Here is a 117,747-nt window from a genome sequence, read left to right on the forward strand (position 1 = left end):
ATATAAATAATAGGTACACTCAGGGAAAAAAATATTAGGTACACTCAGGGATATAAATAATAGGTACACTCAGGGAAATAAATATTAGGTACACTCAGGGAAATAAATATTAGGTACACTCAGGGAAAAAATATTAGGTACACTCAGGGAAATAAATATTAGGTACAATCAGGGAAAAAAATATTAGGTACACTCGGGGAAATAAATATTAGGTACACTCAGGGAAAAAAATATTAGGTACACTCAGGAAAAAAATATTAGGTACACTTAGGGAAATAAATATTAGGTACACTCAGGGATATAAATATTAGGTACACTCAGGGAAAAAATATTAGGTACACTCAGCGAAAAAAAATATTAGGTACACTCAGGGATATAAATATTAGGTACACTCAGGGATATAAATATTAGGTACACTCAGGGAAAAAATATTAGGTACACTCAGGAAAAAAAATATTAGGTACACTCAGGGAAAAAATATTAGGTACACTCAGGGAAATAAATAATAGGTACACTCAGGGATATAAATATTAGGTACACTCAGGGAAAAAAATATTAGGTACACTCAGGGAAAAAATATTAGGTACACTCAGGGAAAGAATATTAGGTACACTCAGGGAAATAAATATTAGGTACACTCAGGGAAAGAATATTAGGTACACTCAGGGAAATAAATATTAGGTACACTCATGGAAATAAATATTAGGTACACTCAGGGAAAAAATATTAGGTACACTCAGGGAAAAAAATATTAGGTACACTCAGGGTAAAAAATAATAAGAACACGCAGGGAAAAAATATTAGGTACACTGAGGGAAATAAATATTAGGTACACTCAGGGAAAATAAATATTAGGTACACTCAGGGATATAAATATTAGGTACACTCAGGAAAAAAAATTAGGTACACTCAGGGTAAAAAATATTAGGTACACTCAGGGTAAAAAATATTAGGTACACTCAGGGAAAAAAATATTAGGTACACTCAGGGAAAAAAATTAGGTACACTCAGGGTAAAAATATTAGGTACACTCAGGGAAAAAATATTAGGTACACTCAGGGAAAAAATATTAGGTACACTCAGGGAAAAAAATATTAGGTACACTCAGGGTAAAAAATAATAAGAACACGCAGGGAAAAAATATTAGGTACACTGAGGGAAATAAATATTAGGTACACTCAGGAAAAAAAATTAGGTACACTCAGGGTAAAAAATATTAGGTACACTCAGGGAAAGAATATTAGGTACACTCAGGGAAATAAATATTAGGTACACTCAGGGAAATAAATATTAGGTACACTCAGGAAAAAAAATATTAGGTACACTCGGGGAAAGAATATTAGGTACACTCGGGGAAATAAATATCAGGTACACTCAGGGAAAATATCAGGTACACTCAGGGAAATAAATATTAGGTACACTCAGGGAAAAAAATATTAGGTACACTCAGGGAAATAAATATTAGGTACACTCAGGAAAACAAATATTAGGTACACTCGGGGAAATAAATATTAGGTACACTCAGGGAAATAAATATCAGGTACACTCAGGGAAAATATTAGGTACACTCAGGGAAATAAATATTAGGTACACTCAGGGAAAAAAATATTAGGTACACTCATGGAAATAAATATTAGGTACACTCAGGAAAACAAATATTAGGTACACTCAGGGAAATAAATATTAGGTACACTCAGGAAAAAAAATATTAGGTACACTCAGGGAAAGAATATTAGGTACACTCAGGGAAAAAAATATTAGGTACACTCAGGAAATAAAATATTAGGTACACTCGGGGAAAAAAATATTAGGTACACTCAGGGAAAAAAATATTCATGGAAATAAATATTAGGTACACTCAGGGAAAAGATATTAGGTACAGTCAGGAAAAAAAATATTAGGTACACTCAGGAAAAAAATATTAGGTACACTCAGGGAAAAAAATATTAGGTACACTCAGGGAAAATAAATAAATAAATATTAGGTACACTCAGGGAAAATAAATAAATAAATATTAGGTACACTCAGGGGAAAAAATATTAGGTACACTCAGGGAAAATAAATAAATAAATATTAGGTACACTCAGGGGAAAAAATAATAGGTACACTCAGGGAAAAAAATATTAGGTACACTCAGGGAAATAAATATTAGGTACACACAGGGAAAATAAATAAATAAATATTAGGTACACTCAGGGAAATAAATATTAGGTACAATCAGGGAAAAAAATATTAGGTACACTCAGGGAAAGAATATTAGGTACACTCGGGGAAATAAATATTAGGTACACTCATGGAAATAAATATTAGGTACACGCATGGAAATAAATATTAGGTACACTCAGGGTAATAAATATTAGGTACACTCATGGAAATAAATATTAGGTACACTCATGGAAATAAATATTAGGTACACGCATGGAAATAAATATTAGGTACACTCAGGGAAATAAATATCAGGTACACTCAGGGAAAATATTAGGTACACTCAGGGAAATAAATATTAGGTACACTCAGGGAAAAAAATATTAGGTACACTCATGGAAATAAATATTAGGTACACTCAGGAAAAAAAATATTAGGTACACTCAGGGAAAAAAATATTAGGTACACTCAGGGAAAGAATATTAGGTACACTCAGGGAAAAAAATATTAGGTACACTCAGGAAATAAAATATTAGGTACACTCGGGGAAAAAAATATTAGGTACACTCAGGGAAAAAAATATTAGGTACACTCAGGGATATAAATATTAGGTACACTCAGGAAAAAAATATTAGGTACACTCAGGGAAAAAAATATTAGGTACACTCAGGGAAAATAAATAAATAAATATTAGGTACACTCAGGGGAAAAAATATTAGGTACACTCAGGGATATAAATAATAGGTACACTCAGGGAAAAAAATATTAGGTACACTCAGGGAAATAAATATTAGGTACACACAGGGAAAATAAATAAATAAATATTAGGTACACTCAGGGAAATAAATATTAGGTACAATCAGGGAAAAAAATATTAGGTACACTCAGGGAAATAAATATTAGGTACACTCAGGGATATAAATATTAGGTACACTCAGGGAAAAAAATATTAGGTACACTCAGGGATATAAATATTTGGTACACTCAGGGAAAAAAATATTAGGTACACTCAGGGAAAAAAATATTAGGTACACTCAGGGATATAAATATTAGGTACACTCAGGGAAAAAAATATTAGGTACACTCAGGGAAAAAAATATTAGGTACACTCAGGGAAAGAATATTAGGTACACTCAGGGAAATAAATATTAGGTACACTCATGGAAAAAAATATTAGGTACACTCAGGGAAAGAATATTAGGTACACTCAGGGAAATAAATATTAGGTACACTCAGGGAAAAAAATATTAGGTACACTCAGGGAAAGAATATTAGGTACACTCAGGGAAATAAATATTAGGTACACTCATGGAAAAAAATATTAGGTACACTCAGGGAAAGAATATTAGGTACACTCAGGGAAATAAATATTAGGTACACTCAGGGAAAAAAAATTAGGTACACTCAGGGTAAAAAATAATAAGAACACTCAGGAAAAAAAATATTAGGTACACTCAGGGAAAGAATATTAGGTACACTCAGGGAAAGAATATTAGGTACACTCAGGGAAAGAATATTAGGTACACTCAGGGAAATAAATATTAGGTACACTCAGGGAAATAAATATTAGGTACACTCAGGAAAAAAAATATTAGGTACACTCAGGGAAAGAATATTAGGTACACTCGGGGAAATAAATATTAGGTACACTCAGGGAAATAAATATTAGGTACACTCAGGAAAAAAAATATTAGGTACACTCAGGGAAAGAATATTAGGTACACTCAGGGAAAGAATATTAGGTACACTCAGGGAAATAAATATTAGGTACACTCAGGGAAATAAATATTAGGTACACTCAGGAAAAAAAATATTAAGTACACTCAGGGAAAGAATATTAGGTACACTCAGGGAAATAAATATCAGGTACACTCAGGGAAAATATTAGGTACACTCAGGGAAATAAATATTAGGTACACTCAGGGAAAAAAATATTAGGTACACTCATGGAAATAAATATTAGGTACACTCAGGAAAACAAATATTAGGTACACTCAGGGAAATAAATATTAGGTACACTAATGGAAATAAATATTAGGTACACTCAGGAAAAAAAATATTAGGTACACTCAGGGAAAGAATATTAGGTACACTCAGGGAAAAAAATATTAGGTACACTCAGGAAATAAAATATTAGGTACACTCGGGGAAAAAAATATTAGGTACACTCAGGGAAAAAAATATTCATGGAAATAAATATTAGGTACACTCAGGGAAAAGATATTAGGTACACTCAGGAAAAAAAATATTAGGTACACTAAGGAAAAAAATATTAGGTACACTCAGGGAAAAAAATATTAGGTACACTCAGGGAAAATAAATAAATAAATATTAGGTACACTCAGGGAAAATAAATAAATAAATATTAGGTACACTCAGGGAAAAAAATATTAGGTACACTCAGGAAAAAAAATATTAGGTACACTCAGGGAAAAAATATTAGGTACACTCAGGGAAATAAATAATAGGTACACTCAGGGATATAAATAATAGGTACACTCATGGAAATAAATATTAGGTACACTCAGGAAAAAAAATATTAGGTACACTCAGGGAAAAAAATATTAGGTACACTCAGGGATATAAATATTACGTACACTCAGGAAATAAATATTAGGTACACTCAGGGATATAAATATTAGGTACACTCAGGGAAAAAAATATTAGGTACACTCAGGGAAAAAAATATTAGGTACACTCAGGGAAAGAATATTAGGTACACTCAGGGAAATAAATATTAGGTACACTCATGGAAATAAATATTAGGTACACTCAGGGAAATAAATATTAGGTACACTCATGGAAATAAATATTAGGTACACTCAGGGAAAAAAATATTAGGTACACTCAGGGAAAGAATATTAGGTACACTCAGGGAAATAAATATTAGGTACACTCAGGGAAAAAAATATTAGGTACACTCAGGGAAAGAATATTAGGTACACTCAGGGAAATAAATATTAGGTACACTCAGGGAAATAAATATTAGGTACACTCAGGAAAAAAAATATTAGGTACACTCAGGGAAAGAATATTAGGTACACTCGGGGAAATAAATATTAGGTACACTCATGGAAATAAATATTAGGTACACTCAGGGAAATAAATATTAGGTACAATCAGGGAAAAAAATATTAGGTACACTCAGGGAAATAAATATTAGGTACACTCAGGGTAAAAAATAATAAGAACACTCAGGGAAAAAATATTAGGTACACTCAGGGAAAATAAATATTAGGTACACTCAGGGAAATAAATATTAGGTACACTCAGGGTAAAAAATAATAAGAACACTCAGGGAAAAAATATTAGGTACACTCAGGGAAAATAAATATTAGGTACACTCAGGAAAAAAATATTAGGTACACTCAGGGAAATAAATATTAGGTACACTCAGGGAAAATAAATATTAGGTACACTCAGGGTAAAAAATAATAAGAACACTCAGGGAAAAAATATTAGGTACACTCAAGAAAAAAAATATTAGGTACACTCAGGGTAAAAAATAATAACACTCAGGGAAAAAATATTAGGTACACTCAGGGAAAAAATATTAGGTACACTCAGGGAAAAAATATTAGGTACACTCAGGGAAAAAAAATTAGGTACACTCAGGGTAAAAAATAATAAGAACACTCAGGAAAAAAAATATTAGGTACACTCAGCAAAATAAATATTAGGTACACTCAGGGAAAAAATATTAGGTACACTCAGGGATATAAATAATAGGTACACTCAGGGAAATAAATATTAGGTACACTCAGGAAAGAAAATATTAGGTACACTCAGGGTAAAAAATAATAAGAACACTCAGGGAAAAAATATTAGGTACACTCAGGGAAAAAAATATTAGGTACACTCAGGGAAATAAATATTAGGTACACTCAGGGAAATAAATATTAGGTACACTCAGGAAAAAAAATATTAGGTACACTCAGGGAAAGAATATTAGGTACACTCGGGGAAATAAATATTAGGTACACTCATGGAAATAAATATTAGGTACACGCATGGAAATAAATATTAGGTACACTCAGGGAAATAAATATCAGGTACACTCAGGGAAAATATTAGGTACACTCAGGGAAATAAATATTAGGTACACTCAGGGAAATAAATATTAGGTACAATCAGGGAAAAAATTTTTAGGTACACTCATGGAAATAAATATTAGGTACACTCAGGAAAAAAAATATTAGGTACACTCAGGGAAAAAAATATTAGGTACACTCAGGGAAAGAATATTAGGTACACTCAGGAAAAAAAAATATTAGGTATATTCATGGAAATAAATATTAGGTACACTCATGGAAATAAATATTAGGTACACTCATGGAAATAAATATTAGGTACACTCATGGAAAATAAATAAATAAATATTAGGTACACTCAGGGATATAAATAATAGGTACACTCAGGGAAAAAAATATTAGGTACACTCAGGGAAATAAATATTAGGTACACACAGGGAAAATAAATAAATAAATATTAGGTACACTCAGGGAAATAAATATTAGGTACAATCAGGGAAAAAAATATTAGGTACACTCAGGGAAATAAATATTAGGTACACTCAGAAAAAAAATATTAGGTACACTCAGGGAAATAAATATTAGGTACACTCAGGGAAAATAAATATTAGGTACACTCAGGGTAAAAAATAATAAGAACACTCAGGGAAAAAATATTAGGTACACTCAAGAAAAAAAATATTAGGTACACTCAGGGTAAAAAATAATAACACTCAGGGAAAAAATATTAGGTACACTCAGGGAAAAAATATTAGGTACACTCAGGGAAATAAATATTAGGTACACTCAGGGAAAAAAAATTAGGTACACTCAGGGTAAAAAATAATAAGAACACTCAGGAAAAAAAATATTAGGTACACTCAGCAAAATAAATATTAGGTACACTCAGGGATATAAATAATAGGTACACTCAGGGAAATAAATATTAGGTACACTCAGGAAAGAAAATATTAGGTACACTCAGGGTAAAAAATAATAAGAACACTCAGGGAAAAAATATTAGGTACACTCAGGGATATAAATAATAGGTACACTCAGGGAAATAAATATTAGGTACACTCAGGAAAGAAAATATTAGGTACACTCAGGGTAAAAAATAATAAGAACACTCAGGGAAAAAATATTAGGTACACTCAGGGAAAAAAATATTAGGTACACTCAGGGAAAGAATATTAGGTACACTCAGGAAAAAAATATTAGGTACACTCAGGGATATAAATATTAGGTACACTCAGGGATATAAATATTAGGTACACTCAGGGATATAAATATTAGGTACACTCAGGGAAAAAATATTAGGTACACTCAGGAAAAAAAATATTAGGTACACTCAGGGAAAAAATATTAGGTACACTCAGGGAAATAAATAATAGGTACACTCAGGGATATAAATAATAGGTACACTCATGGAAATAAATATTAGGTACACTCAGGAAAAAAAATATTAGGTACACTCAGGGAAAAAAATATTAGGTACACTCAGGGATATAAATATTAGGTACACTCAGGAAATAAATATTAGGTACACTCAGGGATATAAATATTAGGTACACTCAGGGAAAAAAATATTAGGTACACTCAGGGAAAAAAATATTAGGTACACTCAGGGAAAGAATATTAGGTACACTCAGGGAAAAAAATATTAGGTACACTCATGGAAATAAATATTAGGTACACTCAGGGAAATAAATATTAGGTACACTCATGGAAATAAATATTAGGTACACTCAGGGAAATAAATATTAGGTACACTCATGGAAATAAATATTAGGTACACTCAGGGAAAAAAATATTAGGTACACTCAGGGAAAAAAATATTAGGTACACTCAGGGAAAGAATATTAGGTACACTCAGGGAAATAAATATTAGGTACACTCAGGGAAATAAATATTAGGTACACTCAGGAAAAAAAATATTAGGTACACTCAGGGAAAGAATATTAGGTACACTCGGGGAAATAAATATTAGGTACACTCAGGGAAATAAATATTAGGTACACTCAGGAAAAAAAATATTAGGTACACTCAGGGAAAGAATATTAGGTACACTCGGGGAAATAAATATTAGGTACACGCATGGAAATAAATATTAGGTACACTCAGGTTAAAAAATATTAGGTACACTCATGGAAATAAATATTAGGTACACTCATGGAAATAAATATTAGGTACACGCATGGAAATAAATATTAGGTACACTCAGGGAAATAAATATCAGGTACACTCAGGGAAAATATTAGGTACACTCAGGGAAATAAATATTAGGTACACTCAGGGAAAAAAATATTAGGTACACTCATGGAAATAAATATTAGGTACACTCAGGGTAAAAAATAATAAGAACACTCAGGGATATAAATAATAGGTACACTCATGGAAATAAATATTAGGTACACTCAGGAAAAAAAATATTAGGTACACTCAGGGAAAAAAATATTAGGTACACTCAGGGATATAAATATTAGGTACACTCAGGAAATAAATATTAGGTACACTCAGGGATATAAATATTAGGTACACTCAGGGAAAAAAATATTAGGTACACTCAGGGAAAAAAATATTAGGTACACTCAGGGAAAGAATATTAGGTACACTCAGGGAAATAAATATTAGGTACACTCATGGAAATAAATATTAGGTACACTCAGGGAAATAAATATTAGGTACACTCATGGAAATAAATATTAGGTACACTCAGGGAAAAAAATATTAGGTACACTCAGGGAAAAAAATATTAGGTACACTCAGGGAAAGAATATTAGGTACACTCAGGGAAATAAATATTAGGTACACTCAGGGAAATAAATATTAGGTACACTCAGGAAAAAAAATATTAGGTACACTCAGGGAAAGAATATTAGGTACACTCGGGGAAATAAATATTAGGTACACTCATGGAAATAAATATTAGGTACACGCATGGAAATAAATATTAGGTACACTCAGGTTAAAAAATATTAGGTACACTCATGGAAATAAATATTAGGTACACTCATGGAAATAAATATTAGGTACACGCATGGAAATAAATATTAGGTACACTCAGGGAAATAAATATCAGGTACACTCAGGGAAAATATTAGGTACACTCAGGGAAATAAATATTAGGTACACTCAGGGAAAAAAATATTAGGTACACTCATGGAAATAAATATTAGGTACACTCAGGAAAAAAAATATTAGGTACACTCAGGGAAAAAAATATTAGGTACACTCAGGGAAAGAATATTAGGTACACTCAGGAAAAAAAATATTAGGTACACTCAGGAAAAAAATATTAGGTACACTCAGGAAAAAAAATATTAGGTACACTCAGGGAAAGAATATTAGGTACACTCGGGGAAATAAATATTAGGTACACTCATGGAAATAAATATTAGGTACACGCATGGAAATAAATATTAGGTACACTCAGGGTAATAAATATTAGGTACACTCATGGAAATAAATATTAGGTACACTCATGGAAATAAATATTAGGTACACGCATGGAAATAAATATTAGGTACACTCAGGGAAATAAATATCAGGTACACTCAGGGAAAATATTAGGTACACTCAGGGAAATAAATATTAGGTACACTCAGGGAAAAAAATATTAGGTACACTCATGGAAATAAATATTAGGTACACTCAGGAAAAAAAATATTAGGTACACTCAGGGAAAAAAATATTAGGTACACTCAGGGAAAGAATATTAGGTACACTCAGGAAAAAAAATATTAGGTACATTCAGGAAAAAAATATTAGGTACACTCAGGAAAAAAAAATATTAGGTATATTCATGGAAATAAATATTAGGTACACTCATGGAAATAAATATTAGGTACACTCATGGAAATAAATATTAGGTACACTCATGGAAATAAATATTAGGTACACTCATGGAAATAAATATTAGGTACACTCAGGAAAACAAATATTAGGTACACTCAGGGAAAAAATATTAGGTACACTCAGGGAAAAAAATATTAGGTACACTCAGGGAAATAAATATTAGGTACACTCAGGGAAAAAATATTAGGTACACTCAGGGAAAAAAATATTAGGTACACTCAGGAAATAAAATATTAGGTACACTCGGGGAAAAAAATATTAGGTACACTCAGGGAAAAAAATATTCATGGAAATAAATATTAGGTACACTCAGGGAAAAGATATTAGGTACACTCAGGAAAAAAATATTAGGTACACTCAGGGAAAAAAATATTAGGTACACTCAGGAAAAAAATATTAGGTACACTCAGGGAAAATAAATAAATAAATATTAGGTACACTCAGGGAAAATAAATAAATAAATATTAGGTACACTCAGGGAAAATAAATAAATAAATATTAGGTACACTCAGGGGAAAAAATATTAGGTACACTCAGGGATATAAATAATAGGTACACTCAGGGAAAAAAATATTAGGTACACTCAGGGAAATAAATATTAGGTACACTCAGGGAAATAAATATTAGGTACACTCAGGGAAATAAATATTAGGTACAATCAGGGAAAAAAATATTAGGTACACTCGGGGAAATAAATATTAGGTACACTCAGGGTAAAAAATAATAAGAACACTCAGGGAAAAAATATTAGGTACACTCAGGGAAAATAAATATTAGGTACACTCAGGGTAAAAAATAATAAGAACACTCAGGGAAAAAATATTAGGTACACTCAGGGAAAAAATATTAGGTACACTCAGGGAAATAAATATTAGGTACACTCAGGGAAAAAAAATTAGGTACACTCAGGGTAAAAAATAATAAGAACACTCAGGAAAAAAAATATTAGGTACACTCAGGGTAAAAAATATTAGGTACACTCAGCAAAATAAATATTAGGTACCCTCAGGGATATAAATAAAAGGTACACTCAGGGAAATAAATATTAGGTACACTCATGGAAATAAATATTAGGTACACTCAGCGAAATAAATATTAGGTACACTCAGAAAAACAAAATTAGGTACACTCAGGGAAAAAAATATTAGGTACACTCAGGGAAAGAATATTAGGTACACTCAGGAAAAAAAATATTAGGTACACTCAGGAAAAAAATATTAGGTACACTCAGGAAAAAAAATATTAGGTACACTCAGGGAAAGAATATTAGGTACACTCGGGGAAATAAATATTAGGTACACTCATGGAAATAAATATTAGGTACACGCATGGAAATAAATATTAGGTACACTCAGGGTAATAAATATTAGGTACACTCATGGAAATAAATATTAGGTACACTCATGGAAATAAATATTAGGTACACGCATGGAAATAAATATTAGGTACACTCAGGGAAATAAATATCAGGTACACTCAGGGAAAATATTAGGTACACTCAGGGAAATAAATATTAGGTACACTCAGGGAAAAAAATATTAGGTACACTCATGGAAATAAATATTAGGTACACTCAGGAAAAAAAATATTAGGTACACTCAGGGAAAAAAATATTAGGTACACTCAGGGAAAGAATATTAGGTACACTCAGGAAAAAAAATATTAGGTACACTCAGGAAAAAAATATTAGGTACACTCAGGAAAAAAAAATATTAGGTATATTCATGGAAATAAATATTAGGTACACTCATGGAAATAAATATTAGGTACACTCATGGAAATAAATATTAGGTACACTCATGGAAATAAATATTAGGTACACTCATGGAAATAAATATTAGGTACACTCAGGAAAACAAATATTAGGTACACTCAGGGAAAAAATATTAGGTACACTCAGGGAAAAAAATATTAGGTACACTCAGGGAAATAAATATTAGGTACACTCAGGGAAAAAATATTAGGTACACTCAGGGAAAAAAATATTAGGTACACTCAGGAAATAAAATATTAGGTACACTCGGGGAAAAAAATATTAGGTACACTCAGGGAAAAAAATATTCATGGAAATAAATATTAGGTACACTCAGGGAAAAGATATTAGGTACACTCAGGAAAAAAATATTAGGTACACTCAGGGAAAAAAATATTAGGTACACTCAGGAAAAAAATATTAGGTACACTCAGGGAAAATAAATAAATAAATATTAGGTACACTCAGGGAAAATAAATAAATAAATATTAGGTACACTCAGGGAAAATAAATAAATAAATATTAGGTACACTCAGGGGAAAAAATATTAGGTACACTCAGGGATATAAATAATAGGTACACTCAGGGAAAAAAATATTAGGTACACTCAGGGAAATAAATATTAGGTACACTCAGGGAAATAAATATTAGGTACACTCAGGGAAATAAATATTAGGTACAATCAGGGAAAAAAATATTAGGTACACTCGGGGAAATAAATATTAGGTACACTCAGGGTAAAAAATAATAAGAACACTCAGGGAAAAAATATTAGGTACACTCAGGGAAAATAAATATTAGGTACACTCAGGGTAAAAAATAATAAGAACACTCAGGGAAAAAATATTAGGTACACTCAGGGAAAAAATATTAGGTACACTCAGGGAAATAAATATTAGGTACACTCAGGGAAAAAAAATTAGGTACACTCAGGGTAAAAAATAATAAGAACACTCAGGAAAAAAAATATTAGGTACACTCAGGGTAAAAAATATTAGGTACACTCAGCAAAATAAATATTAGGTACCCTCAGGGAAAAAATATTAGGTACACTCTGGGTAAAAAATATTAGGTACACTCAGCAAAATAAATATTAGGTACCCTCAGGGAAATAAATATTAGGTACACTCATGGAAATAAATATTAGGTACACTCAGCGAAATAAATATTAGGTACACTCAGAAAAACAAAATTAGGTACACTCAGGGTAAAAAATATTAGGTACACTGATGGAAATAAATAAAAGGGACACTCAGAGAAAAAAAATATTAGTTACACTCAGGGTAAAAAATATTAGGTACACTCAGGGAAAGAAATATTAGGTACACTCAGGGAAAATAAATATTAGGTACACTCAGGGAAATAAATATTAGGTACACTCAGGAAAAAATATTAGGTACACTCAGGGAAAGAAATATTAGGTACACTCAGGGAAAATAAATATTAGGTACACTCAGGGAAATAAATATTAGGTACACTCAGGGAAATAAATATTAGGTACACTCAGGGAAAAAAATATTAGGTACACTGATGGAAATAAATAAAAGGGACACTCAGAGAAAAAAAATATTAGGTACACTCAGGGAAAGAAATATTAGGTACACTCAGGGAAATAAATATTAGGTACACTCAGGGAAATAAATATTAGGTACACTAAGGGAAAAAAATAATAGGTACACTCAGGGAAAAAGATAATGAGTACACGCAGGAAAAAAAATAATAAGTACACTCAACTCAATAAAAAAAGAATAAGTACACTTTTGAACTTGTTAGCAATGCAAAATGTATGGGTTTAAAAACCCAGGACACACTAAATAAATGTATACTGTGGATGAAAGCATCTGTCAAATGCTTAAATGTTACTGTTAACTGAACTAAGCACAGTGTTTATAAAACAAGAGTTGTTCAAGTATGTTCTTAGATACATGTAAGTAAATTGTTTTTGTTCACACAAACATGAAAATAAAATTTTTACTCTGCTGTTTGTCTGTATCACATTCTGTTGTAAATCACAGCTTTTGTAAATACATTTCTTCAACACCACGACAGAAGCACAAAGCTTTATTAACCCTTTCCTCTGTCAGAATGTTTTTTCTACTCTAAGGACATGAGAAATAAGATTTAAACAAACAAAAAAGCTCTTAACTATTTGTAATCAAATACTTGAATTATATGCATCTGTTAAGATGACTTTCCTTTTCAAACTTTTTATTGTGTTTTAAAGGTCCTGTGTGAAATTTTTAGAAGGCTCTATTGACAGAAATACAACCATGGGGCCCCTACATTGAAGTCGCCATGTTGCACCACCATGTTTCTACATTATCTCTAAACGGACAAACGGCAGAATTTGTTGAGTCAATATGTTGTTGTTCTTCTTGTGTCATGTAAAGTGAGCCACAAAAAGCATGAAAAGTGTGATACACACACAGTATGTACACAATTGTGTAAGATTGTGCTTTATTTTAATATTTCTTATTTTGTATTTTTTTAAGTTTATTCACCGCATCATTTCTTATTGACTTTATTCCTGTTTTACAGGTTACATTAATCTGGCTTCGTGGTCTCTGAAATCGGGATCTGCAACAAATCGGGACCTCCTTTTCTTGTAATAGGTCTTTGAAGCAGATTTTTACGTCAAACCTCAGTAATGCTTTAGAGGAGAAACACAATCTGTTCACACTGTCAACACAATTGTTGATATCCTCAAGTTGGTAGACAAGTTTTATGTTATTGTTTTTTAATCTTTTCTTTAAATACCTTTTTAGAGACTAACAGCTTGCAGTTGCGCAAATGGCTCTTTTAGCATAAAAAACTACAGTCAGTATGTCATGATTCTGCCGCGTCATGTTTCTCTTGGTTTAGTGGCAGGATCATGACAGAACATCATGTTTAAGGTCTCGTCTCTGTTCCCATCCTCTCGTTACCTCATTATTGATTAATGCCCTTCACCTGTTCCCCGCTTGATTTGGCCCCTTATTTAATGCCCTTGTGTCTTCTGTCTTGTGCTGGTTCATTGTGGTGAGTTCCTGTGCAGTGCAGTGCAGTGCAGTGCAGTGCAGTGCAGTGCAGTGCAGTGCAGTGCAGTGCAGTGCAGTGCAGTGCAGTGCAGTGCCCGTGTAGACAGTTTCAGTCTAGTCTAGTCATATGTATTTAACTCAAGTGTTGTTGAGTTAGTTTATCCCTGTTTCTATGTGATGTTTATACCGTGTTTGTTATGTTACCCCCCCCCCCCCCCCCCCCGTGGGTTTTTGTTTTGTCTTATTATTAAATATCTGTTAACCCCTCACCCGCTGTCTGCGCCTGGGTCCTCTCTCCGTGTCTCACCACTCGAGATCCTGACACAGTATTTACTAATCCAATGCATTGAGAATAAGCACTAAAAAGGTATTATGGGAATGAGATCTTGCTCCTGTGTTTTTTAATGTGCGTGTTAGTAAATCTAAACACACAGCTATTTCCACTCCCATCGCCGCTTTTTGAAATTACACTTTTTGCCCTGTTTAGTAAATCTGACCTTTAGAATTTCTGCACTGAACTAGATAGGTAAGTTATTTGAAAGGACTGATTGAAAATGTTTATCTTTTGGCAGCGCTGTCAGTATTTATTTCTCCTGTGTGTTGTTTGTTTTTGTTATTCTTTTGGTGTCATTGTTGTGTGACACGAAGTTATTTGGCGTCACTGCTAAAATATTTTGTTGTTGTATAGGCTAACATACAAGCTGTTTCCATGACAGAGTTTAAAACAAGTCTTAACTTTACTTGTCTTTCAAAAGATGCAGATACCAAACATTATACACGACATGAGGTGGTAAATGAATGGATCCTTCTCATGTGTCCATGTTTTACTAAATAATATGAAAATTATTTAATCATTTACTAGTTTATCTGTTTATATATTAGTAACCCATGCAAAGGAAATGATAAAGATTCACTTTTATCTAAAGTATATTTATATGAGAGATACTGATGTGTTTAGCTGCAAAGATTTAATGTGTTTGATGAACAGGGTCATACAAAATCTTCAGATATTTTCTCATTTTCTGTCCAAATTTGTGGGAAATCTGCATATTTCTGTGCATTTGGAATAAAAAACTATTTGTTATAAAGTGCATCTAGGGCACCATGGTCTCAGGGTGTATCTTATTTACCAGTTTAAACAACATTTTAGATAAACTATCACCAAATAGTCAGGTGCAGAAATGTGTGGTACATTCTGAAGAGAAACATTATGGAGATAAACTTAAATTCATAGTTCTAAGCAGTTTAGCTATAAAGTAAATGTTAGCTGTGTTTCCAAGTAATTGGTGAGTCATATATAACAATAAAATGTTATTATAAGTAGAGAGCACTCCTTTTCTCATATGTGAACAAAGGCAGGTGTCTACATTTGTACATATCTACACAAGAAGGAAATTATTTAATTGTGTTGCTCTGAACAATAACAAGAGAGCACGAAAAGAGCAGAGAGAAACGATAGCAACTAGTCCTACGACTGTGGTAAAAGAGAAGATTGTCAGACTTGTATGGGCTATTCAAAAGCTAATGGTGTCACTTCAGGACTGTTTTACCTAGGCTACTGTAGGTAAGTGTGCCAGAAATCAATGCATTTATTTAGCATAAAATTGTATGTTTAACACAGAATTTGATGTGAAGTGACCATACAGTATCAATATTTGTCGAAATGCAAACTGTTACATTGGGTCATGCAAAGGAAATTATTGTAATGTAGTAGTGTTGTGTACATCATGATGATAAGTTGTGTCTATATCTTACACATCTCTTGAGTGCTGATAAATTGTTCATTTCCAAATCCAGCTCTTCTAGTCATTACATACAAAAATGGCACTAGACTTTACGTGATTGATTCATTGTCTAACAGTGTACTGGAATTATAATATATATATTTTTTTAATAATTTATTGTTTACTGCTATTATTATTCATACATATATGTTGTTGTTTTCAGATAACTGAGGAATCCTCATGAGCCACCAAATGAACTTGTTCTGATGAGCTAGTTAAAAACAAATGGTTTCAAGAAAGAAATATTGCAATACTTAAGTGAAAAACATGGCTGGTAATTATTATTGTCATCTTTATAATAATATATTTGTAATGCATGAATTTTCCTCTGCCTCATTTTTAGTTGAATAAGTTAAATTATCTGATAAATACTGTACAATCCTGGATTAGCTCAAGGAGCTGGATTGAGAACCACTTTTTTCAACAAAGCACTTTAGATACAGTATATGTCATGAAAGCCTTCTCATGTCTTGATTTTCTAGTCTAGTGGCAGGATCGTGACAGTGCCACGTGTTTCGTGTGGAGAGAAAAATATTATTGTCAGTCATGACATAATATGCGTTCTCTCCGGTCTCTTCTCTGACCCCGCCCCACTTGTTTCCTTGTTAGCTTCCCCCCAGTGTTTCATGACCCACACCTGCTGCTTGTTAATGACCCTTTGTTGGTTTCCCCCTATTTAATGCCCTCATGTCTATTGGCTTGTGCTTGTTCGTTGTACTTTTACATGGTTCCTAGCTGGTGGTTTGTACCATGCCATTCAGTTTGCATCTTAGTCCTGTCAGTGTTTTTTCCCCATCGTGTGTTTGTTTTAAAACCCCTTCAACACTACCTGCTATTGGGTTCTTCCTGACTGTATATGCGATGTATAACAAATGCACACAGTCAATGTTTGTCATAGTTTACTGTGGTTGTTTGTATTCAAATATTGTGGTTTTTTTTATTTCTCTAATACAGGACAAATATTGAAGCATACTTTAGTACTTACAGTGGCTGTCCTGCTTACCCATGTGTGTAAGGTGGAATCAAATTATTTCCCAGAAAAAATAAAGGCTTCACAGGTAAACTTTATTTATACTGCCATTAAATATCTATGTGTATATGCATGCAAGTATAAGTTAGATAACTTGACTTTGAAAATTACGAAAACATTGTTACTGTGCTTATATCTGGCTCTGCACATAAAGTAGACCGCAAAGGGCAGCCTGTGTTTGGTGAAATGATTTATATTTTTCTACAGGCTGATGTTGTATTTGTTCTGATGTTTGTAAGAATACTTACATTGAAGTACTTTGTTGTACAGCATATGTGTGTTAATGCTCATCAAACTAAAGACTAGAAGTCTGATTGAAGCTGCAGATGTCCGACCTTTAGTTATAATGCTGAGTTTTATTGCAGATCAACTATATTTAAACTCAATGTTAGCCAGTTTAGAATACTGGTTGACAGACTGCAGTTTCGTATTGTCTTTTAGGTTATAGGTAATGCCACAATACCAAATGCTGTGTATTCAAGTTGCAAGTGTATTTTTGCAACCTACTTGGAAATGATTTAATACTTTTAATAATTATTAATACTTTTTAAAACTTTATTTTAGTTCAGCTACATGGAGGAACCACACCATCACATAAGACACCGTCGTGCAGGTCTAATTCATGTTTCATACTATGTCCTGTACACATTGTCAGCAGCTTAGTTAAACTGACTATTGTAACTATTTACATAAACATTTCTAGTTATTTGCAACATTGTATCATAAACGGTTGTTTATTTCTGTGCATTTTGAGTTACTTATATTAACAAATTATAATTGTTGCTATAAATATGTATTGTGTACTGTACAGTTTATCGCGTTGTATAGACAATCATTTAAGTATTGCGGCATATTAATTAGCAACAAGCACTTTTTAGAATGAGGGTTTAGCTTGTTGTATAGAGTTGGTTATATGCAATTATGCATGATTGTATAAATAGTAAAATGTGTAACAAGGAAACTGTAAATTAAATGTTACTGAACATTACACCGCCTGTGATAATCAAACATTGAGCTAACAATGCTTTACTTGGTGAATATTTCAGAGCCGGAGTTTCTCTATAACATTCATATAAATGCATCAAACGCCTCTATGATCAATGAGCTCAAGAATTATCTGAAGATCATTCTAAATACTACCTATGACAATGTGACATTAATTGGTTCAAGCTTTTCGACAGGTAAATAATTTCACATGTTATCATCTGACCACGAAAAAACCCCACTGATCTGTTGAAAAATATCTTGTTTGTTCATGTACTGTATGCTTTCCTTTCTTAGTGTGCAACTATAACGACCTTAGTTACCAGTGCACATGTGAGGATCAGTATTTCTGGCCTTGTGATATGTGTATAAAATATGACATCTGTGGCAACATCACAAACAACACATGCAGCTGCTTCAGAGCTGCACCAAGTGATGAACAGTTATGTCAGCCAATCAGTCAGATGACCGGTAAAAACCTTTTGTGATCACAAAAACTTGGCAGAACTGGTTACTGTTCATTTCTAATCTATTTTCATCATTTTCCTTGAAGAAAGCACAAAATGTCGACCAAAACGTACGTATTATCTGCATTACAGTCTAACACAACAATTAGATCATGTTTCTCATTTAGACTTCCCTGCAGAACAAAAAAAGTGAGCGAAGATTCCAAAATTTGTTTCTAATTCTTTTGGTGACTTGTGAAGTATAATATAACAGTATAATAGTGAAGTAAAATTCATATAAATTCCATTACTGCTGATGGTCCATAGTTCACACGATTAAAGAACTGACCTTACAATTATAATGTCAGGGATAATGGAGTACAGTAAAAACTGATGAGACTGTATATATTTGATCCTAACAGATATGTAAACTAAAGACTTAGAAAACATACATTGTATATCGTATTCATAATATTGATGACTTTGCACTTAATATAAACTCTTAACAGTTTTTGGAATGTCAGTGAAATTCAACGAAAGCTTTGATACAAACCTCATCAATCCCAACAATGAGTTCTACACAAGTAAAGCTAAACAAGTTAATTTGGCAGTAAGTATTGTACTTTATATCAAATAAACATATTGTTTTCTGTTTATTTCTATAGCATTGGTTGCATTCAAATACTTCACCTTTTGCTTTTGATACATTTTGCATATAACTTCTACAGTGGGATCATTTCATACTTTTAGCAAAGTTTTACATTTATTTATTTCTGTAAATGTATTCCACCTCAGTCAACTTACTTTATTTTGAGGTACTGTTTTGAACAAAAATGAAAATTTGATTTAGCGTTATCTTACTGTAAATCTAACTTATTGACATCTTTAAGGCCAAGCAGCACGTAATCCAAGATCAAAGAGGATTCCAACCAAAATCTTGGCTAATATTATTTTAGTAAGTTATCAGCTGTGAGTGGAGAGTGAAGTTAGGACAGAATCAGGGATTCTGTTTGCAGCACTGAAAGAACCAGCTTGAGAACGCTGTCGCTTTTTTTTATTTTATTCTGGTTTTACATGCATTCTAAAAATAAGAAATGTTTGCCTTTTACAGCTTGATAAAGGCTTTATACAATTGCCTAACTACCTTAAAGGTTCTGCAAACGTCACTGGCTTCAGGTATGAATCTAAATTCGACGCAAGTCATTAAAGATATAACAAATCATTAAGAAATGCTTTAACAAAATGTGTGCCAAGTGCCTGAAAAAAGGGTTTTGCAGTTCAAGCCTTCATGAACATTAGGCATTGATGACCAATAACCTACTAGGGCTGGGTATTCAGACCATTTTGAGAATTTGATTAGATTTTTATTTATATGTCTTCAATTCATTTTTGAATCTATTCATTTTTAGTGTTTCATTTAAATATTAGTCTGGTAACTGAAACGCCCCTTCTCAGCTAAAGTAATGAAATACACATTCACGTGGAATAGTAGAGCCCACACAAAGGCTTTGCATTACTTTTTACTTTTACTTTGAGTAACCAAACATTGCTGTAAAAACATAAAAACATTGTAAATGGGCTACAACGAAACAACTTGAAATTCATTTAAAACTTGAAACATGTTTAAGAAATAAAACAATTTTAAAATTCAACTTGAATAATGGCGCCTTCCTCTGGACGAGATGCGAAATACAGATTATATTCTCTGAGGCACCTGCATCAAAAATTGATTCGGGGATTTCCAGAATCGATACTGTTCATTTAAAGTGAAGATCGATTAAATCGAAGAATCACTAGCCCTATAAACTACTACTAATAATAATAATAATAATGTTGAAAGAATTTCTGATGCACTGGATTCTTTTTTTCATGATTATATTTTCACAATTACACCCCAATGTAAAACCTCAGAGGAAGACGAGGGTGTTCAAATGCGCACATTGATTTTCCCACAACATTCATGTAAAATGTTAAGTTTTATTGATTGAGGTTTTGATGTTGTTTTAATTCACATAGTGGTTTAAATCATTAATGTTTTTGTTCCATAGATCTGGTAGTATTATAGCAGACTACACAATTCAAGTAATAACAGACAGCCTTGATTTTACCCCTGCAAACATCAATTTTTCTGCTGCCTCCTTAGCCCTGAATAGTTTTTCTCAAACTGGTAAGAGTAGTGTGTCTAATGTATATTCTGAAATGTGTATATTTTACATTTCTTGCCATATGTTACTACTAGTTGTTTGTTGACATTTCAATGACATTTTTGTGGTTTTTACTTTCAGAACAAACGAATCTCGCCAACAGAGCAGATATATATCCTGAGGAAAGTGTGACGCTTCAGTGTCCACAATCTGTTGCGGGATGGATAACATGGAAAGTGAATGAAGAAGAGGCACAAAACGGCATAAAATACTCTATTACAAACAACAATAAAACTCTTGTTGTGAAAAGTGCTGCTGAGAGTGGTGAGTAGCCTGATGTATATATCTGTATAGAACTGAGTTTTAAATTAGCACCATTAACATTACAAAATATTATTTTGTAAGTTAAAAAACGGTATTACCCTTTCGGCATGAAATTCCTGATCTGTAGGCTATGTCTGAAATGGCATACTATTACTGAGGCCAAAGTATGTAGTATACTGTAAAATATTTTGTGTAAAGTACACACATTTTCAGCATGAATAAACTTCTTACCTGGGCCGCTTTTCCTGAATGAGTCTTTAGGCAGTAAAATGACCAGTATACTGATGGGCTTACTGCATGCAGTTTTAAATGGATAGTTAATTATAGTTCAACCTTTTCAACTAAGTGTGTAGTATAATAGTGAAATGTTTTATAGCCTTTGCTTTACAAGTGTTCTTTACTGAATTTGGGAAAGTTTGCTTTAGAACATGTCTAATCAAACATTGTTTATTTTGACCACTTTTAGGCAGATACTCATGCATCATCCAAACTAATTCAATACCATACATCCAGTGGCAAAACATTGACATTAAACAACAACCCCGTATCAATGTTGGTGAAAATGAACTAGTTGTTGCCTGTGATGGACGTACCATTCAACTAACATGCTGTGTTAATGCGGACCACAGTATTAAGTGGGTCTTAAATGGCAAAATAGAAAAAACAGGTTTTTTTATCAGTTATTCGACATTCCTTATTTACATCATTAATAAAAACTTCAAAATGAAAATTCCGTCATTTACTCACCCTCTTGTAATTTCAAACCTGTGTGACTCTTTTTCTTTTGCAAAACACAAAAGATATTTTGTAAAATCTTGGTAATGGAACGGCACTTCTATGTAAGTGAAATATTCTTCGAAATATCTTATTTTGTGTCCTGTGGAAGATAGAAAGTCACGCACGTTTGAAATGACAAGAGGGTGAGTAATTGATCACTTGATTTTCATTTTGAAGGCAAACTACCCCTTTAAGTCAAAAAGGCAATTGTTTATGTTCTTGGATTGCTATTTACAATAAATGAAGTCACTGTTTTCAATCAGGGAAAGGCTGTATTACTGTAAGCCATACAATCCAGAGTGAAAATTGTCAGAAACAAAACTTTACATGTCAACTCGAGAATTTACCACAACTACTTGGATACAGTTATAGCACGAGGAGTGTCACGGTACAGACAAGCGCCCTGAGTAAGTCTTCAGTTTCTCATTCTTTACATGATGACAAAGCAAGCTTCATTTTTACGGTTTCATCACATTCCTTGTGTTCACCTTAACTTTGATCTAATTTGTGTGTGAGCAATGAGGGATCTGTGCCACTGCTGAACTGCACAAAGTTCAAAAGTTAAAGATACCTAAAAAACGAAGCGAAAGTGCATATAAAGTATAACTTTATGTATTCAACCGATGTTCAATAGATTTTTTTACTATTTGTGGCACATTGCACTCAATCAAGTACTTGGCCGTTCCAGAATTTGACTGTGACGATGCTACACTTGGATCTGGAAAAGCAAATCAGATGATTGTAAAACCTTGTGATGATGGCAAGGAAGGAAACATTACATATAAATGTTCGGGACTCAAAAAAATGTGGGATCAAATACAGGACGACTGTGTAGTCAAAGTTATCAAAGATCTTGAAACTACAGCTCAGGTAACCTATTAATCATTCATCTAATAGTGAAAAACAATGAAGTCTCCCCTTGAAATGTTTCTTATATCTGCATTTCTGTACTTTGTCATGTAGGACTTGACTGTGAATGATCTTCCAACGTTTGTGGAAACCCTCAGTAATGCTGCAAAGCAGAATAATGCTGATATAACTGAATCTGCTGCGACTATCCAATCAATTGTGAAGATACTCACCACAATTGCTCAAATATCAGAAAACAAAAACATTACTATAAATAAGCCTGAAATAGAGGTATGTGTTCAAGATTTGTGTGTTGTTTAAAATTTCTTATTTGTTTTTCAATGTACTGTAGTGTAACATGCAGTGTCCTGTCATTTGCCCCTAACAAGGTCATCACAGAAATTGTCCCATGAAGCAGACTTTCTTTTGTCATGAATTAAACCAGAATACTTATATTTATAGACTTTATTAATAGATGTAACTGTATATATTTTTCTACAAATGTAAGGTCTTTGTCAGTGAATGATGATTACCTTCATTGTTGTGTAAGATACATATTTGGAATTATTTTCTATTTGCAGAATTTCATTACCACAGTGGACATTATTATATCAGATGAAGCCACAGGCACGTGGAACAAATTTAACAACGGCAACGAGACGAAAAGAAACCCCAGCGTTGAACTTCTGCAAGCTATTGAGACCATAAGTAGCCATCTGTCAAATGTGTCGGATTTTGAAATAACAAAACCATCCATTCAGTTAAATAGAAATATAACTGATGATAAACATAAAACCTTCAGTGTGAAATCTCATCTGAATAACTCGGAAGCTGAAATCATGATACCAGATGTTCCTAATTCAACTTCCATAACCGTCATTATCCTCACAAACATTGGCAACCTTCTGCCTACTCGTAATGCTCTTAATAATGACAGCAGGACATCAGAAAACAACGTTAATGGAGAAGTGACTGTTGTTCAGGTTGGACCACCAATACACAATATTTCATTAACTTTTGAAATTCAAAATAGATCATTGGGAAATCCTCAGTGTGTCTTCTGGAACTATGATCTCGACCGATGGGATTTAACTGGATGTAAAGTCAAGATCTCAGGAAAAGACAATGTTACATGTGAATGCAACCACACAACCTCTTTTTCAATCCTGATGTCACCGTTCGTTAACGAAAACCCTTTAGAAAGCACAGCCTTAGCCTATATAACATACATCGGTGTTGCCATTTCAATGGCCAGCTTGATTCTGTGCCTTATTATTGAGATGATTGTTTGGAAGTCAATACGACGAAATCAAGCCCAGCATCGGGTTATGTCATACTTGCGACACGTCTCAATAGTCAACATCGCTGTGTCTCTGCTGATTGCAAACATCTGTTTCATCATTGGAGCTGCAATCTCAAATCCACACACAAAACTAGACGCAAAGCAAATGATCCCAGTGGGTCCCTGCAGTGCAGTGGTTTTCTTCATGCACTTTTTTTATCTGGCTGTTTTCTTCTGGATGTTCGTTTCGGCACTTTTGCTCCTTTACAACACAATCGTTGTCTTTGTTCAGATGTCAACAACAGCCTTGATGGTCATTGCCTTCACAGTTGGTTATGGTGCACCTTTGCTCATAGTGGTTATTACTGTTGCATCCACAGCTGGAGCTGGAAACTATGTTTCAAAAGAAAATGTGTGCTGGCTGAACTTGAATGAGTCTAAAGCCCTGCTGGCATTTGTGATTCCAGCTCTTACTATCGTTTTCATAAACCTCCTGATTTTGATTGTGGTTGTGTGCAAGATTTTAAGGAGAGGAGTTGGTGCTGCAACTCAACCAGATGAGAGACATGTTCTTGTTGTCATTGTCAGATGTGTGGCCATTCTCACTCCTATCTTTGGTCTAACATGGGGATTTGGCATTGGAACCATGGTATCACCTGAGTTTGGTATACATGTGGTGTTTGCAATCCTCAATTCATTTCAGGTACCATCCTTGAGTCATTAGTCATATTTATTTACATGTTTTTGTATGTTTTAAAAGCCAATTTGTATATAATGAAATGTATAAGGCCCTATTCACACGAACACGGGTATTTTCAAAACTGCAGTTTTTCTATGTGGTTTGGCCGTTCGTCCACACTCAAACGCAGTACCCTATCACGGAAACTAAAGTTTTTTTAAAACTCCGGCTAGGGTGAAGATTTTTAGAAACTCTGGTTTCAGTGTTGTCGTGTAGACGTGGAATGCGTGCAGCCATCTCCTTTGTTTGATGTCAGATTCAAGTCTTCTGATTGGCCAGCAAGTCTTTATGGTTAAGGTTATATCGCCACCTGTTGGTTTGGCATGCTTTTGATAGCATTTTATAGCATGTTTTTGCATTTTAGTGTGGACAAGTTTTAAAAAAAATACTTGTGTACGTGTGGACTAGGCCTAAGAAATCTGCTGAAATGCTGCTCCCTGATTTTAATATAAGAAATTGCAAATTGTAATCCTAGTTTTATTGGTGTGACACTAAACATAACATTTGTTTTAATAGGGATTCTTTGTGTTGGTGTTTGGAATACTTTTAGACAAAAAGGTATGTTTTTTTTCAGTTGCTTTGTGTGCCTTAGCAGATACCCGTGATTGTAATGTGTTCCGATATGATTATGGATAGTAAAATTACATGTAGTTATTTTAGGGGCCTTTCAACACATTCCTTCATGAACTAGGTCTAAGTCCATCTCTGGTTGCAGGTCCGGGAGATAGTTGCAGGAAAGCTGTCACTGAGTTCCCTCAGTTCCAGTCCTACCAGGGTAAAATATGTTATATAAAGTATACTGCACGTCAATGGCTATGACATCATGCTTAATAATAGTCCAAATGTCTTAGTTTATTAATGGGGTTATCCAAAATCATAAACAGGCAAAAGTCCCTACACATGTAATTAGTCCAACCAGGACAAACAAATCCAAAGGGGTACAGGCAAAAACTGGGTAATCCAAATAACAATAGACACGGTTAATAAGGTACAGGTGAAATACAATAATGGCTGATGAGTCTGGGTAGAGGGTTATGAGGAGAGTGCCTTCTAGTGCACTTGCTGGGCACTCCAACTTGTGATCGTGACAGGATCTCCTAATGCTTATTTAGTCATTTTCCACTGGTATATTTTGACTAACATTTCTAATTTACAGAGCACTAATGCAGGAACATCATCCTCAAGTGGACAGGGATTCTTTGGAAGATGGCGCAGAAGTGAGTAAATAACATTTGCCGATGGATCAATTAAATTAAACACTTGTTGTATTTCTCATGTTAATATGACACTGGATTCAAGAGCTGAGTGAGTAAATGTACTGGATATGTCAAGACATCTCTTGAATAACATGTTTCCATTTATTTTCAGATGTGTACAACGTATCTAATCCCACCGCAACTCAATCTGCTAACAGCTCCGGTGCTTCAGAGACCTTAATCAATCCCTAATTTACCATCATATTAACTACAACCAGCATCATTATTCAAAAACATTTAGTCTGTTACATGTAAGCTGCACTTTCTGTTACTGGTTTTGTGAAAACATTTTTAATGTTCCGAGATGATTAGTGTAAAAATTTTTGTTCATTTTGTTATTTCACATATTAAATATATTTTAACACATAACCAACAAATATTTAATTGAAGAAATATTACTCACAATAAAACATACAGTATTAAATGTTTCCATTTCTTTTTGTGACATTACTTGGAGTAACACACAAACCATTAAATCCAGAAAATTATATCCTATTAGATCCTATTTAAAAACATTTTGTTAATGCTTTTCTAACAGAGTTTTTCACCCCTAATGTTTTTAATCCAGGCTTATTCTTAACCCAGGGGTAAACCTTTTTCACACTGTCTCTAACCCTGGGTTTAAAATGAGCTTTTCGTATTTAGATTTGTACATTTCAAACCCTGGTTTGAACTTTATTATTTGTATGTTTATGAGATCTGTGAACTGTTCAATAGAGTTCCGGAGTTTGACGTCAGGCAATCAGAACTCTGCCATTTTGGCAGGCATTCAGGAGTTCGCTAGAGCGACTGTAGCATTGGTATTGACAGTGGTCAAACAATAATTTAAAACCAGACTGTATAGACTTTACACATCGTAAGATTTTAATACGGTGGACAGTTGCTGTGGGCCACGATGCCAGAACAGGCGGGGAACGCAATGGGCAAATCATTATATCATATAGTCCAGCTGTGTAATCACATTGGGCTCCTATCACAATCCCATCCTTTCTGACCACCACCCGTAACTTCATGGAAGGTCATTTAGTTTTTGGAAATGTCTAACCAGCAAGAACACAGGTCTATGTCTTTAGAATTGAAGTGCGCAGTAAACTCTTTTGCCTTGAAACTCATTCTGGCCACATTCATTTCATATTCGCTTCCGGGTGTCCTTGCCTGCCAGGACGGTGTAAACAGAATAATTGACATGACTGCCGGATAGTTTTGATGGGAGAAATTCGTTCATATAGTCGTTGATAGGTCGGAAATTCTAATGTAATCATCCGGTCGTCCTCATTCCATGCTATTTTGAGTCACCTCATGGATGGTTCACCCAAAGATGATAACACTTTAGAACGAAGATAACCCGGGGTTAAGCACTGTGTGAAAATATAAGAGATACAGTAGGAGCAGACTGAATATTAAGTCATTTTTTGTTTGTAGTAATCTCTTCCTCCATTGATCTAGAAGCATATATCTAATGAGTCATAATCCTTTAGATAGGTAAACCCAGAGCCATTGGGAGAGAAAATATAACTTCCTTGAACTATTTAATCTAAAGGCTGTATGAATCATGTGACGCAAGAGAATTTTGACTCTCACTCACTCACTCACTCACTCACTCACTCACTCACTCACTCACTCACTCACTCACTCACTCACTCAATGGCTCTGAGTGATTTTTTTTTGTTGTGACCTATTTTTTTAAAATACCCTTTCAGTCTCTAGATTGATTTGTGAACTGGATCATCTGGTTCATTCAAAAGAAGATTGAATTGCGTCTGGTTGCTTTTTTGATGCAAATTTGTTTCATTGTGAATACATTGACAACACTGAAGTTTCATTTTAGAAAAATGTGCTTGTATTTAGTTTATTGTTTGATTATATTGTTACATATTTGTATTCAGATAAACTGAACATAGCTGCCTATTGCTTTATCTCTACAAAGCCTTTTCACCCATTGGCTTGACATAACGTGCTTTGACATAAAAGACTTAAAGAGAATTATAAACAACAAAAGATAGAAACTGAACTGGTGAGTTGAGTTGTAAGAATGTGATGCGAATTTGGGTCATGTTATGTATCCCTGTTGTCAGTTTGTGTTTCTCTTTTGGTTTGTATTGATTACTGTTGTGCTTGTGTTCTCATCAGGTGTCACAGAGTTTTTTTTTGTTGCTGTTGAAATATTTAGTTATATAATATAGGGGCTGTTGTGCTGATATGGTTTTAAATAAGCTGTTTGCATTTACCTTTATTAGTTACTCAAAAAAAACTTCACTGTAGTGTCTTTATGAATCCAGTTTATTTCACCTGATGTATCCACAGTTCACTTGCAAGTAATCGTTAATAAATGTGTTTCTGACAACCTGTACTCCAAACCATACGACAAGAAAAGTAGTTTGTTATCTCACCTAAAATATAACACATCTGAATTATTGTTAATTATAAATGATATTCTGGTCTGAGATTTCCTGAGACAACAGGTAGTAGTCAAGCTTTGTTGAAACTTGTAACTATGAATTAGCACCTATTGCACTATTGCTCTTTTATGACATATCGCTTATTGCTCCCCGAACTCTTTGTTAGTCGCTTTGGATAAAAGCGTCTGCTAAATGACTAAATAAAAATAAAAAACATGACACATTACACAATTCATTTTGAGAAAGCAACGACGTTACCCATTTATGTATTAACATAAAACAGTTTTTTTTAAAACGTACAAATATTCCAAGTGTTCCAAGGTACATTTTTAATGTTTGTTACTATTTAAAGAGGTCTAGACAAAGTTTGTAGATCTTTCTGCATTTTCTGCTTGGATTTTGTGGGGAAACCTTCAGAATTCTGTGCACATGGGATCTACGTTCAGGATGTATTGTACGTTCAAATTCACGAAAGGGAGTTTAGAGAACTACTTGTCTTATTGGTATGTGAATTATAAAATTATGAAAAATATTTAATAACATAAGAGAAAGGAGTCAGGTGTTGAGAAATGCAACAGAAATCTGTGGCACATTCTAAAAGGTTTTGTGTGCTTAGATTACAGACTTTTTCACCTCTGAGCCCAAAGCATAAGACTATGTACCATAGTGTGCATCTTTTTCACCAAAGAGCCCAAGAAATAAATTCACTGGTTTTAACAAATAAGTAACTATAAAGTAAATATTCACTGAGCTTAAGGGAATTCGTGAGTCATAACAATTAGAGAAGTGCTTTTTTAAAATTATAATAAGAGAACACTCCTTTTCAGTAGGGTGTGTACATAATGTACATGTATGCACATGAAGGAATTTTTTTGTTGTTGTTGCTCTGCCCAATAATTTAGCACAAGCGAGCACTAAAAGAGCAGAGAGAATCGAACTAGTTCAGTAACTTACCAATAGTCCTACTAGGGTATAGTGACTACAAAGGCAACTGTTAGACCCTCAGCTTCTTATTGCAGCAACTTCAGCATGGATTTACACAGGTTAGGTAAGTGTGCCAGAAATCAATGCATTTCTTTTAAGTGTTACAATATATGTGCCACGTAGTAGTCTATTGTAAATATTGTAATGCAAACCATTATATAGAGTCATGAAATGCCAAGGAGTGCCTCTGTGCCTATTTTCAAATCACAATTGCTGTAACAAATAAGTAATATTATAAGGTCCAATGGTTTTACGTGCAATTTCTGTCATCATCTTTAGCACAAAAGAATGCACACAGAGATTCAGGTTGATCACTCTTTTTCTTTATGAGTGTTCATTAAAAAGCAGCAACTGTGAATGACTCTGTTAAAATGACTGTAATTTGTAGTAGTGTTGTGTAAATCATAGAGTTATGTCTACGTTATATTATTCACTTGTGTATTTACAGATTAGTACAGTAGTTTCAGCGGTTTAATCTGGTTTTACCAGAGGCATTCTAAGAGTGCTGATATAAAACCATACCAGCATTTACTGTTTGTATCAGGGATTTTGATTTCCTCAGCGAATGTGTCACACAGAAACAGGTACACACACGCTCAATTGCACTTTTTCTCTGTCAGTCTCTCTCACAAGTTTTGTCCACTTGTTACTCTGGTATTGTGGGTTCTGTGGTATTAGACAATATTTCAACACACTTACACATTAAATTTGACGCTCCTTGAGTTTTGCTTTTTTTACAGTAGTTTCATTTTCAATTTTCCGACAATGCACCACATTGGTAATGATATATATTTGCTGATAAATTTGATGTTTTTCCCCAGATGAAGGAATAGCTGAGGAATATTCATGAGCCACACAATTCGCTTGCTCTGAAGAAGTACTGTATATGTGCCTTGAATACTTCAACGAGAAACATGGCCATTTCAAGTAATATAAACTGCATATTATTATTACTTTCATTTGACTTATCTTTGTGCGGTGTTTGGTTCACTGTCAAACATCTTGTTGAGTCAGTTTAGGTGTTCTGAATGGACTACTTGCATGTAGCCTCATGGCCTACATCCGACTTGAAATCGTACGGCTCATTAGGTTACGGTTATAAAGAATGTATTTAATATGGGGCGTTGCTCCCTGTGAAACCAAAACGGTTAAAAATACGATTTTTACATACATTATCAGCGACATAAGAAGAAATATTCTAAACATCACAAGCCGTTTTTATTGATGCTTTCAATGTAAATGCGAGCAAGTGCAATTTCTGTCAATAACTATAGGCCTATGTAAAAAGAGTAGCTATAACGTTTAAGGATCAATGCAACAAAAAGTTTGCAATGTATTTATTTGGTATTTATTTATCTGCACATTGCAATTTGAAAATTCTCATATTTGTAAAAACTTTGCAATGTAAATGAACGTCAAATTAATTTAAATTCACATAGAATATTTAACAATCGTTGTATGGTGGCTTTTTATTGTCGATAAACCGTATGAAATATAATGAGACTGCTGCAGGGTGCATTTACAACGGCTTTATTATTCAGGAGATGACTATAAGTTTGCAAAATTTAGTAATATAAGATCTGTCATAAAAACGGACATTAAAGCATGTTAACATCACTAACAGGGTTTATTGTCTTTAACGAAGTGATCGCCCTATAAATAGAAATAATCTCACATGATCTCGGCAGATGTGCTGAACACTGCTACCGGAAATGAGAACGGGGAAGATTATGTGCAAGTAGTCCATTACACCAGGTTGACTTGAAATTGATAGTTTGCAGTATAGCTCAAGGACTTGGATATTCAACACTCCTGCATTCCTAAAAATAAAGTTCCCTAAAAAGTTATTTGTGAGGTTTTATGGTAATAGAACAAAACAAAAGTTTTTTGTGACCTATACAATTGTAAGAAAGAAATTACTAAAACGTTTGTCTAAAAGCTACCCCTGTGGCATCGTTGTGCAGCAACCTTTATATTTTTAGAAGTGTGAAATGCAATATTTATGTTGTACAATTGTAGAATTTTTGTAGAAACCTGACGTCATTTCATAATGTTTCAGATACAGAGGAAATCTTAAAGTGCATTCTTGGACTCACAGTGGCCATACTGATTTTCCATATGTGTGATGTGGAATCAAATGAAAGATTTTCTTCAGAGGTGAACTTTATTTCAACTACTTTGATATTTTTATATGTATGCAAGCAAATGTGCTAAAATGAAGCTTAAAAATAATATTTAAAAAAAAGATTTTTATCTTTCAGCGAAGCTACACAGAAGTGTCAGGTATGGAAGGTAAGGACTCAAAAGCAGATTCAAAATAATGGTTTAATCAGATAATAATGAGCAGGAACAAAACAATAAGCAGATCAGCGCTTCAGATAGTCCAAGGGCTAGGCAGAGACAGGGTCAGACAGGTGGTAGGTCGGTCGAGGGGCAAACAGAGTCCGAGAGGGTAATCCAGAGGGTAAACACAACAGGCAAAGGTCAGGCGAGGTGCAAATAGAGTCCAGAGGGAGAACGCAAACACATAATCCCAACCGTAATCCTAAACTGCAGATCAATCCAAAGTAATCCACAAAACACACGAATACCGGGACTGGAAGAAAGCACGGTTAGTTAAAATATCCGACAAGGCAGGATAGCTAGGGTGATGTAGTAAATACAACGCAACAGCAGCGAAGGAGAGAAACAGAGAGGAATATAAAGGAAGGAAAATAATGAGAGCAATAAGAAACAGCTGTGCGCTCCTGAGCCGCTCAGCTGATTGCCAAGCTGCATCAGCTGTGCACATGGAAAGGTGAGTTAGAAAGTGAAGGGAGATCAAACCAGGGACCTGACACAGAAGAACCACAGCATCCAAAAGACAAAAGCGTGAAGGTCTAATTCATGATTCATGCCATGTCTGGTACACATTATCCTGATAATAGTATGATGTTTTTCAAACAGCAAATGCACTCAAATAAGCCAGATCCTTTTTCACATAATATGTATTGCAAATAATAGCTCATAATGTGTACTTATTGTAAACTGCAGTCTCTGTTTATATCAATTTATATCACTTTATATTTTTCATGCAGGTAATCATATAGATTTTATATAACATTGTAAAGAAAACTACACTAAAAGTACCCCGTAATGAAGAATTAAAACATTAGGCTTACAGTACAATTTTTCACCTGTTGGGTCTTTTACAGATTCGAACACGGAATATTTGGCTGAAATTGAGATAAATACCTCCAGCATCTCTGTGATCAATTTCATGAAGAGTTATCTAAAGAACATCCAGAACAATTTTACAATTGGCAATGTAACAATATTTGATACACACTTTACGACAGGTAAATAATATTACATCACAAATTCAGTGTCATGACTTTAGACTAGAGTCTAACAACACAGACATATTCATAATGAACTTGTACTATGTTTTTTTTTCTCAGTGTGCGACTTAGTTGACACTGGGTACCAGTGCACATGTGAGGACCAGTATTTCTGGCCTTGTGACATGTGTAGAAAACATGGGAACTGTAGTGCTACTAATGACACATGCAGCTGTCTCAATGCTTATGTTGATGGACAGTACTGTCGGCCAGATGCTGAGATAAAAGGTAAAAGAAACAATTATTCCCATTTTAGGCAATTTGTAATAAATAATTTCTGGTGAACTTTCAGTTGTCAAGACTGTCAGTTGTCATTCTATACCTGCAGCCTTCAAGATCTGCCTCAGATTTAAATCAATGACATTTTCCTGAGGAGGAACACTGCTGTCCCCTCAAACTGCTGAATGTCTTTTTCATATCGTTTCTCGTTTAAACAACTATATTAATGCCAGGCCTCATTATTTAACTTCTGATGACTTTAAAGTATTACGCTATATCGATGCTGTTAAACACCTTCACCAGCTGCTGTATTTTATTGTCGAAGTTCTTAACAGTACGTAAATAACAGTACGACTTAACAGTCGAATTTTGTTTGTTTCTAATTAACTTTTATCTTTTTCCTGAAGATAGGACAGCATGCATGAGTGTACCGACAGGTATGTAAAATCTGCCGTAAATTCCAGATCTCACAGCAATCAAAAGTGAATGTTTACTTTTAAATCCTTCTTGTGGTTTGGGTGAGAAAAGTGTCACGGGCATAATCATTATTATAAAAAATTATTTTTACATGACAAATATATATTTTCTACAACAGACATAACTGTCAGGGGGTGTGGGGTAGGATGCTTTAATAATTTAAGACAAAAGACTCACGATTGGGAGAGAACAGGAATGTAACTAAAAAATAAACATGAAACAAAATACTTCCCACGATGGGACAAAACAAGAAAATTGAATAAATGGACTTACTTAACAAAATTATAATGACGATAACACGTTAACCAAAAAATCCAACAAGGCAAAGTAGCGGGTAGCAGGTAGCAGAGACACGAGCTTGAATGCGAGTGAAGCAAAACACATCCGCACAGGACAGAACACACAAGGCCATTTGGACTTACACATTATAATCACACAGCAAAGAAAATACTTTTAAACTTCTAAACATCCAAATGGTCTGTTTTGTTTCTTTTTCAAAACTTCATCAGGAATTCGCTGCTGTATCACTACGGAAGCATCCGTTTTGTTGCACACACCGCTTTGTTCCATGTGTGCCTTTCTTTTGGGCACCTGGCCCTTAAAATGTCTCTGCGTGGCCCTGCTGCAGTTATATACAATTCACATTTAAACCTTATCTTCCCCTACAGAATAAAAGAGAGTTTAGATTTCATATTTTCACAATGATGAAAAACATTCAGTCAAAATATGTTTTTCTCTAAATATGTTGTTCTTTGTCAGATGTAGATGAATGTCAGGTGAATCCTTCTGTTTGTGGTCCAAATTCTAACTGCACAAATGTAAATGGAGGTTTCAATTGTTCATGTTTGGATGGATTTACTGCTTCATTCCCAAATCTCACCATCAGCATCAATAACACATGCACAGGTGGGATCTAACATCACATCTGTGTTTTCATTTATGATCAATAACAACTTAGATTTTGTTTTCCGTTACTGACAGTTTATGTTGGTGCTGTTTTGATGCTCTAAACAACAACAAAATATTATTTTTTCATTCCAGATATTTATGAATGTGTCGACTCGTCTTTGGTTTGTGGACCAAACGCATATTGTCACAATTATAAAGGAAGCTTCTCGTGCTCTTGTCTTAGTGGATATAATGTCACAAAGATGAATGAATCTGTCAGTAACAGTAACCCGTGTTCTGGTAAGTGTTTGAATCATTCATATGCATCATCACTGTTCTTAGTACTTCTTGAGTGCTTGATATAAAAGCGTCCTTATTTTTTCAGATGTGGATGAATGTCAGGTGAATCCATCTGTTTGTGGTCCAAGTTCTAACTGCACAAATGTAAATGGAGGTTTCAATTGTTCGTGTTGGGCTGGATTTACTGCGACGTTCCGAAATCTTCTTATCAGCATCAACAACACATGCACAGGTGAGTTCTGTATTTTACAGATTTTCAGCAACAAAAAGTTAGTTTTAACTGTATTTTTTGCTACTTTTTGAACACATGCTGCCAGTTTGTTAAGTATGTATTGTATTGCTGTATTATGTTGTATTGTTTACCACAACTTATTTTATCTGACTAATTTTATTCAAACTTTCAACTATTATTATTACCGTATTTATTTAAGAAACGTAGAGTGCCTCATTCTGATTTTCTCATCCTCTGAATTATACTTACCAATACTGGATTAGAATATAATTATGTTTTTAATATGACAAAAATATGTTTTTCTACAGCAGAAACAACAACAGCAAAGACATCAACTGCAGCAGCAACATCCCCAGCAACCACATCAACATCAGCTGTTCCCTGTAAGTTATGTCAGCCCACAGTGTTTAAAGTGTTTATTTTAACAGTGTTTATATTGCCCACAATATACCAATTTTATTATGTCATGACACGGGGGCCACATATATTTCGAATTCCTGCACAGAGTGGACTATAACAGTTGTTCTTTATTATTCTGTATATCAGAATAACGTTTAAAGGTGAAATTTAGCCCCATCTAGGGGTGAGGTTGCTAACTGTAACCAATGGCTCACTCCACCGCTTGCCCCTCCTTTTCGAAGCATAACGGTTGCTGACACAGGGCTATGTGTTGTCATGTTTTTACTTCTTTGCCGAATGAGATAACGTATTAACAAAACACTCGAAGTAGAGCAGTTTGTCCTTTTAGGGCTACTGTAGAAACTACATGGAGAATTCCATATAAGGGGACCCATTGAAATGTCTTTTTGCACCTCTGAAGACATAGTTAGGTATATTATTATTGCATTTCTCTCAATAGATCCTCCAAAAATTACACACTGGACCTTTAAACATTGAAATGGTCTGTTGGTGTCTTTTCAAAAGCTGTTTTAAATGTTGGGAATTTTGTTGAAAAAACAATTGTTCATAATGTTGTTTTTTGTTCTGATTTATTTATCTACAGCCACACCTGTGTATGATAAAAGTAAGTCTAAGATAAAGGAATATTTTTTTATATATTTGATTAATATTGTTCATATTGATGATTATGAACCTATTTGTACAGTCATTAACCTGTCATTGAGAATAAATGAGTCGTTTGATACCAGCCTCACCAACCCTGAAGATCCGAATTACATTAAAAAAACTAAAACAATTCAGTCTGCAGTGAGTACTTTTTAATTTAATTTAATAAAGAAATGTATAGGCATACGTGTGTACATTTTTATATTCATTTTGTTTAAATAATACAGCTTAGAATTAAATCCTATAGCTGTCAGTTTACCAGAAATGCCTGAGCTGATTTATTGAAAACCAGGAAGCAACCGGACACACTGTATAGTCAATATTAAAAGAATATGCACGTTTTAAAGATTAAATTAAAGAATATATATTGTGGTAACATTTGACTATATTTGGCTGAGGTCATTGAAAGCGAGTCTATTTATATAATTTACCTAATGTACTACTACTATTTTTCTTGTATTATATGTTAAATATGCTTTCCACAAATTGGATATTTTAACCAATTTTTTTAACAGATTGACCAAGGTTATGAAAAGGTATCTAACTACAAAAAAGGTTCGGCAAAAATCGTACGTTTCAGGTATGAGCTCAAATCTAGACTTTCACTTTACCTACAAGGGGATTCTCAAAATATAGTGACAGTTTTTTATGCTATTTATTGATTTAGTTTATACAGTTTTGATAATTTTCCAGTGCAAAATAACCAGTGCTTTGTTTGTAAAATAAAATAGGTTGTGTTTATATAACCGTGTTTAAAAAAGTGGTTGTGTGTTTTGATTCATAGGTCTGGTAGTATTATAGCAGACTACACCATCAATGCAACCAACAGTAACCTGGATTTATCATCAGCAAACACACAGATCTATGACAATCTCAAAGCAGCAGGAATCCTGTTAGCTAACAATTCTTTTGAGGAAAGTGGTAAGAGAAATGGGCAGCACCGCTTACACATTTGTGTTAAACTGTATGTATGATTGATGTTTTAATTCCCTGGTCTTTATGGTTCATGCTTTATTATATTACCAATTATAAATATAATGAATTGTGTTGCTTGTACTTTCAGTGGAAAGAAATTTGACAACCAGAGTTAACTATTATCCTCAACAAAATATGGTACTAAGGTGTATACGTCCAGATTCAGATAAGGGAATAATGAAATGGAAAGTGAATGGCAAAGATCCTGCAGAAAACAATGCAAAATACAGCATTGGAGTTGACAATAGCACTCTCACAGTGAACGGTGTTAGTGGAAGTGACAATGGTGAGTCATGTGATTTATCTTACATAATAAAGTGATACAATCTGCTAATAGAAGTTATTGTAACTTCAAATAGTCAGAAAAAAATGTATAGTACAATGCAATGTATGTCGCTTTGGATAAAAGCATCTGCCAAATACAGTAATGTCATGAAACTGACAGGAACAGATCCAAAGGGCAGACTGCTCTTCAACAAAAGACATGTACTTAACACAAAACATAACTAAAAATCCCTCTAAGGGGAAAACAAGAACAAAAACCTTTACCATAACAAAACTTGACTTAACATAACTTAGAGACCGGGGCGACAGGACAGGGATGCAGACAAACGCGACAGGACAGAAAACACAAAGGCATTAAATAAGAAAGGGACAAAAGAGGCATAACTAGGGCAACAGATGAAGGGCGTAAACTGATAACAGGATAACGAATAAGGAAACAAGGGGGTGGGGCTAAGACAAAAGACATGGAGCTGTCATGATCCTTTCAGCCTGAACTAGAAAAACAACTGCAAAGAGGACAGGATCAACATAGTAAATTTAAATGTAAATAAAGTTTTTGTATAAAACACTATTTCGCAAATAACAATATTCCGCTATCTTTGTTCTTTTCCAGGTAGATACGCATGTATCATTGAAAGAAGCACGATACCTTATGTTCAGTGGCAAAATATTGTTATTCAACCAAACCCGAATATCATAGTGGATAATAATGAAATAAAGTGGCAGTGTACAAATCAGACTGTCTCACTGAGATGCTGCGCTGAAAGCTACCCAATTGAGTGGGTCCGGGTTCCTGCTGATGACACAGTGGATTCAGGTCAGACACACAAATATACATTCTGTTTGTATAAAAGTTACTGAGATCAGTTATCACCAGGGGCCCGTTTCAACAAGAAGGTTTAACCAACAACGAGTTAAAATGTGAATTTGAGTTGATTTACTCAGAGAATCGCTACTTTGAGTTTTCTGTTTCAGAATTGCTGATTTCAATTAGTTCAATCCACTCTGAGTAAGTTCACCCTAGGTTTAATCAAAGAATGGGCTCAGATGAAAGAGCGCGGCCACGATGAGTGAGGTTTGTGATGTAAGGATTAAGCGGAGTGTGGATAAACATTCTGAAACGGAAAACCCAGAGTATTCCGTTTTTTTTCGGGTTAACTTTGAGTTTGCACTTACCCTGCATTCTGAAACGGGCCCCAGGATTTTGATTTGGCCTTAAAACTTTTTTGCAATTATTTAAAGGTGCTGTGTGTGATTTTTGTGGAGGATTTATTGGCAAAAAAAGCAATATAATATACATAAAATCGTAAATATGTTATCTCCTTGAAGAAAGAAGTGAAATGTGACGACATCTTATTGCTGTGTCAGCCACCCTAGTGCTTCAAAAGTCACTAATGACCAGTTTTAGCAGTAACATTTAAAGGGGTCATATGGCGCGAATACCTGTTTTTTGTGTCTTTGGAAAGTTGCCTGTGTCAGTATTATACACGTAAAATTGCAATCATTTTAGTGTCGGAAACAAAACATTCATTCTATCTAAAAGCATATGCTCACCCAGACCTGCCTGAAACACCTCGTGTAACCACACCCCCACAAATCTACGTCGGTTCGTGGTATGGTTTGACTAAGACCGCACAAATGTATACGCAAGTAAGGTGGGCGTACCTGCGGGTACAATGGCTTTGAAACCTTATGTTCCAAATATGGTAAGAGGTGTTACATTTCCATTTAACCCTTGAAGTATTCGACCAATCACTACGCACTGGTTAACTGGCCAATCATAGCACACCTCGATTTTCAGAGAGGTGGAGCAAAGAGGCGATACAAACATGCACAGTGTGTGGAAAATACAGCGTTTTTTAACATTACATCTAAAACAAATGCTAAAATTCGTTTAAGCAGTATAATATGACCCCTTTAATCGTTTTTGGGTGAGCAAACTTTTTAACCTCTTTCTACTCTGTATGCTATTAAAAAAAATGTATTGGTCTGTATTATCTAAATCAGAGCCCGGCTGCATTAAGTTACAACATAAAATCTTCAGCACAAATTGTGAGACGGAAAGCTTCACGTGTCAACTAAAAAACCTGAAAGAATTGGAAATATTTGATTATTACAAAAAAAGTACGCAAGTTCAGAAAGTCAAAGGTGAGCCTAAATATCTCTTTCTTTACAAAGTAACACGTTTCCTATTCTGTTAAAGTCACTAAGCAATCATTTGATTTTTTGTTTTATCCAATATTTGAAAATTCCAGAATTTGACTGTAAAAATGAAACACTTGGAGTTGGACAAATAGGTGATGTTGTGAAGGGACTGTGTGAAAAAGGCCTGGAAGGTTACATAACTTATAAATGTCAAAAGATAATCTCAAAAAATGATTGGATATCTATACAGAGAGAATGTGTAGTTGAAGCTATCAAAGAACTTGTGAAGGAAGCTAAGGTAATCTATTGATCATGTATTTATTAGCCAAATGTCTTTTTCCAGGGTTTCTCATATTTAAATGTATTTTCATTTTCAATGCAGGTCTTGGTTGTTGAGCAGATTCCAGCGTTTGTGGCAAACCTCAGTAACACTGCAGGGAACTATACTACTGAGATAACACAATCTGCTACAACTGTCCAAACAATTGTTGAGATGCTTGTAAAAGTTGCTAATATCTCACAAACTGTTACCATTGATAAAAATGTGATGAAGGTATATTCAGAGATTTATGCTAATGAAGTGTGTTTTATTATAAAATGTATGCTTGTTGTTTTCATTAAATGTAGGCCTAATAAAAAGTCTAAAGACTTTTTTACGATATATATTTTTTAGTTTCAGTCTAACTGTGGTTTATAATATTATAATCATTAAAAAAAGTCTGACTTTTTGTACTAATCTATATTTTTTTTCAGGATTTTCTTCAAACAGTGGACATTATTTTGTTGGATAACACCCTTACAGCATGGCAAAATATAACAAAAAATGACACAACAGCAACAACCAGTACAGACCTTCTGCAAGCTATAGAGAATATAAGTGATCGTCTCTCAGGTGACGATTTTACGATCAATAAATCGTCCATTCAGTTGAGAAGAGCAACAATAACAAGCTCATTCATTGAAACATCTCACCTACCCAACTCAACGACTCAGGTTGTGATACCAAATGTTGTTAAGCCGACTCTCATAACTGTTATTTTCTTAACCAAGCTTGACAACATACTGCCTACTCGTAATAGGTCTAAAAATGACATCGAAACGTCAGAAAACCGCATCAATGGAGACGTGGTTGTGGTAAAGGTTAACGAAACAATTGATAACATTTTATTTGCTTTCGACATTACAAATATATCACTTGGAAATCCTCAGTGTGTCTTCTGGAACTTTTCTCTTGACCGATGGGATTCATCCGGATGTAAAGTCAAGATCTCAGGGACTGAAGGGAACATAGTTACATGTGAATGCAACCACACAACATCTTTTTCAATTCTGATGTCACCATATGGAAATGTTGATCCTGTTTTAGACTATATAACATACATTGGCGTAGCTATATCAATAGCCTGCTTGATTTTGTGTCTTATTATTGAGAAGATTGTATGGAAGTCAGTGACAAGAAATACCACATCATACATGCGACATGTCTCAATAGTCAACATCGCTGTGTCACTGCTGATTGCTGATATCTGGTTCATCATTGGAGCTGCAATCTTAAATCCAGGAAAGCCAACACCAGTGAATTCCTGCAGTGCAGCTGTTTTCTTCATGCACTTTTTTTATCTGGCTCTTTTCTTCTGGATGTTAATTTCAGCCCTTTTGCTCCTTTACCGCACTGTCATGGTCTTTTCTCAAATGTCAAGGACTAAAATGATGGTCATTGCCTTCACGGTTGGTTATGGTGCACCTTTGCTCATAGCGGTTATTACTGTTGCATCCACAGCTGCAGCTGGTAGATATATTTGGACAAGAGATGCATGTTGGCTGAACTGGGAGGAATCTAAAGCCCTGCTGGCATTTGTGATTCCAGCTCTTACTATTGTCGCCTTTAACATCATGGTTGTGGTTGTAGTTCTGTATAAGATGTTAAGAAGAGGAGCTGGTTCTACACCTCAGCCAGATGAGAAACATGTTCTTGTGGTCATTGTTCGATGTCTGGCCATTCTGACTCCTATCTTTGGTCTAACATGGGGATTTGGGATTGGAACCATGGTGTCAACTAACTTGGGAGTTCATGTTGTGTTTACAATCCTCAATTCCTTTCAGGTACTACTGTCATCTCTAAAAGAAAAATATTTATGTCTAAATGAATTTTAAAGTAATGTATAGTGCAGCGGGTACAATAGTACTAATATTTTACCTTTTTTTGTATTTGAACATCTTTTATAGGGATTCTTTGTTTTGGTGTTTGGAACGCTTTTAGACGGCAAGGTATGAGTTCATTTTGTTACTTTGTGGGCTTGGTCAAATACATGTGATTCTAGTAATATTTAAGACAATGAACGAAGCCTCAGGTAATTGCAAATATTATTTTAAGAAAATATTGGATTTGGCCTAAGAATCTATCAATAACATATACAACATTTTGTCATACATGATTTGGCTTCTGTTCCATTTTTCACAACAAATGAAAATGCAAACATTTCTATTGTTTTCTGTGGTTGCAGGTCCGTGAGGCACTGGCTGGAAAACTTTCACTGAAGAACCTCAGTTCAACTCCTACCAGGGTAAATAACAGAACTGTATATAAAGCGCATTTCATGTCACTTGCTCAACATTAGTCATATTGTAAATACATTGATTCCATAGGCTTTATTTTAACTATGAGATATACATTACAGAGCACTAATGGAGGAATATCATCCTCAAGTGGACTGGGTTTCTTTGAAAGACTGCGCAGGAAAAGTGAGTAAATTACCCGAAAAACAAATCAAATATAAATAAATCAACCTTCTTGTACTCTCTCACTTATGCCATTATATTTCTGGATAGAAAATGTAATATAATAAAATAAATAACATATAATTATATATATCATTATCTCAGTGGATAGAAGCATCTGTTTAATGACTAAATATATGGGACATCTAAGGACAGTATAACAGTTCTTTAATAACATGTAACCATTTATTTGCAGATGTGTACAACACGTCTAATCCCAGCGCAGCTCGATCTGCTAACAGCTCCGGTGCTTCAGAGACCTTGAATCCCTAATTCAACCACATTATTACTACGGTTAACATCATGTTTCAAAAACATTTAGTCTGTTACGAATACATTACATGTGAACTGAACTGTCAGTAACTATTTCTGGGTAAAAATGTTTTCATGTTCTGAGATGAGTTTAGTAAAATTAGGTGTATTTTGTGGACAGTGTGTTTTAAATAACAAATTATAGGGGAGGCTGGGTTTAGTTTACTATAGTGAATATTTCTTAAGGCATGTTTATTTTAACCTCATTTTACAATTAGCATTAAAACCATAGCAAGTTAACAACAACAAAACTATTGAACAGTTCCATCATTTGGGACAGAGTAAAAAGACCTAAGTTATTAACAAGAGTAAGTTATCATAATGGACAATGATGAATTGTGAAAAAATTAATGCTAGGAAAAAGGTGTATTTATACAGATTTCATTAATTCAATTAAAATAACATAAAAAGTTAAAACAGGGGCTGTCACACTATTCGCGATGAATTGCATCCAGAATAAAGGTTTGTGTTTCCATAATATACGTCTGTGTACTGTGCATATTAACTGTGTATTTATAAAACATACACATACATATATACATATTCAAGTACAAATTTACTTATTTATAATTACCAATAAATAAAAATGTACATAAATGTTGATAAATAAAAAATTTTCTTGAATAATCGCATGTATGTGTGCATGTTTTTATAAAAACACAAAAAACACAATTATAATTTTTTTACTTTTTATTTCTGTGGGATTTTATTTTGCATATTTGTGATGTCATTGTGTCGTATTTATACATAGGTGCCTGAACTTATGAGTACAACTGAATGCCCAATAAACCTGCTAATAAAGTCGTTCTGTTATATTATAAAAAGTTGTTTTGTGATTTAATATTATATATTCCTGCTGTCAGACATAAAAGAATAATGACAAACGAATGCTTATGTTCAGTCAGTAACAATGACAGGTGGAAAGGCTGTTTGGCGTTAATTCATTCACAAGATGTCGTTCGGTTATGAATGTGCTGCTTTTGCCGGTCACTGAACCGAGCAGACACAGAAAAAGATGATCCTGTGTCAGCAAAGCAAGTTTGCGGGGTAGTACAGGCAACATTTTCCCACCCACTAAAAGCTAATGGTTTTGCAGTTCCAGAAACAACGGTGCAAAACAACAGAGATCGCTGTTACTATTGCACTGGAAGAATGTTAGCAAATTGGTTTGTGTTTTTCTGTTTAACACAATGGTGTGGTGATGTGGCCTAATGGTTAGAGCGTTGGGCTTGTTATCAGAAGGCTGGTTCTAATCTCAGTGCCAGCAGGTCATGACTGAAGTGCCCTTGAGCAAGGCACCTTACCCCTGATTGCTCTGCAGTAATGTGCCACTGTATAAAAACTACTTGTAAGTCAAAGCGTCTGCCAAATGAATAAATGTAAATGTAAAATGTACTAATAACCCAACCATTGGGGACAGAGCTTTTTGCACTGCAGCCCCCACCTCTGCATGACCTCCCTTTAAATCTGAATGTCCCACAATCCATTGATAGTTTTAAGACGGGTCTTAAAACACAACTTTTTAAAAAATATACTTTTTATGTTTTAAACTCTAGTTTACTGTTGTTACCTTTTGGTTATGCGTTGTAGCAGTTTGAGATTTTCTTGGAAATGTAAAGTGTTTTACAAATAAAAAGTATTATTATTATCACTCTAACTTCAAATGGTAATCAGAATCAATGTGCTTTTGACATCTTTTAAATTCTATACCTCCTATAGAGCGCAATAATTATATTCCTGGAATTGTGAGCTGTCAAGTTGGGTGTGGAGGTTCAATAGGTGTGGCTTATTGTTTTTTCTTTCTTTCATGAAACTGATTGATATAATTAAGATATATATATATACTTTATATATATATATATATATACACACAACAATCTAGTTTATCAGGTCACAGATCATTATTAATGATCATTACAATGACACATCATTACGGGTGTGATCAGAACAAGGGTAAACCCTGAGATGCTACCTTGAGCAAGGCACCTTACCCCTGATTGCTCTGCAGTAATGTGCCACTGTATAAAAACTACTTGTATGTCGCTATGGATAAAAGCGTCTGCCAAATGAATAAATGTAAATGTTATCACAATTTGTTTTGAATGCATTGCATCGGTCTCTCGCATATGTATAGTTTAACTGTAGTTTGATATGATGTTCACTCTGATATATTGTTGCTTTGGTTTACAGTCTATTTGTAGCAGATTATTTTCACTTTAATCTTGTTTTTAATGATCAAATTCGTGTTTGTTGCTGTTTTTTGAGCTTAGTGTAAAGCGGAGTTTTATACACTTTGTAGAGTCTGGAAAATGTTGAAAAGTAAATAAAATAAGAGGAATTCTAAAAATTAGATACATTTTTTTAGATGTTTCCTTATACTGCATTTACAACTTGTGAATCGACTGTTAATGTGTTAGTTAGATGAAGAAATCTAAAACTATTTGGGAAGGGAGTTGAAAACCGTGGCATAGAAGATACAGAACTACTAATTTTCTTATTCTTAAGGTATTAGCAATAATTTAGCCCATATCGATATTTGGGTACAGTGGTGTTTTTATCTATTATAGTGTATTTTGTATTGTCCTGTTCTGTGTAACGTGTTAGCCCGCCCTAGTGATTTCAGGTGTTCTGTTTCCACTGATTCTCATGTGTGTAGAGATTGTCTCTTAGCGACTGTTTTCTGTTGCGTGCTGTTTTATGGTTCTTTCATGTTCTGGTCGTGGATAACGTTTTGCACCTTTGGAATATATTATCTGCATAAAGATCCGGCTTCCTAGTGGACAGTAGGCCTATAAAGCATCATAAAGTGACACAGGCTGAATAGATACATACCTCTTTCTATGTGCATGTGGTTTAGGCTCTATCTTGTGGCCAAAGGCCTAAACTGCAAGCAATCTATTTTTGCCCATTTGGGATATTAGCTGTGTTATCATTTGTTCATTTCAGATATTTTTCTGCTATTACTGTGTCATGCCTCAGTTTTGAATCACTGTCTGTGAGTCTATTGATCTTTTGCATATTACATGCAGCTAAAGCAGTTGTAGCTCAATCTGACATGCATTGTAATGTATTGTAACAGAATTTTGTCTATTTTTTCAAAAGCAAACAAAGTGTCTAAAATAGGCCCGAATGTGCTGAATTAAAATGGCAACTGAAGGTAAAATAAATGACACGTAATCTTTGGGTGTAGTCACTTTATTCTGCAAGTCTTGTGCAGTTAAGGTACATTTTAGATAGTTGGCTACACTGTAATATAATGACAAAGCTTCAGGTTTCAGGTTTTATTATTATATACACTAACATCAGCTTGTTTTGTCTCATCTTCAGGCTCCTGAAAACACCCGAGACGCAGCTCTGGTTTGGCCTGATGCTCAAGGATGATGACATCAGCCATAGATGGAAAGTGGTGGGAATCTGCGATGATCATGGCCTGCAAAATTGGGCCCCATGCCAGACCCTACTTTTGTTTGGCCAGAAACTCAAAATCATGGCAGGGTTCTTTATGAAACCTCATAAAAAGGGTTCCATATAGCACCAAAATGGGTTCTGTTACACAAGCCGAAGAACCCTTTTTCTTAAGTGTATATTTTGAACTGATATTTTTTCCTGATGAAACTCAGAATCGCAGAAGAAAAAAACAGGAAGGTATGACTTGTTATATCCTAACTTATATGTGTATATTATCCGAATAATAGTGTGACATTATAGTATTTCATTTTTTTAAAGCATATAGCAAAGGCCCTCAAAGCTGACTCATCTTTACATGAGTAATGTATACTTGATTCAAGATTATTTTGTAGAATTCTATATGTTGTATTGTTTAATTTCCTGCCAAATCTAAGTATGTGTACAATGTTGTTGAAAAGCTGTTGTTATTTCGAACATGGGTTTTATGTATTTTTCTTCATTTCATAAATATAAAATCCCAGCCCAAATAAACGTTATGTTAATGTTATATGCGATACATTTAACATATTATTGAACTTGCACTTATCTAATCAGATGTATAGCTAAAATAAAAAATACATTTTTAACGTAATCTATATACATGTATATTAACTGTGTTTTCTGAATAAGTGGCCTCAATGCACATATACTGAATATTAATTCAATACTGGTAAAGTTTGCATTAATCTAAAACTTTTCTTTTTCTTTTGGTTTTCTTGAAATTCACTTTGACAGCACTAATTTGTCAGCATGTACCATACTGGTTTTACTTTAATGTTCTTGAATCATCAAAAAAATATAGGTGATGTTATGGAAAGTCTTGTTGTTTTTCTTCTGGATGAAACCGAACCATAAATTCAGCGCATTCACTTCTAAAGCCATGCAAAAGCTTTCTTTAAGAAACAGAACAGAATAGACCCAGTACAGAAGTGCCTGTTCTCTGTTAATGTTTCTTGTAGCTGGTTGTCTTCTATCGTTATTTCGTTACCCCAAATGAGTTTAGTAGGTCTGTAAGCATGCTTCATTTGTTTAATCTACGCGATAGTTAAAATCTGTTAGTGCCTTATCAACATTAACCAATCAAATCTGAAAACTCTTTCAGAAACCCAACAGAGGTTCCTTGGCGGATTTAATCTTCAATTATTCTGAAAAACACATGTGACTGGAATACATCATTGAGGAACGTAGCTGGTAAAAGTAAAATAAATATTAAATTATTATTATTTTGCTTTATTTGACCTAACCCTTGGTTTGACATTAGATTTAATTGTTAAGGCATTAAGTGATGCTTCATTTTCTCACTGGTTTATTCAAAGAATTAAATTAAAATTATTTTAGTAGTCATACGTCATACACTTTGTACACTTCCTCATTCTGGACATCGGTGATAAAGTGAAAGTGACATTTCTTCACCAAAACAATAAGCTAATAAATGCACGATTGAAGAATATGTGTTTTGTGTGTTATTTTCATGCGATTTGGGATATTTTTATTTGAATAAAGAATAAAGGTAAGGGTAAGGATAGCCAATAGCGTCATATAAAATGCTAAATATAACATATTTCACAATCTTTTTTTGACTTGAAAACATCGTGACCGGTCAGCTGATTTTCTTTAATCATTATTATGTTCTCTTCTTTGCTCTATGCTGCGTGTATAACACGGTCAGGTTCAGAGGTGTCAGAACATTGCTATGTTGCCTTCTTTGCTGGTTTAGGTTTATTGATTTCAGGGGAGGAGTTTGCATATGGCGGAATACGGCAGTTGCCATACCCTAGCGTTCAGAAAAAATAGTTGAAAGAAAGTGTGCATAATGAGACTCATTAAAGATAATTAGACTACTTTACACTGATGTGTACATGTAGCATAAGCGTCGGAAGCATGTGTATTTGAGAATGTATAAACACCATTAAGTCACCAGTAGCTTCATTGACGTAGTCGGTAAGACCGATGATATGTAGTTTTGATGTGGCATCATCGTAATGTTGGTTCGAAACTCTTTTTGGCTGAACTCGTTTGTCTGCATTTTCCACATTTTAGATCATATAAAGGCATTTATTTACAATAAAATAAAGAAACTGCTTACAAAATGGCTAACAGGGGTTTTTGAATTGTTAAAATATGCTTCTATGATCATCAATACATACCAATGTTAAATTATGTTAAGAATATTATGAATCCTGGAAATTCTTTGTCTTTGGTTTATTCTGTTCTGTTTTGTTGTTTGCATGATGTGATAAGTGAGAGTGGTTCCACCTGTGATGAGAATGATGCTGGCGTTCTCACTGCATAAAATGACTTTCTTACTTAGTATTTGTGTCTGGTTTTCCAGTACAAATGGCTAAGAATTCTTGAATCAAGATGCATTTTATTGATTAGCAAAATGACCCAAGAAAATAAGTCTTGTTTATATACCAAAAATCTGCCAATGGGGTAAGAAAAATAATCTTGAATTTAGTGACTAAGAAAAATGTAAACTAATTCAAGATTTATTTTCTTACTCGATTGGCAGATGTTTGTGCTTGATTTCAAGTTCACTGACATTTTATATTTTTTTGTCTAAAAATAAGACAGGTCATTTTGTTCATAAAGAAAATGCATCTTGGTAAAAATTGCACATTACCACTGGGAAGAGGGCGTACATGTGCAGTGTTACCTAGGAAACTCGGGCAGCAATAACCCTAAACATAATGCTGTTTCTCATGCATATCCTTCTACTTCGGGTTAAAAATAACCCCTTGTATTTCATATTTTCATCACTCTTAATGAATTACATAATGTAAATATAAGATAAATAAGATAGATTGGACAAATAAGGTTCATGGTTACAAATTAATAAGGCCAGTAGGCCTAATAATGATGAATAATGTATAGCTCCCGATTGCTGGGGTGATCAGAAATGATCAGCCAATATTGTCATGATTCTGCCTTCTCTTGTCTTGATTTTCTCGTCTAGTGGCAGAATCATGACAGACCCATGTGTTTTATGTGGAGTGAAGCATGTTATTGTCACTCTGGATTTAATATGCATTCTCTACAGTCTCTGCATTTGGCCCCGCCCCTCTCATTCCTAGTATTGCGGTCCACCTGTGTCTTATTACCCACACCTGCCCACCGTTATCTCCTTTGTTAGTTTCACTATTTAATGCCCTCATGTCTATTGACTTGGGCTTGTTCGTTGTACTTGTTTCCCTGTTCTAGAAGTCTTGTTCATTGCAATGCCCTCGTCCTGATAATCCTGTGTTAAGTATATTCTAGTCTTTGTGAGTGTTCCGTTTAGTCTTGGTATTTTGTAGTGAGTGTTCCGACAAGTGTGTTTAGTTATCAGTTTATCGTGTCCCTTGTTCTTTTGTTAACCCATCATGGGTTTTTGTTGTCTGTTTTGTGTATATTAAAATTTGTTAACCGCTCCCTGCACTTGGGTTCTTCCACCACGTTCATCCTGTTTCATGACACAATATATTGTCCACTGTCTACACAGCTTGCTGTTTTGAGTCACCTTAAACCGCCAAAAAACATATTGTCTTAATGGCCATTTTAGTTTTCTAAAAATAATGTTATCTTGTACAACATTTATTTTGAGAGCATGAAATGAGGTATCTGTTACTAACATAGTTTCATACGGCAAATTTAGTAGGCTAAACTTCTTTGCTTTTCTCCCCAAATTAAAGTACTTGTAAAATATATTTAGTAAAATAAAGGTTAGCTAGTAAAATAAATAGTGGGACGACTTGAGATTGAGAAATATATTTTGCTCTCCTAATGTTAATGTAAGCCTGCAAGGACACACCTATTAAACTGCAGAACAAAACAGCTTTCCTCAAGTTCACAAGGGAAGAGACACTAAACACTAGGTTAACTAGATCAGGTTTCCATTTCAGTGTTATATAAAGATATGTCTTTCAGGCTGGCATGATGAGACAGCAGCAAATGAGTCACCAAACTTTTGCAAGTTCACTGCTGTAGATGTCCAAAGGAATTTACTTAAGATTTAGGGGCCGGGAGAGTTTGTAACCATTGTGCCTTATAAAACAAAACTTTTAGCTGCTGAATTATTTACAATATTACGATACACTTATGTGTAGAACACAGTATTGATTATTTCTTTTCTCATGGTTATTATCAGAATCACCGTTTTGCTGTAAATTGTGTCACCCCTTGTGTAATGCATGGAAACATGCACTGTGTTAAATGGAGTTTAGGGGTGTGTTAGTACAGTAGCTACATGCTTTTTAAAATAAATAAGTGGCGGATATAGTTTAGAACTCTCTGCAGTAAAGATGTTTTATAAACAGCAAGTTCACAAGATATTAAAATCCATAATTCTATCCATCCATATTTTCTAACATGCCGTGCTTGTTTAGGTGATGCACAGTGTGATATTTTTGTCGATGGCATAGCCTGCAAGGCTACAGTCTTTCTGTTGTGCAACATTCTTTCTGTTCACAAGGGGAACAAGGAAAGAATCAAACTAGTTTGGCAGGTGACCCGTACAGTCACATTGTTGTGGGGACATGCACAATATTGTTGGTGGATCACTGAACAAGGAAATAAGCTTTATTAAATCTATTGAACATACTAATGGTTTCACTTCAAGACTGCTGCGAAGCAAGGTAAGAGCATCTGAATTAATGCATGAACAGGACCAGTAAAGTGCTATTGTCATTAAATTCAAGTATCAATTCAAGTTTTTTTGTATAGCGCATTTTACAATGTTGCATTGTTTCAAAGCAGCTTTACGTGAATTAATCGGGTGTTCATTTTGTCTGCATTACATCAGTCTCTTGTATAACCGTCTAAGTTTGACGTCTTGTTCACCATATATCTTTGCTTATAGTTTCACAGTATGAACTGCATAAACTTCTCTTTTTAATTATTGGCTGTAGCTTGTTTTGTTGTCGCTTTTAGTTACTAGATTGTCAAAATTGACCATTTATCTCAAAACCATTTTTGTCACAATTTCTAAATGAAGTGTATGCTGAAGGATTGTTGATATTATTCACAAGTCTCATTTAACTTGTAATTAAATAATGTGAATAATACGGAATAATTATTTTACAGATGTAAACAAGGTTTATACATTACATTGTGTGGTGTGCTGAAGGATTCAAGTTTTGAGTTGCGTACTTAAGAAGCATGGCCAGTAAAGGTAAACTAATGTCAAATAATTTTGTACAGGGTTTCAGATAGTTTTGCTAGACTGAGATAATGAGAAATATTGTCCACCGACAAAGTGTAATACAACTCACTGTGGACACTTTAAGACACTGATATGAAATCAAATATATATTTCCTTGAAATAAAAAAGTCTATTTAATGTTATATCCAGTATTAGTAACAACATAAGGGAGACTACCACTATGTGGTGAACAATAATACAGATTTAATATTTAATGCACTCTATAATGCATTAAAGATATTAAGATAAGTTGCAACCATGTGATTTATTCAAACCATTTTATTAAAATATCTTTAATTGAAAAGATTGACCGTCTAATTTTTTATTTATCCGATACAGGAGCAATTTTTAAGTGCGTTTTAGGATTTGCAATGGCTGTCCTGCTTACGGAAGTATGTGTTGTGGAAACACTTGATTTCTCAGAAGCAAACATAGCTCTACAGGTAGGCTAAACGGGACGGTTTATTTACATGACGGGAGTATAAATACATCAAAAAAAATTAATCAGACAGATGATGAATCATGAACATAAAAAGAGTGTTTTTTGTTCTGGACCTCCAATCTAGAACTACCAGTTATTCTCTTTTTGCTTCATTTCAAATCATACAGAGCTAAAATTATGAAAATTGTATCCCTGTCCAAATAATTGAACTCATTATTATTTAATTTTATTATTTAAATGTATTTCATTTATTTTGACTACAGTTTAACTACCCAGATGAGCCACTGCATCACAGAAAAAAACGAGACGCAGGTTTGAATCTTTTAAAAAATCTAAACAGTGTTGAGTGTTGTTGTTGTGTGAAGTGAATATCTGTTCAATTTATGAGTTTTATATTTAAATGCTGTGAATACTTTTCCTGTCTACATGAATATTAAAATTGCATTTTGTTGTTTTTATTTCTACAGAGCTAATGGAGTATATTGTGATTGTGGAAGTGAATGTATCCCAAGCTGTTGTTATTGAGTTGATCAAATCATCTTTGGCCTCCATCACATTTCCTCTTCAACTGGACAACGGCACAGAAATTACTGAGGTGAACGTTACAACAGGTGGGCTTGTTCAAACATGCAATCTCTTTATTTCTACTGTTCTTTCCACAAGTTGTTAAGATGTTTCGGTTTGACCAGTTCTGTTGTGTTTCCATAAGTGTGCCAACCAAATGCGACCGAATATCAGTGCAAATGTGAAGATGGTTATGCATGGTCATACAACAACTGCAAGGCATATGAGTCCTGTGATGACATCCGCTCGGGCCCCTGTGGATGTATCAATGGCATTCCGGCAGACGGAGATATGTGTTTGTTACAAAGTGGTAAGAATCTTTATAGAGTCAGCAGCATCGGCTGAACCCAATTGTAAATTATTACACTACTGTGTATTTATACGCCGTGTGCACTTAACGTTTTTTTGTTTTGGCCAGCTTTTATTGACACATTTGTTATTTTTCATATTATTACTTTCTAAACATGTAATAGTGTAGAGAAAAACATTTCTAAACGTACTTAAAGATGTCATTAAAACTGTGCTTACAATCGTTGTTGTCTTTTTGTTTTTACAGAGCTTCCAAAAACAGACTTCTTGTTAGAAATTGAAATGGCATCATCAATCATCTCTATGATCAGTGAAATAAGGAGAGTTCTCGCAAACTTCACCTTTCCACTGGAGTTAAATGATCTCGTAGAGGTTTTAGATATGGATATCACAACAGGTGATGAATATTATATGCAATATGAATATAAACTTCTCATCATGAATATAATACTTATGACTTTAGAGTCAACCACAAAACTGGATCTCCAACACGCAAAAGTAAAAGTATATGTATGTTGTTTACTTCCGTTTAGTGTGCGACTTCAATGCCACTGGTTACCAGTGTAAATGTGAGGAACAGTATCTCTGGCCTTGTGATATGTGTAGAGAACATGGGAGCTGTAGCGACACTAATGACACATGCAGATGCGTCAGTTCTTTAATTGATGGACAATTCTGTCAGCCAGTCAGCGAGGTGACAGGTAAAAGAAAGAAAAAACTCTTTATTTTATTATACAATTATATTACGTAAATACAAGGAAGATCCGGTCATTTTTTTCTAATCAATTCTCATCTGTTCCCAGAAGAAATCACATGTGTGCAACCACCAGCAGGTATGTGAAAAATGCTGTTAATCCAGATCATAACAATTCCCAAATATGTTTTCTTATTAGTTTCTTCAGGACAACTTCTATATAACTAAATATCTTAATTTCTCAATTGCAATAAATAACATGTATGGTTCAACATGATATGAATTGTTGAAAATAAAAAATAAAACACGATTTTCTATTATGCTTAAATAGTAGACATGATATATGTAGAGTATTTTTCAAACATCATAAAATAAGACAAGCAGATCATACAGTGGAATCAAGAAAAACCTGTTGCTTTTTTACATTGTCATTGTAACCTGCGTACTTTCATACGTTTTTCTTAAACCTGTTTGTTCCAACAGCACAATCTTCAGACTACATGATTGATGTTGACGTGAGATTCTTTGACTTTTTTCTGGTGACCTACTTGCGGAATCTCGCAACAAATATCGGCTTACCTCTTGTTCTGAGCAACAACGTGAATGTCACAGATATCGACGTAACTACTGGTAAGATCAGAGTTATTTCATGATCCAAATAAAATTATTTCTACAGAAATTCTAAAAATATAATTATATGAGGCATCCTTGTTTAAATCATCAATGGAGTATTGATGATGAGACATAATATTTAAGAAATATTGATTGACTAGGTATAGCCCAGTTAAAATAAGGCAGCGGCTATTTTCCATAAGTGTAAAGAGAAATAGATGGTATTTACACTAAGTTTGAATAGCAGCATTTCTAAGCGATATGCTATTTACACTAAACGAAAATAGCTGTATTTATTTAGAATTAAGAATAAATAGTAGTTAGATACTATTTACTTATAAAGTAAGTGCCATGGGGTCAATCTAACACTTCTCAAATTCCAATCACAAATTGTTGGGCAGAAATAGTCTCTGCCAACAAGGTGGGCTATTTGTACTCAGTGTAAATAGGCACTACGTTAAAATAATGTAATTCATATTGTGTTACAGTGTGTGGATTAAATGGAACAGAATATGAGTGCAAGTGTGAGGAGCATCATGTCTGGTCCAATGAGACCTGTGAGGTCCGTCAGGTGTGTGATGACATTGTGGGAGGAACTTGTGGATGTATTCAAGGTCTCCCTTCAGTGGGTCAACTTTGCCAGAAAGGTAAGAAATCACAAGCAAACACAACTGTGATGAATGTAGTTGTTAGAAACTGACCTGTGTAAGTCTGTTCCACCAAAACCTTCAAAACGTTTGTTTTCTAATATTTTTTTACTTTCTTACTACTTTGGCAGATATAAATGAATGTGAAGATGCAGAATCTGTGTGTGGTCCAAACTCATATTGTAAAAACATCATTGGGAGTCACATGTGTTCATGCTTGAGTGGATTTGCTGCCTTGAATACTGACAGACCTGTGAGCCGCTACAACCCATGTGTCTGTAAGTACAGAATCTTTAACTGATTTATTTATTTATTTTCTTCTCCAAAATACAAAATTCTGGTCCAAACTCAATCTGCAACTGCACAGCTGTGAATGCCAGATTTTGGTGTATGTATGGAAGTAATGTAACAGATCAAAACCTCCATTTAAACTGTTGCAATGAATCCTATTGGTCTCTTTATTTACTAATATGACATTTAAGGCATAATGATGATTTTTTTCTACAGTGCTTCTGCCTTCAGCTGAATATCAGATTGAGATTCAGATAAATACCATGAACACAGCCATCATTGATCAGCTGAGGACACTTCTGATGTCTTTCACTTTACCCTACACTATCAATGACCTCACAGACATTACAGAAATCAGCATGACTACTGGTATCTATTGAGTCTCTGCTTCATATTGTTTTATAGTTTTAAAGGTCTTGCTTAATACAGAACAACATGGACTGTGTCATAAATAATGAGATGTGATGTCTGTGATCTCCTCATCTGCTTTTCAGTCTGTTCTTTAAAGGAAATGGAATATCAGTGTAAATGCGAGGGTCCGTTTGTTTGGCCAAATGACACGTGTCATTCATATGAGACCTGTGATAACATCACTGATGGTGCGTGTACATGTATCAATGCTCTTCCAAACAATGGACAGTTCTGCCAGTTAAACAAAGGTGAGACGATGATGAAGCAAAACGTTATTAGTTTTTATATAAGATACAATTTTGATGATCGTTCTGTTGAAACTGCTTCTGTTTGTTCTTGCAGGACCGACTTCACTCTACATGATCGATGTTGACGTGAGATTCTTTGATTCGCTCCTTGTGAACTACTTAAGAAATCTGATCACAAATATCAACCTACCTCTCACTCTAAACAACAACGTGAATGTCACAGATATCGACATGACTACTGGTAAATGTTCAAAACAATTTCATTATATAGCAACGATAAAATAAAGTGTGAAAACAATTTCTCAATATAAATTAAATGAAGGACTTGACAGTTGTTTTAAATGGAAAACTAGAGAACATATTAAATGTTATTAACAAAATTACAATGTTACACCAAAGCTGAATAATAGGATCAGTCAAATATTAGATTGATAAATAAAGTTATTGTTTGAACACAAATTGATGGATAGATGCACATTTATAACTATAATGACATATCTCATCATTTTATTACAGTGTGTGGATTAAATGGAACAGAATATGAGTGCAAGTGTGAGGAGCATCATGTCTGGTCCAATGAGACCTGTGAGGTCCGTCAGGTGTGTGATGACATTGTGGGAGGAACTTGTGGATGTATTCAAGGTCTCCCTTCAGTGGGTCAACTTTGCCAGAGAGGTAAGAAATCACAAGCAAACACAACTGTGATGAATGTAGTTGTTAGAAACTGACCAGTATAAATCTGATAAACTCAACACCTTAGAATTTTTCCTTTTTTAACATTTAATATTTTGCCTTCTTCTTTGGCAGACATAAATGAATGTGAAGATGCAGAATCTGTGTGTGGTCCAAACTCAAACTGTAAAAACATCATTGGGAGTCACATGTGTTCATGCTTGAGTGGATTTGCTGCCTTGAATACTGACAGACCTGTGAGCCGCTACAACCCATGTTTCTGTAAGTACAGAATCTTTAACTGATTTATTTATTTATTTTCATCTCCAAATTACAAAAGTCTGGTTCAAACTCAATCTGCAACTGCACAGCTGTGAATGCCGGATTTTGGTGTATGTATGGAAGTAATGAAACAGATCAAAACCTCCATTTAAACTGTTGCAATGAATCCAATTGGTCTCTTTATTTCCTAATATGACATTTAAGGCATAATGATGATTTTTTTCTACAGTTCTTTTGCCTTCAGCTGAATATCAGATTGAAATTCAGATAAATACTATGAACACAGCCATCATTGATCAGCTGAGGACACTTCTGATGTCTTTCACTTTACCCTACACTATCAATGACCTCACAGACATTACAGAAATCAGCATGACTACTGGTATCTATTGAGTCTCTGCTTCATATTGTTTTATAGTTTAAAAGGTCTTGCTTAATACAGAACAACATGGATTGTGTCATAAATAATGAGATGTGATGTTTGTGATCTCCTCATCTGCTTTTCAGTCTGTTCTTTAAAGGAAATGGAATATCAGTGTAAATGTGAGGGTCAGTTTGTTTGGCCGAATGACACGTGTCATTCATATGAGACCTGTGATAACATCACTGATGGTGCGTGTACATGTATCAATGCTCTTCCAAACAATGGACAGTTCTGCCAGTTAAAGAAAGGTGAGACGATGATGAAGCAAAACTTTATTAGTTTTAATATAAGATACAATTTTGATGATCGTTCTGTTGAAACTGCTTCTGTTTGTTCTTGCAGGACCGACTTCACTCTACATGATCGATGTTGACGTGAGATTCTTTGATTCGCTCCTTGTGAACTACTTAAGAAATCTGATCACAAATATCAACCTGCCTCTCACTCTAAACAACAACGTGAATGTCACAGATATCGACATGACTACTGGTAAATGTTCAAAACAATTTCATTATGTAGAAACGAAAAAATACATTTTCTGTAACAATTTCTCACTATAAATGAAATGAATGACTTGACAGTTGTTTTAAATGGAAAACTAGAGAACATATTTAATGTTATTAACAAAAATATAATGCTACACCAAAGCTGAATAATAGGATCAGTCAAATATTAGATTGATAAATAAAGTTTTTTTTGAACACAAATTGATGGTTTGATGCACATTTATAACTATAATGACATATCTCATCATTTTATTACAGTGTGTGGATTAAATGGAACAGAATATGAGTGCAAGTGTGAGGAGCATCATGTCTGGTCCAATGAGACCTGTGAGGTCCGTCAGGTGTGTGATGACATTGTGGGAGGAACTTGTGGATGTATTCAAGGTCTCCCTTCAGTGGGTCAACTTTGCCAGAAAGGTAAGAAATCACAAGCAAACACAACTGTGATGAATGTAGTTGTTAGAAACTGACCGGTGTAAGTCTGTTCCACCAAAACCTTCAAAACTTTTGTTTTCTTATATTTTTTTACCTTCTTATTACTTTGGCAGACATAAATGAATGTGAAGATGCAGAATCTGTGTGTGGTCCAAACTCATATTGTAAAAACATCATTGGGAGTCACATGTGTTCATGCTGGATTGGATTTGCTGCCTTGAATACTGACAGACCTGTGAGCCGCTACAACCCATGTGTCTGTAAGTACAGAATCTTTAACTGATTTATTTATTTATTTTCATCTCAAAAATACAAAATTCTGGTCGAAACTCAATCTGCAACTGCACAGCTGGGAATGCCAGATTTTGGTGTATGTATCGAAGTAATGAAACAGATCAAAACCTCCATTTAAACTGTTGCAATGAATCCAATCGGTCTCTTTATTTCCTAATATGACATTTAAGGCATAATGATGATTTTTTTTCTACAGTGCTTCTGCCTTCAGCTGAATATCAGATTGAAATTCAGATAAATACTATGAACACAGCCATCATTGATCAACTGAGGACACTTCTGATGTCTTTCACTTTACCCTACACTATCAATGACCTCACAGACATTACAGAAATCAGCATGACTACTGGTATCTATTGAGTCTCTGCTTCATATTGTTTTATAGTTTTTAAGGTCTTGCTTAATACAGAACAACATGGATTGTGTCATAAATAATGAGATGTGATGTTTGTGATCTCCTCATCTGCTTTTCAGTCTGTTCTTTAAAGGAAATGGAATATCAGTGTAAATGTGAGGGTCCGTTTGTTTGGCCAAATGACACGTGTCATTCATATGAGACCTGTGATAACATCACTGATGGTGCGTGTACATGTATCAATGGTCTTCCAAACAATGGACAGTTCTGCCAGTTAAAGAAAGGTGAGACGATGATGAAGCAAAACTTTATTAGTTTTTAAATAAGATACAATTTTGATGATCGTTCTGTTGAAACTGCTTCTGTTTGTTCTTGCAGGACCGACTTCACTCTACATGATCGATGTTGACGTGAGATTCTTTGATTCGCTCCTTGTGAACTACTTAAGAAATCTGATCACAAATATCAACCTACCTCTCACTCTAAACAACAACGTGAATGTCACAGATATCGACATGACTACTGGTAAATGTTCAAAACATTTCATTATATAGCAACGATAAAATAAAGTGTGAAAACAATTTCACACTTTAAATGAATTAAAGGACTTGACAGTTGTTCTAAATTGAAAACTAGAGAACACATTTAATGTTATTAACAAAATTACAATGCTACACCAAAGCTGAATAATAGGATCAGTCAAATATTAGATTGATAAATAAAGTTATTGTTTGAACACAAATTGATGGATAGATGCACATTTATAACTTTAATGACATATCTCATCATTTTATTACAGTGTGTGGATTAAATGGAACAGAATATGAGTGCAAGTGTGAGGAGCATCATGTCTGGTCCAATGAGACCTGTGAGGTCCGTCAGGTGTGTGATGACATTGTGGGAGGAACTTGTGGATGTATTCAAGGTCTCCCTTCAGTGGGTCAACTTTGCCAGAAAGGTAAGAAATCACAAGCAAACACAACTGTGATGAATGTAGTTGTTAGAAACTGACCGGTGTAAGTCTGTTCCACCAAAACCTTCAAAACTTTTGTTTTCTTAAATTTTTTACCTTCTTATTACTTTGGCAGACATAAATGAATGTGAAGATACAGAATCTGTGTGTGGTCCAAACTCATATTGTAAAAACATCATTGGGAGTCACATGTGTTCATGCTGGATTGGATTTGCTGCCTTGAATACTGACAGACCTGTGAGCCGCTACAACCCATGTTTCTGTAAGTACAGAATCTTTAACTGATTTATTTATTTATTTTCATCTCCAAAATACAAAATTCTGGTTCAAACTCAATCTGCAACTGCACAGCTGGGAATGCCAGATTTTGGTGTATGTATGGAAGTAATGAAACAGATCAAAACCTCCATTTAAACTGTTGCAATGAATCCTATTGGTCTCATTATTTCCTAATATGACATTTAAGGCATAATGATGATTTTTTTCTACAGTTCTTTTGCCTTCAGCTGAATATCAGATTGAAATTCAGATAAATACTATGAACACAGCCATCATTGATCAGCTGAGGACACTTCTGATGTCTTTCACTTTACCCTACACTATCAATGAGCGCACAAACATTACAGAAATCAGCATGACTACTGGTATCTATTGAGTCTCTGCTTCATATTGTTTTATAGTTTTAAAGGTCTTGCTTAATACAGAACAACATGGATTGTGTCATAAATAATGAGATGTGATGTTTGTGATCTCCTCATCTGCTTTTCAGTCTGTTCTTTATGGGAAATGGAATATCAGTGTAAATGTGAGGGTCCGTTTGTTTGGCCAAATGACACGTGTCATTCATATGAGACCTGTGATAACATCACTGATGGTGCGTGTACATGTATCAATGCTCTTCCAAACAATGGACAGTTCTGCCAGTTAAAGAAAGGTGAGACGATGATGAAGCAAAACTTTATTAGTTTTTATATAAGATACAGTTTTGATGATCGTTCTGTTGAAACTGCTTCTGTTTGTTCTTGCAGGACCGACTTCACTCTACATGATCGATGTTGACGTGAGATTCTTTGATTCGCTCCTTGTGAACTACTTAAGAAATCTGATCACAAATATCAACCTACCTCTCACTCTAAACAACAACGTGAATGTCACAGATATCGACATGACTACTGGTAAATGTTCAAAACAATTTCATTATATAGCAACGAAAAAATATATTTTCTTTAACAATTTCTCACTATAAATGAATTGAAGGACTTGACAGTTGTTTTAAATGGAAAACTAGAGAACATATTAAATGTTATTAACAAAATTACAATGCTACACCAAAGCTGAATAATAGGATCAGTAAAATATTAGATTGATAAATAAAGTTTTTATTTGAACACAAATTGATGGTTTGATGCACATTTATAACTTTAATGACATATCTCATCATTTTATTACAGTGTGTGGATTAAATGGAACAGAATATGAGTGCAAGTGTGAGGAGCATCATGTCTGGTCCAATGAGACCTGTGAGGTCCGTCAGGTGTGTGATGACATTGTGGGAGGAACTTGTGGATGTATTCAAGGTCTCCCTTCAGTGGGTCAACTTTGCCAGAAAGGTAAGAAATCACAAGCAAACACAACTGTGATGAATGTAGTTGTTAGAAACTGACCGGTGTAAGTCTGTTCCACCAAAACCTTCAAAACTTTTGTTTTCTTATATTTTTTTACCTTCTTATTACTTTGGCAGACATAAATGAATGTGAAGATGCAGAATCTGTGTGTGGTCCAAACTCATATTGTAAAAACATCATTGGGAGTCACATGTGTTCATGCTGGATTGGATTTGCTGCCTTGAATACTGACAGACCTGTGAGCCGCTACAACCCATGTGTCTGTAAGTACAGAATCTTTAACTGATTTATTTATTTATTTTCATCTCAAAAATACAAAATTCTGGTCGAAACTCAATCTGCAACTGCACAGCTGGGAATGCCAGATTTTGGTGTATGTATCGAAGTAATGAAACAGATCAAAACCTCCATTTAAACTGTTGCAATGAATCCAATCGGTCTCTTTATTTCCTAATATGACATTTAAGGCATAATGATGATTTTTTTTCTACAGTGCTTCTGCCTTCAGCTGAATATCAGATTGAAATTCAGATAAATACTATGAACACAGCCATCATTGATCAACTGAGGACACTTCTGATGTCTTTCACTTTACCCTACACTATCAATGACCTCACAGACATTACAGAAATCAGCATGACTACTGGTATCTATTGAGTCTCTGCTTCATATTGTTTTATAGTTTTTAAGGTCTTGCTTAATACAGAACAACATGGATTGTGTCATAAATAATGAGATGTGATGTTTGTGATCTCCTCATCTGCTTTTCAGTCTGTTCTTTAAAGGAAATGGAATATCAGTGTAAATGTGAGGGTCCGTTTGTTTGGCCAAATGACACGTGTCATTCATATGAGACCTGTGATAACATCACTGATGGTGCGTGTACATGTATCAATGGTCTTCCAAACAATGGACAGTTCTGCCAGTTAAAGAAAGGTGAGACGATGATGAAGCAAAACTTTATTAGTTTTTAAATAAGATACAATTTTGATGATCGTTCTGTTGAAACTGCTTCTGTTTGTTCTTGCAGGACCGACTTCACTCTACATGATCGATGTTGACGTGAGATTCTTTGATTCGCTCCTTGTGAACTACTTAAGAAATCTGATCACAAATATCAACCTACCTCTCACTCTAAACAACAACGTGAATGTCACAGATATCGACATGACTACTGGTAAATGTTCAAAAACATTTCATTATATAGCAACGATAAAATAAAGTGTGAAAACAATTTCACACTTTAAATGAATTAAAGGACTTGACAGTTGTTCTAAATGGAAAACTAGAGAACACATTTAATGTTATTAACAAAATTACAATGCTACACCAAAGCTGAATAATAGGATCAGTCAAATATTAGATTGATAAATAAAGTTATTGTTTGAACACAAATTGATGGATAGATGCACATTTATAACTTTAATGACATATCTCATCATTTTATTACAGTGTGTGGATTAAATGGAACAGAATATGAGTGCAAGTGTGAGGAGCATCATGTCTGGTCCAATGAGACCTGTGAGGTCCGTCAGGTGTGTGATGACATTGTGGGAGGAACTTGTGGATGTATTCAAGGTCTCCCTTCAGTGGGTCAACTTTGCCAGAAAGGTAAGAAATCACAAGCAAACACAACTATGATGAATGTAGTTGTTAGAAACTGACCGGTGTAAGTCTGTTCCACCAAAACCTTCAAAACTTTTGTTTTCTTAAATTTTTTACCTTCTTATTACTTTGGCAGACATAAATGAATGTGAAGATACAGAATCTGTGTGTGGTCCAAACTCATATTGTAAAAACATCATTGGGAGTCACATGTGTTCATGCTGGATTGGATTTGCTGCCTTGAATACTGACAGACCTGTGAGCCGCTACAACCCATGTTTCTGTAAGTACAGAATCTTTAACTGATTTATTTATTTATTTTCATCTCCAAAATACAAAATTCTGGTTCAAACTCAATCTGCAACTGCACAGCTGGGAATGCCAGATTTTGGTGTATGTATGGAAGTAATGAAACAGATCAAAACCTCCATTTAAACTGTTGCAATGAATCCTATTGGTCTCATTATTTCCTAATATGACATTTAAGGCATAATGATGATTTTTTTCTACAGTTCTTTTGCCTTCAGCTGAATATCAGATTGAAATTCAGATAAATACTATGAACACAGCCATCATTGATCAGCTGAGGACACTTCTGATGTCTTTCACTTTACCCTACACTATCAATGAGCGCACAAACATTACAGAAATCAGCATGACTACTGGTATCTATTGAGTCTCTGCTTCATATTGTTTTATAGTTTTAAAGGTCTTGCTTAATACAGAACAACATGGATTGTGTCATAAATAATGAGATGTGATGTTTGTGATCTCCTCATCTGCTTTTCAGTCTGTTCTTTATGGGAAATGGAATATCAGTGTAAATGTGAGGGTCCGTTTGTTTGGCCAAATGACACGTGTCATTCATATGAGACCTGTGATAACATCACTGATGGTGCGTGTACATGTATCAATGCTCTTCCAAACAATGGACAGTTCTGCCAGTTAAACAAAGGTGAGACGATGATGAAGCAAAACTTTATTAGTTTTTATATAAGATACAGTTTTGATGATCGTTCTGTTGAAACTGCTTCTGTTTGTTCTTGCAGGACCGACTTCACTCTACATGATCGATGTTGACGTGAGATTCTTTGATTCGCTCCTTGTGAACTACTTAAGAAATCTGATCACAAATATCAACCTACCTCTCACTCTAAACAACAACGTGAATGTCACAGATATCGACATGACTACTGGTAAATGTTCAAAACAATTTCATTATATAGCAACGATAAAATAAAGTGTGAAAACAATTTCTCACTATAAATGAAATGAATGACTTGACAGTTGTTTTAAATGGAAAACAAGAGAACACATTTAATGTTATTAACAAAATTACAATGTTACACCAAAGCTGAATAATAGGATCAGTCAAATATTAGATTGATGAAAAAGTTCTTGTTTGAACACAAATTGATGGATAGCTGCACATTTATAACTTTAATGACATATCTCATCATTTTATTACAGTGTGTGGATTAAATGGAACAGAATATGAGTGCAAGTGTGAGGAGCATCATGTCTGGTCCAATGAGACCTGTGAGGTCCGTCAGGTGTGTGATGACATTGTGGGAGGAACTTGTGGATGTATTCAAGGTCTCCCTTCAGTGGGTCAACTTTGCCAGAAAGGTAAGAAATCACAAGCAAACACAACTGTGATGAATGTAGTTGTTAGAAACTGACCTGTATGAATCTGATAACTCAACACCTTAGAATTTTACATTTTCAACATTTAATATTTTGCCTTCTTCTTTGGCAGACATAAATGAATGTGAAGATGCAGAATCTGTGTGTGGTCCAAACTCATATTGTAAAAACATCATTGGGAGTCACATGTGTTCATGCTGGAGAGGATTTGCTGCCTTGAATACTGACAGACCTGTGAGCCGCTACAACCCATGTGTCTGTAAGTACAGAATCTTTAACTGATTTATTTATTTATTTTCATCTCCAAAATACAAAATTCTGGTCCAAACTCAATCTGCAACTGCACAGCTGGGAATGCCAGATTTTGGTGTATGTATGGAAGTAATGTAACAGATCAAAACCTCCATTAAACTGTTGCAATGAATCCTATTGGTCTCTTTATTTCCTAATATGACATTTAAGGCATAATGATGATTTTTTTTCTACAGTGCTTCTGCCTTCAACTGAATATCAGATTGAGATTCAGATAAATACCATGAACACAGCCATCATTGATCAGCTGAGGACACTTCTGATGTCTTTCACTTTACCCTACACTATCAATGAGCGCACAAACATTACAGAAATCAGCATGACTACTGGTATCTATTGAGTCTCTGCTTCATATTGTTTTATAGTTTTAAAGGTCTTGCTTAATACAGAACAACATGGATTGTGTCATAAATCATGAGATGTGATGTCTGTGATCTCCTCATCTGCTTTTCAGTCTGTTCTTTAAAGGAAATGGAATATCAGTGTAAATGTGAGGGTCTGTTTGTTTGGCCAAATGACACGTGTCATGCATATGAGACCTGTGATAACATCACTGATGGTGCGTGTACATGTATCAATGGTCTTCCAAACAATGGACAGTTCTGCCAGTTAAACAAAGGTGAGACGATGATGAAGCAAAACTTTATTAGTTTTTATATAAGATACAATTTTGATGATCGTTCTGTTGAAACTGCTTCTGTTTGTTCTTGCAGGACCGACTTCACTCTACATGATCGATGTTGACGTGAGATTCTTTGATTCTCTCCTTGTGAACTACTTAAGAAATCTGATCACAAATATCAACCTACCTCTCACTCTAAACAACAACGTGAATGTCACAGATATCGACATGACTACTGGTAAATGTTCAAAACAATTTCATTATATAGCAACGAAAAAATATATTTTCTTTAACAATTTCTCACTATAAATGAATTGAAGGACTTGACAGTTGTTTTAAATGGAAAACTAGAGAACATATTAAATGTTATTAACAAAATTACAATGCTACACCAAAGCTGAATAATAGGATCAGTAAAATATTAGATTGATAAATAAAGTTTTTATTTGAACACAAATTGATGGTTTGATGCACATTTATAACTTTAATGACATATCTCATCATTTTATTACAGTGTGTGGATTAAATGGAACAGAATATGAGTGCAAGTGTGAGGAGCATCATGTCTGGTCCAATGAGACCTGTGAGGTCCGTCAGGTGTGTGATGACATTGTGGGAGGAACTTGTGGATGTATTCAAGGTCTCCCTTCAGTGGGTCAACTTTGCCAAAAAGGTAAGAAATCACAAGCAAACACAACTGTGATGAATGTAGTTGTTAGAAACTGACCGGTGTAAGTCTGTTCCACCAAAACCTTCAAAACTTTTGTTTTCTTATATTTTTTACCTTCTTACTACTTTGGCAGACATAAATGAATGTGAAGATGCAGAATCTGTGTGTGGTCCAAACTCATATTGTAAAAACATCATTGGGAGTCACATGTGTTCATGCTGGAGTGGATTTGCTGCCTTGAATACTGACAGACCTGTGAGCCGCTACAACCCATGTGTCTGTAAGTACAGAATCTTTAACTGATTTATTTATTTATTTTCATCTCCAAAATACAAAATTCTGGTCCAAATTCAATCTGCAACTGCACAGCTGGGAATGCCAGATTTTGGTGTATGTATGGAAGTAATGAAACAGATCAAAACCTTCATTTAAACTGTTGCAATGAATCCTATTGGTCTCTTTATTTCCTAATATGACATTTAAGACATAATGATGATTTTTTCTACAGTGCTTCTGCCTTCAGCTGAATATCAGATTGAAATTCAGATAAATACCATGAACACAGCCATCATTGATCAGCTGAGGACACTTCTGATGTCTTTCACTTTACCCTACACTATCAATGAGCGCACAAACATTACAGAAATCAGCATGACTACTGGTATCTATTGAGTCTCTGCTTCATATTGTTTTATAGTTTTAAAGGTCTTGCTTAATACAGAACAACATGGATTGTGTCATAAATCATGAGATGTGATGTCTGTGATCTCCTCATCTGCTTTTCAGTCTGTTCTTTAAAGGAAATGGACTATCAGTGTAAATGTGAGGGTCAGTTTGTTTGGCCGAATGACACGTGTCATTCATATGAGACCTGTGATAAAATCACTGATGGTGCGTGTACATGTATCAATGGTCTTCCAAACAATGGACAGTTCTGCCAGTTAAAGAAAGGTGAGACGATGATAAAGCAAAACTTTATTAGTTTTTATATAAGATACAATTTTGATGATCGTTCTGTTGAAACTGCTTCTGTTTGTTCTTGCAGGACCGACTTCACTCTACATGATCGATGTTGACGTGAGATTCTTTGATTCGCTCCTTGTGAACTACTTAAGAAATCTGATCACAAATATCAACCTACCTCTCACTCTAAACAACAACGTGAATGTCACAGATATCGACATGACTACTGGTAAATGTTCAAAACAATTTCATTATATAGCAACGAAAAAATATATTTTCTTTAACAATTTCTCACTATAAATGAATTGAAGGACTTGACAGTTGTTTTAAATGGAAAACTAGAGAACATATTAAATGTTATTAACAAAATTACAATGCTACACCAAAGCTGAATAATAGGATCAGTCAAATATTAGATTGATAAATAAAGTTATTGTTTGAACACAAATTGATGGATAGATGCACATTTATAACTTTAATGACATATCTCATCATTTTATTACAGTGTGTGGATTAAATGGAACAGAATATGAGTGCAAGTGTGAGGAGCATCATGTCTGGTCCAATGAGACCTGTGAGGTCCGTCAGGTGTGTGATGACATTGTGGGAGGAACTTGTGGATGTATTCAAGGTCTCCCTTCAGTGGGTCAACTTTGCCAGAAAGGTAAGAAACACAAGCAAACACAACTGCGATGAATGTAGTTGTTAGAGACTGACCGGTGTAAGTCTGTTCCACCAAAACCTTCAAAACTTTTGTTTTCTTATATTTTTTTACCTTCTTATTACTTTGGCAGACATAAATGAATGTGAAGATGCAGAATCTGTGTGTGGTCCAAACTCAAACTGTAAAAACATCATTGGGAGTCACATGTGTTTATGCTGGAGTGGATTTGCTGCCTTGAATACTGACAGACCTGTGAGCCGCTACAACCCATGTGTCTGTAAGTACAGAATCTTTAACTGATTTATTTATTTATTTTCATCTTCAAAATACAAAATTTTGGTCCAAACTCAATCTGCAACTGCACAGCTGGGAATGCCAGATTTTGGTGTATGTATGGAAGTAATGAAACAGATCAAAACCTCCATTAAACTGTTGCAATGAATCCTATTGGTCTCTTTATTTCCTAATATGACATTTAAGGCATAATGATGATTTTTTTCTACAGTGCTTCTGCCTTCAGCTGAATATCAGATTGAGATTCAGATAAATACCATGAACACAGCCATCATTGATCAGCTGAGGACACTTCTGATGTCTTTCACTTTACCCTACACTATCAATGAGCGCACAAACATTACAGAAATCAGCATGACTACTGGTATCTATTGAGTCTCTGCTTCATATTGTTTTATAGTTTTAAAGGTCTTGCTTAATACAGAACAACATGGATTGTGTCATAAATAATGAGATGTGATGTTTGTGATCTCCTCATCTGCTTTTCAGTCTGTTCTTTAAAGGAAATGGACTATCAGTGTAAATGTGAGGGTCAGTTTGTTTGGCCGAATGACACGTGTCATTCATATGAGACCTGTGATAACATCACTGATGGTGCGTGTACATGTATCAATGGTCTTCCAAACAATGGACAGTTCTGCCAGTTAAAGAAAGGTGAGACGATGATGAAGCAAAACTTTATTAGTTTTTATATAAGATACAATTTTGATGATCGTTCTGTTGAAACTGCTTCTGTTTGTTCTTGTAGGACCGACTTCACTCTACATGATCGATGTTGACGTGAGATTCTTTGATTCGCTCCTTGTGAACTACTTAAGAAATCTGATCACAAATATCAACCTACCTCTCACTCTAAACAACAACGTGAATGTCACAGATATCGACATGACTACTGGTAAATGTTCAAAACAATTTCATTATATAGCAACGAAAAAATATATTTTCTTTAACAATTTCTCACTATAAATGAAATGAATGACTTGACAGTTGTTTTAAATGGAAAACTAGAGAACATATTAAATGTTATTAACAAAATTACAATGCTACACCAAAGCTGAATAATAGGATCAGTCAAATATTAGATTGATAAATAAAGTTTTTATTTGAACACAAATTGATGGTTTGATGCACATTTATAACTTTAATGACATATCTCATCATTTTATTACAGTGTGTGGATTAAATGGAACAGAATATGAGTGCAAGTGTGAGGAGCATCATGTCTGGTCCAATGAGACCTGTGAGGTCCGTCAGGTGTGTGATGACATTGTGGGAGGAACTTGTGGATGTATTCAAGGTCTCCCTTCAGTGGGTCAACTTTGCCAGAAAGGTAAGAAACACAAGCAAACACAACTGTGATGAATGTAGTTGTTAGAAACTGACCGGTGTAAGTCTGTTCCACCAAAACCTTCAAAACTTTTGTTTTCTTATATTTTTTTACCTTCTCACTACTTTGGCAGATATAAATGAATGTGAAGATGCAGAATCTGTGTGTGGTCCAAACTCATATTGTAAAAACATCATTGGGAGTCACATGTGTTCATGCTGGAGTGGATTTGCTGCCTTGAATACTGACAGACCTGTGAGCCGCTACAACCCATGTGTCTGTAAGTACAGAATCTTTAACTGATTTATTTATTTATTTTCATCTCCAAAATACAAAATTCTGGTCCAAACTCAATCTGCAACTGCACAGCTGGGAATGCCAGATTTTGGTGTATGTATGGAAGTAATGTAACAGATCAAAACCTCCATTAAACTGTTGCAATGAATCCTATTGGTCTCTTTATTTCCTAATATGACATTTAAGGCATAATGATGATCTTTTTCTACAGTGCTTCTGCCTTCAGCTGAATATCAGATTGAAATTCAGATAAATACCATGAACACAGCCATCATTGATCAGCTGAGGACACTTCTGATGTCTTTCACTTTACCCTACACTATCAATGAGCGCACAAACATTACAGAAATCAGCATGACTACTGGTATCTATTGAGTCTCTGCTTCATATTGTTTTATAGTTTTAAAGGTCTTGCTTAATACAGAACAACATGGATTGTGTCATAAATAATGAGATGTGATGTTTGTGATCTCCTCATCTGCTTTTCAGTCTGTTCTTTAAAGGAAATGGAATATCAGTGTAAATGTGAGGGTCCGTTTGTTTGGCCAAATGACACGTGTCATTCATATGAGACCTGTGATAAAATCACTGATGGTGCGTGTACATGTATCAATGGTCTTCCAAACAATGGACAGTTCTGCCAGTTAAAGAAAGGTGAGACGATGATGAAGCAAAACTTCATTAGTTTTTATATAAGATACAATTTTGATGATCGTTCTGTTGAAACTGCTTCTGTTTGTTCTTGTAGGACCGACTTCACTCTACATGATCGATGTTGACGTGAGATTCTTTGATTCGCTCCTTGTGAACTACTTAAGAAATCTGATCACAAATATCAACCTACCTCTCACTCTAAACAACAACGTGAATGTCACAGATATCGACATGACTACTGGTAAATGTTCAAAACAATTTCATTATATAGCAACGAAAAAATATATTTTCTTTAACAATTTCTCACTATAAATGAATTGAAGGACTTGACAGTTGTTTTAAATGGAAAACTAGAGAACATATTTAATGTTATTAACAAAATTACAATGCTACACCAAAGCTGAATAATAGGATCAGTCAAATATTAGATTGATAAATAAAGTTTTTGTTTGAACACAAATTGATGGAGAGATGCACGTTTATAACTTTAATTACATATCTCAACATTTTATTACAGTGTGTGGATTAAATGGAACAGAATATGAGTGCAAGTGTGAGGAGCATCATGTCTGGTCCAATGAGACCTGTGAGGTCCGTCAGGTGTGTGATGACATTGTGGGAGGAACTTGTGGATGTATTCAAGGTCTCCCTTCAGTGGGTCAACTTTGCCAGAAAGGTAAGAAATCACAAGCAAACACAACTGTGATGAATGTAGTTGTTAGAAACTGACCGGTGTAAGTCTGTTCCACCAAAACCTTCAAAACTTTTGTTTTCTTATATTTTTTTACCTTCTTATTACTTTGGCAGACATAAATGAATGTGAAGTTGCAGAATCTGTGTGTGGTCCAAACTCATATTGTAAAAACATCATTGGGAGTCACATGTGTTCATGCTGGAGTGGATTTGCTGCCTTGGATACTGACAGACCTGTGAGCCGCTACAACCCATGTGTCTGTAAGTACAGAATCTTTAACTGATTTATTTATTTATTTTCATCTCCAAAATACAAAATTCTGGTCCAAACTCAATCTGCAACTGCACAGCTGGGAATTCCAGATTTTTGTGTATGTATGGAAGTAATGAAACAGATGAAAACCTCCATTTAAACTGTTGCAATGAATCCTATTGGTCTCTTTATTTCCTAATATGACATTTAAGGCATAATGATGATCTTTTTCTACAGTGCTTCTGCCTTCAGCTGAATATCAGATTGAAATTCAGATTAATACCATGAACACAGCCATCATTGATCAGCTGAGGCCACTTCTGATGTCTTTCACTTTACCCTACACTATCAATGAGCGCACAAACATTACAGAAATCAGCATGACTACTGGTATCTATTGAGTCTCTGCTTCATATTGTTTTATAGTTTTAAAGGTCTTGCTTAATACAGAACAACATGGATTGTGTCATAAATAATGAGATGTGATGTTTGTGATCTCCTCATCTGCTTTTCAGTCTGTTCTTTAAAGGAAATGGAATATCAGTGTAAATGTGAGGGTCCGTTTGTTTGGCCAAATGACACGTGTCATTCATATGAGACCTGTGATAACATCACTGATGGTGCGTGTACATGTATCAATGGTCTTCCAAACAATGGACAGTTCTGCCAGTTAAAGAAAGGTGAGACGATGATGAAGCAAAACTTTATTAGTTTTTATATAAGATACAATTTTGATGATCGTTCTGTTGAAACTGCTTCTGTTTGTTCTTGCAGGACCGACTTCACTCTACATGATCGATGTTGACGTGAGATTCTTTGATTCGCTCCTTGTGAACTACTTAAGAAATCTGATCACAAATATCAACCTACCTCTCACTCTAAACAACAACGTGAATGTCACAGATATCGACATGACTACTGGTAAATGTTCAAAACAATTTCATTATATAGCAACAATAAAATAAAGTGGGAAAACAATTTCACACTTTAATAGAATTGAATGACTTGACAGTTGTTCTAAATTGAAAACTAGAGAACACATTTAATGTTATTAACAAAATTACAATGCTACACCAAAGCTGAATAATAGGATCAGTCAAATATTAGATTGATAAATAAAGTTTTTGTTTGAACACAAATTGATGGTTTGATGCACATTTATAACTATAATGACATATCTCATCATTTTATTACAGTGTGTGGATTAAATGGAAAAGAATATGAGTGCAAGTGTGAGGAGCATCATGTCTGGTCCAGTGAGACCTGTGAGGTCCGTCAGGTGTGTGATGACATTGTGGGAGGAACTTGTGGATGTATTCAAGGTCTCCCTTCAGTGGGTCAACTTTGCCAGAAAGGTAAGAAATCACAAGCAAACACAACTGTGATGAATGTAGTTGTTAGAAAATGACCAGTATGAATCTGATAAACTCAACACCTTAGAATTTTACATTTTCAACATTTAATATTTTGCCTTCTTTGGCAGACATAAATGAATGTGAAGATGCAGAATCTCTGTGTGGTCCAAACTCAAACTGTAAAAACATCATTGGGAGTCACATGTGTTCATGCTGGAGTGGATTTGCTGCCTTGAATACTGACAGACCTGTGAGCCGCTACAACCCATGTGTCTGTAAGTACAGAATCTTTAACTGATTTATTTATTCATTTTCATCTCCAAAATACAAAATTCTGGTTCAAACTCAATCTGCAACTGCACAGCTGGGAATGCCAGATTTTGGTGTATGTATGGAAGTAATGTAACAGATCAAAACCTCCATTAAACTGTTGCAATGAATCCTATTGGTCTCTTTATTTCCTAATATGACATTTAAGGCATAATGATGATTTTTTTTCTACAGTGCTTCTGCCTTCAGCTGAATATCAGATTGAAATTCAGATAAATACCATGAACACAGCCATCATTGATCAGCTGAGGACACTTCTGATGTCTTTCACTTTACCCTACACTATCAATGAGCGCACAAACATTACAGAAATCAGCATGACTACTGGTATCTATTGAGTCTCTGCTTCATATTGTTTTATAGTTTTAAAGGTCTTGCTTAATACAGAACAACATGGATTGTGTCATAAATAATGAGATGTGATGTTTGTGATCTCCTCATCTGCTTTTCAGTCTGTTCTTTAAAGGAAATGGAATATCAGTGTAAATGTGAGGGTCAGTTTGTTTGGCCAAATGACACGTGTCATTCATATGAGACCTGTGATAAAATCACTGATGGTGCGTGTACATGTATCAATGCTCTTCCAAACAATGGACAGTTCTGCCAGTTAAAGAAAGGTGAGACGATGATGAAGCAAAACTTTATTAGTTTTTATATAAGATACAATTTTGATGATCGTTCTGTTGAAACTGCTTCTGTTTGTTCTTGCAGGACCGACTTCACTCTACATGATCGATGTTGACGTGAGATTCTTTGATTCGCTCCTTGTGAACTACTTAAGAAATATGATCACATATATCAACCTACCTCTCACTCTAAACAACAACGTGAATGTCACAGATATCGACATGACTACTGGTAAATGTTCAAAACAATTTCATTATATAGCAACAATAAAATAAAGTGTGAAAACAATTTCACACTTTAATAGAATTGAATGACTTGACAGTTGTTCTAAATGGAAAACTAGAGAACACATTTAATGTTATTAACAAAATTACAATGCTACACCAAAGCTGAATAATAGGATCAGTCAAATATTAGATTGATAAATAAAGTTTTTATTTGAACACAAATTGATGGATAGCTGCACATTTATAACTTTAATGACATATCTCATCATTTTATTACAGTGTGTGGATTAAATGGAACAGAATATGAGTGCAAGTGTGAGGAGCATCATGTCTGGTCCAATGAGACCTGTGAGGTCCGTCAGGTGTGTGATGACATTGTGGGAGGAACTTGTGGATGTATTCAAGGTCTCCCTTCAGTGGGTCAACTTTGCCAGAATGGTAAGAAATCACAAGCAAACACAACTGTGATGAATGTAGTTGTTAGAAACTGACCAGTATGAATCTGATAAACTCAACACCTTAGAATTTTACATTTTCAACATTTAATATTTTGCCTTCTTTGGCAGACATAAATGAATGTGAAGATGCAGAATCTCTGTGTGGTCCAAACTCAAACTGTAAAAACATCATTGGGAGTCACATGTGTTCATGCTGGAGTGGATTTGCTGCCTTGAATACTGACAGACCTGTGAGCCGCTACAACCCATGTGTCTGTAAGTACAGAATCTTTAACTGATTTATTTATTTATTTTCATCTCCAAAATACAAAATTCTGGTCCAAACTCAATCTGCAACTGCACAGCTGGGAATGCCAGATTTTGGTGTATGTATGGAAGTAATGAAACAGATCAAAACCTCCATTAAACTGTTGCAATGAATCCTATTGGTCTCTTTATTTCCTAATATGACATTTAAGGCATAATGATGATTTTTTTTCTACAGTGCTTCTGCCTTCAGCTGAATATCAGATTGAAATTCAGATAAATACCATGAACACAGCCATCATTGATCAGCTGAGGACACTTCTGATGTCTTTCACTTTACCCTACACTATCAATGAGCGCACAAACATTACAGAAATCAGCATGACTACTGGTATCTATTGAGTCTCTGCTTCATATTGTTTTATAGTTTTTAAGGTCTTGCTTAATACAGAACAACATGGATTGTGTCATAAATAATGAGATGTGATGTGTGTGATCTCCTCATCTGCTTTTCAGTCTGTTCTTTAAAGGAAATGGAATATCAGTGTAAATGTGAGGGTCCGTTTGTTTGGCCAAATGACACGTGTCATTCATATGAGACCTGTGATAACATCACTGATGGTGCGTGTACATGTATCAATGGTCTTCCAAACAATGGACAGTTCTGCCAGTTAAAGAAAGGTGAGACGATGATGAAGCAAAACTTTATTAGTTTTTAAATAAGATACAATTTTGATGATCGTTCTGTTGAAACTGCTTCTGTTTGTTCTTGCAGGACCAACTTCACTCTACATGATCGATGTTGACGTGAGATTCTTTGATTCGCTCCTTGTGAACTACTTAAGAAATCTGATCACAAATATCAACCTACCTCTCACTCTAAACAACAACGTGAATGTCACAGATATCGACATGACTACTGGTAAATGTTCAAAACAATTTCATTATATAGCAACGATAAAATACATTTTCTGTAACAATTTCTCACTATAAATGAATTAAAGGACTTGACAGTTGTTTTAAATGGAAAACTAGAGAACATATTTAATGTTATTAACAAAATTACAATGCTACACCAAAGCTGAATAATAGGATCAGTCAAATATTAGATTGATAAATAAAGTTTTTGTTTGAACACAAATTGATGGATAGATGCACATTTATAACTATAATGACATATCTCATCATTTTATTACAGTGTGTGGATTAAATGGAACAGAATATGAGTGCAAGTGTGAGGAGCATCATGTCTGGTCCACTGAGACCTGTGAGGTCCGTCAGGTGTGTGATGACATTGTGGGAGGAACTTGTGGATGTATTCAAGGTCTCCCTTCAGTGGGTCAACTTTGCCAGAAAGGTAAGAAACACAAGCAAACATAACTGTGATGAATGTAGTTGCTAGAAACTGACCGGTGTAAGTCTGTTCCACCAAAACCTTCAAAACATTTGTTTTCTTATATTTTTTTACCTTCTTATTACTTTGGCAGACATAAATGAATGTGAAGATGCAGAATCTGTGTGTGGTCCAAACTCATATTGTAAAAACATCATTGGGAGTCACATGTGTTCATGCTGGAGTGGATTTGCTGCCTTGAATACTGACAGACCTGTGAGCCGCTACAACCCATGTGTCTGTAAGTACAGAATCTTTAACTGATTTATTTATTTATTTTCATCTCCAAAATACAAAATTCTGGTCGACATCCTCAATTTGCAACTGCACAGCTGGGAATGCCAGATTTTGGTGTATGTATGGAAGTAATGTAACAGATCAAAACCTCCATTTAAACTGTTGCAATGAATCCTATTGGTCTCTTTATTTCCTAATATGACATTTAAGACATAATGATGATTTTTTTCTACAGTGCTTCTGCCTTCAGCTGAATATCAGATTGAGATTCAGATTAATACCATGAACACAGCCATCATTGATCAGCTGAGGACACTTCTGATGTCTTTCACTTTACCCTACACTATCAATGACCGCACAAATATTACAGAAATCAACATGACTACTGGTATCTATTGAGTCTCTGCTTCATATTGTTTTATAGTTTTAAAGGTCTTGCTTAATACAGAACAACATGGATTGTGTCATAAATAATGAGATGTGATGTTTGTGATCTCCTCATCTGCTTTTCAGTCTGTTCTTTAAAGGAAATGGAATATCAGTGTAAATGTGAGGGTCAGTTTGTTTGGCCGAATGACACGTGTCATTCATATGAGACCTGTGATAACATCACTGATGGTGCGTGTACATGTATCAATGCTCTTCCAAACAATGGACAGTTCTGCCAGTTAAAGAAAGGTGACACGATGATGAAGCAAAACTTTATTAGTTTTTAAATAAGATACAATTTTGATGATCGTTCTGTTGAAACTGCTTCTGTTTGTTCTTGCAGGACCGACTTCACTCTACATGATCGATGTTGACGTGAGATTCTTTGATTCGCTCCTTGTGAACTACTTAAGAAATCTGATCACAAATATCAACCTACCTCTCACTCTAAACAACAACGTGAATGTCACCGATATCGACATGACTACTGGTAAATGTTCAAAACAATTTCAATATATAGCAACGATAAAATAAAGTGTGAAAACAATTTCTCACTATAAATGAAATGATTGACTTGACAGTTGTTTTAAATGGAAAACTAGAGAACACATTTAATGTTATTAACAAAATTACAATGTTACACCAAAGCTGAATAATTGGATCAGTCAAATATTAGATTGATAAATAAAGTTTTTGTTTGAACACAAATTGATGGTTTGATGCACATTTATAACTTTAATGACATATCTCATCATTTTATTACAGTGTGTGGATTAAATGGAACAGAATATGAGTGCAAGTGTGAGGAGCATCATGTCTGGTCCACTGAGACCTGTGAGGTCCGTCAGGTGTGTGATGACATTGTGGGAGGAACTTGTGGATGTATTCAAGGTCTCCCTTCAGTGGGTCAACTTTGCCAGAAAGGTAAGAAATCACAAGCAAACACAACTGTGATGAATGTAGTTGTTAGAGACTGACCGGTGTAAGTCTGTTCCACCAAAACCTTCAAAACATTTGTTTTCTTATATTTTTTACCTTCTTACTACTTTGGCAGACATAAATGAATGTGAAGATGCAGAATCTGTGTGTGGTCCAAACTCATATTGTAAAAACATCATTGGGAGTCACATGTGTTCATGCTGGAGTGGATTTGCTGCCTTGGATACTGACAGACCTGTGAGCCGCTACAACCCATGTGTCTGTAAGTACAGAATCTTTAACTGATTTATTTATTTATTTTCATCTCCAAAATACAAAATTCTGGTCCAAACTCAATCTGCAACTGCACAGCTGGGAATGCCAGATTTTGGTGTATGTATGGAAGTAAAACAGATCAAAACCTCCATTTAAACTGTTGCAATGAATCCTATTGGTCTCTTTATTTCCTAATATGACATTTAAGGCATAATGATGATCTTTTTCTACAGTGCTTCTGCCTTCAGCTGAATATCAGATTGAAATTCAGATAAATACCATGAACACAGCCATCATTGATCAGCTGAGGACACTTCTGATGTCTTTCACTTTACCCTACACTATCAATGAGCGCACAAACATTACAGAAATCAGCATGACTACTGGTATCTATTGAGTCTCTGCTTCATATTGTTTTATAGTTTTAAAGGTCTTGCTTAATACAGAACAACATGGATTGTGTCATAAATAATGAGATGTGATGTTTGTGATCTCCTCATCTGCTTTTCAGTCTGTTCTTTAAAGGAAATGGAATATCAGTGTAAATGTGAGGGTCTGTTTGTTTGGCCAAATGACACGTGTCATTCATATGAGACCTGTGATAACATCACTGATGGTGCGTGTACATGTATCAATGCTCTTCCAAACAATGGACAGTTCTGCCAGTTAAAGAAAGGTGAGACGATGATGAAGCAAAACTTTATTAGTTTTTATATAAGATACAATTTTGATGATCGTTCTGTTGAAACTGCTTCTGTTTGTTCTTGCAGGACCGACTTCACTCTACATGATCGATGTTGACGTGAGATTCTTTGATTCGCTCCTTGTGAACTACTTAAGAAATCTGATCACAAATATCAACCTACCTCTCACTCTAAACAACAACGTGAATGTCACAGATATCGACATGACTACTGGTAAATGTTCAAAACAATTTCATTATATAGCAACGAAAAAATAAAGTGTGAAAACAATTTCTCACTATAAATGAATTAAAGGACTTGACAGTTGTTTTAAATGGAAAACTAGAGAACATATTAAATGTTATTAACAAAATTACAATGCTACACCAAAGCTGAATAATAGGATCAGTCAAATATTAGATTGATAAATAAAGTTCTTGTTTGAACACAAATTGATGCTTTGATGCACATTTATAACTATAATGACATATCTCATCATTTTATTACAGTGTGTGGATTAAATGGAACAGAATATGAGTGCAAGTGCGAGGAGCATCATGTCTGGTCCAATGAGACCTGTGAGGTCCGTCAGGTGTGTGATGACATTGTGGGAGGAACTTGTGGATGTATTCAAGGTCTCCCTTCAGTGGGTCAACTTTGCCAGAAAGGTAAGAAATCACAAGCAAACACAACTGTGACAATGTAGTTGTTAGAAACTGACCAGTATGAATCAGATAAACTCAACACCTTAGAATTTTACATTTTTCAACATTTCATATTTTGCCTTCTTCTTTGGCAGACATAAATGAATGTGAAGATGCAGAATCTGTGTGTGGTCCAAACTCAAACTGTAAAAACATCATTGGGAGTCACATGTGTTCATGCTGGAGTGGATTTGCTGCATTGAATACTGACAGACCTGTGAGCCAGAACAACTCGTGTGTGGGTAAGTATATTATTACAATATTGTGTTATTAATTGTTTTTCTTTAGTCAGTTGCAAATTCTTCACTGAATATTTTTTCTTATCTGTAATGAAGATGAAGATGAATGTGTTGAGACACCTGAGATCTGTGGTCCAAACTCAATCTGCAACAACACTGCTGGGAGTTACAATTGCTCGTGTTGGAGTGGATATAATGTAACAGATCCAAACCTCCCTATAAACAACAGTAATCCATGCAGAGGTATGATTGACAGCTGAAGCCTTGTGCTGTGTTTTACAAAACTTCATAAGCCTACATTGATAGTTGCTTCATACGTGACAATGGTGATACGATAAACTTTAGGTTACGATTAGTGGTGGGCCGTTATTGGCGTTAACATGCTGCTTTAACGTGAGACTCTTATCGGACGATAAAAAATATCGCCCGTTAATCTATTCTCAAAGTTGGGTTGGGAGCTGGGTCTATACTACTCAAGCTATGATGACTTTCACCTTGATATTTTAGTGCAGTGATGTTTCGTTCGTGAATTAATCGTTCTATTTGAACAAATCTTTAAAGTGAACGAATCGTTCTTGTTCACTAAAGGCAATGACTCATTATTTCCGTTCACTGAAATCTCGCTCATTGGCATAAAAGAGTGTCTAATCAATGCACGAGCCAATGGCGTTTGAGATTGAGCTTTGACAGAGCATATGATTGGTTGAATGTACTGAACGAATACGCCTTTCACAGAACAACCAACGAGTTTGTGTTTGAGTCTGAACGAGGAGTCAAAGGACCCGCTGATTCTCGTTCATGAACAACATGAACGATCAGTCATGACCCGAATCTGAATCTGCGTCTGAATCTGTTACTTCTTGCTCGTCCGCTGATTCTCGTTCGTGAACGAATTGCGCGAACTGGTACATGTCGTTCATTATTCATGCTTCAGTAGGCCTACACTCTTGTTCATTTCATTCATGAATCAGGAGGGTAGGTCGGTCATTTAGAATGTGAGTCTCGTTCAGCAATCAGCAGGAAGTGGACGCAAAGTGCAGTTACAAGAGGCTACAGAGCACGCTTGTTTGTTTAAAATACATAAACTTCACAGTTAACATAATCCCAGATTAATGAATGTGTAAATGATCAAACAATTAACTTTTTAATTATGCAGAAAAAAATTTGCGTTGTTAAACTGAACCAATTATCTAGATTTATTGTTTTTATTTAATGCGTAGATTGGAGACACGTTTTAATAAAGCTTGTTAATCAGTTTTCATGTTCATTAATACATTCGTTGACATAACTCTTTTTTGCCATCCGTTCTCAAAGTCCTTCTTTAGTCAATATTTGGGTAGCACACATATTCTGAATGCCTTCAGCAGAATTAAAATGAGCCATTTTAATCTAGATTAATTCCAAGATTACAGTGAGATTAATCTAGATTAAAAAATGTATCTATGCCCACCACTAGTTACGATGCATTTGGGAAACGCAGCCCTAAGCAGTTTGTGAATATCATTGCTAAATTTTGGCTGACATTACATATTTCTTGAAATATTCATGTTTGGTTCCATATTTTGTATCATTCAAAGTGTCTTGTTAATGTAGATTGCATTTTCTAAAAAAAGAATCATATACCTGCATTAAATTCTGTGATTCACATTAATGTGCTGTATGTTCTGTAGAAACCAAAATTAAACAATTTATCTATTTGTTCTTTTCCATAATAAAGAAATGGATGAATGTGTTGAGACACCTGAGATCTGTGGTCCAAACTCAAACTGCAACAACACTGCTGGGAGTTACAACTGCTCGTGTTGGAGTGGATATATTGTAACTGACCCAAACCTCCCTATAAACAACAGTAATCCATGCAGAGGTATGATTGACAGCTGAAGCCTTGTGCTGCATTTCACAAAAGCTTCATGAGCCTACATTGATAGTTGCTTCATACGTGACAATGGTTATAAGATTAACTTTAGGTTTCGATGCATTTGGGAAGCGCAGCTCTAAACAGTTTGTGATTATCATTGCTAAGTTTTAGCTGACATTACAAAATTGTGTCTTGTTAATATAGATTTCTTGTTCTGACTAAAAAAATCGTATGCCTACATTACGTTCTGTGATTCACATTACTGTGCTGTGTGTTCTGTAGAAACCAAATCAAACAATTTATCTATTTGTTCTTTTCCATAATAAAGAAATGGATGAATGTGTTGAGACACCTGAGATCTGTGGTCCAAATTCAAACTGCAACAACACTGCTGGGAGTTACAACTGCTCTTGCATGAGTGGATATAATGTTACAGACCCAAACCTCCCTATAAACAACAGTAACCCTTGCAGAGGTATGATTGACAGCTGACCATAACATTCTTTTTAATACTGCCTGAATCATTTGTGAACATTGTTCTTATACTTTGCTAAAATGTTGTTTCTTTCAGATATTTATGAATGTTTTGACACATCATCAGTGTGTGGACCAAACGCTCTCTGTCACAATTACAATGGAAGCTACTTGTGCTCTTGTTGGGCGGGATATGACGTAATTGATGGAAATCCAGTCAGTAACAGTAACCCGTGCATTGGTATGTCTTCATTTATTTTTTCAGGTGCTGCATTTAGTAATTTTACAAAAAGTTTTCTGATATGCCCTAAACAATCTCTGTTTTATTTTGTAAAGACGTGGATGAATGTAATAAAACACTCGAAATCTGTGGTCCAAACTCAATCTGCAACAACACTGCTGGGAGTTACAATTGCTCGTGTTGGAGTGGATATAATGTTACAGATCCAAACCTCCCTATAAACAACAGTAATCCATGCAGAGGTATGATTGACAGCTGAAGCCTTGTGCTGCATTTCACAAAAGCTTCGTAAGCCTACATTGATAGTTGCTTCATACGTGACAATGGTTGTAAGATTAACTTTAGGTTACGATGCATTTGGGAAGCGCAGCTCTAAACAGTTTGTGTTTATCATTGCTAAGTTTTGGCTGACATTACAAATTTGTGTCTTGTTAATATAGATTTCTTGTTCTGACTCAAAAAATCTTATGCCTACATTAAGTTCTGTGATTCACATTACTGTGCTGTATGTTCTGTAGAAACCAAAATCAAACAATTTATCTATTTGTTCTTTTCCATAATAAAGAAATGGATGAATGTGTTGAGACACCTGGGGTCTGTGGTCCAAATTCAAACTGCAACAACACTGATGGGAGTTACAACTGCTCTTGCATGAGTGGATATAATGTTACAGACCCAAACCTCCCTATAAACAACAGTAACCCTTGCAGAGGTATGATTGACAGCTGACCATACCATTCTTTTAAATACTGCCTGAATTATTTGTGAACAGTGTTGTTTTACTTTCAAAAAAAATGTTGTTTCTTTCAGATATTTATGAATGTTTTGACCCATCATCAGTGTGTGGACCAAACGCTCTCTGTCACAATTACAACGGAAGCTACTTGTGCTCTTGTTGGGTGGGATATGACGTCATTGATGGAAATTCAGTCAGTAAAAGTAACCCGTGCATTGGTATGTCTTCATTTTATTTTTTCAGGTGCTATATTTAGTAACTTTACAAAAAGTTTTCTGATATGCCCTAAACAATCTGTGTTTTATTTTTTTAAAGATGTGGATGAATGTAATAAGACAGCAGAGATCTGTGGTCCAAACTCAATCTGCAACAACACTGCTGGGAGTTACAATTGCTCGTGTTGGAGTGGATATATTGTAACAGATCCAAACCTCCCTATAAACAACAGTAATCCATGCAGAGGTATGATTAACACTTGAAGCCTTGTGCTGTGTTTCACAAAAGCATCGGACGCCTACATTAATAGTTGCTTCATAGGTGACAATGGTGATAAGATTAACTTTAGGTTATGATGTATTTGGGAAACGCAGCCCTAAACAGTTTGTGATTATCATTGCTAAATTTTGGCTGACATTACAAAATTCTTGAAAAATTCATGTTTGTTTCCATATTTTGAATCATTCAAAGTGTCTTGTTAATGTAGATTGCATTTTCTAATTAAAAAATCTTATGCCTGCATTAAGTTCTGTGATTCACATTACTGTGCTGTATGTTCTGTAGAAACCAAAATCAAACAATTTATCTATTTATTCTTTTCCATAATAAAGAAATGGATGAATGTGTTGAGACACCTGGGGTCTGTGGTCCAAATTCAAACTGCAACAACACTGCTGGGAGTTACAACTGCTCTTGCATGAGTGGATATAATGTTACAGACCCAAACCTCCCTATAAACAACAGTAACCCTTGCAGAGGTATGATTGACAGCTGACCATACCATTCTTTTAAATACTGCCTGAATTATTTGTGAACAGTGTTGTTTTACTTTCTAAAAAAATGTTGTTTCTTTCAGATATTTATGAATGTTTTGACCCACCATCAGTGTGTGGACCAAACTCTCTCTGTCACAATTACAATGGAAGCTACTTGTGCTCTTGTTGGGTGGGATATGACGTCATTGATGGAAATTCAGTCAGTAAAAGTAACCCGTGCATTGGTATGTCTTCATTTTATTTTTTCAGGTGCTATATTTAGTAACTTTACAAAAAGTTTTCTGATATGCCCTAAACAATCTGTGTTTTATTTTTTTAAAGATGTGGATGAATGTAATAAGACAGCAGAGATCTGTGGTCCAAACTCAATCTGCAACAACACTGCTGGGAGTTACAATTGCTCGTGTTGGAGTGGATATATTGTAACAGATCCAAACCTTCCTATAAACAACAGTAATCCATGCAGAGGTATGATTAACACTTGAAGCCTTGTGCTGTGTTTCACAAAAGCATCGGACGCCTACATTAATAGTTGCTTCATAGGTGACAATGGTGATAAGATTAACTTTAGGTTATGATGTATTTGGGAAACGCAGCCCTAAACAGTTTGTGATTATCATTGCTAAATTTTGGCTGACATTACAAAATTCTTGAAAAATTCATGTTTGTTTCCATATTTTGAATCATTCAAAGTGTCTTGTTAATGTAGATTGCATTTTCTAATTAAAAAAATCTTATGCCTGCATTAAGTTCTGTGAAACACATTACTGTGCTCTATGTTCTGTAGAAACCAAAATCAAACAATTTATCTATTTGTTCTTTTCCATAATAAAGAAATGGATGAATGTGTTGAGACACCTGAGATCTGTGGTCCAAATTCAAACTGCAACAACACTGCTGGGAGTTACAACTGCTCTTGCATGAGTGGATATAATGTTACAGACCCAAACCTCCCTATAAACAACAGTAACCCTTGCAGAGGTATGATTGAAAGCTGACCATACCATTCTTTTTAATACTGCCTGAATTATTTGTGAACAGTGCTCTTATACTTTGCTAAAAATATTGTTTCTTTCAGATATTTATGAATGTTTTGACCCACCATCAGTGTGTGGACCAAACGCTCTCTGTCACAATTACAATGGAAGCTACTTGTGCTCTTGTTGGGTGGGATATGACGTCATTGATGGAAATTCAGTCAGTAACAGTAACCCGTGCATTGGTATGTCTTCATTAGATTTTTTCAGGTGCTATATTAAGTAATTTTACAAAAAGTTTTCTGATATGCCCTAAACTGTTATGGAACTGAAGGAGAACCCAATTGCAGGCAGCGAAACAGGGATGAAGGGGTTAACAAGGACTTTAATATAAATATATACAGAAAACAAAAACCCTCGAGGGGGTAAAAAGACAGTACACAATATGAACTGAAAACTAAACTCAACTTTAAAACACTAAGGCTAAACAAACACTCACAAAGACTAGAATAAACTTAAATACTTCTCTCAGGACAAGGCTTCTAAGACGGGGTAACAAGTACAGGCATACAAGTACAGGTACAACGAACGAGCACAAGACAAAAGACAAGAGGGCATTAAATAGGGGAACAAACACAGGATAATTACTAAGGGGCAGGTGAAGGTAATGAAACACTAATGGGAAGGTTAACAAGGAAACGAGATGGCGGGAAACACTGACGAGACACGAGAAAGCACATGGCATGTCAGAATCAAAACAAAGCCATGTCTTTCTCACACAAAACCTAAGGCTATGCCATGACTCCGCTGCAAGACCAAGAATAAACATGACATGATGGCGGAATCATGACATAAGCCCCCCCTTAAATGAACACCACCAGGTGTTCATCAAGGAGTAGACTAACAAGACAGGGCAGACTGGGACAACGACAAGACAAGGCAAAACATGGAAAACAAGATTAAGGGCAGACAAGCATAAATTACAAAGGGGTTGGGGTGACATAATAAAAATAACAAAAAGGGAAGGGGGGAGGGGGGGGAGGGGGAACAACCAAGTTCATGGGGGGAACAAAAGAGTCCATGGGAGGAAGTCCAAAGGGTGTGGGACATGGGGGAACAGTTCTTGTCCCTGGCGCTCGGAAGCGCAGAGTCCCAGGGGACTTAGGGGACACCCTGGGGGGCGGCGCTCGAGAGCGCGAAGTCCCCGGCAGGGCAGGACTTGACGCCGGCTGGAAGGCCGGCAGGGCAGGACTTGACGCCGGCTGGAAGGCCGGCAGGGCCGGACTTGACGGGACCACCGGACTTGACGGGACCACCGGACTTGACGGGACCACCGGACTTGACGGGACCACCGGACTTGACGGGACCACCGGACTTGACGGGACCACCGGACTTGACGGGACCACCGGACTTGACGGGACCACCGGACTTGACGGGACCACCGGACTTGACGGGACCACCGGACTTGACGGGACCACCGGACTTGACGGGACCACCGGACTTGACGGGACCACCGGACTTGACGGGACCACCGGACTTGACGGGACCACCGGACTTGACGGGACCACCGGACTTGACGGGACCACCGGACTTGACGGGACCACCGGACTTGTCGGGACCACCGGACTAGACGGGACCACCGGACTTGACGGGACCACCGGACTTGACGGGACCACCGGACTTGACGGGACCACCGGACTTGACGGGACCACCGGACTTGACGGGACCACCGGACTTGACGGGACCACCGGACTTGACGGGACCACCGGACTTGACGGGACCACCGGACTTGACGGGACCACCGGACTTGACGGCTGGGCAGGATTGGACTGGGCACTGTACACGGGCTGCAGCGCCATCTGGGCTTGCTTCCGTGCCCTCATCCTTTGCCTCTTCCTTCTCAATCGGGCCACCCGTCCGGTGGTTGGCTGAATGAAGGAGACGAAGGGCAGGTCTGGCTCCGGATTGGAGGCCTCCGAAGAGGACCCCCAGGATTCACGCCTTCCCCGTTTGCCACCCAGGCTGACTACGGGTGGGGAGGCTGAAGGTGGTGGAGCGGAGGGTGTGGGGATGCCCAGAACCCCGACCTGCAGGGCACGACCCGAGGAGTCAGCGGACATCGTCCCCGAATCTCCCCTCCCCCACTCGCCGCGGATGCAGCCAGGTGGAACATGAGCTGCGGCGCTCGAACCGGGCGGAGCCGAGTCCCCCGGGGCGGCTACAGTCAGGGCGCAATCCTCCGGGACGCTAGCCAATGGGGCAGGTACCCCAATTGGAACGCTGGCCTCGTCCCGGTTGATCACAAACCTGACCATATCGTCGAACCCCAGGGGCTTAAGCATCCTCTTCTCCGATGGCGTGAGACGGTTGGTGAGGCATCCATCAAAGATCACCTTTAATTCCGCATCACCGAACTCTGTATCCCTCGCCACCGAAGAAAAAGCCCTGGCGAACTCCCGCGTCCCATGATCCCCCTGACGGAACCCAAACAGCAAGTGGGCAAGGCGAGATCGCAGGAACGATGCTGAGCCATCCATGCTGGCTGCCTACTGGGTTCAGTTCTGGCTCGTTCGTTCTGTTATGGAACTGAAGGAGAACCCAATTGCAGGCAGCGAAACAGGGATGAAGGGGTTAACAAGGACTTTAATATAAATATATACAGAAAACAAAAACCCTCGAGGGGTAAAAAGACAGTACACAATAACTAATACTATGAACTGAAAACTAAACTAGACTCAACTTTAAAACACTAAGGCTAAACAAACACTCACAAAGACTAGAATAAACTTAAATACTTCTCTCAGGACAAGGCTTCTAAGACGGGGTAACAAGTACAGGCATACAAGTACAGGTACAACGAACGAGCACAAGACAAAAGACAAGAGGGCATTAAATAGGGGAACAAACACAGGATAATTACTAAGGGGCAGGTGAAGGTAATGAAACACTAATGGGAAGGTTAACAAGGAAACGAGATGGCGGGAAACACTGACGAGACACGAGAAAGCACATGGCATGTCAGAATCAAAACAAAGCCATGTCTTTCTCACACAAAACCTGAGGCTATGCCATGACTCCGCTGCAAGACCAAGAATAAACATGACATGATGGCGGAATCATGACACTAAACAATCTCTGTTTTATTTTGTAAAGACGTGGATGAATGTAATAAGACAGCAGAGATCTGTGGTCCAAACTCAATCTGCAACAACACTGCTGGGAGTTACAATTGCTCGTGTTGGAGTGGATATATTGTAACAGACCCAAACCTCCCTATAAACAACAGTAATCCATGCAGAGGTATGATTGACAGCTGAAGCCTTGTGCTGCGTTTCACAAAAGCATCGGACGCCTACATTGATAGTTGCTTCATACGTGACAATGGTTATAAGATTAACTTTAGGTTATGATGTATTTGGGAAACCCAGCCGTAAACAGTTTGTGATTATCATTGCTAAGTTTTGGCTGACACTACAAAATTGTGTCTTGTTAATATAGATTTCTTGTTCTGATTAAAAAAATCAAATGTCTACATTAAGTTCTGTGATTCACATTACTGTGCTGTGTGTTCTGTAGAAACCAAATCAAAAATTTATCTATTTGTTCTTTTCCATAATAAAGAAATGGATGAATGTGTTGAGACACCTGAGATCTGTGGTCCAAACTCAAACTGCAACAACACTGCTGGGAGTTACAACTGCTCTTGCATGAGTGGATATAATGTTACAGACCCAAACCTCCCTATAAACAACAGTAACCCTTGCAGAGGTATGATTGACAGCTGACCATACCATTCTTTTAAATACTGCCTGAATTATTTGTGAACAGTGTTCTTATACTTTGCTAAAAATATTGTTTCTTTCAGATATTTATGAATGTTTTGACACATCATCAGTGTGTGGACCAAACGCTCTCTGTCACAATTACAATGGAAGCTTCTTGTGCTCTTGTTGGGTGGGATATGACGTCATTGATGGAAATCCAGTCAGTAAAAGTAACCCGTGCATTGGTATGTCTTCATTTTATTTTTTCAGGTGCTGCATTTAGTAATTTTACAAAAAGTTTTCTGATATGCCCTAAACAATCTGTGTTTTATTTTTTTAAAGATGTGGATGAATGTAATAAGACAGCAGAGATCTGTGGTCCAAACTCAATCTGCAACAACACTGCTGGGAGTTACAATTGCTCGTGTTGGAGTGGATATAATGTAACAGATCCAAACCTCCCTATAAACAACAGTAATCCATGCAGAGGTATGATTAACACTTGAAGCCTTGTGCTGCGTTTCACAAAAGCATCGGACGCCTACATTGATAGTTGCTTCATACGTGACAATGGTTGTAAGATTAACTTTAGGTTACGATGCATTTGGGAAGCGCAGCTCTAAACAGTTTGTGATTATCATTGCTAAGTTTTGGCTGACACTACAAATTGTGTCTTTTGAATATAGATTTCTTGTTCTGATAAAAGAATCGTATGCCTACATTATGTTCTGTGATTCAAATTACTGTGCTGTGTGTTCTGTAGAAACCAAATCAAACAATTTATCTTTTTGTTCTTTTCCATAATAAAGAAATTAATGAATGTGTTGAGACACCTGAGATCTGTGGTCCAAACTCAATCTGCAACAACACTGATGGGAGTTACAACTGCTCTTGCATGAGTGGATATAATGTTACAGACCCAAACCTCCCTATAAACAACAGTAACCCTTGCAGAGGTATGATTGACAGCTGACCATACCATTCTTTTAAATACTGCCTGAATTATTTGTGAACAGTGTTGTTTTACTTTCTAAAAAAATGTTGTTTCTTTCAGATATTTATGAATGTTTTGACCCACCATCAGTGTGTGGACCAAACGCTCTCTGTCACAATTACAATGGAAGCTACTTGTGCTCTTGTTGGGTGGGATATGACGTCTTTGATGGAAATTCAGTCAGTAAAAGTAACCCGTGCATTGGTATGTCTTCATTTTATTTTTTCAGGTGCTATATTTAGTAACTTTACAAAAAGTTTTCTGATATGCCCTAAACAATCTGTGTTTTATTTTTTTAAAGATGTGGATGAATGTAATAAGACAGCAGAGATCTGTGGTCCAAACTCAATCTGCAACAACACTGCTGGGAGTTACAATTGCTCGTGTTGGAGTGGATATATTGTAACAGATCCAAACCTCCCTATAAACAACAGTAATCCATGCAGAGGTATGATTAACACTTGAAGCCTTGTGCTGTGTTTCACAAAAGCATCGGACGCCTACATTAATAGTTGCTTCATAGGTGACAATGGTGATAAGATTAACTTTAGGTTATGATGTATTTGGGAAACGCAGCCCTAAACAGTTTGTGATTATCATTGCTAAATTTTGGCTGACATTACAAAATTCTTGAAAAATTCATGTTTGTTTCCATATTTTGAATCATTCAAAGTGTCTTGTTAATGTAGATTGCATTTTCTAATTAAAAAATCTTATGCCTGCATTAAGTTCTGTGATTCACATTACTGTGCTGTATGTTCTGTAGAAACCAAAATCAAACAATTTATCTATTTATTCTTTTCCATAATAAAGAAATGGATGAATGTGTTGAGACACCTGGGGTCTGTGGTCCAAATTCAAACTGCAACAACACTGCTGGGAGTTACAACTGCTCTTGCATGAGTGGATATATTGTAACAGACCCAAACCTCCCTATAAACAACAGTAACCCTTGCAGAGGTATGATTGACAGCTGACCATACCATTCTTTTAAATACTGCCTGAATTATTTGTGAACAGTGTTGTTTTACTTTCTAAAAAAATGTTGTTTCTTTCAGATATTTATGAATGTTTTGACCCATCATCAGTGTGTGGACCAAACGCTCTCTGTCACAATTACAATGGAAGCTACTTGTGCTCTTGTTGGGCGGGATATGACGTCATTGATGGAAATCCAGTCAGTTACAGTAACCCGTGCATTGGTATGTCTTTATTTTATTTTTTTACATGTGCTGCATTTAGCAATTTTACAAAAAGTTTTCTGAAATGCCCTAAACAATCTCTGTTTTATTTTTTAAAGACGTGGATGAATGTAATAAGACAGCAGAGATCTGTGGTCCAAACTCAATCTGCAACAACACTGCTGGGAGTTACAATTGCTCGTGTTGGAGTGGATATAATGTAACAGACCCAAACCTCCCTATAAACAACAGTAATCCATGCAGAGGTATGATTGACAGCTGAAGTCTTGTGCTGCATTTCACAAAAGCATCGTAAGCCTACATTGATAGTTGCTTCATACGTGACAATGGTGATAAAATTTACTTTAGATTACGATGCATTTGGGAAACACGGGCCTAAGCAGTTTGTGAATATCATTGCTAAGTTTTGGCTGACATTACAAAATTGTGTCTTGTTAATATAGATTGCTTGTTCTGATTAAAGAATCGTATGCCTACATTAGCTTCTGTGATTCACATTACTGTGCTGTATGTTCTGTAGAAACCAAATCAAACAATTTATCTATTTGTTCTTTTCCATAATAAAGAAATTAATGAATGTGTTGAGACACATGAGATCTGTGGTCCAAACTCAATCTGCAACAACACTGATGGGAGTTACAACTGCTCTTGCATGAGTGGATATAATGTTACAGACCCAAACCTCCCTATAAACAACAGTAATTCATGCAGAGGTATGATTGACAGCTGACCATAACATTTATGCTTAATACTGCATGAATCATTTGTGAACTGTGTTCTTATACTTTGCTAAAAATATTGTTTCTTTCAGATATTTATGAATGTTTTGACCCACCATCAGTGTGTGGACCAAACGCTCTCTGTCACAATTACAATGGAAGCTACTTGTGCTCTTGTTGGGCGGGATATGACGTCATTGATGGAAATCCAGTCAGTAACAGTAACCCGTGCATTGGTATGTCTTCATTTTATTTTTCAGGTGCTGCATTTAGTAATTTTACAAAAAAAATTCTGATGTGCCCTAAACAATCTCTGTTTTATTTTGTAAAGATGTGGATGAATGTAATAAGACAGCAGAGATCTGTGGTCCAAACTCAATCTGCAACAACACTGCTGGGAGTTACAATTGCTCGTGTTGGAGTGGATATAATGTAACAGATCCAAACCTCCCTATAAACAACAGTAATCCATGCAGAGGTATGATTGACAGCTGAAGTCTTGTGCTTCATTTCACAAAAGCATCGGACGCCTACATTGATAGTTGCTTTATACGTGTGACAATGGTGATAAGATTAACGGTTACGATGTATTCTGGAAACGCAGCTCTAAACAGTTTGAGTTTATCATTGCTAAATTTTGGCTGACATAACAAATTTATTAAAACATTCATGTTTTTCCATATTTTAGATTTTTCAAAGTGTCTTGTTAATGTAGATTGCATTTTCTAAAAAAAAGAATCATATTCCTTACATTAAGTTCTCTGATTCACATTACTGTGCTGTATGTTCTGTAGAAACCAAAATCAAACAATTTATCTATTTGTTCTTTTCCATAATAAAGAAATGGATGAATGTGTTGAGACACCTGAGATCTGTGGTCCAAACTCAATCTGCAACAACACTGCTGGGAGTTACAACTGCTCTTGCATGAGTGGATATAATGTTACAGACCCAAACCTCCCTATAAACAACAGTAACCCTTGCAGAGGTATGATTGACAGCTGACCATACCATTCTTTTAAATACTGCCTGAATTATTTGTGAACAGTGTTCTTATACTTTGCTAAAAATATTGTTTCTTTCAGATATTTATGAATGTTTTGACACATCATCAGTGTGTGGACCAAACGCTCTCTGTCACAATTACAATGGAAGCTTCTTGTGCTCTTGTTGGGTGGGATATGACGTCATTGATGGAAATCCAGTCAGTAACAGTAACCCGTGCATTGGTATGTCTTCATTTTATTTTTTCAGGTGCTATATTTAGTAACTTTACAAAAAGTTTTCTGATATGCCCTAAACAATCTCTGCTTTACTTTTTAAAGACGTGGATGAATGTAATAAAACAGCCGAGATCTGTGGTCCAAACTCAATCTGCAACAACACTGCTGGGAGTTACAATTGCTCGTGTTGGAGTGGATATAATGTAACAGATCCAAACCTCCCTATAAACAACAGTAATCCATGCAGAGGTATGATTGACAGCTGAAGTCTTGTGCTGCATTTCACAAAAGCATCGTAAGCCTACATTGATAGTTGCTTTATACGTGTGACAATGGTGATAAAATTTACTTTATGTTACGATGCATTTGGGAAACACGGCCCTAAGCAGTTTGTTAATATCATTGCTAAGTTTTGGCTGACATTACTAAATTGTGTCTTGTTAATATAGATTGCTTGTTCTGATAAAAGAATCGTATGCCTACATTACGTTCTGTGATTCACATTACTGTGCTGTGTGTTCTGTAGAAACCAAATCAAACAATTTATCTATTTGTTCTTTTCCATAATAAAGAAATTAATGAATGTGTTGAGACACCTGAGATCTGTGGTCCAAACTCAATCTGCAACAACACTGATGGGAGTTACAACTGCTCTTGCATGAGTGGATATAATGTTACAGACCCAAACCTCCCTATAAACAACAGTAACCCTTGCAGAGGTATGATTGACAGCTGACCATAACATTCTTTTTAATACTGCCTGAATTATTTGTGAACAGTGTTCTTATACTTTGCTATAAATATTCTTTCTTTCAGATATTTATGAATGTTTTGACCCATCATCAGTGTGTGGACCAAACGCTCTCTGTCACAATTACAATGGAAGCTACTTGTGCTCTTGTTGGGTGGGATATGACGTCATTGATGGAAATCCAGTCAGTAACAGTAACCCGTGCATTGGTATGTCTTTATTTTATTTTTTCAGGTGCTATATTTACTAATTTTACAAAAAGTTTTCTGAAATGCCCTAAACAATCTCTGTTTTATTTTTTAAAGACGTGGATGAATGTAATAAGACAGCAGAGATCTGCGGTCCAAACTCAATCTGCAACAACACTGCTGGGAGTTACAATTGCTCGTGTTGGAGTGGATATAATGTAACAGATCCAAACCTCCCTATAAACAACAGTAATCCATGCAGAGGTATGATTGACAGCTGAAGTCTTGTGCTGCATTTCACAAAAGCATCGTAAGCCTACATTGATAGTTGCTTCATACGTGACAATGGTGATAAAATTTACTTTAGATTACGATGCATTTGGGAAACACGGGCCTAAGCAGTTTGTGAATATCATTGCTAAGTTTTGGCTGACATTACAAAATTGTGTCTTGTTAATATAGATTGCTTGTTCTGATTAAAGAATCGTATGCCTACATTAGCTTCTGTGATTCACATTACTGTGCTGTATGTTCTGTAGAAACCAAATCAAACAATTTATCTATTTGTTCTTTTCCATAATAAAGAAATTAATGAATGTGTTGAGACACATGAGATCTGTGGTCCAAACTCAATCTGCAACAACACTGATGGGAGTTACAACTGCTCTTGCATGAGTGGATATAATGTTACAGACCCAAACCTCCCTATAAACAACAGTAATTCATGCAGAGGTATGATTGACAGCTGACCATAACATTTATGCTTAATACTGCATGAATCATTTGTGAACTGTGTTCTTATACTTTGCTAAAAATATTGTTTCTTTCAGATATTTATGAATGTTTTGACCCACCATCAGTGTGTGGACCAAACGCTCTCTGTCACAATTACAACGGAAGCTACTTGTGCTCTTGTTGGGCGGGATATGACGTCATTGATGGAAATCCAGTCAGTAACAGTAACCCGTGCATTGGTATGTCTTCATTTATTTTTTCAGGTGCTGCATTTAGTAATTTTACAAAAAAAATTCTGATGTGCCCTAAACAATCTCTGTTTTATTTTGTAAAGATGTGGATGAATGTAATAAGACAGCAGAGATCTGTGGTCCAAACTCAATCTGCAACAACACTGCTGGGAGTTACAATTGCTCGTGTTGGAGTGGATATAATGTAACAGATCCAAACCTCCCTATAAACAACAGTAATCCATGCAGAGGTATGATTGACAGCTGAAGTCTTGTGCTTCATTTCACAAAAGCATCGGACGCCTACATTGATAGTTGCTTTATACGTGTGACAATGGTGATAAGATTAACGGTTACGATGTATTCTGGAAACGCAGCTCTAAACAGTTTGAGTTTATCATTGCTAAATTTTGGCTGACATAACAAATTTATTAAAACATTCATGTTTTTCCATATTTTTGATTTTTCAAAGTGTCTTGTTAATGTAGATTGCATTTTCTAAAAAAAAGAATCATATTCCTTACATTAAGTTCTCTGATTCACATTACTGTGCTGTATGTTCTGTAGAAACCAAAATCAAACAATTTATCTATTTGTTCTTTTCCATAATAAAGAAATGGATGAATGTGTTGAGACACCTGAGATCTGTGGTCCAAACTCAATCTGCAACAACACTGCTGGGAGTTACAACTGCTCTTGCATGAGTGGATATAATGTTACAGACCCAAACCTCCCTATAAACAACAGTAACCCTTGCAGAGGTATGATTGACAGCTGACCATAACATTTATTTTGAATACTGCCTGAATCATTTGTGAACTGTGTTCTTATACTTTGCTAAAAATATTGTTTCTTTCAGATATTTATGAATGTTTTGACCCACCATCAGTGTGTGGACCAAACGCTCTCTGTCACAATTACAATGGAAGCTTCTTGTGCTCTTGTTGGGTGGGATATGACGTCATTGATGGAAATCCAGTCAGTAACAGTAACCCGTGCATTGGTATGTCTTCATTTTATTTTTTCAGGTGCTACATTTAGTAATTTTACAAAAAGTTTTCTGATATGCCCTAAACAATCTCTGCTTTATTTTTTAAAGACGTGGATGAATGTAATAAAACAGCCGAGATCTGTGGTCCAAACTCAATCTGCAACAACACTGCTGGGAGTTACAATTGCTCGTGTTGGAGTGGATATAATGTAACAGATCCAAACCTCCCTATAAACAACAGTAATCCATGCAGAGGTATGATTGACAGCTGAAGTCTTGTGCTGCATTTCACAAAAGCATCGTAAGCCTACATTGATAGTTGCTTTATACGTGTGACAATGGTGATAAAATTTACTTTATGTTACGATGCATTTGGGAAACACGGCCCTAAGCAGTTTGTTAATATCATTGCTAAGTTTTGGCTGACATTACTAAATTGTGTCTTGTTAATATAGATTGCTTGTTCTGATAAAAGAATCGTATGCCTACATTACGTTCTGTGATTCACATTACTGTGCTGTGTGTTCTGTAGAAACCAAATCAAACAATTTATCTATTTGTTCTTTTCCATAATAAAGAAATTAATGAATGTGTTGAGACACCTGAGATCTGTGGTCCAAACTCAATCTGCAACAACACTGCTGGGAGTTACAACTGCTCTTGCATGAGTGGATATAATGTTACAGACCCAAACCTCCCTATAAACAACAGTAACCCTTGCAGAGGTATGATTGACAGCTGACCATAACATTCTTTTTAATACTGCATGAATCATTTGTGAACTGTGTTCTTATACTTTGCTAAAAATATTGTTTCTTTCAGATATTTATGAATGTTTTGACACATCATCAGTGTGTGGACCAAACGCTCTCTGTCACAATTACAATGGAAGCTACTTGTGCTCTTGTTGGGTGGGATATGACGTCATTGATGGAAATCCAGTCAGTAACAGTAACCCGTGCATTGGTATGTCTTTATTTTATTTTTTCAGGTGCTATATTTACTAATTTTACAAAAAGTTTTCTGAAATGCCCTAAACAATCTCTGTTTTATTTTTTAAAGACGTGGATGAATGTAATAAGACAGCAGAGATCTGTGGTCCAAACTCAATCTGCAACAACACTGCTGGGAGTTACAATTGCTCGTGTTGGAGTGGATATAATGTAACAGATCCAAACCTCCCTATAAACAACAGTAATCCATGCAGAGGTATGATTGACAGCTGAAGTCTTGTGCTTCATTTCACAAAAGCATCGTAAGCCTACATTGATAGTTGCTTTATACGTGTGACAATGGTGATAAAATTTACTTTAGATTACGATGCATTTGGGAAACACGGGCCTAAGCAGTTTGTGAATATCATTGCTAAGTTTTGGCTGACATTACTAAATTGTGTCTCGTTAATATAGATTGCTTGTTCTGATTAAAGAATCGTATGCCTACATTAAGTTCTGTGATTCACATTACTGTGCTGTATGTTCTGTAGAAACCAAATCAAACAATTTATCTATTTGTTCTTTTCCATAATAAAGAAATGGATGAATGTGTTGAGACACATGAGATCTGTGGTCCAAACTCAATCTGCAACAACACTGATGGGAGTTACAACTGCTCTTGCATGAGTGGATATAATGTTACAGACCCAAACCTCCCTATAAACAACAGTAACCCTTGCAGAGGTATGATTGACAGCTGACCATACCATTCTTTTAAATACTGCCTGAATTATTTGTGAACAGTGTTCTTATACTTTGCTATAAATATTCTTTCTTTCAGATATTTATGAATGTTTAAACCCATCATCAGTGTGTGGACCAAACGCTCTCTGTCACAATTACAACGGAAGCTACTTGTGCTCTTGTTGGGCGGGATATGACGTCATTGATGGAAATCCAGTCAGTAACAGTAACCCGTGCATTGGTATGTCCTCATTTTATTTTTTCATGTGCTATATTTTGTAATTTTACAAAAAGTTTTCTGAAATGCCCTAAACAATCTCTGTTTTATTTTGTAAAGACGTGGATGAATGTAATAAAACAGCCGAGATCTGTGGTCCAAACTCAATCTGCAACAACACTGCTGGGAGTTACAATTGCTCGTGTTGGAGTGGATATAATGTAACAGACCCAAACCTCCCTATAAACAACAGTAATCCATGCAGAGGTATGATTGACACTTGAAGCCTTGTGCTGCATTTCACAAAATCATCGGAAGCCTACATTGATAGTTGCTTCATACGTGACAATGGTGATAAGATGAACGGTAACGATGTATTCGGGAAACGCAGCTCTAAACAGTTTGTGATTACCATTGCTAGGTTTTGGCTGACATAACAAATTTATTGAAATATTCATGTATTTTCCATATTTTAGATTATTCAAAGTGTCTTGTTTATGTAGATTGCATTTTCTAAAAAAAAGAATCATATTCCTTACATTACGTTCTGTGATTCACATTACTGTGCTGTATGTTCTGTAGAAACCAAAATCAAACAATTTATCTATTTGTTCTTTTCCATAATAAAGACATGGAGGAATGTGTTGAGACACCTGCGGTCTGTGGTCCAAACTCAACCTGCAGCAACACTGATGGGAGTTACAACTGCTTGTGTGAGAGTGGATTTAGAAATCCAAACCTACCTATAAACAACAGTAACCCATGCAAAGGTATGATTGACAGCTGACGTTCTGGACATTTTGTGGCTGTCATTGCACCTTTTTACATATTAAAATTAATGCTTTTTTATCTTTTTACAATTCATTTTTATTTTGTGTCCTAATAATTTCCCATTATGAAGATGTGGACGAATGTGCGGAGACACCTGCGGTCTGTGGTCCAAACTCAACCTGCAGCAACACTGATGGGAGTTACAATTGCAAGTGCACGAGTGGATATATTGTAACAGACTCAAGCCGCCCTGTAAACAGTGGAAACCCATGCAGAGGTATGATTGACAGTTGAATCTCTGGAAATTTTGTGGCTGCTATTGCAGATTTTCTCATATTAAAATGAATACTTTTTATCTTTTTACAATTCATTTTTATTTTGTGTCCTAATAATTTCCCATTATGAAGATGTGGACGAATGTGCAGAGACACCGGCAGTCTGTGGTCCAAACTCAACCTGCAGCAACACTGATGGGAGTTACAACTGCTTGTGTGAGAGTGGATTTAGAAATCCAAACCTACCTATAAACAACAGTAACCCATGCAAAGGTATGATTGACAGCTGACGTTCTGGACATTTTGTGGCTGTCATTGCACATTTTCTCATAGTAAAATTAATACTTTTTATCTTTTTTCCATTCATATTTATTTTGTGTCCTAATAATTTCCCATTATGAAGATGTGGACGAATGTGCGGAGATACCGGCAGTCTGTGGTACAAACTCAATCTGCAGCAACACTGATGGGAGTTACAACTGCAAGTGCACGAGTGGATATATTGTAACAGACTCAAGCCGCCCTGTAAACAGTGGAAACCCATGCAGAGGTATGATTGACAGTTGAATCTCTGGAAATTTTGTGGCTGCCATTGCAGATTTTCTCATATTAAAATGAATACTTTTTATCTTTTTACAATTCATTTTTATTTTGTGTCATAATAATTTCCCATTATGAAGATGTGGACGAATGTGCGGAGACACCGGCAGTCTGTGGTCCAAACTCAACCTGCAGCAACACTGATGGGAGTTACAATTGCAAGTGCACGAGTGGATATATTGTAACAGACTCAAGCCGCCCTGTAAACAGTGGAAACCCATGCAGAGGTATGATTGACAGTTGAATCTCTGGAAATTTTGTGGCTGCCATTGCAGATTTTCTCATATTAAAATGAATACTTTTTATCTTTTTACAATTCATTTTTATTTTGTGTCCTAATAATTTCCCATTATGAAGATGTGAACGAATGTGCGGAGACACCGGCAGTCTGTGGTCCAAACTCAACCTGCATCAACACTGATGGGAGTTACAACTGCTTGTGTGAGAGTGGATTTAGAAATCCAAACCTACCTATAAACAACAGTAACCCATGCAAAGGTATGATTGACAGCTGACGTTCTGGACATTTTGTGGCTGTCATTGCACATTTTTACATATTAAAATTAATACTTTTTTATCTTTTTACAATTCATATTTATTTTGTGTCCTAATAATTTCCCATTATGAAGATGTGAACGAATGTGTGGAGATACCTGCGGTCTGTGGTCCAAACTCAATCTGCAGCAACACTGATGGGAGTTACAACTGCTTGTGTGAGAGTGGATTTAGAAATCCAAACCTACCTATAAACAACAGTAACCCATGCAAAGGTATGATTGACAGCTGACGTTCTGGACATTTTGTGGCTGTCATTGCACATTTTTACATATTAAAATTAATACTTTTTTATCTTTTTAACATTCATATTTATTTTGTGTCCTAATAATTTCCCATTATGAAGATGTGAACGAATGTGTGGAGACACCGGCAGTCTGTGGTCCAAACTCAATCTGCAGCAACACTGATGGGAGTTACAATTGCAAGTGCACGAGTGGATATATTGTAACAGACTCAAGCCGCCCTGTAAACAGTGGAAACCCATGCAAAGGTATAATTTGCCAATATTTAATTTGGTGGAAAATCTATGAGTTTTGCGTGTGAATGTGTGTAATTTTCATCCCTTAAGATAAATACAAAAACGTACTCGGTTACTTACGTAACCTCGGTTCCCTGAGATACGGGAACGAGTACTGCGTAGCAGGACTCTATGGGGAAAACTCCTTTTTCTCCGATGACTGAAGCAATTCAAAAGCGCAGTGAAACTGCACGGTGATTGGTTGGAAAAAAGCAGAGCTTTAAACCAATCGTAGCGGAGCTGCCGGACCAATGGCGATGGCACCCGCCAAAATGGGCGGGGCTTATGGCTATATAAGCAGACACATCGCCGTAGGGTCTTCAGGTTACTTCGACTGAAGCGACGACACAGCAGCTCGTAGCACGGCAAGGAACGCAGTACTCGTTCCCGTATCTCAGGGAACCGAGGTTACGTAAGTAACCGAGTACGTTCCCTATCGATACTTCACTCGTACTGCGTAGCAGGACGCTATGGGGAACCAGTATAATCACGCCGTGCTACAGATGGAACGAAAAACATAAATAGTCTCGGAGCCTTGGCTCGGAGACGGGGTAAAGCAGGGAAACCCTGACAGCGGTGAAGGCCAAGCTAGAAGGTGGCCTAGACCGGTTATCGTCCCAAAGTAATTAAGTGCTGGCGTGGCACTAGCCATGGCTCAGCGACCTAATTCAAGCAGAAAGGACCCGGGCCTGAAGGGCCGGAACGTCCAGATTGTAAAATCTTGTAAAAGTGGACGGCGAAGCCCAGCAGGCCGCCGCACAGATATCTTTTATAGAGACACCGCTATACCATGCACAGGAAGAGGCAACGCCTCTAGTGGAATGGGCTCTAACTCTCGTGGGACATTGAAGGCCCAAGGAAGAGTAAGCCAGCGATATAGCCTCAACTATCCACTTCGATAGTCTATGTTTCGAGACCGAGGACCCTTTGGTGCGGTCGCCGAAGCACACAAAGAGCTGTTCCGACCGTCTGAATAGGGCGGAGCGCTCAATGTATATTTTTAATGCTCTGACTGGGCAGAGCAGACTAAGCTCTGGGTCCCGCTCGGAGGAGGGGAGAGCAGATAGCGAAATGACCTGTGCTCTGAACGGAGTAGAGAGCACCTTAGGTACATAGCCATGCCTTGGTTTGAGGACGACTCTGGCGTCGTTCGGCCCAAATTCCAGACAGGATGGGCTCACAGAGAGAGCCTGTAGGTCCCCCACACGCTTCACCGATGCTAAAGTGAGAAGCAAACGGTCTTGAGCGTTAATGAACGGAGGTCCGTAGATAGCAGAGGCTCAAAGGGAGGACCCTTTAGAGCCCTCAGGACCGTGGGCAGATCCCAAGTGGGAACTGTAAGAGGGCGAGGGGGGTGTAGCCGCCTGGAGCCCTTCAGGAAACGAACGATAAGATCGTTCTTGCCCACTCCTTGTCCTCCGATGAGGGCATGTGAGGCTGAAATAGCCGCCACATAGACTTTGAGTGTGGAAGGGGCACGGCCGTTATCCAACAACTCTTGTAAGAATGACAGTATCAGCGATATGTCACAGGACACTGGGTCAGCGCCACGTGTTTCACACCAGGAGGCGAAGACAGACCATTTGAGGGCGTAGAGACGTCTAGTGGACGGGGCTCTAGCCTGTGATATGGTGTTCAGTACGCTCTCTGGGAGGTCCGTAGGCTCCCGTCGAGAGGCCAAAGGTGCAGAGCCCACAGCTCTGGCTGGGGGTGCCATATCGTGTTCCCTGCCTGAGAGAGGAGGTCCCGCCTCAGGGGAATGGGCCACGGGGCTGCTACTAGCAGCTGGGAGAGATCCGCGACCCAAGGCTGGTTCGTCCACAGAGGGGCTACCAATATCACTCGGTGCGCTTGATCCCTGATTCTCCTGATCGTCTGCTGCAAGAGCGCGATCGGGGGAAAAGCATAGAGGAGCCGGTTGGGCCAAGCGTGGGCCAAGGCGTCCTTGCCCTTCGAGAAGTACGTCGGGCAATGAGTATTGTCTTCTGAGGCGAAAAGGTCGACTTCCGCCTTGCCGAAGATTTGCCAGATTCGCTGAACCGACATGGGGTGGAGCGTCCATTCGTCCGAAGGAACATTGCTCCGAGATAGCATATCTGCTCCCCGGTTCAGTTTGCCTGGAAGATGAGTTGCCCTCAGTGAGCACAGATTGGACTGGGCCCATTCCAAGAGGTGAGATACTAGGGAAAAAAGGCGTCTTGAGGAGAGGCCTCCCTGATGATTTATGTAAGATACCACCGTCATGCTGTCTGATCGGACTAAGACGTGACGATCTTTTAGCACCGGCAGGAAGTAGCGGAGAGCCAACCATACTGCCTGCATTTCCAGGTAGTTGATATGGAGGCTTCTTTCCTGGTTCGACCAGAGGCCGAAGGCCGGTTCGCCATCGCACAGAGCCCCCCAACCCGTGTTGGAGGCGTCTGTCGTGACCACTTTCCGGCTGGATGTGGAGCCCATGGGCATACCCTGCTCTAGCCAAAGGGGATCTTTCCACGAGGCACTCCAGGTGGCTGAGGAGGAGGGATCTGTGGGACCTTAGCTCGTCCTCCGACTGGGCTAGAACAAGCCAGTCGTCGAGGTAATTCAGAATGCGGATTCCCTTCTGTCTGAGAGAGGAAAGAGCCGCATCCATGCACTTCGTGAAAGTGCGGGGAGCTAGAGAGAGTCCGAATGGAAGGACCGTGTATTGATAAGCAATTCCCTCGTAGGCGAATCTCAAGAATCGCCTGTGACAAGGGGCTATCTGAATGTGGAAGTAAGCATCTTCCAGGTCCAGAGAGAAGAACCAGTCCTCTGGGCGAATTTGCGAGAGGATCTGCTTCATCGTGAGCATTCTGAAGCGCCGTTTCATAAGGGCGCGATTCAGATGTCTGAGATCGAGGATGGGGCGGAAGCCGCCGTCCTTCTTTGGTACGAGAAAGTACCGGCTGTAGAAGCCCGACTCGATTTGATCTGGGGGAACCATTTCTATGGCTCTTTTTCCCAGTAAATTCCTCAACTCCGTGCGCAGAACGTGAGAATTTGAGTCCTGCACTCGGGTGGGGACAACCCCGCGGAAGCGCGGGGGTCGACGAGCAAACTGGAGTGAATATCCACGGGATATTATTTCCAGAACCCAATCTGATACCCCGGGGATGGCCCTCCAGGCCTTGGCCCGGGCGGCAAGGGTTTGGGTGCAAAGAGGAGGTACACCGCCTTTTGGGGGCTTGACTCCCAAGGATAATGGAAGAGGAGGCTTGCTCTATTTTTGACAATGTTTGTGTTTTATTAAACATTTTGCAGAATGTGGTGTGGGCGTTAGAAAAGGCCTCGCACTTACAACATTGCACATTATCAACACATTTTTGCCGGCACCCGGAACTGAACGGGGTGACCTGGCAGACATGAGAGCAGTCTTTGAAGGAGGGCCGGCTGGAGCCCTCCTTCAAACCCTCCACCGCCGGTCCGAAGAGGCCGGTCGTGGAAATAGTAGCATCCAGGAAGGGGACCTTATCCGCATCCTTGATCTCCGTCAGCGTCAGCCATAGATGACGCTCGAGCACTACTAAACTGGCCATGGATCTGCCTATCGCCTGGGCCGTGGCCTTGGTGGCGCGTAGAGCAAGATCCGTCGCGCTCCGTAGCTCTCTGAAGAGCGCCTTGGAGGAGCTTCGCCTGGTAGACCTGGAGCACTGCCATGGAGTGAAGCGCTGAAGCCGCCTGGCCTGAGGACGAGTATGCGCGTCCAGCGAGGGCCGAGGTGGTTCTGCACGGCTTTGAAGGATGAGACGCTTTAGCCCTCCATCCGATGGCGGCGGGCGGACACAGATGTGCGGCCACAGACTCATCGAGGGGGGGTAGCTTCTCGTACCCTTTTTCCTCTGCGCCGTCCACGGAGGTGAGCGCAGAGGAGGAAGAAGGTCGAAGACGGGCCGAAAAGGGGGCGCGCCATGACTTCGTGAGTTCGCCGTGAACTTCCGGGAAAAACGGTGCGTTTCTTTGACGAGGAGCCAGACGGCGCCCTGGCAAGAACCACTCGTCCAGGCGGCTGCGAGTGGGTTCCTCTGGGGGACACCACTCTAAACCCAGCTCGTTAACCGCCTTCGTGAGGACCCGGAAGAGCTCGGAGTCCGCACTGGGGGCGTGTCTGCCGGGTTCTGGAGACGGCGAGGGGGCGGGGTCATCCAACGAACCCGCTAACTCCTCCCCGTCTGAAGCCGCTAACGACATGGCGTCGTCATCCTCCGGTTCGTTTCCACCGAACGAGATCATGTCACAGGCGGCCGCCAGTGGACGCTGATCTGTTCGGGTGAAACAGACCGGGGAAACATCTCTCTGCGGGGAAGGCGAGGCACGGCGAGCCGGCGTGAGCTCGCGCTTCCCCGAGCGCTTTGCTCCTCTACCCCGCTGCTTCGCTCGCACAGTGTCCTGTGCGCGCAGAGACGGGGGGGAGGGGCGGAGTCGCTCTCTGAAAAGAAAGCTATCCGCGAGCGCAGAGAGGAGAGACTCATACTCTCGCAGTGAGAGCATTCCGTCTCTTTGAGCGCGTCTTTTGCGTGGGAGAGACCCAGACATGAGACGCACTCCTCGTCCCTGTCAGCGGCGTGTAGGAAAACCCACACGAGCGACAGGTACGGCGCGGCATTGTAGCGCAGTGAAAACTGCACGTGAATGCCGCAGGAAATTTGCTCTAACACTCTCTGAAAAGAAAGTGTGTGTGAAAATATGCTCTTTCAGCGTCGCCGGATAGCGGCAGGGAAAAGACCGTGCTGAACAGCGAGAACCGTTCGCTCGCGAAGCCGCCCACAGAATCCGCCGGAGCGAAGCCGCTGACGAATCCGCTGACACGAAGGCGCTGAGCAGGAGGTCGAATCCGCTGCAGGTGCTCTCTCGACGGCGAAGCAGTCAGTCTCGGGAAGCGAAGACGAGTCGTAGCTGAAGGAGAAGAGATCTGAAGACCCTACGGCGATGTGTCTGCTTATATAGCCATAAGCCCCGCCCATTTTGGCGGGTGCCATCGCCATTGGTCCGGCAGCTCCGCTACGATTGGTTTAAAGCTCTGCTTTTTTCCAACCAATCACCGTGCAGTTTCACTGCGCTTTTGAATTGCTTCAGTCATCGGAGAAAAAGGAGTTTTCCCCATAGCGTCCTGCTACGCAGTACGAGTGAAGTATCGATAGGGAACAGGAAAATTCCTAAAAAATTTTAGTGGTTTGAAATTGTCAATTCAATCATGGTTTAAATATCTAAATATATAGATAAAATAGTAAACCGAGGTGCTTTCTTACACCTCCACTTAAATAAAGTGATTCAATAGTAGGCCTACTAAGTAATATTTTTGGCATCGCTGCTTGAACCTGTTTCAGATACAGTAGCATACAACAGAATCTTTTACAGTTATTAGAACATATGAATATGATAGTGTGGCTAGCAGGGCGGGACAAGAGCCGCTTATTATTAATTAAATAAACAAACACTAAAACGAACTAAAAATTCCGGAAGCACCCTCACGGTCGACTGCCGGCCATACAAACACACTAAAACACAACATAATGTCCAGGCCTGGTCCTCTCTCGCACTTCACTGTTGTCGCTTGTCTCTTATGTTTGCGGAGCTCCTCCGTGAGAGATTCGAGACCGCACCTTTCCCTCATGGCTCTCATCCCACCCTGCTCGCCACAGATAGCTTGAATAACATGTCTTTTTGTTATATTTAAATGTAAAAATGACAGATTTCAAATGTTTTATACAAATCTTTTTTGCTTTTTAGCAAATACAGCACCAACAAAAGGTATGAATATCTGATATACATACACTGAAATACATTTTTCTAATTCTTTTTGGAAAGCAAATAATCTAGATACACGTTTTCCTCTCTGCTCTTTGGCTTTGTTAACAAACTGCTATTATACTGCTATGTATTGCAGAATCAAATATTTGAGAATTACTTTTCCAAATTGCTGCATGATGATTTATAGTGTTAGTTTTAAATATAATATTAGCACGTTTACGCAGAAGTGAACACGGTTTTTCTTTTTTCCAGTTAAAATGTCAATGCGAATAAATCTCAATTTTGACACTGGTCTCATGAGCGTTACTCACCCGAAGTACAAGCAGTTTGCAACAGTCATTACGGAAGCAGTGAGTATTTTATATTTCATATATTATATGTATAGATTGGTTTTCTGTGCTTTGTAGTAAATTTAAATAAAAAATGGACAATTAAAAATCTCAAAGTGTGACAGTCAACCTTCCCTTCTATACTAGAACGCTTAAAATGCGGTAAAGTAGATCTGGACCCTTGTCATAAGGGCTTTCTGGATAATCTAACAGGGTTGCAAAAGATGAAATAGGTCATTGGGCCCTTAAATTCAATTTTTGACCACCACTAAACGTAGATTAAGTAAAGATATGTTAAGAATACTGAATAAAAGATCAACAGATGATCATTCAATTGCAGTAGAGCATCTTTAAAATAACTATTTCCTGCATGTGCAAAATTTGACTACATACTGAATTTGACTTAAACTACATTTGTACATTGAATACTTCTTATTTTGTACAGGTTGAGGCAAGCTACAAGAATCTTCCAAACTACATTCAAGGTTCAGTAATAGTAACTGGCTTCAGGTATGAATGTTAAAATCGGTGCTTACACGATAATGAGTAATTGTTGTTTCAGACCCTTGTGTTAATGCAGTGTTTTCTCTTATTTGTGGATTGTGTTTCTCTCCATAGGTCTGGTAGCATTATAGCAGACTACACGATTGATACAGTCAACAGCATCAGCATCAGCAGTGTCGATTTATCATCAGCAAACCAACAGATTTCTGAGGCTCTCAAAAATAAAGGATATCCTGTAGATTCCAATGGCTATGTGCAAAGTGGTATGGAATCTTAAAACATTATTGTTCCTGAGTTTTCCCATACCATGTCCTGGTGTTGTTTGCTCAAAATCTATTCTGTTGCCTCACATTAGAGGTATGAATTTCATATTATTATCAGAACTGCTTGTAAAGTCATGTGAAATGTGCTGTATTGCTTGTACTTTCAGAGGAAAAAGACCTGACAAACAAAACTGAAATCTATCCTCAGCAAACTATGGAACTGAGGTGTACGCGTCCGACTTTTGTTGAGGGAGCAATAATATGGAGAGTGAATGACAAAGATCCTGCAGGAAGCAAATTCATTATTACAAATGATAGTAGCGGTAGCACTCTCAGAGTGAGTGATGTGACTGAAAGTGACAATGGTAAGTAAAAACCTTGACAAAGCAACTGACTATACAGGAACTTCATTAAGTGTCCCAAAGTTTAGTTTGGTATATTAACAATATGATGACGCTATAGTATAACTGATTAGGAATACATAAAAAAAATTCACAGAACTGTGATCATAGACAGGTTGTGCTTTGTCAAACAATAAATATGTTGTGCTGTCTTCATTCACTTGCAGGTAGATACTCGTGCATCATAGAAAGAAGCCCAATACCTTATGTTCTGTGGCAAGAAGTAGTCATCAAACCACTTCCCACTATCATAGTGAATACAACTAAAATAAAGTTGCTGTGTGAAGATCAGACTGTCTATTTGAGTTGCTGTGAAGATCACTACTCAATTGAGTGGGCTGGGAATTCTCCTGACGATCCAGTGACAAATTCAGGTTGGGCAGAGAAGTGATGGGCATACAGATATGATATTATTCTAAGATTCTAAATACTTTTATTAGTGTAAAACAGTAAGGTTCAAGAGTCCACATTGAAACTCAGGGACTGATAGTTGCATATCAAGTTTTAAGTCCACATAAATTCTAAATTTACCCTGTTTACTCTGTTAACACATAAATATTTTGTGGTCAATCCATGTCAAATTGCCTTTGTAATCTTTAATCAAAAGTAGAAAAAATAACTGATTTAAACCTCATTTTACTGTGTTGTAATTGTATTTGCCTGTTTCATACAACCAGGGCCTGGCTGCATCACATTGCAACATAAACTCTCTGGCACAAGTTGTGGAGAAACAAAAGAAATCAAATGTCAACTAAAGAACATGGATGAATTGAAATATTTTAATTATAGCAGAACCATAGTCACAGTTCAGAAAGTCACAAGTAAGCATTAAGCATCTCCTTCACTACATAATTCAATAGCAGGTTTTTGTTACTGTGTTAGATTAAATTAATGACAAAATCAATGTTTGTTTTTTAACCCTCGTAAAATATTTGAACATTTCAGCTTTTAATTGTAAAAATGACAGCCTTGGAGTTGGAAATTTTAATGACTTTACGAATGGACCTTGTGAAAATGGCCTGGATGGCAACATCACTTATCAATGTCAGCAGATAGAGAATGATTGGATACCTATAAAGAAAAATTGTTTTATTAAAGCTATACAAGACCTAGAGAGGAGGGTTAAGGTAAACTATGAATCATGCTTTCGTTACCATAAAAGTTCAAATGTCTATGATACGTGGTTCATATATTATTTTTTTTCTTATTTCATAATGTAGGTTTTGGCTCTAGATGACATCCCAGTGTTTATGTCAAACCTTAGTGACACTGCCCGGGAGAACAATGTTAAGATAACAAAATCTGCTGACACTGTCCGAACAATAGTGGATATACTCTCTAAAATTGCTGTTTTTTCAGAAAGCGTTCCCATCAGTCAACCTGTAATGAAGGCATGTATATTCAGATATTCATGCAAATTCACTGTGCATTACATTACATAATGCTTGTTGCTGCCATCATCTGTCATCTACCATGTCATACATCATATATTCTGAAATAGCCAAATTTTAAATATATATCTTTTATAGTTTCTGTCAAATTGTAGCTAATTACAATCATTTCCAATAATTCTGATAATCGTGATTGCATTGAATATAATTTTGGCTTGTTTTTATCAGTTAATCACGATTTTACTTAATTTCCAGGATTTTCTTAAAACAGTGGACATCATTGTTGCAGATGAATCTAAAACCACATGGCAAAAATTAAACAATGACAACAAGACAGAAAACAGAAGCACTGAACTACTGCAAGCGATTGAGAAAATAACTGATCATCTCTCAATAGAAGATTTTATTTTCAATGGAACATCCATTCAGTTGAATAGAGCAACAATAACAAACTCATTCATTGGAAAGTCTCTACTAGAAAACTCAACGACTCAGATTGTGATACCAAATGTAGTTGGAACAACCCTTTTAACCATCATTGTCTTCACAAAGCTTGATAATGTACTACCTACTCGTAATACTTCCAACAGCAGCAGAACGTCAGAAAACCGCATTAATGGAGACGTGGTTGTGGTTAACGTTAATAATACAATCAACAACATTTCGTTCGTTTTTGATACTACAACTACGTCATTGAAGAATCCTGAGTGTGTCTTCTGGAACTTTTCACTTGACCATTGGGATTCAACTGGATGTAAAGTCAAGCACTCAGAGGATAAAGCAGTTACGTGTGAATGCGAACACACAACCTCTTTTTCAATCCTGATGTCACCGTCTGGAAATCCTGATCCTGCCTTAGCCTATATAACCTACATCGGTGTTGCTATTTCAATTGCCAGCTTGATTCTGTGTCTCATCATTGAGATGATTGTATGGAAGTCAGTGAAGAGAAATAACACGTCGTACATGCGCCATGTCTCGATAGTCAACATCGCTGTGTCTCTGCTTATTGCAAACATCTGTTTCATCATTGGAGCGGCAATCGCAGATAATGACATAAAACAAGGGCAGCTGATCTCAGTGGCTCGCTGCAGTCCAGTGGTTTTCTTCATGCACTTTTTTTACCTGGCTCTTTTCTGCTGGATGTTTGTTTCTGCACTTTTTCTCTTTTACTGCACTGTCATGGTCTTTTCTCAAATCTCAAGGACTAAAATGATGATCGTTGCCTTCACAGTTGGTTATGGTGCACCTTTGCTCATAGCAGTTATTACTGTTGCATCCACAGCCGGAGCTGAAAATTATGTTTCAAAAAAATATTCATGCTGGCTGAACTGGTATGAATCCAAGGCCCTGTTGGCATTTGTGATTCCAGCTCTGACGATCTTCCTCTTCAACTTCATAGTTGTGATTGTAGTCGTGTTTAAGATGTTAAGGAGAGGAGTCGGTGCTGCAACTCAACCGAATGAAAGGCACACTCTTGTGGTCATTGCTCGAAGTGTGGCTGTTCTGACTCCTATCTTTGGCCTTACATGGGGATTTGGAATTGGAACACTTGTGTCACGTGACCTTGGCGTTCACGTGGTGTTTGCACTCCTAAATTCCCTGCAGGTACTACTTTTCATCTGCATTTTTTACTTTACAGTAAGATTACATTGTGTTGGTTTTTCTTTTGCAAATAATTGAAATGCAACAATAATTCAAGTAATGCAATACTATTACAGTAATAGCAACTAACAATCTCATGTAAGGCCTTGCATCATATGATATATTAAGGTGTCAAATGTTATATCCTAACAAATGTTTTATGAACATGAAAATCTAACAATATTTTCTATGTACTTGTATTTTTAACATCACAGGGACTCTTTATTTTGGTGTTTGGACTGCTTTTCGATAGTAAGGTATGGATTTTTGTGTACTACTAGAGTATAATACAACCACAGTATATTTAGATTGTGGTCAAACTTAAGGAATTTTACAGAAGAGATTGCAATATAATGTAATATATATTACATCTCAGTTTGATTAAACACCATAGTAACTGCATTCATTTAAAGGTCCAGTGTATAAAATTTAGCGGCATCTAGTGACAACGGCTCACTCCACTCCTCACTTTTGATAGAAATAGAAATAGCTCATTTTTAGGTACTATAAACATAACGCGTCATTATGTAAGGTCTTTATATAGCTCTGAAGACAAAGTTATGTATATTATATTGCATTTCTGTCAGTAGATCATCCCAGAAAATTACACACTGGACCACAAAATCTGCATCACAAAATTATTAATCATTAAAAGAATTTTATGGTCTGAAAAATGTGGATTAAACTATTGTGTTATTCTGTGGTTGCAGATCCGTGAATTACTGGCAGGAAGGTTGGCACTTAGGACTCTTACCAGCTCTGACCGTACCAGGGTAAATGTCAAATTTATGCACACCCATGAACAAACACTTAACACACACTCAACATTAGTGTATGTATAAGCTTTAAATGTGTCAGTGTTATGGTGCCAGATTATACATTTATTTGGATGATACATTTATTTATAATCTTTAAATTACAGAGCACTACTGCAGGACCACCTTCAAGTGGATTTGATTTCTTTCGAAAGATCCGGAAAAGAAGTAAGTAAATAAAATGTGTGGATTAAATGGGTGCCATTTATATTAATAGACAGAATGCATCGAGTAACATACAAAATGTTATTTGCAGATGCGTACAATGTATCGGAAGCTGCTGATTCCTCTGGAGTTACGCCTAGTAACAACTACAGTGCTTTGAATGGTTTCGGGAGTGCTTAACTGCCCTATTAACTGCCGACAGACCTTTCCAAAAGAGTTCCTCTAGCCTTACTGAAAGGGGCACTTTCTTGCTGTTTTTAACATTAATCTGAAAAGTAGCGGTCTTTGATTTTGACAAATTTCCTTGTATAACACAAAGGTGAGGGATAAATAATTATAAATAATGTGGGACTAGTGTCGACCTTATAACAAGATTTCTCTGAACATTGCATCTGTTGTGTTTTTCTATATTGTCTTGATTATTTTAAGCCCAACACTAAAAATAAAAATGTAAATGCTCAAATAATAGAATGGCTCTTTACTTTTATTATTATTTATTTTTAATAGACTGTATCTAATGCAGATTTTTCAACAATAGTTTATAAATGCATTGTGTATCCAAATAATTTTCTGTATATGAATGTTAAACATCTGCGGCCTGAAAAGAGGCAGGTGCTATGTCGGTCTGTGTTTAGTATTCGTAAATGAGTACTCTTATTGCTGGTTCTTGTTTTTATTTGTGGGTAGTTGACAAATAAACCACATTTGTGTGACATTTAAAAAAACTAACAATTACGATAAATCTCTCGTGCTATTTATATTAAAAGTATTCATATTAATAATGTAAAATAATATTTTTAAGTATGACAACATGGGGAACGCCAGCAGAGTGACGCATCTGAAAATGTTGTGTGAAACTAAACGTGCGACTTATATATCAAAGTGACGTGGTACCAGAAGGTATAAATAAGAAGGTATTTGCAACTTATTTGCAGCTTCTGCAAAAAAGATTTAAGCAAATGCTCCAGGCACAAGGAGTTCTGGCGAAGCGTCTAAATGCCCACTACCCCATACTGAATTGTGTCTGTCCAAGAGTGAAGGTTTCCACGCACATCTCAGGACAAATGAGCCTGGGATCCAGGTAAGGAAGAGAGGTCCAGTCTGAAATACATTATAAACGTATGTGGGGAATCACATTGAGCATCACAAACATCCTGCATAAGACTCCCCGACAGAAGGGCCCGCGAGGAAGCAGTGGAATGTGCCCTAACTAGCAGAGGTGAAGGTACTGCACGCACCTCGTAAGCCGAAGAAATTGCCTCTACGCTCCATTTACAAACGGTCTGCTTAGATGCCGGTTGACCTCTACTTCGAGGTCCAAAACAAACCAACAGTTGGTCAGATTTTCGCCATAAAGAAGACCTAAGTCCATATTCTTCTAACGCCCTGACAGGGCATAACAAATGTAATCTTCAGTGACCCACTGTCTCGTGAGGCGGAGGAGGAAAGGCCTGAAGAACTAAGGTCCTGGCCACATTCCTAGGTACCTTAGGGACATATCTCGGTCTAGGCTGAAGAATGGCCTTAATCCTTCCTGGAGCGAACTCCAAACAAGGTGGAGAAGCTGATAAAGCTTTACGACCGGTTTGAGATGCTTCAACAGCACAGGTGGGAGATGTTCAGAGGCCACCAAGGGACTGGCAAAGGTCTGAATGCCCTTTGCAGCAAGACCTTACTCTCCCGCAGACAGACTGCCTTCACAAGATGGCTGGCACAGGGCCACTTAGCAGGTCCACTGTCTTCACCAAGAAAGCAGCTGTGAAATAAAAGAAGACATTAATGTTAAAGTAGATTATGTGATGAATACATGAAAAAGTGTATTAAATACAAATTCTACAAACTGACTGGCAAATGTGGACACATACCGCTTCAGTCACATTCATCTTCGAGTGACTGACTTTGAAGCACCCCTTCACCAGCCTCTCATGGTAGCAAGCTGGGTAGATGAGAGCTCCGTTGTCATCCTCTGATAGTTTATCCCAGAGAGTTACAATCTCATCCACCACCTGCTGTGTAATGAACCTCTCATTTCAGATAATAGGGTTATTTCCACTTAGATCAAAATAAAGGATCATTATCACAATGTAAAAAATCGACAGTGCCGATGGAAGGACCCACTGTTAATATTAGCATGGACAGTATTAATAAGTACACAACCCCGATACTGGCCAAACTGCAGGGTGCTCCCGCTAAGCACTAGCTGCCGATTTCCGGTGTCCCCTCCAGCTGCAGCCACACGAGCCGCGGCCTCCTCAATGGCCTCTCTACCGAGGATGGCATTGAAATCCATGTCCTGTAAGGCACAGAGAAAAACATAAGACACATCACCATTAAAAACACATATACACCGGTTTGATCTAGCTATACATCAATACAACAAACATTGCACTGATAAGAGGAAGAAATAATAAATGTGAGGGATCAAAGGGTCAAAAAAGTCAGAGAGGCACCTGGGCGGGTGTGAACATGACCTTTCATGTCTGTCCCGCACATGAACTTTCATTTCATGGCTGTCTCCAGCAGAGGGCACTGCAGGGGGTCACTTTAACACTCTTGCAGCAGGTGACATAGGACACTGACATACAATAAACTTTATCTTGAACTTCGTCATAAAGTACTCATCGTGAATTTCAATGCTGTACACATACAGTACACTTGACAATGACAGTACTTGGCACAAAGAGAAAAACTTAATGTAAGTGGTTTAAGGTCAACTGCGATACTTGTGGTAAAACCACAGTCGCGTGCCATTGTTTTAATACTTTAACCATGAAATGGGAAGTAAACTTTGATAACATTAACACCATGTTTTCTTGTCCATAAGCAAGTATCGAACTACCGCATTTACCCAAAACAAATTTATAGCAAATGAACTAAAAGTGAAACTTTTACAGCGACAAGGAAAACCTCTTTCACAGCATAACGTTACTTATTTAATGCACACGCTATTTACATCGTAAACCCCTACATAGCCGATTTACCCGACACGCGACCAAAATGGACAATTGGGGGGGCTACACATCAGGACCAATGGTGGCGCATGCAAGTTGGAACATCCAGACGGCCAGTCACGGACGAGGTGCACCGCCACTCAGCGCACGCGCAAATTGGAACAGAATTGGAAGCGAACATCAGCAAGGATGACACGCAGATTCGTGAAGCGTTCCTCGTTTTTGGCCTTTAATTATAGTTTAATTCATCGTTTGATCAAATTATTTATAATGAATAAGTTTAACTGAAAATTACATCGAGTGTAGGTTTATTTCATGATTTAAGATCTGTGTGTTGTCATGTGTTGAAGCATAACCTAAAATCCTCAACTTTTAGGTTGGTATCTCTTTAAAAGAACATGCTGGTATGAATACAAGTTAAGCAGCGAGTTTAAATGTCAAGTAATAATGAACTTCATGACATAAAAGCTCTTAACATGTTTGGAACCCAGAAAAAAATTCTTTAAAAATATTTAAATGCACTTACATTATTTGCACAGTCCTGTGGATTTGTATTACTTGTTTTTATGTATCTTGTGCATGTGCAAATCCTCAGAGCTCTTGTAAACCATAAATGTTTATTTGTGTATGTGCTTGACCATTACACTGTCCTTGTCCCTTTTTGAAAACTAAAATTATAGCAAATTTGCATTTTATATTAATTCTGTTGGACTTATTTAATGGGTCCAACATAATGTGTGATCCTATGGCGCCCCTGGTGCCGAAACTGAAAGTAGTCCATTAAGGTCTTGAACGCTCTTGATGTCAGTTTAAGTATATTTATTGTACAAAATTACTTTTGCCGTAAATGCATTTTTATTTTGAAATTATTTATTTTGACAAATTAAATCAGGAAAACCTGTTTGCGTTGCTTAAACTGTTTGAAACCTCAAGTAAAATAACTGCGTAAAGACCACAGTCGGCAGATGGCGCTACAACATTGGTTACTGACATGTGGTTAAAACCATGTGTTATATTGTAGGTGGCGACAAATTACAGAGCCTGAGGTTCACACGCTCCTAACAGCATCACATGCGCAGAAAGAACAGAAACAACAACTACTGGGTATTAATCAAACAGGGAAAGATGAAGAGTTACGTCAAATAACAGCTCAGAAGTGAAGGAGCTGATCAACTAATCTTCTGGACCAGTATTTGGCTATAAAATAACAAACACTGTCAAACTCCACGCGTTGTTTCATGCATATCTTCACTATTGTATTGTGTATTTACTAATGTAGCTAATAACTGTATAATGAAGAAAACCTATTTCCCATACACATAGTTTTGCACACGTTGCTCCTCCCTGCCCTGCTGTGTTTTGTAGTCTGCTATCACGTGACTTAGACTACAGCCAGCGAAGAGAATAGGAGCATCTTGTGGAGTTTGGGCACCTAAATGGGCTTTTAGGGATAAAAAGCATAAATTGAGAATTAAAGTACTTTATTATTTAAGAACTTAATGTACTTTATTTCTCAAACAGTTGTGTGATTCTTTTCTTTGTTCTTCAGTAACAATTTTGTGCACTTTGTTTGTTTTCTAAAGCTAGAGAAGTAGTACCGTGATAGGGAGACATTGTTTTGTTATAAATCGTTTTTCTGTTTTGCTAATCTGTTATCGTTACTATTTTCCAGTAATAATTTGATGCAAAGTCCTACACAAGTAATTCCCAAGTAAATACAGGCACATTAAGACCACAAATCACAAAATATTTTAGTGGTCATGAAAATGTATGCAGATTTTGCATATTAATGATGGATTCATCTGATAAATCATGACGTCTACAGGACAGTAAATGTAAGTTGAATGCTTCTAGAAGTAGAAAGCATTGGTATCGGTATATCTACATCGGCAAAACCGGCCCTGCATTTACTTGGTATCGGATCGATAACATTTTTGTGTGCTCTAACGATTCAAAAACACATCAGACAAACGGAGGCCAGCACATTGTTCCAATTGTTTCAAACTGCTATCGTTTCATTGGCTTTTTGGCGATCGATAAGGATACAGCATTCGCATTTTGTTTATAGTCCTGTCAGCCTATTTAATGTGTTAAACATAATGTGCGATCACATGACGCATTAAGGAAGTTAGTTGAAGGCAATATTGTTATATTTAACATAATGTGTGATTGAATATCGCTTTGAGGCAGTTCTATTTAACGCAGTATTGTCTAGACTCTGCTGCATGAAGTCAAACAGTGTGTTGTGTTTAGTAGGAATTTGGCGTACAACTTCCTGGTAGTCCGTGATATCTGCCATGATGCTAAACATATTACGGATCTTTCTGCTTCAGTACAAAAAAATCAATAGGAAAAGAATAAATACAAAATTGACAAAGTGTACTTTTTTTGGACGAAATACATGACACACAGCAGAATTTTACATTCTCAGATATGCATATTCATCTGCGAGACATCTGGCAGATGCTGTTTGCTCTTCTGCCCTACATCTCTGAGACGTCTGCTGTCAGATGTCATATAGACCTCTTGAAGATGTCTGTAAGATGCGTATGTTTTATCTGTAAATTATTTTGTTTTCAAAAATCATATGTTATGTACACTGTCCTTATGCTGTTTTATCACTCGTATATAGGCCTAGCTGTTATGTATTTAAATAGCTGTTATAGAATTTACTGTTAATTTATATAAACCTGTTCCACGTTTCTTGAAGCTTTTATTCTTTTATTATTTTGACAGTCGTTGAAGCAAAATAATAAAATATAATTTTGTACTGTTGTACAATAAACTAACTGAATGTTGAGTATGAATATATTAGGCGTTGTCACAACGGTATGATTACGTAATCTAGTAACGTTGTGACAACTAGAAAAGTGAAATTCCTAGATTCGTTGCAACAACGTTGTCAGTAAGTAACCGTGACGTTGTGTCCCTGTCCTGGTGGGTACATTGTCACAACGTTGCGGAAACTTACTGACAAACTTTGTGGCAACGAATCCAGGAAACTTTTTCCAGTCGTCACAACGTAACTGGTTACATTAGCACAAAGAAAGTTTGTTACGTTTCAGTTACTTAACAACATATCACGTGATGTGGTTAGCTAGGAACACATTCGTTGTCCACTATAGTTTATCCAGATAGTAAATCTGAATTGCAGTAAGAGTGTATCAAATATCACTGTGTAAAATGTGATTTTTAGTCTTCTATGTCTAAATTGGTTCATAATAGCATAGGAATAGATACATGAAATTAGATGTTCAAGAAAGCATGTGCAGTAGCAAACTATTGCACTTAACCTTTCCGCTAGTGACGTCATGCTAAAAGAATACAGATTCCACATTGTGCCTGATATTGTTTTGCATGAATATTTTTTGCAGGCCCTTCATTTAAGGTATTCAACGCTCAAGATGTAACAGTACACGACAACAATTAAAATGATGTAATTTTCCAATAAAT

General features: G+C 36.5%; 6 protein-coding genes across 7 annotated transcripts; 5 read left to right on the forward strand and 1 right to left on the reverse strand.

Annotated features, from left to right (window-relative positions):
• Nucleotides 1-18,618: 18,618 nt before the first annotated feature.
• LOC306904570 (adhesion G protein-coupled receptor F4-like) lies at nt 18,619-27,742 on the forward strand (the record flags this gene model as incomplete). The annotated part of the gene is made up of 13 exons (XM_079474558.1): nt 18,619-18,778; nt 18,879-19,052; nt 19,537-19,637; nt 20,139-20,203; nt 21,076-21,194; nt 21,313-21,495; nt 22,907-23,142; nt 23,236-23,412; nt 23,703-25,106; nt 25,659-25,700; nt 25,803-25,917; nt 27,116-27,198; nt 27,638-27,742. 13 exons carry the CDS (start codon nt 18,619-18,621, stop codon nt 27,740-27,742), a joined length of 2,964 nt encoding a protein of 987 aa, XP_079330684.1.
• A 1,932-nt stretch (nt 27,743-29,674) lies between these two features.
• On the forward strand, nt 29,675-43,657 carry LOC306904513 (adhesion G protein-coupled receptor F5-like). 2 transcript variants are annotated; one of them, XM_079474488.1, is made up of 26 exons: nt 29,675-29,845; nt 30,230-30,365; nt 30,603-30,708; nt 31,841-31,938; nt 32,043-32,073; nt 32,976-33,119; nt 33,222-33,389; nt 33,788-33,817; nt 34,617-34,763; nt 34,899-35,045; nt 35,131-35,277; nt 35,586-35,660; nt 36,281-36,301; nt 36,383-36,483; nt 36,858-36,922; nt 37,127-37,263; nt 37,406-37,603; nt 38,216-38,419; nt 39,610-39,750; nt 39,858-40,045; nt 40,130-40,300; nt 40,501-41,850; nt 41,974-42,015; nt 42,252-42,311; nt 42,426-42,489; nt 42,722-43,657. In XM_079474488.1, exons 3-26 carry the CDS (start codon nt 30,696-30,698, stop codon nt 42,796-42,798), a joined length of 3,819 nt encoding a protein of 1,272 aa, XP_079330614.1. In that variant the 5' UTR covers nt 29,675-29,845; nt 30,230-30,365; nt 30,603-30,695; the 3' UTR covers nt 42,799-43,657. The 2 variants fall into 2 exon arrangements, with proteins under 2 accessions (XP_079330614.1, XP_079330615.1); XM_079474489.1 differs by lacking the exons at nt 30,230-30,365; nt 32,043-32,073 and having other exon boundaries at nt 29,707-29,845; nt 32,945-33,119.
• Nucleotides 43,658-50,855: 7,198 nt separating this feature from the next.
• On the forward strand, nt 50,856-80,172 carry adgrf6 (adhesion G protein-coupled receptor F6; the record flags this gene model as incomplete). Its single annotated transcript, XM_079474559.1, has 90 exons — nt 50,856-50,897; nt 51,346-51,433; nt 51,803-51,906; nt 52,169-52,217; nt 52,373-52,516; nt 52,615-52,779; nt 53,026-53,175; nt 53,312-53,479; nt 53,585-53,611; nt 53,956-54,102; nt 54,573-54,731; nt 54,863-55,009; nt 55,239-55,391; nt 55,517-55,681; nt 55,776-55,922; nt 56,198-56,356; nt 56,489-56,635; nt 56,865-57,017; nt 57,143-57,307; nt 57,402-57,548; nt 57,824-57,982; nt 58,114-58,260; nt 58,491-58,643; nt 58,769-58,933; nt 59,028-59,174; nt 59,449-59,607; nt 59,738-59,884; nt 60,114-60,266; nt 60,392-60,556; nt 60,651-60,797; nt 61,074-61,232; nt 61,364-61,510; nt 61,741-61,893; nt 62,019-62,183; nt 62,278-62,424; nt 62,700-62,858; nt 62,989-63,135; nt 63,365-63,517; nt 63,643-63,807; nt 63,902-64,048; nt 64,323-64,481; nt 64,612-64,758; nt 64,988-65,140; nt 65,266-65,430; nt 65,525-65,671; nt 65,948-66,106; nt 66,237-66,383; nt 66,612-66,764; nt 66,890-67,054; nt 67,149-67,295; nt 67,572-67,730; nt 67,861-68,007; nt 68,236-68,388; nt 68,514-68,678; nt 68,773-68,919; nt 69,196-69,354; nt 69,485-69,631; nt 69,860-70,012; nt 70,138-70,302; nt 70,397-70,543; nt 70,820-70,978; nt 71,110-71,256; nt 71,486-71,638; nt 71,764-71,928; nt 72,023-72,169; nt 72,445-72,603; nt 72,732-72,878; nt 73,108-73,260; nt 73,386-73,550; nt 73,645-73,791; nt 74,067-74,225; nt 74,354-74,500; nt 74,730-74,882; nt 75,008-75,172; nt 75,267-75,413; nt 75,690-75,848; nt 75,979-76,125; nt 76,357-76,509; nt 76,635-76,799; nt 76,894-77,040; nt 77,316-77,474; nt 77,605-77,751; nt 77,978-78,130; nt 78,256-78,420; nt 78,515-78,661; nt 78,937-79,095; nt 79,227-79,373; nt 79,467-79,613; nt 79,932-80,010; nt 80,106-80,172. The coding sequence occupies exons 2-90, from the start codon at nt 51,421-51,423 to the stop codon at nt 80,170-80,172; spliced, it is 13,131 nt and encodes a 4,376-aa protein (XP_079330685.1). The 5' UTR covers nt 50,856-50,897; nt 51,346-51,420.
• Nucleotides 80,173-81,558: 1,386 nt separating this feature from the next.
• On the forward strand, nt 81,559-85,589 carry LOC306904573 (uncharacterized protein; the record flags this gene model as incomplete). Its single annotated transcript, XM_079474560.1, has 11 exons — nt 81,559-81,703; nt 81,800-81,943; nt 82,039-82,185; nt 82,509-82,655; nt 82,754-82,897; nt 82,995-83,141; nt 83,507-83,653; nt 83,752-83,895; nt 83,993-84,139; nt 84,506-84,652; nt 84,750-85,589. The coding sequence occupies 11 exons, from the start codon at nt 81,559-81,561 to the stop codon at nt 84,932-84,934; spliced, it is 1,644 nt and encodes a 547-aa protein (XP_079330686.1). The 3' UTR covers nt 84,935-85,589.
• On the reverse strand, nt 85,015-87,514 carry LOC306904191 (uncharacterized protein). Its single transcript, XM_079473942.1, has 2 exons — nt 86,289-87,514; nt 85,015-86,202 (listed from the first exon to the last, which is right to left on the reverse strand). The coding sequence occupies exons 1-2, from the start codon at nt 87,183-87,185 to the stop codon at nt 85,810-85,812; spliced, it is 1,290 nt and encodes a 429-aa protein (XP_079330068.1). The 5' UTR covers nt 87,186-87,514; the 3' UTR covers nt 85,015-85,809.
• Nucleotides 87,515-93,128: 5,614 nt separating this feature from the next.
• Nucleotides 93,129-112,061, forward strand: LOC306904866 (uncharacterized protein). The gene is made up of 37 exons (XM_079475037.1): nt 93,129-93,269; nt 93,367-93,510; nt 93,607-93,753; nt 94,075-94,221; nt 94,320-94,463; nt 94,559-94,705; nt 95,069-95,215; nt 95,314-95,457; nt 95,554-95,700; nt 96,024-96,170; nt 96,268-96,411; nt 96,508-96,654; nt 96,978-97,124; nt 97,222-97,365; nt 97,462-97,608; nt 97,971-98,111; nt 98,243-98,389; nt 98,520-98,660; nt 98,791-98,937; nt 99,068-99,214; nt 99,345-99,485; nt 99,617-99,757; nt 99,889-100,035; nt 105,811-105,831; nt 106,084-106,181; nt 106,606-106,670; nt 106,779-106,927; nt 107,095-107,292; nt 107,496-107,702; nt 108,006-108,149; nt 108,274-108,455; nt 108,549-108,719; nt 108,975-110,327; nt 110,579-110,620; nt 111,074-111,136; nt 111,286-111,346; nt 111,435-112,061. Exons 1-37 carry the CDS (start codon nt 93,209-93,211, stop codon nt 111,521-111,523), a joined length of 6,099 nt encoding a protein of 2,032 aa, XP_079331163.1. The 5' UTR covers nt 93,129-93,208; the 3' UTR covers nt 111,524-112,061.
• The last annotated feature ends 5,686 nt before the right edge of the window (nt 112,062-117,747 follow it).

The sequence above is a fragment of the Barbatula barbatula genome (assembly GCF_947034865.1).
Source record: "Barbatula barbatula genome assembly, chromosome: 15".
NCBI classification, from domain to species: Eukaryota; Metazoa; Chordata; class Actinopteri; order Cypriniformes; family Nemacheilidae; genus Barbatula; species Barbatula barbatula.

Excerpts from the sequence above, each read along its gene's own strand:
- LOC306904513 (XM_079474488.1), top strand. Across the intron at positions 35,046-35,130 it reads TAACAGTAACCCGTGTTCTG|ATGTGGATGAATGTCAGGTG; the intron begins GTAAGTGTTTGA and ends TTATTTTTTCAG. Across the intron at positions 36,923-37,126 it reads GCAAAAATCGTACGTTTCAG|GTCTGGTAGTATTATAGCAG; the intron begins GTATGAGCTCAA and ends TTTGATTCATAG.
- LOC306904191 (XM_079473942.1), bottom strand. The coding sequence starts at position 87,185 with ATGGATGGCTCAGCATCGTTCCTGCGATCTCGCCTTGCCCACTTGCTG. Across the intron at positions 86,203-86,288 it reads CGGTGGTCCCGTCAAGTCCG|TCCGGTGGTCCCGTCAAGTC; the intron begins GTGGTCCCGTCT and ends GGTCCCGTCAAG.
- LOC306904866 (XM_079475037.1), top strand. The coding sequence starts at position 93,209 with ATGAGTGGATATAATGTTACAGACCCAAACCTCCCTATAAACAACAGT. Across the intron at positions 93,754-94,074 it reads CAACAGTAATCCATGCAGAG|AAATTAATGAATGTGTTGAG; the intron begins GTATGATTGACA and ends TCCATAATAAAG. Across the intron at positions 95,458-95,553 it reads TAACAGTAACCCGTGCATTG|ACGTGGATGAATGTAATAAA; the intron begins GTATGTCTTCAT and ends TATTTTTTAAAG.